We start from the raw sequence: 130,888 nt of genomic DNA, 5'->3' as shown, positions 1-130,888 counted from the left end.
ATTTTTAGGTGAAAAAGCAAGTTAAAAACTGATCTCTAGGGACGCCTCGGTGGCTCAGCGGTTGAGCGTCTGCCTTTAGCCCAGGTCACGATCCTGAAGACCCAGGATCAAGTCCCACATTGCACTCCCTGCATGGAGCCTGCTTCTCCCTCTGCCTGTGTCTCTGCCTCTCTCTCTCTCTCTCTCTGTGTCTCTCATGAGTAAATAAATAAAATCTTAAAAAAAAAAAGTGATCTCTATATAGTATGGCCACAGTTTTTTTAAAAACAAAAACGTGTATAACGTACATAGACTATATATATGGAGGTAAAAAATTTTTCCTCTGCCGGTGGGGGTGGGGAGCGGACAGGATGGAGACAGTGTAGGAGAATTTTTAAGTTTACTTATTATTAAGTTGTTTAATGAGAATATACATATGTATACACACACACACGTATATAACTTGTTTAACTCTTTAAATTAGAAGCTGTTTATTAAAGCAGTGGACGTGCTCTCAACCTCAACTAATAGCTTCCCCTCGACCAGCTAGAATAACAGAACATTTATTGTGTGTACCGTACCTGCATTACTCATGGTGCAACCAAGAGCGCCACACAACTGGAACTTAAGGCCCTCCCACCTCTCAGCTCTGCCATCTGGTGTGGCTCCACATTTGGGAAGGTGTCAAGATGACTGCAGCATTTCCAGCCATCTCAGCTAACACACCCTTGTCCAGAAATGATGAATGGCTTTCTTGGGAGTGAGGAAATAGTTCCCTGAAGTGCCCCCCCACTGACACACACACACACACACACACACACACACACACACGTTCCTTTTCCCACCTCACTGGCCAGAATGGGATCAGCACCCACATGAAGCCATCACTGGCGAGCAAAGCTTGAGTATCAGTATGGGTGCAGATTAACCTTCCAAGAGCTTGGACTTGGGAGAGCCAACGTCAAGGACTTCCCAAAGAATATCAGATGCATGTAAGTGTATTTGTAGTCAAGATGGGAGAAAACACAACTTTTTTCATAACAACTTCTTCTCGTCATGAAACACTTAAAAATAACCAAGCGATTGTTTTATTTTGAGCCATTTCAAACATGAAGAATGATGTTCTTCAAAAAATTAAAAACAACTACCATATGATCTAGCAATTCCACTTCTGGTTATATATGCAGAAGAATTAAAACTAGGGACTCAAATAGATATTTGTACACATATATTCGTAGCAGCATTATTCACAATAGCCAAAAGGTGGAAGCAACCCAAGTATCCACTGACATGAGTAGATAAAATGTGGCATATACATAAAATGGAATGTTATTCAGCCCTAAAAATGAAGGAAATTCTTTTTTTTATTTTTAAGATTTTATTTATTTGAGAGAGAGAATGAGAGTGAGCTCGAGCCAGAGAGGAGGCACAGAGGGAGAGGGAGAAGCAGGCTCTCCGCTGAGCAAGGAGCCTGACATGAGGCTCGATCCCAGAGCCCTGAGATCAAGACCTGAGCTGAAGGCAGATGCTTAGCCGACTGAGCCCCCATACACACACCCTAAAACAAAGGAAATTCTGATTCATGTTACAACATTGAAGAACCTTGAGGACTTGATGCTAAGTGAAATAAACCAGTCACAAAAGGACAGATATTGTGTGATCCCATTTATTTGAAGTTTCCGAGGTAGTCAAATTTATAGAGATAGAAAATGGAACAGTGGTTGTTACCAGGGTTCGAAGGGAAGAGGGAATAGAACATTATAGTTTAGCAGGTATGGAGTTTTAGTGTGGGAAGGATGATGGTGGTGATGGTTGCACAACCTGAATGCACTTAATGCCACTGAACTGTGCATTCAAAAGTGTTAAAATGGTATATTTTACGATAAAAAAGAATGCAGAAAAACCTCCACCTCAATTGCAATACCCCCCAAATAATAATATAATGAACACCTTATGCAACTACTACTCAGTTTATCTAATCTTAACATTATCTTTTTTTTCATTACTTTTGTATGAAATGAAATCTTAGAGTCAGTTGAGTCCTCTCAATTTATGTTTTGAGATTTATCCATGTTGATACATGTGGCTCTGGGTCACTTACCTCAATTTCTGTCTTATCATTTACTGTATGCACATACCCCAGTTTGTTTATCCATGGACATTTGGTTGTTCCCAGTTTTTCAACATTATATACAATGTTGCAGTCAGTTCTTGTACCTTTCTCCTTGAGTGTGTGGGAGACTTTCTCTAAAAGTGGATACAGCTGGGTTTTAGGTCCAACTATAGTCAGCTTTTTAGGAATTGCTCTAATTTCTCTTAAACGAATTGCTCTCCAAAAGGGTCCCTAGCAATTTATACTCTCAGCAGCAGTTATGAGAGTTCCCATTTTTCTACATCCTCTATATAACTTGGCATTTATTGGACATTTTCTATTTCGCCAGTCTGATGCAAGTAAAGTATCTCATTGTCAGGTGATTTTGAATGGCCCTGCTGTTACGAAACGTTTTGCGGAAGCCTTTTATTGCTGACTGCTTGGGCAGGTACTGCCGGTTGCTCCCCAAATTTGTTTTCTTCTCCCCTTTTCAGTAAAAGAACCCCTACATTTCAACAGGCCTCTTGGCCATTTGCAATAAAGACTATCTTTCCCACCATCCCCGAGAGCTATATGTGGCTGCCTGATGAGGGCTTTGCCAGTGGCACAGGAGCAGAGATGGTGTGCATAGATCTAGGAATGGGTCAAAGGGAGGAACAGCTTCTTTTCCCTTCCTGTTTTCATTCATCCTGGCTGGGATGCAGCTATGATGGGTGCAGATGGAGCAGTCCTCTTGGACACGAAGTGAACTTGAGAAGAGACCATGCCTGTCAGAGGACCAGGCTAGCAGGAGCATGGGTCCCCAGCCAGTGAAGGAGCACCCCAGCCCTGACTGCCCATGCAGATGGGTCCACGATGGAGAAACAGACTTCTCGTTTCTTCAGACACTGTTATCCCTCGCCAGGGAATCTAACCCTGACAACACACAGGTCAGTCTGGCCTGCTCGGGACCCAAGAGTGTGGGGAGGACGGCTGTGTGCGGGGAGGCGGGGAGGGGCGGTTCTGAAGGTGCTGCCAGTAAGTGCCTAGGGCGGGAGGGCAGGTGATGCCACAAGCTCCCCAGTCCCGGACTGTATTAAATTCTGGAGTTGACTCATGTCACCTAACCACCTCTGTCTCCAAAGAAGTCTTGATGAGAGGTGAATCGTTCAACCCATGGGGCGTTTTCAGAAGCTGAAGCACATAGGGTCCCTCTGCTCTGCTCACGCTGCTGGGACCACTCTCACCTGGTGGCAGGCATGTGGGGTGGGGTGGGGGGGTTGCTCCACAGGAAGCCCTCACCCCCCTCGTCTGCAGAGGCCTGTGCTTGTGTCCATGGTGACACATGAAGAATGAAAGGCTGTGGCAAAGGACGCCTGGGTGGCTCAGTGGTTGAGCGTCTGTCTGCCTTTGGCTCAGGTCGTGCTCCCGGGGTCCTGGGATCCAGTCCCACATCCAACTCCCTACAGGGAGCCTGCTTCTCCCTCTGCCTGTATCTCTGCATCTCTCTCTCTCTCTCACACACAGATAAATAAATAAAATCTTTAAAAAAAGAAAAGAAAAGATAGGCCACGGGAAGGTTTTGTTTCTTTCAAGCAACTTATGTGTTTCTTTTCATGTAACTTATGTGTGTTGTGTTTGTGCTGCTGTGCTCAGGCGGCTCTGAAAGGGGGGGTGACTGGGTTATTGCAAGTGTACCCAACAGTCACCTTCCACTTCTCTGTTGCTTCCGCACACCCTGCCTCACCCCCACACCACCTGTCCATTTCTCATGTATAGTTTCACTTGCCATCTAAATTGCCTGGGATATTTGCTAGAATGTTAGCAGGAGAAAAACAGAATAAATATGTCCTTTGTAAATATCTTTGTAATTTACACGTCGTGGGAGTCAGAGTTACTTCCCTAAAGCCTTGCCCTTGGGGGATTGTGTTCATCACCTGATGCTGCCCATCCCGCTGCCCTCCTAGGAAGAGCGGAGGACTCTTTGTCTGGGAAGATAGCTTTTTCGGGGGGGCGGGAGGGGAGGAGGAAGGTGGACTCGTTCATTCATTTGATAAACATGTCCGGAGCTGCTGTGCGGCCCAGCCGCACCCCAGGAGCAGCCTTTGTTGGAGGCTCGGGCAGGAAGCTCTCGGCCGGCAGGTGCCAGCGCCGGCCTCACCCTCTCAGGTGCCTCATACTGATTCATCCCGAGCCACTTCCCGGGGTGGGGCTGCTTGTCTCTGGCCCACCGCAGCCTGTCCCCACTTCCCAGTGACCTGGCCTCTGAGAAGCCGCGGGGCTCTCCCTGACTCAGCCCAGCGTCGGGAGAGGCGCGTGTGCCCCCGTTCTCAGGGAGGGAAGCTGCGCACCCACCTGCCGTCTCAGCCACCTGCACCCATGCCCGGTTTCCTCCTGCACATTCCTAGCACGGCCTCAGCTGTGGGACCTGAGCAAGTATGTCAGCCTCTCTGTGCTTTGATTTGTGCCTCTATGAATTGGGGAAACACTGGTAACTACTCACCCGGGCGTCCCCTCACAGTGCTTTTTTTGTTTGTTTGTTTTTGTTTTTTTAATAGAGAGACTTCTATTAGCAAATTGCATATAAGAATCCAGATTTCTGATTTTCTAGCAGAATCAGAAGAGCTGCTAACCACCATCCCGTCATGGCAGGGACCAGCTAAAGCCACGACTCTTGAAGTGCATACATTTCCAGCACATCTGCCACCAACTGGGTCCTGCAGGAGTCCGACTTCCAAGAGCCTCTGCACAGCCATGAAGTGTGTTGGCTCTGGCATGAGACCACGGTTGAACTCTGGCCCTGCCTCCCTGGACAAGTCCTACTTGTCATCAGTAAAAGTCTTATAGGACTAGTCCCTTCCTCACACAGTTGTTGGGGGGAATGGGATCATATATGCAAGGCACTTAACATCTGGGACTTATAAGTCTCCAGTGCTTTCCAGCTATTGCTGTTGTTACTGCTTCTGGTACTAGCTCATGATTTTAGGGTTAAAACTGACCTCTTGGGATGCCTGGGTGGCTCAGTGGTTGAGCATCTGCCTTTGGCTCAGGGCATAATCCCAGGGTTTAGGATCAAATCCCACATCAGGGTCCTTGCGAGGAGCCTGCTTCTCCCTCTGCCTGTGTCTCTGCCTCTCTCTCTCTCTGTCTCTCATGAATAAATAAATAAAATCTTAAAAAAAAAACAAACAAACTGAACTCTTTGGAGACTGGAAAGGAACTTCCTTGATTTGGACAGCCTGATTTTTCCCCAGGTCACAGAACCACACTGTGGGAACATTTTAAAAAATCCCCTCTGCTCCAGGTATTGATCCCTTCCTACCCCCCAACTCTTGGTAAACCCCAATCTTTTTTACCATTTCCATAGTTTTGCCTTTTCCAGAATGTCATGTAGTTGGAATCATACGGTAGGCAGCCTTCTCAGATTGGCTTCTTTCCCTGAGCAATATGCATTTAAGCTTCTTCCATGCCTTTTCATGGTTTGATAACTAATTTCTTTTTATCGCTGAGTAATATTCCATTGCCTGGATGCATCAGTTTGCTTACCCACTCACCTACTGAAGGACGTCTTGGTTGCTTCAACGTCTGGGGAGTTATGAATAAAGCTTCTATAAACATCTGTGTGCAGTCTCTTGTGTGGACCTAAGTTTTTAACTCTTTTGGGTAAATACGTAGGAGCATGATGGTTGGGTCATATGGTAAGACTGCCTTTTAATTTCATAATATGTGAATACAATCACATTGGATTCAACTGGTTTCCATATTGGTTAGGAGTCTTGCATCTATAGGCATGTATGAAAATAGCCCTCTGTTATGGTTTGTGTGGGTAAAGTTCCGCTTTGTTTTCAAGGTTGTTACAGTTTTGTAGAATAACTTGGGAAATTTTCATCATTTTTCCTGCTCTGTAAAATCTATATTAACTAGGAATTAGATGTTCCTTAAAGATTTACAGAACTTGTCCCTTAAACAGTCTGGTCTCATGCCCTTAGATATCCTCGACTACTTTCTTTTTTCTCTTCTTTCTTTCCATCTTCTTTTGGTTTTTGTTTTTTTGGTATCTGCAGCATCTGTAGGTGGATAGTTCAGTAGTAATTCACATTGTTACACAGCAGATCTCCAGAACTTTTTCATCTTGCAAAGCTAAAACTCTATACCCATTAAATAGTGACTCTTCATTTACTCCTACTCCAGTCCCTGGAAACCACTTTTCTGTTTCTGTAATTTAACTATTTTAAATACCCTCATATAAGGGGAATCAGACAGTATGTCTTTTTATGGTTTCACATATCATAATGTCAGGTTTATTCACATTGCAGCGTATGTCAAAACTTCCATTTAAGGGCTGAACGATATTCCATTTTATGTATAGACCACATTTTGTTTAACTCATCCATCCAGGGCAGCCCTGGTGGTTCAGCGGTTTAGTGTCGCCTTCGGCCCAGGGTGTGATCCTGGAGACCTGGGATTGAGTCCCATGTCGGGCTCGCTGCATGAAGCCTGCTTCTCCCTCTGCCTGTGTCTCTGCCTCTCTTTCTCTCTCTCTCTCTCTCTCTCTCTCTCTCTCTGTGTCTCTCATGAAAAAATAAATAAAATCTTAAAAAAAATCATCCATACACTGATGGACATTTGGATTGTTTCTACACTTTGGCTATTGTGGACAATGCTGCTATGAACATGGGAAGGCAAATATTGCTTTGAAATCCTACTTTTTTTTTAAGATTTATTTATTTATTCATGAGAGACACAGGGTGAGAGAGGGAGGCAGAGACACAGGCAGAGGGAGAAGCAGGCTCCTCACAGGAGCCCGATGCTGGACTCGATCCCAGATCCTGGGATCACTACCTGAGCTGAAGGCACCCTCCCAACCACTGAGCCACCCAGGCGTCCCTGAAATCCTACTTTCTTTTTTTTTTTTTAATATTTATTTATTTATGATAGAGAGAGAGAGAGAGAGAGAGAGAGAGAGAGAGAGGCAGAGACACAAGCAGGCTCCATGCCGGGAGCCAGACGCGGCACTCGATCCTGGGACTCCAGGATCGCGCCCTGGGCCAAAGGCAGGCGCGAAACCGCTGAGCCACCCAGGGATCCCCTGAAATCCTACTTTTAATTCTTTTGAATATATATACCCAGAAGTGGGATTGTTGGATCAGATGGTAATTCTACTTTTAATTTTTTGAGTAACCCCAGAATGGTTTTCAATAGCAGCTGCACCTTTGACATTCCCAATAGTGCACAAGGGTTCCCGTTTCTGCATTTCCTAACCCTTGCTATTTTCTGTTTCCTCATAGTCATGATGAGTGATATCCCACTGTGGTTTTGATTTGCATTTACCTAAAGATTAGTGATGTTGAGCATCTTTTCGAACGCTTGTTGGTCATTTGCATATATCATCTTTGGAGAAATTCACTTCCTTTGCCCTTTTATTTTTTTTATTTTATAGATTTTTATTTATTTATTCATGAGAGACACACAGAGAGAGGCAGAGGCATAAGCAGAGGGAGAAGCAGGCTTCTCAGAGGGAGCCTGATGCTGGACTTGATCCTAGGAGCCTGGCTGGGATCACACCGAGCCAAAGGCAGATACTCATCTGCTGAGCCACCCAGGTGTCCCTCCTTTGCCCTTTTAAAATCAGGTTGGGTTTTTTTCTTCTTGTAGTTCTTTATATGTTTTGGATAATAACCCCTTATCTGATACATGATTTGCAAAGATTTCCTCCCATTCTGTGGATTGCCTTTTCACTCTGATTATTCCCTTTGAAATGCACAAATGTCTTTAAGTTGAATGTAGTCTCATTTATCTAGTTTTGCTTTGTTGTGCTTTTGGTGTCATATGCAAAAATCTTTGCCAAATCTAAAGCTATGAAGCTTTTGTCATGTTTTCTTCTAGGAGCTTTATAGTTGTAGGACTTTCTTTTTAGGTATTTAATCCATTTTGAGCTAATTTTTGTATTTGGTGTAGAGTAAGAGTCCAACTTCATTCTTTTGCAGGAGGATAGCCTATTTTCCCAACACCATCTCCTTTCCCTATTGAATGGTCTTGACACTCATGTTGAACATCATTTGACCCTTAATGGAAGGGTTCGTTTCTGGATTCTCTATTCATCCTGCTGGTCTATGTCTGTTTTGATGCTGTACCACACATTTTTTATAAAATTTAATAAAAAATTGAGGTATAATTGACATATTAGCTTCAGGTGTATAACATGCATGATTCAGTATTTGTATCTATTGCAAAATGATCACAATGTATAGTTAACATCCAAATGGTTTTGATTACTGTAGGTTTGTAGTAAGTTCTGACATCAGGCAATGTGAGACCTTGCTTCAACTTCATTCCTTTGACTAGCTTCTTCCTTTGTTTTATAGTTATTAGTCTATTTATATTTTGTATTATTCCTTTATTTCTGGAGTTTACTTCCCTAGAAAATTTGATTTTTAACTTATAAGTAGACTTTAAAAAAAATATTTACTTGAGAGAGAGAGATGGGAGGGGCAGAAGGAGTTGAGAACCTCAAGCCGACTCCCCGCTAAGCACAGAGCCCAACACAGGGCTCGATCTCCCTATCCTGAGATCATGACCTGAGCCAAAATCAAGAATCTGACACCTACCTGACTGAACTGTCCAGGCGTCCCTATATGTAGACTTTTTAATGTTCTAGAATGTTTTAAATTATTTATTTATGATAGTCACACTGAGAGAGAGAGAAAGGCAGAGACATAGGCAGAGGGAGAAGCAGGCTCCATGTACTGGGAGCCTGACATGGGATTCGATCCCGGGTCTCCAGGATCGCGCCCTGGACCAAAGGCAGGCGCTAAACCGCTGCGCCACCCAGGGATCCCTGTTCTAGAATTTTTTAAAAAGCTCATTTTATCTATCCCATGTCTTACTCCTATTTTTAAAATTCCAGTTTGCCAAAAGCATGTCTTTTTATTTTTAACCCAGTAGATTCCTTTTTTGTGGAGTTTATTAATCCTGTCTACATTTTTTTTTTTTTTACTAGCTTTTTACTTTTAGAGGGGGAAGGGGCAATGGGAGGAGAGAATCCGAAGCAGACTCTGCGCTGAGTATGGAGCTCCACATGTGGCTTGATTGTGTGACCTTGAGATCATGACCCAAACCAAAACCAAGAGTCAGACGCTCAACTGACTGTGCCACCCAGGCACCCCTCACTAGCTTCTTAAATTATCTTCAGATTTTCTTGGCTAAATAGTTTTTTCTTAATAGCCTTTGGCCCAAGTCCCCCACGTTGGATATATAGCACTGCTTCTCATTTTGAAGTTGACCCAAATGGTTTATTCCAGATTAGACTATTCTTTAACTTAGGAGTTATTAAGAACTGTTATTTTAAACATTACTAAGATTTCTAGTAGTTAGATGTATTTCTGAGATATATTTTTGGCCTCCTTTTCTAGTTCTCTTCTAGTGAAACCTATGACATTCTATTCAATTGAATGTGCTCTGGGTGATGTCATAACTGACTTTCAAAGTGGGGGCGGGAAAAGGCTCCCAAACATCCCTCCTCTCCTCCAGAGTGATCCACAGGCTTCCCCCTGACCCCTGGTGTAAGATGGGCCTGCCAGATGTGGAGACCCAACTTTTCAGGGCTTCTTCCCATGAAAGGTCCAGGGTGATTGACTGAGGTGAGAGGGGGCTTGGCCGTCGTGATGGAACCCGTCTCTGAAATCTGCCTCAACTTCACCTTCCCTCCAGGTCCCTGCTACTTTTCACAGCTTGGCCGGTCTTGCACGCAGATCCTCTACAGCACTGCACTTGTCACTCTACAGCTCCAGGATATAGGACAACTCCCTACTGTCAACATCCTGGCAGCCATTGGGGCAAAGCTACTTGTTAAATTAGTACCAAGAAAAAAGATTAAGTGTTCTAAGAACTAAAATGCAGTTAAATTCTTTAATCCTATCTTTCAACAGTCTTCCTGCTGACTTGATTTATCTGCAACTTGAATCAAGAAGAGCCCATATGAGCTCCAACCCAAATGTCCTGAGGCTGCATGTAGGCAAATTCAACCTCCCCACCTTTCATTAATTTACTGTTAAGGAGTCACAGATCTCACTTAATCCTTGCAATTTTAGGAGGTAGGTCTCATTTCCCTTATCTATACATGAAGAAATGAAGGATTAAGAGATGAAACCATTTGCCCAACAACGTAAAGCAAAAGGTTTGGAATCTGGGCTAATCCGAGTCCTGATTGAACCATTACACTCTGATGTCCAAGAAAACTTGAATCAATCTCAACCTAGCCAATTTCTTTCTTCAATTACCAGGAAGAATACAGGACTATTTCATTTGGTTTAAGTTCCTGGTAAATATTTTTTTGGGGAAAAAAAAGTTCTGTGACTGAAACAGAATCAGAAACTGTCTATAGGACACAGAGATAATGAGGTTCAATAAAAATTCCACCAAATGTTGAGCTTCCTGTATCTCTCCTGCAGTTTTCTTAGGTTCTTAGCATCAAGCACTCCTCAGATGCAGTTAGCATAGTATTTCAACTTCACAGATGGGGAACACTGAGGCCCAGGATCACACAGCCTCCTCACCGCAGCCTCCTAGAAGTGAGCACCAGTACCACAGCACTCCATGCTTCTCACCTGCGTTCAGACAGATTTACTGCCTGGAGCATTGAGATCCCATCAGATAGATTGAATCAGTCCTTTAAAGCTAGCTAGGTAAGGTAGACAGTGAACACTGCTCCTCCAGGGTTCCTCTACCCCCTTCCTTCCCCTGCCCCAGGTCCCGACCCCAACCTTCCTGAGAAATCAAGTCATTACGGCAAATAGAAGGACTACTATCCAGGCCACTTTAGGAAATTTGCTTTTCTTAGGTTGGTAAGCTAGGGTGAGAGGATGTAGTATTTCTCTCAGGGTCTTTTATTTTTTTTATTTTTTTAAAGGTTTATTTATTTATTCATTCAGAGAGAGCGAAGAGAGAGGCAGAGACAGGCAGAGGGAGAAGCAGGCTCCATGCAGGAAGCCTGATGTGGGACTCAATCCTGGGTCTCCAGGATCACACCCCGGGCTGCAGGCGGCGCTAAACCGCTGCGCCACCGGGGCTGCCCTCTCAGGGTCTTTTAATTTCATCATTACGATGTGAGAGTCAACGATTCCAAGGGTTGCTTTCAGCTCTGAACCAAAACAAGATAAAATTAAAACTGGCATAAACAATGTGTCTGATAAAAATATTTCTTACAGTTTTACATAGATCTCTGCTTTGGATTCTATCAAATTATCTGTATGGCTTAAAACAAAAAGAACAGCTATACAAGTGAGAGTAAAATGGAAAACAATATTAGCATCAGTTAAGAACTGGGTTCTATGTATTTTTTTAAAGATATTCTCGATCCTTAAAATCAGTGACCTAAATACTACTCATCCTTAATACAGGTGGCGACATTGAGGCTTAGATAAGTTAACACACCCAAGTTCACAAGGTTTGTGAATCCGGATATAAACTTCAAATCCACGCTTGAGCCCAAACTGTATTCTTTAGACAACACTGTCTCTGAAAGTCCATGTGGAAAGGAAACAAACACCTATAGGTAAAGGCAAGTGATTTAATTTAATCCTCAAAACAACCTTGTAGAAGTATCATTTTATCAAGGAAACAGCTAAAAGTTTCATCCTATGAACTGTGTAATCACTCTATGTAATTAGACAGAAATCCTAAATACCAATCAGATAGGAATACCATCAGAGTAATCAGTAGCCCCAGATTAGCATCCATGTGATAAAAATATTTGCTTTTCCTTATGTCAGAGTAAACTTGAATGGGCAATGTGAATTATAGTCGAGGTACAGAAAGGTATTTTATATCTAGAGAAAAACACAAGACCAGGTTTATTTCATACAATGTTATTCACACATTTTTCATTTTCTAATTTATACATAATGTACAAAGTGAAGATAACATTATTTCATATGAACCAAGAAGAGCCAGGACTTAGACAAACTGGTCCAGAAACAATCCATATCAAAAGGAGACACTCAAGAGTAAAGTCTAAGTGGTTCTGCCCAATTAAAGTTTCTTTATTCTGAAATGTGATGCTCAGATTTTAGCAAAACTCCATGCCAACTTATTAAACAATGGTGGAATTAGGTGGGCACCAAAATGGCAGACGATAAAATTTCTATATAATATTCTCCTAGAATAGGCCCCAAAGTACTGGGAAGATTGGGTTGTCTACATTAGGATACATGGGAAAATCAAAACCTGAAGAAGGTTCCATTTCCCAGCTATCCCCTAGGACTTTCTAAATTTGCAGAGATAACTGCCTGTGTCAACAGAGGGTAGGAAAAAGGAAAACCAGGAATTCAACTGTGCAAATCCAGGAAAGTCACTTATCAACCTCCAACAAGAACAACTTGGATCATGATCAGCTCACGACCATGAGCTGATAATGGGAACAGAAGTTCGACAGGGGGGCCAGGACACTCTGAGGCAAAACAGAGGAGGATGGGGTGGAAGAGAGCAGCTTTGTATGGTGGTGGTGGGTGGGGAGGAGGGAAGCACTGCCACTGGGACTGGGACATGCTGATGAGCCAGTACGACTATGAGAGGGGGCAGTGACAAGTGGTTGGATCTAATGGACTCAACATGGAATGTTGGGTGAGAAATCTAGAATAACTCAACGTCAAACACGGAAAAGTATGCCTGGCACCCCAAACTTTATGCCATTATTTTTAGGCTCATGATATGAATAGCTAAGTGATAAAACCTTTATATTCCATATTGTGCTCAGAAGAATGCTTTTCTTCTGCAGACTTCTAATATAAAAATCCCTTACATGTTCAATCGAAGGAGAGAGCATGGTTCATTAGTTTTCAGCACTAAACAGAAGTGGGTCAACATAAATGGTTTTATACAAAATACTGACTTCAACAAAATACAAAGCACTTTCTTTATCTTTCAGAAACTGAATATACAAAGCAAGTTTTTTTCCAAAATATTTTCATAGGCAAAGGATTAAAAACGATTTTAATTATACACATATGGTCACAATTTTGCCTTAAAAAGATTGTTGGGAAATGTACATAAGGCCGCTTGTAAATGTACATCATGTTACTGTTATGTCTTATGTCCAGAGGAAAAAATGTTATCATACAGATTTGCTCTTACTTGGGAATAGGCTATTCAAAAATACAGTACTCTTCTGTACAAAGAAAAAAGTCACATCACATTTAATAAGATGGAAAAAGCATTGGCCTCCATGGTAACCAAATTTCTCAGTCCAATACTTTCTATTATGCACAATACCCTGACTTCTTGAAAGTGATCCAAATCCTAGTATGTCCATATTAACAGAGTCAACAACTATGTTATAAAAGAAAATGTTTCCCACAATAATAAAAAGAAAGCCGGTTCATACTTCTGAAACCATATAAAGATAAAAAATTTTTAAAAAATCACTCTTGATTTGGAGAGATAAATTTACATTATACAACACTATATGCCAGGTCAAAGAGGGCAGGGACATAAATGTACACTAAAATGCAAATGTTTCCCAAGGAGATAAAACAAATTCCATTTACAGCATGAAGGTTTACAAATGTACACCTGTACAACCAAGGAAAGCATCACTACTAAATTAGCAAGGCTTTTATAATAAACATTGAAACAAGATTTGCTTTCAAAGTGTAAACTTACATCTATTACTACACACACAATGCATATATTTATAGGAAGCAAAAAAAGCTATCTGAATATGTAGTCATGCTTAAATGTTGAGCTATCAAATTCACTTTTCAGTGGCCCCTTTCACCTCTAACTGGTTCCTACTCTTTCAAAATCTACTATGAAAAAGCAAAACAAAGCTCAACACTTCCTCAACATGTCCTTGTAATTCTAAAAGCAAAACAATATACAAATTTCCACTCTTTCTCAGATTGCAAACCAAACTGAAAAGTTAAAATGGGACTTAACTTTTCAATTAGTGCATTTAATTGAATGGAAGTGTCACCATGATTTTTGTTTTTTCTACCTCTTACAACAATTACATATGTAAGTATATACAATACTTCTGTACATTGCCAGAGACGTTTTAGGGCAGTATTTGTATTAAAACCACATCCACTGGAAATAATATAAGTTCTTTTCATCTCAAATCATTTAATTCTTGTCTTATTTGCCGAGTTTTTATTTGCATGATGGTTTGTGAATTACCAAAATACAACTTAACTTTCTTTTTAAAATATTAATAATATTTATGCAGTTGATTGTTAATCAGTTATAAAAAGGCTTCACACAAAGGACAAAAAAAAAATAAGGACTATATTTCTATATACATCTCTATAAACCTGTTGTGCTATGGGGTCCGTAGACCTACCAGACTGCAAGCCAGTTTATTAAAAGAATACTGTACTTTTTCCTTTAAAAACTATTTTTTTTTGTGACTTTACAAGGTAAAAATTTACAAAATATGTGACAGCTTTTTTTGATAGTTACATCATATACAGGCATTCTGTGCTTTGCCAGCAATCCAATCTGATAGGTCTCCATTCAGGGCTGAATATAATTTATAATTCACCACCCCCACCCCCCAAATATACACAAGAACCTTAAAAAATTTACAAATGGATGAATAAAGTCAATAAATAGTTCTGCTTTAAAAAAAAATTTGAAGATTCATAGTTGAGTTGTGTTTTGATAATTCACAAAAGAAACATTCTTTTCACATGGTTACATTATCTTCTTTCTCTTTTCCCTTTACAGCATTCCATTTGGTGGTCCTCCAATAGGCCCCAGATCTGGGCTATTTTTCAAATAATATTTTTCCAACTTGGCCAGTATATGCTTCCCATATGTGTATTTGCGCAAAGTAGTGATATGAGGACGAATCTGAAAAAGAAATAATCTGCTTAGTAAATCTGAGTTATTTTGATCTCTGGTTTCTTAAAAAAGCACTCCTAAATCTGGGTGATTCAGAAGAATAATTGATTTTAATATTCAAATCCTTTAAAGAAAGTTGTTTGCAAAAGTAATTCATTCTACTCAATCTCTCCAAACGTCTACTCCCAAAATTGTTCAATGAATAAACAAACCACTACTTCTACTAAACTATTATAAATGCAAATAGTATAGGGGCTCCAAACACAGCAGGAAATTACGTGAACTATTAAGTTCTTAAAAAGTTGATGAAGGCAGAATTTTCTAGCTCGAATCTGTTGGACAAAAATTCACTCCATTAGAAAATGGAGCAAAAGATATGAATGAGCAATCAGATATGTGATGACTAATACATACAAGTTGTTAAAAATCTAATAGTTTTTAAAATGCAAATGAAAAGAATCCTATCATTACTCTTTGCACTCAGACTGACAGATTTTTTAAGATTTTACGAGAGAGAGAGAGAGAGAGAGAGAGAGAGAGAGAGAGAGAGAATGAATGCAAGCATGAGTCAGGGGAGGGAGAGGGAGAAGCAGAGCAAGGAGCCTGATGTGTTTCTCGATCCCAGAACCCTGGGATCATGACCTGAGCTGAGGGCAGATGCTTAACTGACTGGGCTACCCAGGTGCCCCAGACTGGCAAAAAAGGAACTCTTCTTATATATTGGTAGACAGACGTGCAAACGTGTGCAGATTTTTTTAGAGCAACCTGGCAGTATCTATCAACATGTAAAATGTTTACTTCACACCAGCAGTTCCACATCTAGGAATTTATCCTACAAAAACAGTTAATTATGCAAAGACATTCGTATGTAGCATTGTTTATGACACTTAAAAAACCAGAAACAATCCAAATGTCATAAATATATTGGTTAAATAATGTATTTGTTAAAAATAAAACTTACAATCTTTTTTAAGTATATATTTTTAACCAGAAATATTACATTTTAAGAAAGGTAAAAGAATTTATGACGTTATATTTCTCTCTATATAACAAGAGGTCCAAAGAAGTTATTTATTTGTCCCCTGTTTCTTAAATGAATAAACTTAGAAAAACATTAGGTATTTAGTTTTTCTTCCAGTGTTCTTTTTTAACAGTTTTCCTATGGAAATTAAGGCATTTTTAAAGAATCATTAGATTCTTTGGGAGAAGGTACAGAGAAAACAGCTTAACTGTTTTTAAAAACCCTAATCAAATCAAAAAAATTCTTTTTAGGTTAATGTATGAGGTTAGTGAGAAAATCTAATTACATTTTAAAATTGATGTTCAACCCATGTACTATGGCAAACCAAATATATCTAAATAAGATGGGAATGAGCAATGCTAAAAGGTAGGCAAGTAGATGAGAAATGAATGTGATTCTGAAATTACTTTAGGAACTTAATGAGAGGGGTACACCATATCTACATTTGTCAAAGGTTACCCATTGATTTTAGATTTTTTTCCTCCAGTTATAATAGAAGAGGAAATTAAAACCTAGAAAGCTAAAATTGTAGCCTGAAAGTCACACAAATTGAATCATCTATTTTAAGCGCTATGAACTGTATTACCTTATGCATGATTATCTTTCTCTGAGCAGGTTCAGCCATATCAATCATCTTCTGAACCACATAATTGGCATACTGGTCCTTCATCATGGTGTATAAGGCACTGTGAGGACCATCATTCTGGCAGCAAACTTCATCAATCAGTAAAGCTCTCTCAGCACGGGAGGCATGAGTAACACACTTTTCTACTACATTGCTAAAAATTAAGTATATACACAAAAAGTTATTTTAAAAAAAGTTTTATTTATTTGGGGGGGGGGCACAGAGGGAGAGGGGACTCCTTACAAAGCAGGGAGCCCAATGTGGGGCTCAATCCCAAGACCCCAAGATCATGACCTGAGCCAAAGGCAGACATTTAACAGACTGTACCCGTCAGGTGCCCCCCAAAAGTTATTTTGTTACTTTTTTTCTTTAAAAACTTATTAGACAGTGAGCGAGAGAGAAATCCAATCGGACCTCAGGCTGAAAATGAGTCTCCATCTCAACCATGAAATAAATAACAGCCTCATCTAAAACCAAGAGTCAAAAAATAAATAAATAAATAAGTAAATAAATAAATAAGTAAATAAGTAAATAAATAAAATAAAATAAAATAAAATAAAATAAAATAAAATAAAATAAAATAAAAAAAAAATAGAAATAAAACCAAGAGTCAGATGGTTAACCAACTCCACCACTTGGGCGCCCCATATTTTGTTACTTTTTCCTTTATAGCAAAATATCCTTGGTTTTGAAGGAATTTGCTCAACATATTGAAGACAGAAGAGACAAAACAGTATTCTCTTACCCTTTACTTTTTTTTTTTTTTTAATTTTTATTTATTTATGATCGTCACACAGAGATAGAGAGGTAGAGACATAGGCAGAGGGAGAAGCAGGCTCCATGCACCGGGAGCCCGACATGGGATTCGATCCCGGGTCTCCAGGATCGCGCCCTGGGCCAAAGGCAGGCGCTAAATCGCTGCGCCACCCAGGGATCCCTTACCCTTTACTTTTTAAACAAAAATTAGTATCATAGGGGAACCCATACTGGATACCCACAAGTTTAATAATTAAAATTGTAATTCAAAAACAAGAAAACAAAGTCATTAGTAAGGTCTGAGGTTTTCATTAACATGCACTAATTAAATTTGCATTTATAGACTTGGGAGACAAATCATTTCCTGAATACAGACATCAAAAATGGAATATATACGGGCAAACCAATTTGTCATGTAAGAATAAAAGCAACATTCTGTATGTGCTTTTTCCCTCTACTAAAAGAAAGATTATGTTCTAATGCTATAGTCTGCATGCATTTCTTTGTTTACTAATAAAAGCCTAAGAGTTAAAAGAACTGACCCCTGGAATTAGAAAGTAATGCAGTACCTGGCAAATTTGTGTTGACTCAGGGCTAAGACTTTTCCTCTGATTTCAGAAACAATTTTGCTTTTGTCTTCAGGTCGACCATGTTCCAGTACATGCTGAATAACGTAATTGCCATACTGATCCTAAGTACAGATATTTTAAAATTACTTTCCTTAAGTCATTCCTTAAGAATAATGATTATTCTTTAAAAAGATCTTAATTATCTTTCTTAAAGTTCAACATTATATAGTCAGGAGAATATACCAGGCTTCTTATCTCTGTGTTTCTACAGTTTGTTAATTTAGGAATAAATTATATTTCCCTAAATTTAACAATAAATTATATTTCCCAACATTATGAACCATTTTCTTTTTTTTTTTTTTTTTTATGAACCATTTTCAAAAAGACATAAACATCAAAACTATTAGGGAGTTTATACCTGTACCAACTGCTCTGTATGTTGGTGGAGTTCTTCTAAGATAGGTAAGGTCTGTTCTGCAGTGCAATGTTCTAGGATGCGCTGGATCACTCTGCAGCCATAAGGATGAGTTGAAAGTACAAACACCTTAAAAAATTGGAAGAAATACATTTCCATTATCCAATATTTTTGGAAAGTTCTATGAGGCAGTCAGGTTTTTTGAAGACATGCTGAATTAATTTAATACAGAAAGGTGTGGAGTCATCTTTAGCATTAATTACCACCCTGCTAGTAAAGATTGAAAAGTGGGGTGCTCAGTTTGGGAGTTGACAGATTTTTTTTTAAAGATTTTATTATTTATTCAAGAAAGAGAGAGGGTGAAGGAGAAGGAAAGCGAGAGGGAGAGAGAATCTGAAGCAGACTTCACACTGAGCTATAGCCCCAAGCAGGGCTCCATCCCACAACTGTGAGATCATGACCTGAGCTGAAAACTAAGAATTGGACACTTAACCTACAGAGCCACCCAAGTGCCCCAGGAGCTAAGAGATATTGTGATCGAAAGGTACCAAGCCAAGATGGAAGGCATGTAATAATGAAAACAAACACACTGCAGGGTGAGGGTAGTGCACAATGTAATAAGCAGCTGTTAATTAATTACTATGTATTAGTTACTAATCGATATTTATTTTGTTTTATTATATGGTCTTAAGTCTTCCTCTCTTTCTCCTCGAAAATCTGGGAAACACTATTGGGCTTATAAGAGTTGTGGTCCTAAAGTAATATAATTAAACTGATATTTCTAATTTTTCAGCTTCAAAACAAATGAAGCTATTGATGCATTCTATGAAAGAGGCAGAAATCACTGCACATTCACTGTCTCCTATTTTTGTATGACAGTACTGGGTATTCTAATCTTGTGACTTATGAAAAATGTTGTTAACACTCAAATTCTAGAAAAATGCCCTGCTAACTAATTAAAAGCCAAAAATCAATCCTTACTTGTCCTTTGAATGCATCAATGATGAACTGTAGTGACTGTGGCTGAACACATTCAATACATTTTTGAACAACGTGGTTTCCATTTTGATCTTTCACACATTTGAGTACATGACCATCTAGCTCTTTTACCATTTCACTCTGCAAAGAGAAGATGAGATTTTAAAAATTACCTCATCATACAGGATTAAAAAGAGTAAAAGTACACTAAAAAATCTGTTTACAGTTTTTTAAATATCAAAGTTTAAAGCCTACCCTCCGCCCTGCCGACAGAAGCTACTAATAGAATTATAAAAACATTTTTCAGAACTATAATGTAAAGGACACTTGCTGAAAATAACCTAGTGATGCTAAATTTGCCATAAACAACTCTCTTCACTGTTTACACCTTCTACTCATTTTTCTCAGCTAACAATATATACAATTAAGTCAGAATTCTACACTTTTTCTCTACTTAGCACGCCCCTTCCCTCAAAATAACCTTTCAAAAATTTCTTAAAAGATTTGTTATTTAAAAAAAAAAAAAAGATTATTTATTTAGAACGTGTTCAAGTAGGAGGAGGGGTAGAAGGAGAGGGAGTGATGTGGGGCTTGTTCTTACAACCCTGAGATCATGACCTGAGTGAATTCAAGAGTCAGACACTTAACCAACTGAGCCACCCCGGTGTCCCTTCAGGGATGAATTCTTGGGAAATTTTAGATTTTTGTTTATTTAACTAGCAAAAATAACCCTTTTCATTTGTTTCTTTGCTTACTAATAAGGTTAAGCTTATTTATTACACTAAGGTTTATTAACTGCATTTTCTTTTAGCTAGCGATCTTCATTTAAAAAAAATTTTTTTAAGCATTTATTAAAGAAACATCTAATCCTCAGGTAATATAGTTTGCCATACGATAATCTGTGTGCCTTATTAGTACAACAGGAAATAGATTTGTGAAGAAATGGGAGTGCACATAGTTTAAAGGTGTCACATTTAAAGTATCTCTCACCCCAAAAAACTCTGAACTACATACTGACATAAGTAGAATACTGTTAAGCCAAGATATAAGACAGATGTTTAGCTATAAACTAAGTAATAAGAAAAAATATTCTAAAAAATCCAGAGAATACCATTATTCATTAACAGGTTCATGTAAGGCTTATTCCCAGTGATTTATATTTTCAAATTTTACTTTTATTTTTTTTTTAATTTTTTATTGATTTATGATAGTCACAGAGAGAGAGAGAGAGGCAGAGACACAGGCAGAGGGAGAAGCAGGCTCCATGCACCGGGAGCCCGATGTGGGATTCGATCCCGGGTCTCCAGGATCACACCCTGGGCCAAAGGCAGGCGCTAAACTGCTGCGCCACCCAGGGATCCTATTTTCAAATTTTAAAGACATTTAGGATATCTTTATTATTTATTTATTATTGAAGTATAACTGACATACAATGTTATATTAATTTCAGGTGTGCAACATAGCGATCCAAGAATTACACTACACACTGTTCACCAAGATATGTAAAGTCATCACAAAATGTTATTATAACATTACTATCTTCCCTAATGCTGTACTTTATATTTTTGTGACTTCTTAAATTTTATAACTGAAAGTTTATACCTCTTAATCCCCTCCACCTATTACCTCCCCAACCTGCCACCCATCGGCCCTCTGGCAATGAAAATTTGTTCTCTGCATTTAAAATTTTGTTTTGTTCTACTTATCAGATTCCATATGTAAGTGAAATCAAAGATATTTGTCCTTCCCCTGACTTACTTCACTTAGTATAAACCACTCTAGGCCCATCCATGTTCTCAGAATGGCAAGATCTCATTCTTTAAAAATATGTTAAAGTATCTATACTGACTGGCTTGAGACTTACGGTAGAGCAGTTCTTTAAGCATCTACGATAATCAAAATTTGTCGACCTTTTCTACATTGTGATGTATCTTCAACTATTCTAAAATTCAGGATTTCCTCCAGAGAAGTATGCTATTTTCTCACAAAGTTTTAATGCTGTGATTAATACATACACATACATATACACATATCCATATATGTCATTAGTTTTTAATTCTAGAATTTACTTTATTATATAATAATGTATGTGGGTAGAAAGTCAAAGCTAATCTTTACAATTTACTAATTACCAATGCCTTTCAAGAGCTAATTATCTTCTTAACACTAAGTTTCATTGTAATACATAAGCTAGTTAGATATAAAATAGTATCTATTTGGGGCTATGAATGTAATTTTGAAAGTCTGCTTAATCTCCTACAAGAACCACACTAGTGATGCTTCATATTTTAAAAACCTAGCAGATCGGGGGATCCCTGGGTGGTGCAGCAGTTTGGCGCCTGCCTTTGGCCCAGGGCACGATCCTGGAGACCCAGGATCGAATCCCACATCGGGCTCCCAGTGCATGGAGCCTGCTTCTCCCTCTGCCTATGTCTCTGCCTCTCTCTCTCTCTCTCTGTGATTATCATAAATAAATAAAAATTAAAAAAAAAAAATACTAAAAAAAAAAAAAAACCTAGCAGATCGGCATTTATCCTCATCTTAATATTCTTGTCTATTTCAAATAATTTTAAAAATTATTCTGATCAGTTATAAGAAAATTCACATGAGCATATGATTGGAATTGCATTAATCCTTTTTTTAACTTAAAACAATTTAAATAGACTTTCCCATTCAAGAATATGATATATTCCTTTTTTTAAATTCCTTTAATTTATATATGTTCTCTTTCCTCTTTATCTTAAAAAACTGAATCTTGTTAGAATTCTTAGGTTGCTTTTCCTATTGAATGAAACTTTTAAGATATATAAATATATATAAATGTTATATATATATATTCTTTTTTAACTGGCATATAGGAATGCAACGTTTTAATATTTTTATTCTTGTGCTTGCTTTGGCAGTATACTAAAATTGGAATGGTACAAAGAAGATTAGCATGGCCCCTGCACACAGAGGACACACAAGTTCATGAAGCATTCCACATTTTTATGTGAACTGAGTTAAAGGAACACTTAAAGGGCACTCTACTCAAAAAAAACTTATTTTTATTTTTTTAAAAGATTTTATTTATTCATTCATGAGAGACACACAGAGAGAGAGAGGCAGAGACACAGGAAGAAGGAGAAGCAGGCTCCATACAGAGAGCCCGATGTGGGACTCGATCCCAGGACTCCGGGATCACGCCCTGGGCCAAAGCAGGTGCTAAACCGCTGAGCCACCCAGGTGTCCCTATTTTTATTCTTATGATAGAAATGTTTAAGTACAATCCAGATACACTTTGGAAAAATTAAAAGGTATTCCTGATACTACAGAAAATCAAATAAGCAAGTGTAGCAAAAATACCCATCATCTAGCACTGCATATAACAAAATAGGTACTCAGCTATCTTCATTTAAAGATGAAAAAATGTTGAAGAAATGAAGAGGATAGATCAAAGATCTACTGTATAATAAGGTACTGTTTGGGACAGATTTCTTAAAGTATTTTAATTTTAGAAATATTTAACGTTTCGGTCCAAGATATAAGATAATAAAGTAATAATTTAAAAACTGAATAAAATACAAAAATTTTGTCTTAACTTACAATTACCTGCTGGTCAGACGAAATAGACTCTAATGCTTTCTGAATAACACGGCAGCCATACATCTGCAAGGCTAAAGGCAGAACATGACCACGAATACGAGTAGCAAGGGCTAATTTTTGATCCAAACTCCCAAACTGATAAAAAAGAAATTAGTATTAATAAAAATAATCACAATATTATCTTCTTAAACCTGAATAGCCCACTGTTTACAGCCTATTCATTCTACTTTTAAAATATCACATTTGGTAATCACACAGGAAGGAGGATTTAGGTAAAAGCTAATTAAGATAGATCCAGAGCTGCGTGAAAGAACTGTATTGCTTTGGGGGTGTGTGTGTGTGTGTGTGTGTGTGTGTGTGTGTGTTACGTTTCACTATCTAAAGTCTCCTTGTTATAATACATTAACCATCTGTTATTCTTTTAAAGTAAACATCTTTACTCTTCATTTTAAACAAACCACATTCTCCTCATTTTTAACTTCTGAGCCATACATTCAGGTAATTCTCAACTATATTCTGAGGTAACTGCAGGAATCTTAAGTCAAACTAAAACACAGATACTTAGTTATAAGCTGAGAATTAACTAAATCACAAAATACATGACACCTAACAAATCCAAAAAGACTATACTATTACTAATTTCTTCACCTACAACATACTCCCAATGCTTTATATATATATTTTTTTAATTTAAAGATTTTTATTTTTTATTTATTCATGAGAGACACAGAGCGAGCTAGAGGGAGGTAGAGAGAGACACAGGCAGAGGGAGAAGCAGGCCCCATGCAGGGAGCTCCATGTGGGACTCGATCCCGGGTCTCCAGGAACACGCCCCGGGCTGCAGGTGGTGCTAAATCGCTGTGCCACCGGGGCTGCCCTGCTTTATATTTTCAAATATTAATCAGATTAATATTAAACTTCTCATTTAAAGTAGGCCCATATATTTTAAAACTATTTTTGTGATAAAATATATAGTATAAAATGTCATTTTCACCATTTTAAGTGTGAGGATCAGCACTTAAATATATATACTTAAATAACCAGCATTTATACTATTTTTTATTTATTCATGAGAGACACACACACACACACACACACACAGAGAGAGAGAGAGAGAGAGAGAGAGAGAGAGAGAGAGGCAGAGACATAGGCAGAAGGAGAAGCAGACTCCATGCAGGCAGCCTGATATGGAACTCGATCCTGGGACTCCAGGATCACATCCTGGGCTGAAGGCAGGCACTAAACCGCTGAGCCACCCAGGGATCCCTGAGAATGAGTGGTTTTAATTATATTCACAATGTTGTGCAATCATCACTACAAACTGTTTCTAAATCTTCTGTTGCCTCAAACACACTGTATGCATTAAGCAGTAACTCCCTACTTCCCCCAGCACCTAGTAAGCCCCAATCTATTTTATGTCCCTATCAATTTGCCTAGTGTAGGTATTTCATGTAAGTGAAACTCTATGTCCTTTTACAACTGGCTTATTTCACTTAGCTTCATCTATTCCTTCTTAGAGCTGAATAATATTCTATCATATGCATGTATCAGATTTTATCCATTCATCTGTTGGACATCTGGGCTGTTTCTATCTTTTGGCTACTATGAATAATGCTGAAACAAACACTGGTGTTTGAGTTCCTATTTTCAATTATTTTAGGTATATATAAGAGTGGATTAAGTGTTGAACTTTTCATGTGCTTATTGGCTATTTGTATATCTTCTAGGGAGAAATGTCTATTCAAGTCCTCTGTTCATTTTCCTTTTAAAAAATTCTTTTTAAGTAATCTCTGCACCCAATGTGCGGCTCGGACCCACAACTTTGAGATCAAGAATGGCACACTTCAACTGAGCCAGCCAAGGACACCTCCTATTCATTTTTTAATTGAGTTGTCTTTCTGTTGTTGAGTTTTAAGAGTTCTTTATATATTCTGGATATAAAATCAGCTATGTAAATTTGCAAATATTTTCTCCCAAGCTAGTATACGTTTTATATGAAAAGGACTCTTACCCAACTTTCTGAACTTTTCTAAGCATTAAGCATATAGATGGATATACAAACATGTATACGTGCTTACCTCAAAAAATTTCTGTATAACATAGTTTCCAAACACATCTGTCATTAATTGATATGCTGCTTGTAGAATTTCATTAAATACCATCTGTCGCTCAGCTGGAGTAGCTCTCTCTAGTTTTTGTTGTATGAATCTAGGTAGAAAAAATTTTACATGCCATAACAGCACATTGAAAACAAGCTTCTGTAAAATCTGACTTGAGTATTACACATCCCCATATATATACACATAGAATTATTTCCAAAAATAGTACTAACACATTTACTACTGTGAACCGCCAATTTAAAGGAAAAAAAAAAAGACCAAAGTTAGGAAGCTTTTCCTTAAATTACTTTTTTCCTTTATAACATCTTAATTTAAAGTAACTACCAGTTAGGCAAAATGTCTGGACATAGGGAAGTTTAATAGTTATTTCTGGTTGCATTATAAATCAAGGAAGAAAAATTAGATTTTATTGCCTATTCACATGCTTTCTTATAATATTACTATCTAAGTTTAGAAAATAAAAGAAACCCTTACAAATAAATTCTTACCCATTGTGAGTGATACAAGGTTGTTTTGCTACTCTTAAGGAATGCTCAGGGCAGCCTGGGTGGCTCAGCGGTTTAGCACCACCTTCAGCCCAGGGCCTGCTTTTCCCTCTGCCTGTGTCTCTGCCTATCTCTCTCTCTCATGAATAATAAATAAAATATTTTAAAAAAAGAGGAATGTTCAACCACAGGGAGATACAATAAAACTATAAAAAGAAAAAACCATACAAATTTAATAAATGTGTTACAATTCAACTTTTTCCTTTTTGTGCTCTATCTTGAGAACACCAACTCACATGTACATATATTATGTTTAATGTATAAAATTGCCAATTTTTTCTAAAACAAAAGTGAAATGTCTCAACTTAGGCCACATCACATCAAATACTAATTTATAAAGGAACGCAAAAACCATTTAACTTTCTTTTTAACTTTGTTTTGATAAAGTCTATACATCGGGGACACTTAAGTTGACAAATGTAAATTAGAGCATTATTTTAATCAAAAGTGAGTCAATGTAATAAATATTATTCAATAAAAGGCATTCCTCTATTTTCATTACGGAAACCAAAAATAATTTAAGAACCTGCATTTTTATCACTTATCCAAAATTACTAATCCCTATTAAGTATGTATTTTTTTTAAAAACTTGTAACTTTTATAAAGATTAATCCTAGTCAAGAAAAATGTAGCCTCTTAAAAGGCAGCAATTTTCAAAGCAAAAATACAGTGCAGAGTAATCATAAACCATAATCACCTACCTAGAACCATGCTGGTCTTGAGAAAACTCAACTATGTGTCCAATCAGGTCTCTAAGTTGAAGGTTTGGAAAACGGTTGTTCCTGAAATCTTCCAATAATCTACTTCGGCCAGAAGGCATAATATCAGACCTATTATACCGAAGCCGAGAAGGAGGAAAGAGCTGGCTGCTGGAGCTGAACAGACTGGAAGTGCTTGAAGCACTTCGGTATTTTGCTTCTGCTCCAGGTGCTGCAGAGATATATCGACCACTACCATTTGTCAGGCCTCCTACAACAAAGCAGCTGTGGTCAGTAAATATTTTTGACAAGGCCATTCCTCAAATAAGAGTTATTTAAAACTAAAATTTCAATCAAAAAATAAATATTCATTTCACTAACCACTAACTCCTATATGTTATAATAGGAAATTAAAATTGGAGGAGAAATCTCACACGTTTACTTAATGTGTGCAGCTATAGGATTCGGGGGGAAAAGACTGGAAAACAGGAGAAAAATAAACCTGTATTTGTTCTTGGCAGTTTAGTTTAAATCGTAATTATTAACATGTAACGCCATACACGAAACTTTTATTTGTTCTTGGAAGCTTAGTATAAAACATAATTATAGCAAGTAATTTCGTACATACTAGTATCAATAACAGAATACTGAAACCACCAACAAAATTTCCAGTTTATTAACAAGGTTACAAATAGCTGGCTAACTCAGATTTTAAGCCACTGAAATAGAGTTGGGCTGAAATTGACTTGCAGTGTTAATGGAACATGGGCTAAATCGGTCCTTTTTTGGGCTATATTTTAAAAAAAGCATTAAGTCGTATATACCTCTATGCAAAGAAAAATCTTTTTTTTTTTTTTAAAGTAGATTGTATGTACAAGGTGGTGCTTGCACTCATAACCCTGAAATCAAGAGTTGCATGCTCTATGGACTGAGGCAGGAGCCCCAAAAAACCATTTCTTAAAGAAGTTATAACATACTGATTAATTTCTGAAGTTAAAAAAAATCCCAAAAACTAAGTAATAAATCAAAATTACATCTTATTTAAAAATGTTTTAAAAATGTAAAGGAATACTCTCCATAAAACATTATTTTACTAATAAAGAAACAGAAATACACATTTATTTTTCCTGGAACTTTAATCTTGATCATTTGAGACAAAATAAAAAGCCTCTCTTTAACTTCTATTCCATTCCAAACAAGAAAATTAAAGGGCAGTCAATAGAAACAAAAAATACAAGCAGGAAATTGTTATCACAAATAACCATTTAAAAGTACTTGACAGTGTCCTTTTAAAAAAGAAAAATGTGTTGAAAACCATAAAGCACAGATTTAGTAGCTCAGATAAACAGAATCTACCATCAGCTTTATTGCCTTTGTATACCATCTCTATGTAAAGTAATGCTACATATATATATACAATCCAAACCACAAGGCAGAGATGATGCCAAGGACACACTGTCAGTGCGAAGTTGCAAAGTTATACAGAGGCATTTATAAAGGCAAAAAGAGTTATAGGGACAAAGAGCAGTAAGACAGTTATAATCCTGGAGAGTGAATTGAGTTAGAACATTCCTTTTACTTTTAGTCCCCACTGCCCTAGCCTTTCTTTGTTAAATTTCCCACCATCCAGATTACACATAATTCATATATGACTTTCCAGTCCTCTTTCCAATGTTAAGTGCCATAAAATTACATTCACCTATATACTAGATACCTGATACCTAAAACAATGTCTGACAGAACGTGAGTACACACTAATATTCATGACAATCTTGTGTAACATTAACTGCCCAAGGTCCAGTTCTGTACTCTTTCTTAAAAGTGTGTAATCTAAAAAGTGGAAAAAATTCAGTGTTTTAATACTGTCTTGATTTCCCCAATACTCTTAACCCTCTAGCATCTATTATTTCTATTTATACAGTTCCATGAATATATATAGTGCCATAAACTGTTCACTAGCCCATTAGAACCTTTAACAATTCTTTAATCTTTTCATAGGGTAGGGGTGCTCTGCTTATTATTCCTATGTGTTTTTACAAAGAACAATTATAATGTTCCATTCAAAGGCTACTTTGATGATGTCACTTTACAGTAAAGCATCCTGCTAAAGTATATCCTCTAAATTCTTCAGTCTAATTTTCAAGTCATTATTCTGAACCTACTTCACACACAAATTTCCTAGTAGAATCCTAGTTTAATTATTCACTTCTCCTTCTCTTGTTATCTTTGCACCATTACTTATGGTAACTTACCTCAAACATAAGGCCCAATCCTACACCTTGTTACCCTTAATGAACTGAAGATTTTTAACACCAAATTCAAAATACATATTTATCCCCAAGAATGACTATGCCAATTTTATTTGGTACTTCTAATATTCAACAGAAATGTCTCCCATGTCTATTCTTTGATTATATTCTATCAGCTCCCTAACACCAACTTAACTCCCTAACTTAAACTGCCTTCAGTTTTAAAAACCTCAGAATTTCAGTTCTGGAAGTCTAATTAGTATTTGCATTTACAAAATGGAAAAAAAATTCACTCAGGGCAGGATGCCTTTCTTTACAAATTAAGTATTTAAAACCCAATTCATAATATATTACACATTTTAAAATGTGGTTACTAAACAATGAAAGCAAGCCATCTAAAACCTATTCTGGAATTGAGGGACATTTTACAAAACTGGCCTATATTTTAAAATGTTAAAGTCATAAAAGACTGAGAAATAGTGCAAGATTAAAGAACCATGACAAACGAGTGTCATGTGTGAGGCTCCTAATCAATCTCCCTCCCAGTCCTCACTCTCTCCCTACCCCTTCTGGAAAAGTTTCAGTGAAGTTGGGTGATTTGATTGTGGTACTAAATCATTGTTAATATCCTGACTTTGATAATTGTGATAACATAAAAGAATGTCTTTATTTTCAGAAAACATATTGATAGATTTATGGACAATGTCTGCAGCTTCTTTTCCAAAGTATCAAGGAAAAAAAAACTAGATGTGAGAGGAAAGGAATATGCAGAGGAGAGAAGAGAGAAAAAGAATGATAAAGCTAATGAGGAAAAAATAACATTTGGAAAATGTGGGTAAAGGGAATGCTGGAATGCTTTTATATTAGTATTACAACTTCCCCAAAGTCTGAAATTATTCCAAAATTAAAAACATACAGGCTATCTATATTCATTTCATTGCTAGTGGTAGTCTACAAGCAGATGTGTTTCTGTACCAAGTGTGTGAAAAGGGAGAATAGTCCTTCAGTAATCATCACGGACACCTCCCCTTATCATTTACCACTCCTTAATCACTACTTAGATGTTACTGGACATGGAGATTTGTACGATAATTTCACAGATGAAGTCATTAGGGCCCAAATGTGATATGTAGCTAATAAGCCAGGACCCTTGGCTACAGCTTAAAACACAACAGTGTGCTGCCCCTTACATGCTATTTACAGAAGGAGTTTTCAAGTTTATTCGTTAACAACTGAGTGAAGGCAAACATCTTACAATTATCTTAGAAGAACATGATTTGATAAGTTTTCATTAATTTCCTTGAGAAGTCTGCCATTTTAGAATCCTTCGTACTGGGCAGCCCCGGTGGCACAGCGGTTTGGCGCTGCCTGCAGCCCAGGGTGTGGTTCTGGAGACCCTGGATCAAGTCCCACGTCAGGCTCCCTGCAGGGAGCCTGCTTCTCCCTCTGCCTGTGTCTCTGCCTCTGCCTCTCTCTCTCTATGAATAAATAAAATCTTTAAAAAAAAAAAAAAAGAATCCTTCCTACTATTAATCAAAAGCTAAAAATTATAAAATACAGAGAAAATCATGGGCGAAGAAAAAAGTGTAACAGAAACCACAAAATAAATAAATCTAACTAGTCTTTTCATTATCTTCTACCCCCTGAGGACTTGTAATAGCAGCTCAACTTAGCAGACCTGTGTATTCTTTTAAAAATATAGATTTCTGAGCCTCACTCAAAACATACTGAATTACAATCAGTGGATACTTTTTATTTAAAAAAAAAATCTGAAGATTATATTCTGATAGAAGAGTCTGGAGGCTAATGAATTAAAATCCAAGATAATTCAAGGGTTCATTTTATAGCAGGCTGTCAACTACTAATTTCAAATAAAAATGGGTAATCCTAGTAATTTTGGGTCCTGAAAAGGGTACAACTATATATAAGCTACGAGACAGAGCCTGTTTCAGAAGATAAGGCTCTAAAAAGCTTAAGAAATGGTAAGGGGATAACCAAAGATAACCAATTAGTTGGAGCAGGTAAAGAATCGATGATAAGGGGTGGCTGAAAAATGTCGAAAATGGGGACAGTCTATTTTATTTTATGACATTAATTTTAGTTACTTCTATACCATAAACAGGTCAACGTAGTATTTTTAGTTCAGTATTTTTTCTCTGATCACTTTTTAAAATAAGTATATGGAACATCTAGAGTAGACAGTAACAAACATGGGTAATCTGACTTCTTGATTTATCTGCACACTGTTGGACTTTGGTAGGAAAAATGACTTCAAATTAGTGCTTCTCAATATGTACATGAATCACTTTGAGACATCAGTTACACTTTCCTAACTTCAAAAGCTATGATTTGTCAAAGGACAACATTGATCAGATCTTTGACCTGAGTTCTGGCATCTCATTTAAATAAAGTTTGTGTTCAACATCATCAGTTCCTTTTACCTACTTTAGAAAGTCCATTTAACGACTTAATATTGATAACTGATACTATGTGCTAGATCCTGATGGTCCATGAGGATCCATTCAAAAAGCAAGGACCAGGGCAGCCCCGGTGGCGCAGCGGTTTAGTGCCGTTTGCATCCTAGGGCGTGATCCTGGAGACCCAGGATCGAGTCCCACATTGGACTCCCTGCATGGAGCCTGCTTCTCCCTCTGCCTATGTCTCTGCCTCTCTCTGTGTGTCTCTCATGAATAAATAAATAAAATCTTAAAAAAAAAATTAAAAACACACACACACACACAAAAAACCACAAAAGGCAAGAACCATTTATTGAGCACTCTTTTTTGGACATTCAGAACATGAACTTTGCATAAAATGCTATACTGTGTTGAAACTGTGCCTCCCCTAAAGTTTGCCATTTTAAGTCATTCAGCTCGGGTAATCTGACGTAACGTCCCCACCAAACTAACACAGATTTTGGTACTCAGACTAAAGTGCTACCAGAAAAAAAGCCTAATAATGAAGTGAATTTGGATTTGGGAGGTGCTTAACAAAAAGGCTTAACTACCCTGAAGAAAGGTTTGGCAGAAATACAGATATTAAAAGCAATTCTGATAAGGGCTCAGATGTGAAGAACACTTACCAAAACTGCTACCGTCTTAGAGAATATATGTTTGTCATGAATGCTGGTAGAAATATGAATGCTAAAGATGCTTTAAGTGAAAGTTAAGAGAAAATGAGAAACAGGTTATTGAAAATGGGGAAACTAGACTGAAGTGTGTTATACTGGGCAGAAAAGAGAACTGATATGGATATTTTAGCTAAGATTTCCAAGCAATGTGTTAAAGGTATGGTCTGGTTTCTCCTAATTGCTTATGATAAAATAAGAGAAAAAGATAATTTCAAGAAGGAATTGCTAAGCAAAAGAAAATCAGCACTTGATGATCTGGAAAAATCTTGGTTTATCCAGATAGAATGCTAAGGACACAGAGCCAATGGGCATGGCTGGACAGTCCCTTGACATTATGGGAGATCAACAATATTTTTGAGAATTTCCTATGGATAGAAACACTGTCAGCCTGGCCTGAGAAGGTCAGAGATGGAACAAAATGAAAAATGACTCTGAGTTGGGACACCTGGGTGGCTCAGCGGTTGAGCATCTGTCTTTGGGTCAGGGCATGATCCCAGGGTTCTGGGATCGAGTCCCCCATTGGACTCCCACTGGGCAGGAAGCCTGCTTCTCCCTCTGCCTATGCCTCTCTTTCTGTCTCTCATGAATGAATAAATAAAATCTTTTCAAAAAATGACTTTGAGAGCAGAGCCACAGATGCAGAGCTAGAAAGGTGGGGCAGTAGCAGAGCATCTAAGTCACAAATGATTATTCTCAGGTCTTGTCAAAGTAGGATTTGTCCTGCTGACTTTCAGACTTGCTGGAGACTGGTAATCCCTTCATTCTTTCCAATCTCTCCCTTGGGCAACAGGAATGTCTTCCCTATGCCTGTCCCACTACTGTATTTTAGAAGCAGATAACTTGTTTTGTAGGCTTCATAGGTCCACAGAGAAGAATTTTGTCCAAGGTTGATCCACATTCAGTGTCTGACAGAGAAGATGAGATCTGGACTTTTCTGAGTTATTTATTTTTTAAGCATTTTATTTATTTCTTTGAAAGAGTGCAAGTGAGGAAGGGGCAGAGGGAGGAAGACAGACTCCCTACCGAGGAGGGAGCCCATCATGGGGCTTGATCCCAGGACCCTCAGATCATGAACTGAGCCAAAGGCAGGTGCTTAACCAACTGAGCCACCCATGTGCCCATTTTCTGAGTTATTTAGATGAGATATTTAGACTTTGGGTTGATGGGAGGATGGGTTCTGACTCTTTTGGGTGAATATATTCTGCATGTGGGCCAAACATGAATTTAGGGGAACCAGAAGGCAGACTACACTGGGTTGAACTGAGTCTCTCAAAAAACTATGTTCAATTCTTAATTTCTGGCACCTGTGAATTTGATTTTATTTGGAAATAAGGTCTTGGCAAATGTAACCAAGTTAAAATGAAGTTATAATGGATTAAGTTGGGCTCCTATCCAATGATTGGTGTCCTCCTAAGAGGAGGAAAATTAGGACAGAGACACACAGGGAGAATGTCACATATTGAGGTAGGTGGAAATAAGACTGATGCATCTAACAAGCCAAGGAATGCCAAGGATTGCCAGCAACCACCAGAAGCAGAAGCTAGGAAGAGGCAAGGAAGGACTGCTGCTTCTTTGGTCTTCAAAAGGACATGGCCCTGACATCACCATGATTTGACTTCTACATTTCAGAAGTGTGAGACAATAAATTTGTTTTAAGCCACCTAGCTGTAGTAGTTCGCTAAAGCAGTCCTAGAAAACTAATACATATGCTATCTTCTTAAGAACCCTATGGGACAAGGAAATTATCTCCATTTTACTTGTGACACAACAGACTTGGAGAAGCTAAATACTTTAACTCAAGAATGAATAAATAATAATTAGATTGAGGTTTTTCTAAAACCCTTACATCTCCACAATTCACTTAAACCTTTTAGTTATACTGCACTTTACCTCATGAAGAACATTTAATGGCATATGATGTTCTTAAATCTGGGATACGCTTGAGGTTACATGGGGAATAAATTACATATAATATTTTTAAATCATTATTAACTATATGTTTGCCATATAAAAGACACAAACATTTTACTGGAAAAAGACCGAAGTTTCAGGGAGTTTAAAAGCCAATGTGATTTATTTTATTTATTTTTGAGAGAGAATAAGTCAGTGAGCAGGGGAGAGGGAGAGAATATCTAGCAGATACCCTGCTGAGAACAGAGTCTGACTCAGAGTTCGATCCCACAACCCTGAGATCATAAGCTGAGCCAAAACCAAGAGTAAGATGCTCAACTGAGCCACCCAGGTGCCCCCAAAGTCCAGGTGATTCTAGTTAAAAGCATAATCCTTTCAAATCATTTTTAATAGGTTAATATAAAAAGCATAAATGTCTGGTGTGCTATCTTAAAGTTGTACATCTTATGACAACATGTAAAGCAAACATTAGATGCAAACTGCAAACCAAAATAAAGATCTGTTGTTTCCATTTCAGTAGAAATTGTTTTGTAAAAGCACTTAAATAACCTTACCTTTTAGCCTGTAGTTAGGTGTAAACTTTCTAAAAATACAAAGAGGGAGACCATCACAACAAAACATATTTGAAAATCTTCCCTCATTCATCAAAAAGCATTTAAAAAGATTTTACTTTTTAATATATGAACCAATCTTCAGACTAGTATTACATCATTTCTATGATTAACTCACTTAGCCGATTTCCATTATTCCAACAAAAAAAGCTAGTTTTGTTTGGTTTCAAAAACTGCTTAAGGCTTAATCTTTAGTGAAAACTAACTGACTCTCTAACTGTTGAAAATAAGGACACTTTAAAAATTGCCTATGCCCCCAAAATCCTAGTGAAAACTAACGGCCTCTCTGTTGAAAATAAGGACACTTTAAAAACTGCCTATGCCCCCAAAATTCTAAGTAGTGGGGTGAACTTCAATGACTGCCCGATATGAACACATGGGCAAAAATATCTCCCTGACATCTCAACTACCCTTTCAGATCTGACCTCAATTCCTGGCTTGGGTAAATGCTTTTGGTGACAGTTAAGAAACCATCAGGATATAATACAAGATCTGCATTTCTTTTTTTTTTTTTCTCATTTCTTTTAAAATATTCCTGCTGCGATTTCATGGCCAGCTGCCCTGAGTGGCTGGAGTAAATGAAAACTATAGGAGCTGGGATTTTTCTCTTTAAAACATGATTACTCAGTGGATTTATGCAATCTTAAGGTTTGCTTCTTGAATTATGAATATTAGGGAGAAAAATTTTGATCCTAGACAAACATTAGAGGCACACTGATTTTTCTCTCTTGTTGAGGTTGTTAAAGTGGTGGGAAGAGGGTTGAACCGAGAAGGTACTGTGAAAGATACGTTTAACCCAGAAAAACCTAAACCTAAACTCAATTTCAAAAACCAAAATGACAACCCAAAAAACCAAAAACAAAAAACCCCACACACAAAAAAAACAAAAACCCCACAAAACACATACACACAAAATTCCACAGTTGACTGTCATAAAACTTTTCAAAGTGCAGTATTCTGAAGAGTATGGTTCTAACAAACTGATCAGAAAACACACTGACTGGAACTGCCAAATAATGCTTTTAGAAATCCATGTATAATGTAAACTGATTTTTGAAACAAGAAAGTAGCTAGTGTACAATAGATTCATAAATAAAATACTCATTATCAATTATCCAAACTTCTGCTGAGATCTAATCTTTAGAGCTGTGGAGAAAGGTTTCAGCTTTCTTGCTTCTAATCTAAAATAAACCCAAGAATAACTCTAATATAAATCCAGTCTGTGGTAAATCTGGTACCAAAAAAAATCATTAAGGAATTAAGATGATAATTCTAATGGACAGATTATGTTTATATAAAATGGAATTAAAGTGCAATAAGGAAAGAGCACTACAATCTTTACATTTTAACTGCTGACATATATGTCTACATTCAACACAACACTACAAACTCCATTATAGTGGGTAGGGATGGTGTCTTTTTCTGTAACATAGTATCTCTAGTCAAGCAGTCCTTATTGGCTGAATGAATTAATATGTAAAACTCTGACCAGATACAAAAATCCTAAAATGGAGGTGAAAACTACCCACAAAAGATAAACATAAAATAGTAATGGATTAGTCTCAGTATAAATTAAGCTTATTCCTATTCTGTTTAAAATGTCATATAAAGATGACCACATTTCATCAGTTTTAATTTAGAAATTAGTAATAAAATATTTATTAGGCTACTAGAGTAAAAATTATTTAACTTGGATTAAAGGTCAATTGTTAGCAAGCAAAAAGCCATAAAGGAGTCAATATATCGACATTCAAACTCACATTCCCCACCAACTCACAATAGGCTAAGTTGTATTTTACCACAGTTTTATTAAAAGTTGAAAAAACTCTAATCTTAGAGAATAAGACCCTTTATTTATTCAGATAGATATTACACAGAAAGAAAAGCATTCTCTGAGAATGCAATGTGATATCCTAGAATAAGCAAGATAGACGTGGGCTCAAGATTTTTGTTCTTTACTAACTTCATGACTATAAGCAAATTATTTAATTTCTTTGAGAATAAAATTTATAACTGTGCATGAACAGTTAACATGAACATTTAACATGAACAGAATGTGAAAGAGTAGTCAAAGTTCATTTTCCTCTATTTGGATATTTAATTGCTCCAGTCCAATTTACTAGAAAGACCATCCTTCACAAATATACCAGAGTGGTAAGGGGGCCACAAATCAGGTAACTAAATGAGTAGGTCTATTTCTGGATCCACTATTCTATTTCACTGGTTTACTTATTCTTGTGCCAATACCACAATTTTAATTACTGTAAGTTTTTAACGAATTTGGTATTAACTTGGTTCTTCAAGATTGTCTGGACTATTCTTGGCTTGGTCTTTCCATTTATAATATTAAAATCAGCTTGTCAATTTCTTTAAAAAACCGGAAAAATTCTTGAGACTGTGCTGAATCTATACATCAACCTGAAGAAAGGCAATGTCTTTATAACAGACTCTCTCAATCCCCAAATACAGTATGCCTATCCATTTAATTGACTTATTTAACTTCTGTCAGTGGTTTAGAGTTTACAGTGTAAAGATCTTGCCCTTCTTCCATTGGACCTATCCCTGGATACATTATAAGGAAACCTTCGCATATGAAAATACTCTCGGTATATAAGTTATTTTTCAGTGTTATCCCATGAGACACACACTGTCTTCATTTTTAAAGATTACTTACCTAAAGCTACAGATCTCTCGTAAAGTACATCTGCATGTATTTTAAGAGGTATATTTTTGATCTTATGTTTACTTAATGTACATTGCTTAGTGTATAAATAATGTAATGATGTAAATTCTAGGTGAAATCTTGAGAAATTAAACGAATTTTTGAGGCACATGAAGATTTACTTGATCTCAGTAAAAAGAAAAGGGTAGAGAAATAATTGAGTGGGGAACTGAAATGGAAATGTGAAGATAGGGCCAAAAAATAAAAACAGTAAGATCACAGAGAATAATGATATACAATCAGCAAAATTAAAGAATAAGCTCCTATTTGCACACTTCATATCAAGGAGGGAAAAGCATTTAAAAACACATTACCAAAAAATAATTCAAAAAATAAAAACATATACAAAACAGCAATAGACTTTCTTTCATTTCCTCTCATCTATAAACTTTTATCACTTCCAAACTTTAAAATATACACTGGCAAGCAGAGTTCAGATAAATGGAAGGAAAGATGGTAGGAGAAAAGAAAAAAGGCATTAGGGAGATGATGGAGGACAAGGTCAAAGATTCCTAAGAACACTCAAGGAATCCAGTAACTATGAGTAAAAAAAGAAATGTGAACTGGATAAGGTCGTGTGTAAAATATGAATTATTTTCTTCTGAGGTGTCTCTCTCCCTGTGGGCACTACTGGATATTTAAGTGGGATAAAATTCTTTTTTGTTATGAGAAGTTTAGCATATGGATACTGAACGTCAATAGAATCCCTACAATCACTGTGATAAGCAAAAACTGTTGCCACACATTTCCAAATTGCTCACTTCCTCACACTTGTTGAGTGCTCCCAGTGATTCATTCTGAAGCTGAACCACTGACTTAGATCATCAAGTATTTGCTAGTTCTAAATCTGAGACTACCTTAACTGAACTGGTGAAAATATCCAGTCATTAGAACCATAAAGTCACAGATAATAAAACATAAGGACAAAAAAATGAATCACTGTAACTCCAAACTAGAACCAAGATCAATAAATTTGTATACAGAAATGAAATAAAGATTGTATCTTATAATCATATGCATCTCCATATGAGTAATAATAGAATTTTGGATTTTTCTTCACAGCGTATTTCATATCAATCAATAAATGACTTTTAGACACACCAAGGCTGTGAAGTGGTGCTTTAATATACATCACCACAAGAACCTGTAAATAATACTCTGTTGAGAGCTGGGTATGCTGTCCTATAGCCAATTTCTAGGTTGCCTGCTTTATGATTAACACTATTTTTATTTCATGGAGTAGTTAATATATTTGGGCTTTCTCAAGAATAACTGAAATGAGAGAAAGGGCTCTAGTAAGTTTAGTAATCTTAAATACAACTTTAAAAATATATAACTTGGGCAGCCCCAGTGGCCCAGTGGTTTGGCGCCACCTTTGGCCCAGGGTGTGATTCTGGAGACCTGGGATGGAGTCCCACGTTGGGCTCCCCGCATGGAGCCTGCTTCTTCCCTCTGCCTGTGTCTCTGCCTCTCTGTGTGTGTGTGTCTCTCACAAATAAATAAAACTTTTAAAAAAATAAATAAAAAATAAAAATATATGACCTATGCCACTGTGAGGTACACAGTTTTGGAGGCTGATTAGAATACTGTTGTTTATACACTTTATAAAACTGTTCAATTTATTATAGAATAGCATAATAGAAAAATCATGCATAGTAGCAAGAGTCAAATGGTGCATCATTTACTGGTTTGGGCAATTCTCCTGGGCTCATAAGAACTATGCTTTTCTATCTTTGATGGCCATATTGCTCAGCCAGTCTACATTAACAATTAGGATGAAATGAAATAATGCATATGAAGGTGCATTAGAAAACTATTCAAATGCTATTCAATTATAGGGAGTACCTTCAATGAAAGCTTCAAAATAATTTATTCTGTTTTTCTGCTGTAAGGACCATATGACATTCAGAAAAACTGCACACTGCCTTACAACCGATTTGGTCATATCTGTTTTAATTTTTATTTATTTATTTTTAAATTTTATTTATTCATGAGAGACGGGGTTGGGGGGGCAGGCAAAGACACAGGCAGAGGGAGAAGCAGGGTCCATGCAGGGAGCCTGACGTGGGACTCAATCCGGAGTCTCCAGGATCACACCCTGGGCTGAAGGCAGGCACTAAACCACTGAGCCACCTGGGCCACCCTGTTTTAATTTTTAAACATTTAATTCTAAAAGAAGATGACACAATCTGCCAAAGTTCAGCAATTGTAACAGATGTTAACTTCTACTTAATAGGAAAAATGATACTAACAGTTTTATTCTGCCTATTTTTAACATAAAATTTTCTGTGATTAGAAAATAGGTTATAAAATTTTCTAATCCATAAGAAGCAAATTACTGAATATAAGATATTAGTGAATTGTCAGAACTGATAGCCACCTTTTAATAAGCTAATTTCACTAAGCTCAAAGCCTGAATTACACTTTTTAGGTACCTTTTTTCTTAAGAAAAATATAAGCCAGTTCAAAAATGAAGAAGTACAGTGCTCACTTTGGCAGCACATATACAAAAATGAAGAGGTACAAGGAATAAGCCATTAGTTCGTCAAGTTCTAAGTTAAATAAAAATACAGAATGTTGCTTTATGACTGGGAAATGCCTTATCAATCTAATTACTATGTGAGCATAAAGATTAAATAAGAAATCACTAGCATATTTTAAAATTTTATTTAAAAAGGAAAAAGAGGGTAGCCCGGGTGGCTCAGCGGTTTAGTGCCGCCTTCAGCCCAGGGTGTGATCAGAGAAACTCAGGATCGAATCCCACATCAGGCTCCCTGCAAGGAGCCTGCTTCTCCCTCTGCCTGTGTCTCTGCCTCTCTCTCTCTGCCTCTCATGAATAAATAAATAAAATCTTAAAAAAAGGGGGGGAAAATTAGATCCTGAATTCTATCAGAGAATGATTACAGAAACAGTTGCAGGTAGATAATTTCCTCCATCCCTAATAGATCAAGATAATATGAGAAAATTAATTCACTTAAAGCTGAACACTTCACCTGAAACCCAGACTATAACCCTGCTTTTTGTATTTCAAGATAAGCCATTAATTTTTTAAAAGATTTTTATTTATTTATTCATGAGAGACACACACACACAAGGGGGGGGGGGGCGGCAGGCAGAGACACAGGCAGAGGGAGAAGCAGGCTCCATGCGGAGAGCCTGACACGGGATTCGATTCCAGGTCTCCAGGATCACGCCCTGGGCTGAAGACGGCGCTAAACTGCTGAGCCACTGGGGCTGCCCAAAAACCATTAATTTAAAATTCCTTCTCTTTCCTTCTTCGTTCCCATTTGTTTCTCTGATTCTCAGTATTTAAATGCTGCTTTAAAAAAAAGTTGTAGTCAAATGGGAGCCAATCTGAAGGGTTCCAAATGGCAAAAGGTAATTTTTAAAATTTTATTTATTTACTTGAAAGAGAGCAAGCCAGAGACCATGAGCCAGGAAGGGGCAGAGAAACCCAGGAGGGGCAGATTTCCCACTTATCAGGGAGCCCAGACATGGTGCCCCGACCCTGGGATCATGACCTGAGCTGAAAGCCAGGTACCTTAGATGGTGAAATTTAAGGGATCAAAAAGAAGGTATAAAATTGAAGTTTCTCAGACTGCAATGAGCTAAAACCTATCAAGTACCCTAAAAGCTATCAATTTACAGGTAACAATGATAAAAACAAAACAAAACAAAACAAAACATGAATTACATACAGAAATTGCCAGGGCATCAACTCATTCTCAAAGTTAGAAAATAAAGTTAAAGAAATCAAGCATTATTCCGACTCCTATATGAACTATATTATATTCCAGGGTAACCTCACAATGATGAGTTCTTTTTTATAGAAAACTTCCAGCTAATAACTGCTGAAGATATGACAGAATTAGAGTATCAGCACTTTGCAACATCTGAAAAAAATGCTCAATTCTAGGCTGCTACACCATTAGGTGGATCAGGCTGACAAGCTCACAATGGAGACAACCAGAGGTGTGTTTTCTGATATGGTGCAACAGGGAGAATACCGAACTTATTTTGTCAAAAACAACAAAAACAAACAATAAGACCACACTTCTAGATTTAATTCCGTTTTATAAGAAATATGAGGAATAGAGAAGCACATTCAATACTACCGTGGGGGAGCAATTGGCAAAGTTAGGAATGTGGGAGATTCAATAGGACAAAGTTTCTTCAATAAATAAATGGAAAGAAAAAAGAGAATGGGGAAGTGGCTCCAGATTAAAGGGCATATCAAACAAATGCAATATATGGGGCCTTATTGGGACCCATAAAAAGACATTTAAGGTAATTAGGGAAAACAAAATAGTGAGAAATTATTAATTTTAAAAGATGATGATACTGTGGTTTTGTTTTTTAAAAAGGAATCTTTTATCTGTTAAGAAATTTTGTACTAGGAAATGGAAAAAACTTTGTTTTTGACTCCCAATATATTAAAAAAGTAACAGGGTTGTAAATCAGAAATATTTTAGTTTATAAAAAATGAACCAATACCTATCAATTGAAATATTTGTTCTTTAACGAAAAAGTAACTAGTATTCATGAGTTGAAAATACTTATTTTGGGACGACTGGGTGGCTCAGCGGTTAAGCGTCTGCCTTCAGCCTACGGTGTGATCCTGGAGTCGCGGGATCAAGTCCCACATTGGTCTCCCTGCATGGAGCCTGCTTCTCCCTCTGCCTGTGTGTCTCTGCCTCTCTCTCTCTGCCTCTCATGAATAAATAAAATCTTTAAAAAAAGAAGAAAAGAAAATACTTATGTTAACCAAATGACAACTATTTTTAAAACTAAAACATCTTTTTTGGAAAGACAGAAGCACAAAATGTTGCTATTAGGCCCTTTCTGTGAATCAAATAACTAACAAAGGGAGAGCTGGTTTAAAAAAGAAAAAAAAGTGTGTCATTCAATACTTTAAGAATGTAGGTATCAGGAGGGCCTATCAATAATTATAATGGTTACCCGTCTGAAATTCTCACAAGACAATAACCTGGAATTAATTAATTCCAACCAATTCTAATGAAACTGAGAACTAATTCCTATCTCACGATACTATATTCTCAATATGTGAGCTGAGTGAGATCATTTCTAAAAATGGATATGCAAATTCATTTCCATAAGTATTTTCTAAATTAGCTGCCTTGATAACCTGATTCATGAAGAAATCCACTTAAAGGATAGGCAATTTAAACTGTTTTCTTAGAGCAGAGAGCATGGAAGTCTTGTATTGTGATTCAATCAGGTGAAAGCAAATAGATTACTTCCATGAACACCATGTAAAGAGTATATGTATGAAATCTATTAAATTATTCCAAACTGGCAGGTCTACCCGGTCCTTGTTAACAACACTGCCTGTCATACAACTAAAACTAAAAGAAACTGGGAGGTCACTAAAGGAAATCATCTACAGATAATTCCAATCAGAGATATATTAAAAAGATCACATTTCCAGCTGAAGCTAAACTAAGTAGTTTAACTCTGGGTACAAAAGTATCAGGCTATAAAGTATTAATGGCCCAAGCGATGATTAATTAGTTCTCGTAACTGACAAGAATTTCTTCTGTAAGCATCTTCACAGCTGGGTTCTTTGAGTCTGAAGAAAAATATCTTGATTGCTGCTTAATTATAGAGACATCTAAAAATTCATCTATATTCTAATTTCTAAGCAAGCTATGTAGAATAATTAATGCCATTTTTACAGGCTCTAAAGCACTCAGAAGTAGTAACGGTTGACAGGAATCTGATCTGGAACTTACCTATGTGAGGACAGGACATGACAAATATAATTTTGAACAAAACACAAAACTATTATGAGAGACCTATTCTTAGGCTTATTATATACCAAATTTTTGTGTCATTTCAAAGTTTCAAAGGCATGTCTTACACATGGGGGTTGGTGGGAGGGAGGGGGTCTGAGTAGAAATAGAGATCAGGAACTGAGCAGTTCCTATGACCAAGAAAAGATGATAAACGAAGGAAGGTATGAGGCTAAAAACTGGTAAGTTTACACAAATAATGCAGTACAGATACTAGGATCCCACCCAAATAAATTAATTAGTTGTATATATTTAATATCCACAAAAGACCAAGGACCCAGAATTCTGAGCACAGGACAAGCGTCTAAAACTCCAGGCCACTTCACACTGACATATATCTAAACAATGATCACTGCAAAAGAGCTCTTTGTTACATGGACACTTACGTATTAATGAGCTTTAGGAAAAAAGAGCTACACCCTTATGATGGGGGTGTGTGTGTCAAATATAATCACTGACTTATATTTGCTAACAACAGCAACATTACTTTTTAAATCACAAGCTGATTTAAATTTTTCCAAGCACATGAAAATCAAAAAGAGAATCTGTTTTAATGGAGTTAACTAAAATTACAAAAATTCAAAATCTAATTTTAATGAAATACTTTCCTTGAAGAGACTGGGATTCATATACAGCCTCTGATACCCAAAAATCTCTTCAAAATATTCTGTTTAACTACATCAACAAATACTTCCTGGAGAGGGAAAAAGGTAACCACCAATTCAATAATCTTGGGGTAGGTAGCAATTTTAACATACAGATATAAACAAAAGGTCTAAATGCTCCAAATTCAAGGGTATAAGAAGCCTAAAACATTTTTTTCTTAAACTAATGACATATTCAAAAGTAAGAGTATATGGACCAAACCCCTAAGACTCTAACTCACAAACATACTAAATTCATATACCCTGATACAACCTTTAGTAAAATGGCCAGGATTCAAAGGCCAAAGCAAAAACCATTGTACTAAACTATTTGAAGTTCAGTAAATATGTGACTAATGCTTTCCTTTAGGTGTGCAAAAACTTTCGACAGTGAAATTTCTTTTACTATCATGTTTAAACAGTTGACTTTTCAGATGATCTAAAACACACACAAATCAAAAGCACAGACAAGAAAAAACACACCACTGTATTTCATAAAAGGAACATAAGATACAATAGGGGTCTTTACCTTACTGTACATTAGACCCTCACTTTGAATTTTCACGAAAGTAGAACTTTTTCGAAAGGCTAAATATCTAAAAGCAAAAGCAATTTGGCATGTTTTATCCAACATTAAATATTTTACATATATTATAAACACACACACAAACACACTTACATGTATACATACAAATAAAAAGGGTTTTGGTTTTTTTTTTTTACCTAAATGCAAACTGGATGAGGATCCATGTGATGAAAGTGATGGCGGTGGCGTAAGTGAATGTCCTGGAGTTTGGCTTGGCAGAGGCATGCCTATTGGACTTGGAGAGGAGGAAAATCCCAGACTATTGTAAAATGGTTGCCCTATGGGTGCTAGGCTGCTACTAGATCTTTTGTACAAGTCAGAGCTAGTAGATAGAGACTCTCTCCTTGTGGCACTACTACTTGCAGAACTGCCAACTGAAGAAGAAATAAAAAAAACCCTAATTACATACAGTGTTAACTGAATAAAACCTATCCCCAACTCTTGCTGGGAAATAACAGAAGTGATCACAATAATTATTTTTAGAAACATTATGAAGAAGATAATTACTGTGATAACTATATAAACTAACTTATTAATCATAAAAGGGTATAAATGCACCCCAATAAAGTAACCAAATACTTAACAGAGCACTCATATGTTTATTATTTCACACATATTTACCATCGACACATATGATTACTGTGCTTTAATACCCTGGTATGATTTATAAACCCTGGAATTGTAAGGTGTCTGCTTTAGGAGACGCTAGAGATTAAATTCCATTAAGGTTAAATTTTTGTAGTGTCCTAATCTCTGGAATCAGGTTCTTAGACTTCAACTCAATGTCCAGAAAGGATTACACTAACAGATTATTAATACATTTCCCTCACCATTCATATTTAATTTAGCGTCTAGCTTATGTTCAAACCATGGTCTTTTAAGTCCATATTGGCCCGAATATGTCAGTTGTGAAATAACAGATAACAACTAACTTCTCTGTACTTTTCACACTACACATTCTCCCTATCCTTCAACAACTAAGTTACAAAACAGATATGAAAAACTAGACTCCTTTTAGAAAAGTAATAGCTCTCATTACTATTATCACATCAAAGACATACTTTCACTTACCCCTCGGGATCTTCCATTCCTAAGATTCTACTACTGGTTTTATGAGGCCCTTATTCAAGTGAAGACTGGTAAGCCTTTTTTTTCTCAGATAATATACGATTCTTTCATTTTACATTTCTAACTGAACTACATACTAAATTCTTTCTACTTAATCCCAAGTTCAACCTTCTAACCCTTTTTCCTTTTGTACTCTGCAAAATCATAAAACAATGGTAGAATCTCGTTCCCTTGTACCGGTCCACGCTCAAAAAAAAATAACCCAAGATCTGTTATTCAACACATCTGGATAATCCACTTCTTTACCAAGGGTTTAAAAGGGCTGTCCAAAACTCCCAATTCTTAAGTCTCACTTAGAGGCCACATTTTCAAGTGCTTCTTCCCAATTTCTAAACACAGACATCCACCCCTCACCTTAAACTGAATGCCTTTTATACCTAAGGTAATTTCATTATTATGTTTCTTAACCTGTCAAATTTTTAAACAAGCTCTATATTCGGACCAATATGGTAACCTTTTTCAGGAGAATTTTAAAGTTTCTATTAGGTCTTGGTTTTCTAATCACAAGTCAATTATAAGTAGGTCATTAGGGTATAATGAAAAATTAAGAGAAAAATTAAGCAGAGCACATGGTAGACCAAGTTAAGCTTATAAGATAGAAAATAATTATTCTGGTTTTGCCAAATTCCAGATTCTCATAAAGGAAAAATACTAGGCTCACATAACTGTATGAGGCAAAATATTAAAACACAAGTCAACCTTTTAAACCAGCCAGTGTGGTTTCTGAAAGACTGATCGTATGTTTTATTGAAAATTGCACATTTTAAGGTATCATGTAATAGAGAAGTACTACATAAGCATATGCACTTTAATAGCAAAACCAAATGCAAACACTAATGCAAAAATACCTCTTCTTAAAGTTGCTTTTGGCAAAATTGTCAACATATGCTACATTAACTATGCTAATTTAAAAGGACACTGTCAAAGTGATTGTTCTAGAATATGGCTATATTTAAAATTCCTATTTATTTCAGAAAACAATTTAATTGACAAGGAAAAAGACAAAGGCTCAATAATGAGAGCAATAGCACTGTCATTCCCCTGGCAAATAACCAAAAAAAAACAAAAACAAAAACAAAAAACAAAACAAAACAAAAAAACCCCCACAGTTTTGACACATACAATTTTATTTTCCTCCAAAAAGGAAAAGCCAAGCCAAACATTTAAAAGTATTTCAGAAATAGTTTTATTTTAAACCTTAAAAATCTGGCTCTTTAACCTTTACTATATGCCTAAGTTATCTGCAACAGTGTGATTATAAATATGAAACAAAATATACCTAAAATACCTAAAAGGTTAGACCAACAGTGGAGTTGCTAATCATGTCACCTGTGTATAAAATGTTAAATTACAAGCTTTCAATTGTTACAACACTTTCTAAATAATGGGTCATAGAAAGGAAGATTTAATTACTATATTGATAGCTAAGTTTCCTAGCTGACTGTTATAAGCTGGGGTATTTAACACTGATAAGTGTTAATAACTTTATTATATAGGTAAGAGAATGACTGTGTTGGTTCCACATATGTGCACATAACTATACTATCATTTTAGACTTCATATAGGTATGGAATTGCCATCTTATGAAATGGTAACGGGTAGACTTGTTTTAAGGGTAAACGTATCACACTTGAATGAACTCTCATGAAATGTTCAAGAGGCTATGTCTTGGCATTCAGGAGTGGCAACTGCCAATGCCCTCTGAAGCAAAGTAAACAGAGCCACCTAGACTCGTAGTGAGAATTGCATAAGCATGATTATAAATAAGGGAGGCATGAAGAAGATCAGTTTTTGGGAAAGAGGCTTTTGCAGTAAACATTTGTAGGGAACAAAATGTTCACGCCAACCAGTTCCTGAATGCTGGGGGGAATGATCTTAACAACTAAGAGACAAATGGGAATTTGAAAGAACTGGGTAAGGGGGCCTACAAATCTATTCCAGACCATCAGTGACATATTTTATTAGAAAAGGGAACAGGAGATGTATCAAAGCTCTTGTTTTTCCTGAATTATTTAGAGTCTAGAATCTCTAGTTTAGAAACTAGTTATTTCTACAAAGTTTATCTTTTAAAAATTATATGTTCTTTCAGTTTCCTTCAGCATGTTGGGATTATTTGGGGAAAATGCTTGTCGACCGTATTAGAAACAAAAAACTGAGTCCTATGGGAGTGCTTGGGTAGGGATAAAAATACTGAACTCCAAAAGGAATGAAAAACTCAAATAGGAAAATTAAAGGCCTGAAGAGTCTTCATGTTCATTAGATATTCCCTCAGAAGTTCTTGTGCCCATTCTTTAGGTAACTTTGTGTTCAGTAACAGTGATTATTTCCGTGTTGCACTTCACTATAACAAAAAAGCATTTTGCATCTGAAAGTTTATAAATGTTTTAGCCCATTCCTCTTATAAATATGAATGTTCAAATTCAAAAGATCTTTCCTTAGAAAACCAGCAAACACTTAAAAATGACTGGCTCAAAAAAAAAAAAAAAAAAAAAAGAAAAGAAAAGAAAAAAAGAAAAAAAAAAAAAAAAGGACTGGCTCATGTCAGTTTTGACATTTTCCGCACCAGAAAAGCATACAATTTAAGGCGGTGGGAAAACAGATGAGAAGCAGGTATTAAAGATTCTAAGACTTTACAGAAATAGAAAAATCACCTGAAGTCTGAAAAACTTGCCCTGCCTCTCATGAAGAAAAGGGTGACAATAAAATATATCAATAAAACTGGGTAAGTTGTTTTTCCCCTAATATTTCCTGAATACCCTGGAAACCTCAGAGAATAACAAAGTATGTCAATAGGGAGTTAATGTGGGCCTCTTCTGATTTCACCTAGTGGTTCCTCAGTTACAAAATCAGTTTGTGTGGGGAAATTATTTTGTAAAGCTATTTCAAATTTAAAATTTTAAGTATTATATATGAAACTAAGATATGGGAAGAAACACGCTTTTAAATTAATTTTGAGTGATAAAGGCCACATTGTTTAACCTAAAAGATAAGCATACTAGTAGTTTCTTAGGGGCTTCTGTTTAGAACATTTCATTATATTTTATTTTTATATATTATACAAACTAAAGAAAATCATAATGAGCTACTAACATTTAATAAGAATAAACCATCTAATAAGCACACAAAGACAATTATTACTTTAAAACACCAGAAATTTAAGATGGCAAAATATTTACTTCCTCAACATTATGTAGAGAATAAAGAAGAGCTAGTAATTAACTTAAAATATACTGCTGTAAGCAAACCTCAATAAAACAAAAATTATAGGAACACTATTCTTAAAGCTAAGGGAAAATGTATTCTGAGTAAAAGATGGGCAGCTTGAAATGAGCAAAACATTCATAAAACTTAAAAGATGTGCTGGAGGTAGACTTTTTCTACAAAATTAAACAAACCAGTATTTTAGTCCTGTCCTTTCTACACTACAAGCTACTTATTAATGTTTACCTTATTATCAAAAACATATATATACCTCATATAAACTTAAGAGTACACTCATGATAAAAGGCAACTTACCTGATGAACCAAATCCACTGAGGGCTGAGCCTATAGCAGCACCCAAAGAGCTACTGCTTCCAAAGCCAAGAGATGTACTTCCAGGTTGGCCAGGTCCGTGAGAAAATAAAGAACTGCTCTGGGAGCTACTAGTCAAAGAAGTGCTCCCATAAAATGAATTAGACTGCAGATTCGTGCTTGGCGGCTGCTGCTGCTGCTGCTGCTGTGGTGGCTGAGTGCCAATTGGCCGAAAAAGACCATTTGTGCTGCCTGTAAGACTATTTGCAGTCCCTCCAGCTGCTGCGGCCGCTGCTGGAAAATAAATTTCAGATACTTCTTGAAACTATCCAAAAGACTATTCTCTATTTTTAAAATATCTTAAAGAACACCAGAAAAAATATTATCCCTGAAAACATCACTTAAACTTACCAGCTTGTGCTGCTGCTGAACTAATTAAAACAGGTGCTGGAGCCATTAAACGAACTGGAGCTCCAAGGCCAGTTCTTGCTCCAGGGCCAACCACCAAGGCACCAGTCTGATCATAATAGGCAGTTGGAGCTAGTACTTGATAGCCTAGACAATATTAAAACAAATGTTTACTAATGAAGACATTTATTATAGAACACATGCATGTTTATTTCCCCTTTATTTGTTTTTCATCAACCAGAAAATATAATTATATACTGTTAACATAAAACCCTTAGGTAGTTATGAAAAGCAAACACATTTGAGAAAGTATTACTTACTAAATATATGGAAATGTAATACAGAGTGTAAGTAAAATTGTTTTCTTTAAATTTTAAGAGATGCCTTCCACTCAAGGACCACAGAATGATGAGGTACTTTCTTTGATACAGAAACTATAGACTATCAAGCACTGATACTTTATATGATCTGAAGAGAAACCAGAGCATTCAAGCACTGATACTTGAAAAATATTACCTATTAGTTCTGAAAGAAAGATGGGAAAACTAGGGGATGTGAGGTAGAACACTGTAAGAAATATTTATTATTCAATTTTAATAAAGTTCTAAACCAACTGCTTCATTACCAGCATCCCCATAGATTTTCATTTGTAAGCATTCATTTAAAAATGTAAATTATATAAACACATACTTTAAAATCATAAGGTCACAACCTTTTTGTAAAGGTTCTTGAGCTAAAGTTTGGATAACTATCATGCACGCATTATTAGTTTTATTATAGCTTTAAGTACAAGGCAGGTGACAATTTGCATGATTTAGGAAAGTTTACTCTTAGCAGCCTTTCTCAGTGGGGAGTCCTTAACTACAGAACAGAAAGTAACGATTTTGAACAGAAATATGACTATTTTGCCAATTCTACCAAGGACGGTATATAACAAGTACCATTCTAGATGCACAAAAGAGAAGTTAACTACACAGAAGAGATACTTTAAGGCAGGAAAGCTTTTCCCCTCCCAGAAGTCAGGTTGAGAAAGGCATGACAAACAAGGAATAAGGTTCAACAGTCTGACATTCATTTGCTAAAAGGCACTGGCAACCTCTGATAGCTTTAAGTTTGAAAACTACCTTCACCACTTGGGTCAACACTCTCACATGCGAAGGATGTTTTTAATTACAGTATTCTGTTTTGCAATTATACTTTCATTATAAATGAATATAAATTAGGAGGACCAGCCAATTAGACACAGAGGGCAAGACATATAGGGCAAAATCTAGGAGGGAATGCAGAGCTTCTAAACCCTCTCCTCACGGAATGAATGTGATAAATCTGAGAAGAAATTATTAGATATCCAACTGGAAATGCCAAATAGGATATAGAAATCTCAATTTTAGAAGAGAGGTCCAGGCTAGAGCTATAAAGGATAAAATCACCAAGAAAATGAAAAAGGAATCTATGGACAGAGTACTTCACAGTAAGAGGTTGGAGAGAGAAGGAACCAGGGAAGAGACTACGAAGGAATAACCAGTAAAGAAGGAAAGGAAATTAGAACGAAATTAGAAAAATGTGGTCTCTTGGCAGGCCAAAGAAAAAAGAATTTCAATGAAGGCTAAGTGATCAACAATGTCAAATGCTGCTAAAACCTATTAAGAGTTGAGAACTGACCAATGGGTTTAGCAACATGGAAGTCATTATGGCGGGATGAAAGCCAAACTGTGAGGAATTGAGTCAAGAATGGGAGAACCACAAACAAGTACAGACAATGCTTCTGAGGAGTTCTGCTGCAAAAAGGGCCACAGGGAGAAAGGGAATGTTGACTCTAATTTTTTCTTTACAGTACAGAGAAGGTACTTTATTAGCAAAGCACAATACTTTCTTTAAAAATTTACTGTTATTGTGAAATAAAACACATAAAGAGTACAAAACTCAAAAGTACAGTATAAAGACTACCACAACAAAAAAATGATAACCATCCAAGTTAAGAAACAGAAGAGTGCTCAGTACCCTACCTCTCATATGTCCGTCCCTGCTCTACCAAACCTCCTCTTTCTTTGTGTTACATACCACCCTACTACCCATATCTGCCTCCCTCCTTAACCATCATTTGGTTTGGATTTAAAAAAAAATTTTTTTTAAAGATTTTATTTATCCATGAGAGACACAGAGAGATGCAGAGAGGGAGGCAGAGACACAGGCAGAGGGAGAAGCAGGCTCCATGCAGGGAGCCTGACGTGGGACTCGATCCCGGGTCTCCAGGATCAGGCCCTGGGCTGAAGGCGGGCTGCCCTGGATTCAAATTTTTCATGTATGATTCATTCACGTGGTTGTATACAGATACGCATTTCCATTATAGTGTAGCACCTCAATGGATGGATACCACAATGCATTTATCTGTTCTACATTTATATTGGTCCCTGTTGGGGGACACTGCCAATAGTACTGCCATAAACATTTCGGTGTGTGTTTCCTTGTCTGTTAAGTGCACATATTTCTCTATATCTATTAAAGGAGTGGACACTCTGTGCAATTTACATTTTTACTAATTTGGTATTAGTTTCCACTGCTCTGTGACTTTATTATTTTTTAAAAAGACTTTATTTATTCATGAGAGACAGACATAGGCAGAGGGAAAAGCAGGCTCCCTGCAGGGAGCTTGATGAGGAACTCAATTCCAGGACCCCAGGAACATGACCTGAACTAAAGGCAGATGCTCAACCACTGAGCCACCCAGGCCCCCCTGCTCTGTGACTTTAACAACACTTTATATTCTCAGACTTTTACATCTGGCTAATCCAGAAAATATGCAGAAGTAATGTTATGTATTTGATTTTCTTTACCCATACTAAGGAGGATGAGCATCTTTCCATATAACTGGGCATCTGGATTTTCTTTTAGGAGAGGTTTGTTCCAGTCTTTTGCCCATTTTCCTATTGGGATGACTTATCTCACCTGTTTAGAATTCTTTATGTTGTATCTAACTCTTTCACTATTTTAACATATGGCAAGTATCTTCTTCCACTGCTACCTGACCCTCAGGGCTGGCACCGAGGAGGAGAGCAGAGGGAGAGGAAGAAGTAGGACTCCCCTTCCCTCCCCTCCCAGCCCAGCAGGGAACCCAACCCTGGCTGAATCCCAGGACTACAGGATCATGACGGAGTCAAAGGCAGTCGCTTAATCACTTGAGCCACTGGGGCACCTATATTATTTTTTAAATGTAGCATATTATCTTTATGAGTCTTTGTTTTAAAAGTATTTGGATATTTGTAAGGATCTGTAATTTTAAAGTGGATTTTATAAAGAGATGAAGACTAAGAAACATTACAATAGAATGATTTTGACTTTCTAATCAATCTGAATTTAGTTATCTTTTTATTTCTATTTTTAATATTTAAGTTCCTGGCTTTTATTAATGTTTCAATTTTTTAAACCTTTTTTAAAAATTTTTTTAAATTTATGATAGTAAGAGAGAGAGAGAGAGAGAGGCAGAGACACAAGCAGAGGGAGAAGCAGGCTTCATGCACCAGGAGCCCGACGTGGGATTCGATCCCAGGTCTCCAGGATCGCGCCCTGGGCTAAAGGCAGGCGCCAAACCGCTGCACCACCCAGGGATCCTAATGTTTCAATTTTTTAATTTAAATTCCAGTTAGTTAACATATAGTATAATACTGGTTTCAGGAGAAGCATTTAAGTGCTTCATCACTTACAGGTAATACCCAGAAGTTCATCAACAAACACCCACCTCCTCAAAAACAAAACAAAACAAAAAAACCTCCACACCTTCCTCAGTACCCATCCCTCCACCCATCCTCAGTTTGTTCTCTATAATTAAGAGTCTCTCTTATGGTTTGCCTCCCTCTCCTCTTTTTTCCTTTCCTCTAGGTTCATCTGTTTTGTTTCTTAAATTCCACATAAGTGAAATCATATGTTACGTCTTTCTCTGACTTATTTCCCTTAGCATAATAACTCGAGCTCCATCTACATGGTTGCAAATGGCAAGATTTCATTCTTTCTGATGGCTGAGTAATATTCCATCATGTATGTATACATCACATCTTCTTTATCCATTCATCAGTCAATGGACATTTGGTCTTGTCATTTAGTTCAAAAGTTTCTAATTTCTACTCAATCTTTTTATTACTGAGAGACTCTAATAAGATACAGGGCTTTAAAAAAGAAATGGTCCCCACACTCAAGAACTGTACAACATAGTAGAGGAGGTAATGTACTATTTCCTTAATTCTAAGATGCCACTTTAAGACACGACACCAATCTACTAACTGACCTTCAAGGAGAAATAGAAAAAAAGCTGTTCCACTTAAATTCTAAGACATTTTCTACTTTTATTTTTATTTTTTTTTCATTTTTTTTATATATATTTTTTTCATTTTCTACTTTTAAACATGGCAAAGTAAGTGCAGAATTGAGTAAGTGCACAAAAAACTAAATGAAATGCAAGGCAGAAGGAAGTACTAAAGAAAGGTACAAGTTATGTGCTACAGGAAGGGAAAAGAGTAATTACTGATAAAAAAGCACTAGGAAAGAAAGACCAGGGAAGGCTTCGTGGAAAGGATATTAAAGGATGTGAAGCAAAGCTAATTACAAAATGTTTATAAAGCTATGTTAAAGAAAGGAAAATGTTAAACTCTATATATCCCAATTTTGTTTAAAATGTATACCTAGGAAAAGTCAATTGAAAAGTCATTAACTAGGGCTACAGGCATTTTGTGTGTGTGTGTGGGGGGGGGCAGTATATGATCTAGTGTATTAAAGTGTAGGATTATAGAAGGATACTATCAACTACATAGTTTGGGACTAGATCACTAAAAATCTTAAGAACCAGAATGGTATAAACTAACTTGTATTTTTGAAATGTAACTAAAAGGAGAAGAAAACGACGTAAAGATTAGAGGCCGAATTAGTGGGAGGATAAGGAAGAGGCTAAACAAGAATAGCAGAGATGAAAACAAATGAATGGGGATCCCTGGGTGGCGCAGCGGTTTGGCGCCTGCCTTTGGCCCAGGTCGTGATCCTGGAGACCCGGGATCGAGTCCCACGTCGGGCTCCCGGTGCATGGAGCCTGCTTCTCCCTCTGCCTATGTCTCTGCCTCTCTCTCTCTCTGTGACTATCATACAAAAAAAAAAAAAATAAAAAAAGAAAACAAATGAATGTGGGACAGAATGATTAAGAACTGACGAGTTACTGAACATGGAACATAGAAGAAAATCAAGAGTTAAATATGATTTTGAGGCTAAAACCAAAAGTTTCTAGTTCAAGAGATAGTGGACAGCCTTGAGGGCATGGGACCAAGTGCACTTGCCTTGCTGAGGCACCTGGATGGGGGTGTCTCTGGCCCATTGGTCCAGGGCAAGGGTGCAACACAGAAACTGTTTGCTGGCTCCTCTCTTCCTCTCAACCCCTCTGCAATACTCCTAGGTAAAAGTGGCCAAAGCGAGGCTCTGAGAGCAATGTTTGAGCTCCCGCTCCAAGTAATGAATTCATCTTAATAGTTTTGGAATAGGCTTTCCTTATAGTTTGTACTTCAAGACTAAGAACATTTAAAAGAGGAAAACTGCATAGCTCACCTATAGCCAGCTTGACAGCATAATTTTTAGGAGTCAAGAATCAACACTGGGTTATTTTAAGATTAAGCCTTGAAAGTCCACTTGCATGTCACACAGGCATGTGCACATGTGAACATGAAAATGATCTTCCATCAAGGAGACTTCTCTCGTCACCTATGGAGACTTCTCTCTTCAGCTAAATCAACATAAGTGGTTCAAAGAGACCCCTTCCTATCTGACCAAACTCAGCCATGCAAATATTAACACCATCTTTCTGAGCAAGGAGTAAAGCTGAACAAAGGTGGCCTGATCATCCCTTTCTGCTTGTACCACCGAGTAGTCCCCTCTAGGATGGCCACCAACATGCAGGCCATGCCCTGTAGAAGGGTACCTGGCTGAGATACCCAATGAGAGCTGAAGTCCTACCAGGCTCCACTCATCAAGCTGAGTTTATGGAACTATGGTTGTATCTACTCAGATGATGTGGCTCCTTTTCTATGTTGTACCAAGGCATCCTGCCTGTATGGGCTAGGGGCAGTTCTGACCATCCCAGTACCATATCCCAGCTGTACCCAGGATTACATGCCTTACCTCAGGTGGAATGAAGATTCTCATCAACAGATTAGGGTTATTGTAAAAAATGAAATGTTTGACTCAAATTGAAATTAGTTTCAAAGATAAAACTCAAAATATTACTATGGATATGAATTATGTGTACATATAGTTAAGTGGATACATTTTATGTATCAAATATTAGCACAACTTAAACTTAGTAAATGTTGAAAATAAAACTTGTGGGTGTTGGGTAAAAAATAGTAGTGAAATAAAGTAAACAATAATAAGATAAATCTAGGACAGAGTTCATTTTTTTGACATTGTCGGTTTGAGGAGTGCTTGGAACACACACATGGTAATTCTGATACAAAGGCAAAAATGTGTTAGGTGTTCAGAAAAGAATCCAAGATATAGATGGATTTATAGTTTACTGGTCTAGAGATGATAGCTGAAAAGATGAAAGTAGATACTCCCGCCCCACACACATACACACAAAAAAAGTAAAGTATCTATTGTTCCAATATTGAAAGTTAAGTTCAAAGAGAAAAGTGAACTTGGTCACGGTCATATGACTAAGTGATACAGCAATTTGGCAGACTTGACTCCAAAGCATCTAGTCACTAAGCCAGACTATCTTCCATGTTTAAGGATCTACACAGAGGAAAGGGAGACTGATTAAAAGAAACAATGAGAAAGGTAGGAAAGCCAGGAGAATAAAGTATCAGAGAAGGTAGTGAAATGGTAGAGAGGAGTGTAGAGAGTTGAACATAGTCAATATGATGAAATACAACAAAGAACTGATAAAAGTAAGAATGGAGGAGAGGTCATATTTTGCAATTGTTATTGAGTTAATATTAGGGTTACTGTAAAGGAATCATGAAGGCAAGCCTTAAAAGAAGGGAGGGATAGAAAGAGGAGCCCAGAGTAATCTCAGCAGTGTCATCCATAAACTCTCAGCTCAGTTCCCTTTAGCCCTGTCTTCATGTCCCTCTACGTGTCTACAACTTCAGCTTCACAGTACATTTTCAAAGATCTCTAATCCACAATGGCTCCAGGAAAGCAGCTTCCCTGAAGCCAGTACATAGCTGTGGTAAAGGAAAAAAAAGAAAGAAAGAAAGAAAAAGAACAAAAAGAAAATTACAAGAACACTCTCATTCTATTATTTGTACTTCAGGGACCGCAGTATTAACATCTTCTCTTTATTCAGAGGGCTAGACAAGATGATAAAATCAGACCTTAGAATCTCAGAGAAAATAGAATAAATGAGAAAAAAATAGAATAAACGCAATTAAGAAATCCTTAAAAAAAACACACACACAGAAGTATTCAGCAGCATGTAATACATAAAAGAAACCCTCACAATTTTTTCCAATACATTAAACACATTTCCTAAATGATTTGAATAGAAAATTTAACTATATTACAATTAAATGGAAACCAGAACACACATTTCACTAATAAATAATCTATACAGTTATAGAAGTAACTACTCATAGACTAAAAGTAAAAGAACAGCATACTTAAAAAACAAAGTGAGTCTAGGAGTATGAAGAAACAGGAAGTGACTCATTACCTATTGATAGTCAAGTGTAGTTTTAAATTTCACTTTAAAAAAATATAACAAGTGCTGCTTTTATTGGATTAAGAAAAATAATTTCCTTCCATTATTATTAATTTTACAGTATAAGTAATTTTGCAGTAATTTTGTATCTGGTTTCATAAAAATCTACTTCACCAAAAAAATGTATTTTTGGCCCTTTCTAAAAGTTGTGCTGTGGTAATGGGAAAGAACTTTTATAAATTTCTTTGCATTAGGCTTTCATAGGCATATTTTAGTAGACACTATCAGGTTATAAATAACAATAGTTTAAAATACTACAAATGACCTGAACACAATGGAACAAATGTTCAAAGTGGAAAAATTAAGCTGCAAGTTTTTCAATATTAACTAAATGACTTTCTTATTCTGCAGCAATGACAAACTGAGGTTTTATTTTACATGCCAACTCTAATTAATTGATTTTATTTCTTGAAGCAGTAATTCTGGGCTATGTTAAGTTGGGAAAATGCTATGGCTTTATCCCATACACCAATGAAGGAAAAATGGATGTATAGAGAATTCTAGTACATGTATGCCATCTCTGTTATTAATTCTCACAAATAGTACTGATTTCAACTATTGGCATCTGAGTTCTAAATAACTTATTGAAAGGCAGGCAAGACTTTTAAGACATTTCTTGATTTTTTTCACTCTTCAATGTGTCTACATTTAACATTTTTAAACCTATGCAAGTTTCTACAATTAACTAACTATATACCTGGCATGCCGGTAGCAAGACCCTGACCAAAAGCCAAAGTTGGATTTGCTGCTGCAAGCGATTCTGCCTGCTGCCCTTGTTGGCCCTGATTGGGAGTAAGAGGGCGCTGACCTGCTCCAGCACGGAGAACCTACAAAGGACAAATGATTTCCTTAAAAATGGAATTATAAAATAACAGATAAATAAATTTATCCCAGACAACTCTTTACATACGACAGTCTCTGGATATTCTTTGAACATATTTATACGCAATGAAATGTTGATTTAACATGAAAAAAACCAAAATATTTCAAATAAAAAACAATCACTGGCTCTTGACAACTAGAACAATCTACTAAGTAACATGGAGATTCTAGAAGGCCTTTGGGAAAAATTATTTCTAGTATTTGTGCTCTTTAACTTACCAGTGCAGTATTAAAAATTAAATTTATTTAAAGAGGGGAATGGCAAAATCTTAGATCATATTAATTTCACAAAAATAGATAAACAATTCAGTACAAGGGGGATTCATTGTTAACATCACTCATGTAAGTAGGCCTGACATGTAGGTGTATTGTTCAGGTAGTATGATATTTTCATGTTTCCCCAAAGAAGATATAGGTTAAAAAACAATTAAATGATGCTGTGGTATAATCTACAAGGACTAGGCCAAAGGACAACTTCAACAAAACATCAATATAGTATTAAAGTATATAAAGGAAATTTAGAATAAAAATTAACTGCCAAATAACACTATACTTATCATTAAGTTGCTTCTTTGGTATAAATATGAAGAATTTGACTGTCAGAATTCTGAATCATCCATAGTGTTTTTTTATATATATATATTATTTTTTTTTGTTCTACATTTATTAAAATAGTTCCAGGAAAGCGGCCCCGGTGGGAGGGTGGGGGGTGGAGAATGACCTTTGTAATAAACATTTTCTATTTTAAGATTTTAAATATAACCCTTAGTGAAAATATTTCATCTTTCAACTTTTTCATCTTCCTTAAAAATATAAAGTACCCAAAATAGAAAGTACTCTTTCTGGTTATATATATATAATATAATATTTAAAATAGTAAGTTAAATGCCCAGAAGGAAATGAAGCGGTAACTATTTTGATAGGAAAATAAATTAGCATACTTTAAGAGGTGATGAAAAGAAAATAAAAAATCGCTACAGATTTCAAGATGGTTTCAATAACAGAAACGTAGAAATGGAATACATCCAAATCTTTAAATTCATATAATACCAATTAGGAAAAAAAACCATGAAATCAATACTTTATACCAATTATATACTAGGTACTGTACTACATATTGAAGATGAAAAGACACAGATCTTGACAACAAGGCACTCATGGAATTTCAAAGACTCCATTAACTTAATGAAGGCAGGCCTATACCTGTTGCTGTCCAGGCTGAGCTTGTGATGCTGCTTGCTGATTTGCTGTGTTGTTTGCCGCAGCTGCAGCTTGTTGCTGAAATAAATTGGCTGGATACACCCCCCACGGAACACCATAATACTGAGGTGGAACCACCGCTGGACCTAAACCCCACACCCCACCCCACCCCCCAAAGAAAAAGTTACTTACATTTTATAAATGAGGTCAGTTACCAATAGATCATAAAAGGGAGCAGTGTATAAGACTTAGAGCAAATGTCCTTATAATCCTCTACCCACTTACACCTGCTACATACCATTTGTTTCTGGTTCTATTAGGGGGACAGTCTCATTCAGTATGATTATTAAATATTCAGGAGTGACAGCAGTGGCCTTCATGGATATAGTAAAGCTAAAGTTAAGAGGACCAATGAATTGACAGGACACAGCCATCTATGCAACATTTACTGAATGTCAGTTTATAGATTTAATGCTGACCAACACATAATACATTTAGGGAACACTAAATTTCATAAAACTCTATGATATACTAGGTTCAATTCAAATTCTCTTAAGGTTATTTTCTGACTACTGAATAGAATTACAAAAATAAAAACACTTTTATCTTTTTATTTGCAATCTATAATGTAAAACTAGGGAATATTCTGATACCAAGCTTACTGCAAGCGTTATTTGAATTGTAAATCTTGAATTTAAAAATATTTTTAATTAAGTTTCTACTAAAACTATTCTTCACATTTGAAACAGAATTAGCCACAATTCTCACAAAACCACCGAAAATCACATGAAAACAAATGAAACATCAGTGTTTATATAGTTAGGAAAATGGAACTAGTGAGTCAAGACAAGAAAGAACTAAGTGATAGAATCAGAGAGGGAAACAGACATGGGAAAGCAAACTAGGAAAAATAGAATGAATTGTTCTTGCTCTATTCTACTTTATTCAAGATAACATTTACTTCCAGGAGAGAAATAGCATTATACACAATAAGCCCCATCATTAAGCTGATGAATAAGATGTCATGATTACTGACTGATAAAACAAAGATGCCCTAAAATTCCACTGACATGACTTTAGTATAGCTACTTAATATTTTAAAAAGTTAAACTCGGTTTCACTTTGTTTTGGAGGCTCCAATAAAGCCCAGTACAATGGACTGAATCACTAAAGTGAAAAGCATTAAAAAATTTAAAGGTAAAATAGATTTCTGAAGATAGTTTAAGCACAATCTAAAATGACAACTATTAACAGGATTTATGAAGGAAGAATATGTTACTAAAACAAGAGTCAGATGTCCACCCAGAATCTCTCTGTCCAAAACAGTAGACAGAAGCCACTTGTGGCTACTGAAGACTTAAAACTGTAGCCTGAACTGAGATGTGCTATATCACATCTCAGAGGTACCATATCAATATATAGGATTTTGAAGACTTTGCATGAGGGGAACAAGTGGATGTAAAAGAGCTATTAATAATTTAAAATTATATTAAAATGATAGTATTTTAGATATGCCAACTAAATCAAATATTGAAATTATTTTCATCAGTTTTTTACTTTTATAATGTAGCTATGAAAAACTTAAATTGCATTATCTGGCTCACATTATATTTCTACTGGGTAGCACTGGTCTTAGAAAGCCTAAGTCCAGAATGCCTAGAGTGTGTACTCTCAAAACTAACATTTCTTAAAGGGGCTCCTTCTGATTCTATAGCTTTGTCTATATGATACACCAGAACTTTACATACTAACATCCAGTTAAATGCCAACATAACAGTTCATCCTTTAAGGAATCACACACAGATCTAGAGCAAAAACTATTGAATGTGACAGTTTAGTTTCAGTCTAACTAAGCTATCAAATAAGAATTGGAAATTAACATTTTTTTTACTTCTTAAAGTCTTAAGCATTAAAAAAAAGTCCCAAACTCTCAGGAAAAGACTAACTGTTCTGTGGTCATCATGATAACTATCAGAAGTAGAGTTTTAAAAACTGCCTTATTCATCAGTGACAATTCGTATCAGTGAACAAAGTAAAAAAACTGTGATAGTCTTGAGTTATGAAAGTCAATGGACAGGTTCACTCCAGTGAATCTGTGGCTGACATTATCCTGTTTCTGCCTCTGTAACCAACATAACAACCAACTCAACCTAAGATAAAAAATAACCTCAAAACTCTACAGAAGATCTACAAATTGCTTTGCTCAAAAGAATGGTGCCTGATCTCCTTACTTACACAATAAATACAGCTTTGAGTTTAAAACATTTTTTCCCCAGCTTTACTGCGATACCACTAACATGTACACAATGTTACACATTGTTCAGATTGAGTGGTAGTTTCAGGTTTTAACAGCAAGTTCTTTCAACTCCATCCCATCTTTTTGCCCCTCAGTTGGCCTGTACATTTTAATACTGCTAAATAAACTACTTTTTAGATATGCATTCTCTCAAGATAGCTGAAGTTCCTTACCTCATACTCTCCCTGATGTGGGTATTTATAGCACCTATCCCCAGTTTAACTTTACTTTGCATTTATTCATGGTCTCTATGGGTTATAGAATTGGTCACAAAAAGGAAGATTTGTGGTTGACACTAACATTTCTGAAACTACAGAACTGAAATGTATATCAGCTATGTATATGAGGAAAGAGTTACCAGGCTTAGGCTTTTTCCTAGCATTACAATTGGAAAAAATAGTAAACTACCTCTGTGGTAACTTCAGTTCACTTTAGATAAATGTTTCAGATTTTCTTAAGAACTCCAAATTGCCTAAGTAGACAAAAATAAAGCTTATACCAAAATTTAAACTAAATCTTTAATAAGCAACAAGGATGAACAGTAAGTTACCTGCTAATGTTGCTGCTGCAGCCAATCCTGCTGCAGTATATGGATCAGTCCCTGGAGGAGCAGCACTAATAATATATGGATTTGGCACAAATGCAGCTGGAGCAAGGCCTGCTGAGAATACACCAGCTGTATTTAAAAAGGGAGAAATAATGAATGAAAATGTAAAGTATGATTTTCTTCATTAGGTAAAATAATTTCTACATTAAATTTGGAGTGGGGGAGGAGAGTGTGTATAATGGTTGAAATTCTGATTAACCTAGTGACGTTGGCCATGTAACACAACCTGACTCTAAGATTCTTAATTTATGAAATAGGTGTATTGCCACTTGTCTTAAGGGATTTTTGTGAAAATTAAATGATACTGAATATGAAATGACTACATACAACTAGCACAACAGGCATACAGTAAATGTTGAGAGCTAGAGCTACTATCGTTGAACAGTTTTTCATTCTATCTTTCTCAAGCTGTACTATGAGCTAGGGATTCAACAGTGAGGAAGACAGATGTGATCTGCCCTCACAATCAATCCATCTAATGAGAGAAACAAACAAGAAATTGGCAATTAGATATAATACAAAGTAAATGCTATGGGCATAGAGGGAAGGGGCACTTATTAACAAGCTTCAGAAGGGGTGGGGATTATGAAGTGGGGCTGTAGGGCAAGACAAGACAAATAAGTTATAACCAGAAGGAAGACCCATGAAGATCTTCCTGGGTCATGTTAAGTAGTTTGGACTTTACCTCGAAAGCAACAGAAAAAACATGAAGGGCTTTAAGCAGTATAGTGACTCTCAGATCACTTCTGTATCTAATGTATCATCAATATGGATTTAGTAAAGACTAGGAAAGATTTTTAAATATTCATTTGCAGTACTTACTAAAGAGACAAAACCTAAAGAGACAAGAATGGATCCCTGGGTGGCTCAGCAGTTTAGTGACTGCCTTCAGCCCAGGGCGTGGTCCTGAGGTCTAGGGATCGAGTCCCACATTGGGCTCCCTGCATGGAGCCTGCTTCTCCTGCTGCCTGTGTCTCTGCCTCTGTGTGTCTCTCGTGACTAAATCAAATGAAGAAAAGGAAGAAAAGGAAGGAAAGGAAGGAAAGGGAGGGAGGAAGGAAAGGGAGGGAGGAAGGGAGGAAGGAAGGAAGGAAGGAAGGAAGGAAGGAAGGGAGGAAGGAAGGGAGGGAGAAGACTGCTGGTATCAAGGAATCCCTGTGTACATCATATATCATAAAGTATTAACTGCCAGAGTTGTTTCTTCTAGAAAATAAGGGAGACAAGTTGAAGGTGAGAGAACTAATAAAGAGCTCATAAAGGTTCAATTTAAAAGACGATTAATTCAGTGCCTGGCTGGTTCAGTGCATAGAGCATATGACCCTTGATCTTGGGGTTGAGAGTTCAAAGCCCCATGTTGGGTGTAGAGATTACTTAAAAACAAAATCTTTAAAAGTAAATAAATAAATCTTTAAAAATAAATAAATAAAAGATAATTTAAGAAGGGGGAATAGATGTATAAAAGCAAGTGGACATAAATAACTTTTTAAAAAGTATTCAAAAGTAGCACTTATTGTAAAATCTAGACCTTAAAATTGAGATTCCAAAACTTCATTCTAACTATATTACAGCAGTTTTTAAATGTTTTGACTGTGACCCACAATATAAAATATATTTCATAACTTAGTGTCCATAGATATATATGGATACATATAATTGCCACGAAAATCTCAAAAAAACTGATCCTTATAAAGTTCCAACATAACCTATTTTCTACCTAATTTTTCTTTTTATTAATTTCTATAAATCTATTTAATCTCTAAGAATAGTGGCCATAACCCATTAACATTGATTTAATGCACAGACACAAAAAAGTCATTTAAAAAAAATTTTTTAAAGATTTTATTTATTCATGAGAGATACAGAGAGAGAGAGAGAAAACGAGAGAGAGAAGCAGAGGGAGAAGCAGGCTTCACATAGGGAGCCCAACACAGGACTCGACCCCGAGTCTCCAGGATCAGGCCCCGGGCTGAAGGCGGCACTAAACCGCTGAGCCACCAGGGCTGCCCTAAAAATTTGCTTTTAATTAAGAATTAAAGAGGATTCAATAAAATCATTGCACTATTTAAAAAATCATTTGCTCAGAGTTGCATCCTTAACCCTAGGGTAAAGTTTCAAGATTTCCCACTGATTCCTCTATCATATATTATCTTTATTACAGTAGAAAACCATGGATATAGTGGTATTCATGCCTATTCATAACACTACAAAATCTCAAAGCCAAGATGTAATTTTTTTATATTCTATATTTTATGATTTAAAAAGATTATAAAATCTCAAATACTATTGGAGTAAATAAAATAGAAAACAAAGTCTTCATGCAATCCTTACTGACTCTTGGTTCATATTCTAAATTTTTCAATTTTAGAAATAATTTTAACATAGCTTTCTCCACATTTATGTTATAAAGCAGATAGGAAGTTTCAGATATTTGAAAAACAAGAAATTAGTTTGACCTAATGGACACATACTGAGCCTTCTGTTGAAAAATGTTTTTCATGTTTTAAGCTCACAATTCATTTAAGGAATATTTACAACATACTAGACACCAAACAATATGCTTGTGTATTTACATAAATATATATTTGTATATCTCCACATACAAATACACAAATATGTGTTTGTATCTATGTGTTTATACATGTACACAGGTATAAATATATATCCTACCAAATATTTAAATGAACATGCACAGTCACACATTTTATATTGTAGGCTATACTGATACTTTAATATGCTTTTTTTCACTTGCCATAGGTCTCATTCTATTATCAACAGATAACCTCACAGGTCACGCTTTCTAATGTTCAGAAGGAACGTGACTTAACCAGTTTTCTACTGATAAATAGTCAGATTGTTCATTATCTTTTGCTATAAATAATAGTGCTCCTATTATTCTTTATACAGGGTTTCTATGTTATCATCGTATCTTTATAAACATTCACTTAAATGGGAAAATATGTATCAATTCTTGGTCAGTATTTCCTATTATTCTCCAAGAAAGTTGTACCAATTTATACTCTCATCAGGAATATAAGAGAATACCACTCACACTCCTATTCGAAATTGCTCATTACTAAACTTTTTCTTTTTTTAACTTATTCATGAGAGACACAGAGAGAAGGCAGAGACAGAGGGAGAAGCAGGCCCCATGCAGGGAGCCCAATGTGGGACTCGATCTCTGGCACCAATGCCCTGAGCTGAAGGCAGATGCTCAGCCATTGAGCCACCCAGGAAACCTGCACATTATCAAACTCGAAACAGTTGTCAATCTGAGTAGTAAAATAAAGCATTAAAAAAAAAAAAAGGTTTTTTTTGTTTTAATCTATGGTTCTTTGTCTATCAAAGAGGTAAAATGTCTTTCATAACTTTACCTTCTCATTTAAATTTTTTAAAAACATTTTATTTGAGAGAGAGGAGTGCTCTCCACTCCTGGGCAGAGAGAAGCAGGAGAGGGACAAGCAGACTCCCAACTGAGTAAGGAGTCCACCCGTCAAGGAGCCCCTCTCATTTAAATTTTTAATCCTCAGGAATAGGACCTGGGGCACCTGGGTAGCTCAGTGGGTTACGTGTCTGTCTGGCTTTAGGCTCAGGTCATGATCTCAGGGTCCTGAGTTTAACCTCATATCAGGTTCTCTATTCAGTGGGAGCCTGCTTCTCCTTCTGCCTTCCTCTTGTTCTCTCTCAAATAAATAAAATCTTTGGGGGGAAAGAAAGGAATAGGACCCAATTATCTCCAGGCTATTTTCCAAATACATTATTTTACTGTTAAGTTGAAATGTCAGCTAAAATGAAAATCTACCCCACCACTGCACCCTAACTATACACAAACGTGAACATATGTCTACTACAAAGTGTTCTTGTCTACTATCTACTTGTCTGCACCTAGGCCAGGACCACACTGTTTTAGTCACTGAAAATAATAACTTTTGAAATAATAACTTTTGAAATAACTTTTTCAGTAAGTTCCCCTCTTTTTACTTTAGTTTTCCATTAATTTTCTCATTTTGCTTTTCTAAAACAAACATCAAAAGCAAACTTCTCAAGTTCCAAAAAAATCCTACTGGGATTCCAACGAAGAATCCATTAAGTCCCCAAATTAATTTAGGTAAAGTGACATCTTTATAATATTGAGTTTTCCCAAAAAAGCCATGTGTCCACATGTATTCGAGTCTTCAGGAAAAGTTTATAGTCTTCTATGCCTTGCACATCTTTAGTTACCATCTATTCCATTCCTTAGCTTCTAATTTCTCTCATCTCTTCCAAGTACTGATCACTATGGGTTCAGTGTTCTAGGAGATTTCCTAAGTTTTATTCTCCAGCTCATTTCAACCTAGGTGACAGCCAATCAATAATGAAGCACACCTATGTCTTTTTATTTTATAAGATTCTGAAATGGTCTGTTTTTACATCATTTTGTTTCAAGACCACTGATCTTTGAGGACTTCAGTCCTTTATCTCCCCTATGATTCTGAGTCGACCTTTAAAAAAAAAAAAAAAAAGATTTTATTTATTCATGAGAGACACAGAGGGAGGCAGAGATATAGGCAGAGATAGAAGCAGGATCCCTGCAGGGAGCCCGATGTGGGACTTGATCCCAGGACCTCGGGATCATGACCTGAGCCAAAGGCAGATGTTCAACCACTGAGCCACCCCTCAGTTGAATTTTAGTTGTTTTCCTAACTTTAAAGTTCTCTTATTTCTACATTTTGGGTGTAAATTCTACTGTTTTTTATATGACTGACTGCTTTCTAGCTGATCTTTCTTGTTTGCACTGTGAATTCTGTTTGTGATACTGAGAGATTCTCTTATATTTACCCGTCCATCAGATGAATGATTGCGAACTATACATCATAAAGTCAAGTCTCCAAATCAAGACCTGTTCATATTTATGACCTTGTGTGTTCTTACTCTATGTACAAGGTCAGCATGACTCAAATTCCAATCCTGGTAGTGTGTAGGCCCTCTAATTATTTGCCCCTCTTCTAGCCCTCTGCAAACTATCTGGTTTATTTCCAATTCACTCCCATGGATTATCTTTCAATTTCCCATACTATAGAAGTTTCCCAACTGTCTCAACAATCCTTTTTCCTTTTCTCTCTCTCTTTTCAGTGTAGATGTCTTAAAAAAAAAACACACACACACACACACACACATACTGTATCTATTATCTCTGGCCCAGTCCATGAGCCGAGTCCAGATTGCCACTTATTTTTATGTAAACTACCTAAGAACAATTTTAACACTTTTTAATGGTTGAAAATAATAAAATAATAATTTGCAATACATGAAAATTATATGATATTCAAACTACAAGGTCCAGAGTAAAAATTTTATAGGAATACAGTCATACTCATTTATATATCATCTAAGACTGCATTTGTGTCATAACAGCAGAGTTGAAGAGTTGTGACAAATTACATGGCTTGCAAAACTTACAATATTTACAGATTATCTGGGCCTTTATAAAAATGTCAATCCCCATTCTAGAAGAATCTTCTAGCGCCACACTGTCCATTTATATTTACTATCACATATAGCTACTGAGCCATTTGAAATGGGACTAGTTTACTGAGACCTGCTGAAAGTGGAAAAATGCACACCTGAATTGAAAAGTTTCCTATGAAGAAAAGAATTTAAATTTCTCATTAGTAGTTTTATATTGATCACATTTAAAATGACATTTTGGATATAATGGGTTAAATAAAATAGTCAAATTCATTTCACCTATTTCTTTTTACTTTTCAAAAATGTGGCTACAAAAGAATTTAAAATTCTCTGTGGCACATATTATATATTTCTATTGCACAATGCTGTTCTAAAATGGGCTTTCAGCTAATGAAGAGGAGACTAGGATAAAAAAAACTGATGGTCAACAATGAATAAATTTAACTATGGAACAAAGATTAAAAGATGGAGTCAATTTTGGTAAATTATACTTAGAAATATTTCCATTTTATTCAGATTTTCAAATTTATGTGTATGCTTTCCCAAATGGCTTCACAAAGAAGTTCTGCCAAGATTTAAAAGAGGACTAAGTCCAATGTTACTTGAAATACTCTAAGGCATTAAAATGGGGAACAGTTCTAAATTCTTTTTATGAAGTAATCATATTCCAAAATCTAACAAAAAATGCAAGAAAACACACAAACTTAAGGACTAGTTTTATGTTCACATTATTGTACATTTTATGCAACATTCTAAATAAAATATGAGCAAATAGAAAGAGCTAATTTTACACATTTTTTATTCCATGAACACAGAAATGATTCAATTAGAAAATACTCATAAAATTCAGTATTTGCCAAATCAAGAGCTTTCCTAAAATACCAATTTAAAGATTCAATATAAGATAGGTCATTTACAATGATAGCAAAAGATAAAATACTTAAGAACCAATTTCTCAAGAAATATGGAAACTTACATAATAAAAACTTTAAAGCACTGATAAACAACATAAAAGCAGATTTGAACAAAAGTAAAGATACACCATGTCCTGGTTAGAATACTTAATGTCATAAAGATGTAGATTTTCCAAAAGTTAATTTAAAATTTAAACCCAATCCTCTGGAAGTAAATAAGTGAATTTTAAAGTTCATATAAAAGTAAATTAATGAATTCTAAAGTTCATATAAAAAAGCAAGTAAGAAGAAAAAAATTTTAAACTCCAAAAAGGAAGAGCAATAATGGGTACACTAGCCTGTCACATATTAAAACATATCATAAAGTCTCAAGAAATAAAAAAGGGTTATACTAGTCTGTGAGTAGACAGGAATTGCTACATTTCTTCTTTTTTCTTTAATTTTATGATTTGAGAGTGAAAATGAAAAGCACACATGCCTGCTCAAGGAGGGAGAGAAAAAACCCCAGCAGACTCTGCTGAGCGCAGAGCCCTATTACAAGGCTCAATCTTATGACCTTGATATCATGATCTGAGCTGAAATCAAGAGTTGGATGCTTAACCAAACGAACCATCCACACATCCCAGGAATCACTACATTTCTAATGAGAAGGATTAAGTATAGGGATAAAGGAAGCTAGGGGTAAAGAATGCATGCTACTATAAAAGTCATCTAGAAATGTGTGGTCACCTTTGATTAAAACCAGAAATAAGCTGAGTGAAGTAAGTCAATCGGAGAAGGACAAACATTATATGTTCTCATTCATTTGGGGAATATAAATAATAGTGAAAGGGAATATAAGGGAAGGGAGAAGAAATGTGTGGGAAATATCAGAAAGGGAGACAGAGCGTAAAGACTCCTAACTCTGGGAAACGAACTAGGGGTGGTAGAAGGGGAGGAGGGCGGGGGGTGGGAGTGAATGGGTGACGGGCACTGGGGGTTATTCTGTATGTTAGTAAATTGAACACCAATAAAAAATAAATTAAAAAAAAAAAAAAAAACAAATAAAATGTGGGACCTAGGAGACCTTCTTGGATTGACAGAGAACAATACAAATGTGAGGAAGAACTTAGTATGTCACCTTCTCCCCACCCCACCTGTTTCCATAGATTATGATGTGGAGAATATTCACAACTTTTCCAATTAGTAAATAAATTAAGATTAGCTAACATCAGGCATAAAGATGGTTACATAAATCTATATGTGTGATATAATGATATAACACTATACCTACATTTACCAATATCATATTCCTGATTTTGGTACTATCCTATAAATATATAACATGTAGCCATATAGGGAAAGCTGAGTGGGGAACCTCTCTGTACTGTCCTTTTAACTCCATGTGAATCTCCAATTATTTCAAAATAAAAAGATAAAAACAAACATAAAAAACCCATAAGAGGAACAAGTAATGCTTTAGCACTAACAAATGTATAATTATAATAATAATTCACATTAAAGGCTAATGGTCAAAGACCAAATAACTTAGTGAAATAAAGAAGAAAATATTTTAAGGAATTTTCTTGGAAATCTGATTTCAAATTATTTTTAAAATAAACATTTTGACTTGGTAATAGATACAAATAACTACATTTGAATTTCCAAGTGTCTGACCCTCTCAACTTCATGCTGAAAAAAAACTTACAGGCTGACAATTTTCATCAATCTATAGATTCTTATTTATCCAAAATACAATAACCAGAAACAGTTCTTCCCCAGTTAATCTGTATTCTTGCCATGTAATTTATTACTCTTTGATCCCAATGAAACATTTTAATTTAAAACATAATGGGGTAAAACAATTCAGTAAAAGAAAAATGAAACATTCCAATAAACATTGTAACACAGGATTTTCTAACCAACTCATCAGTATGGTAACTTATAAAGACTCACCTATATGTGGCTGCTGAGCTGCAGCTAATGCATATTGCTGCTGTTGAGCTGCAGTTAACTGCTGAACGGTTAGTGCATTAGTCCTCTGAAAGAGCTATTAGAGAAAATATTTAACACAAAGATTAGTCTCAAAGCATTTCACTTCTATTTAGAAAGCTATGAATAGAGTATTTTGAACACATTTCAATAACCTTCTCCACTACAAAAACATTTTATTTATAAAACACTAAGTATTTAAGAACACTCCTATTACTAACGTGGATGCCTCACAGCACTTCAGGCTACACCAGTATAGAGTTAAGAGGAGCTTCATTAAAGGAGTAGCATGCTTTACCTGCTGCTGGGAATTGTAGTCGAAAAGGCCTACAGTAGCTCCTGAAGAGTCCATGGGTACCTGATTACCAGGATAGTCAAACTGTAAGGAATCCAGACCAACTTGTTCCATGGCATCCAGATTCTGAGTTTCAGGATTTGAAAATTCTTCAACAAGTGGTTTATTAGCTGTAGGATTAGGAAGAGGCCCCAGTCCTTCTGGGGGATTAGTATTGGGGCCCAGGCGCTCAACTACTTCAGTTGGAGAGGCTTGACGACTTCCAGGAGTACGACTATATAAAGAAAACAGGAAGGTGTTAGGAGGTAAAAGTAGTAAGTCAGTCACTGTTGGAATGGGAAAGTGGGAAAACCATGAAAAACAAATGGCTGTAAAATACAGAGAGCAAATCAGGCACCCCAGGTAACTATCCACTCCACTTTAACATTTTTGTGTCTAATGTAACTTCCTCTTAAGAATGGACATAGTTTTGTTTTTTTTTCATATTTCTAATGATCATTCTAATTTGAATAGCATAAAAATTTAACTCAATTTTACAGGTAAGATAATTGACTAATATCACAATTTAGGCTTAGATTACCCAAAACTTTGGTCTCAAATCACAGACAAAATGAATGGTAGTATGAATAGCAGACTATCAAGTGACAAACATGGGAAGACTCAAAACCAAAATGCACCTACCATACTTCTGTCCTGCCCTCCAGCACAGAATTCTGCCATTATATCTTGCTTAATAATGGTTCAGAAATAAACCAAAACTGGCCATAAAGGAAGGCCTTCATGACTTCAGAGTGCAAAATGTGGAATACAATGGAAAAATGACATGAGCTAAGATGAAGGCTAACTCCAGACTCTCTCTTTGAATATGATTTTGAGCAAATCATTTCATTTTCCAGGCCTCAGTTTCTCAAATGAGAATGAAAACATAACATTGTGTTTATTGTTACAAGTAAAAACAAAAAACGAAGTGTTAAAAACCTCTATGACCGCTCTCCAAAAACCATCACACCAAATTGTCTCAGTTTAAATCATCATAAAGAAATGGATATTCGTAACGTATTTACCAAAAATTGTTTGCTCATCAATGAAAAATATACTTATACATATAAAAAGGCAACTTACTCTACTACTAATAAGCCTTTTTAATTTTTGCAGAACTTTTTATCAACATTCTTCACGGTATAAACCTTATTTTTAATTTATTTCTAGACATAATCTATCCTCACTTACAGTGTCTTCTTCTACAGAAATATTTTATGCAAGATCCTTTTCCTCACAAGAAATATGTTTGTTCTGAGGAAGCATGAGTTCATAGCATATTCAAACATAAATACATTAAGTAAATGGCAATAGCTATTTTACCTGGCTTTCACTGCCAGTTGTCACCTGCCTATGTAACTCTGCCCTCAACTTCAGGAGCTTCACATTGAGATAAATTTGCTAACACGTACAGAGCATTTTATAAAGTAATTACTTAATGAAATTACTTAATTCTAAGAATTGGTCTCCACACATTTAGGTGAACATTTTATTTAGAAATCAAACACTGCCCTTATAAATATTTAGAAGAAGCTTCTAATTCCTTTCCCCTTTAACCATACCTAATTTTTCATGTGAATATTTCAAAGGTTTGTTTTTCATTCAGAATATATGGGGGGAAAAAATAACATGAAAGGATCCTCCCCAAAATTAATCGATTATAATAAAGCCTGCTATTGTTACTTCCTTCCTTTCAGTTCTATGATCTATTGATCAGTATCAATTAATGTACATATTAATGATGTGTTAGCATAGCGACCATATGGCCATAGCCATTAGTCTGAAACATTTTTACACTATAAGTACAATACTGTGTCTAAGATATTTCATAAGCAATTTTAAACACATACCCCAAACTTAATGGAATAAAATTAGAATGCTAATAAATGTAAAAGTTCGTATTAATATGGAGAAGCATAGCCTTTCATACAAACAACTCTAATATAGCAGTAAGTAGAGCATATAATAGAAAAAAGGCATTGCGCTAAGAAGTGGTGCTATTTTCTTGCTATAGTTAATGGTGTATTAACACTTCAATTATAAATGCATACTCTGACAGGCTCATATTCAACTCAGTTTTAAATACATGCCCTTGACTAAAACTCAGATTAGGTAATTGCAGAAAAGCAAAATCAGGATAAGGTTCTAAACAAATTGAAAAACATTAAAATTATTTCTTGTCAAAGAGGTTTACTGGTTTTGGATGCTTTTTTGCACTTAGAACAGATACAAACAGCACTGTTTTAAGAAGCATTCTTACTCTGCTTTTAATAACTAAAGGCAATAAATGTAAAAGCGTACCACCCACGTGTATGGTTACACTCAGTTAACTGAGATTCTATGGTTCACAAGATCAATAAATAGCTCATTTTCAGGTATAAGCCCCAAAGCATCTGACTAATGAAGTATAAAATACAGGAATTCAGTATGAAGAAACAACTCCCTAATATCTAGGTAAATGTATACTCTCTAATCTGAGACAAAGGCTAGAAGAAAATACTTATTTGTCATAAAGAGACCACTAAAGAGTTACAATTTAAAGAATTCTAAACTTAAAACTAACTTTTTGAGGTCTCTAATATGTTCTCTACTTCTTAATTTCAGAAATATTAAGTATTACACAAATTCATATATACTAAGAAAGGTCACAGCTCCTAAACTAATTATGTTTCCTCATTTCCAAGATTAAGAGTTAGATGGGGGATGGGGGGTACAATACAAGGATAGAAGGAAGAGGAAACCCCACAGAAAGGTGCTTAGGAGCAACCCCAAGAGGAGTTTGCCAAGAAAAACCAAGATTAAACCTAAAACTCACTAAATTTTAGCAAGGAGGGAAAAGTTAAAATTTAGACTACCATATTAGCAGAAAGGTAACAGCAACTTCTAACATTACTCCTTTAATGGAATGCACAGTTTTAGAGACTATTTTGAAGAATTATTTTTTTAAAAATGGTTCATAATCAATTAATATTCCTTATTAAAAATCAAATTTTCTGGATTAACACAAGGTACAAAGGGAAATAAACCAAAATTGGAAAAAGTCTAAATCAATCACATCAGCTAGTAGTAATCATCCCTAAAGAGATAGGCTTTTCTTCTCGAGAAAGTTAAAGTCTTACTTAAAATCTTTGCAATCGGCATCCATTCCATTTGGCAAACCTCTGCCATTTATTTTAGAATCATCATCATCTCCTTGTTTAAGATCTCTGTTTTGGTCCTCCTCAAATGGAGAAGCCTTGCCTTTTTGATCTCCTTTCTCAGGTCCATCTGTTTCAGCATCTCTAGTGCCCTGAGGAAAAAGAATCTGTTTGATTCTGAATATTTAATAGAACACAAAAAAAGGCACCACAAGGTGACCTAAAACTACGCTATAGTGCACGTAAACAATAAAAGCATTATCTTATTTTAATTTCGTAATCAACTAATTTATCAAAGGCCAAAAAATTGAGCACAAAACAGTGATTTATAACAGAAGGGCTAAGGCAACCTTAACTATAGCGGTGCTGGAAAAGCAGTAACACCACAGATGAGATTAAAATTCTACTTAATGCAGATGATTTTGTTTAGTTACTTTCACATCAAGAACTACGATGAATAAGCAACTTTAATATTGCAAATTATGTTTCTCAGTACAGTTTGATTTTTGTAACATGGCTAAGATTATATTCCCATTGGTTCTACTATTTCATGTATTTCAAAAAGCGGCCAAGAGACAAAACAAGAGCTCCAACAGCTGTAAGATTTCCTTTAGCTCTGGGAAGAGCCAGAAAAGTACAGGGACTTGAAAATAACCAAATAACCACTGAGTAATTATTAAATATTTCTTTATTCAAAATACTTACAAAAGTTCCCTTCCTAAATCGAGAATCCAATTTATCAGCAGGAGAAGAACTTAATACATATTCTACCATGCTCACACCAAGGCCTCCACTTTCTGATCGCGGAGACAGTATTGCATTTACTTCACTGTTTCCATGAAAACCCTGTCCAGATCTTCTCTGTACCATAATAGGCTGGGACATTGAATGGTCTGTTTGGAAGGAAGATTACAATTACACATTTGTACTTTTAAAGTAACCAAAATGTACTTACATATAAATATATTAAAGTTTTTAAAAATCAGCATATTGTTTTATTTTGAATGTTGTTATAATTTTACAAAAAGCTCTTCATACTGTTGAGATTCACTGGCCTGGGCACATTTCTTGGGAATACAGATAGAGACATTGGTAAAAAAAATAAATAAGTAAAAGCTGGTATGAAGAACAAGCAAATCAGGAAGGTCAATGGAGCTGGAAACAGTAACCTGCAGGCACTCAGCTACCTATAAGCATCTTGTAAAAAGGTTAAAGCTTTCTTCGGAATACATAATAATTCAAAACAAAAACCTTTAGAAGCAAAACCTACAAGAATAACTCCTAAACTGGCAGAGGCACATCTCAAGCTCATAGTTATGTACTGTATGGATTCAGAACACATGGCTCTACCACTATAAACACAAACAAGTGAGTTTGAAGAAAAAGTTAATTACCACAGAATTTTCTATTCTTGGTGCAAAAACCGTCATCTAAAGATTATTTTTAAAGTCCCTTCTAGTTTAAAAGTGTTCCATTTATTCTTAACAAAAAATTATTCACCCATGAATACCATTCCTATATATTTTTATGACAAAAAGAAAAGAACAATATTTAAGATTAGAGAACAAATGGTATAGAAATACAATAAAGGATCTGAGGCAACATTCAAACAGATTTGCCAAAAAAAATCTTTTTAAGGCACCAATAAGCTATCTCTGGTTGAACTGTTATCACATAACATAAAATACTCAATATTAGGTCTAGTCCTTAAGGGGCTGAACTATCATGGTGGTACTCAGCCATCACTACATTAACTGTATGTTTTTAAATGATTGCTACTTTTGTTAAAGCATATTAAAACATTTCCATTGCAGTACCTTTATCCACAAGAGATTAGTCAGTATATTTTTTCATTCAATAATTCATCCATTCATTAACATAGTTCAAATGTTGGTTTATGGTCTCTCATATGCTAGGCATTGTGCTATGTATGAGGAATCCAAGAACAAACAAGACAGTCCCTGCCCTCAAAGAGATCATAGGTTTAATATAAGGCAGTCTTAAGAGTAAAAGTTCATCAGTAAACATGATCCAGGATACTATGGAAACAGAAAGGAGCATTAACCCTTCCTAGTCTTAGAGTGAATCCCAAAGGAAGTGACATGAAGGATAAAGAGTTAAAGTGAGAAAAAAACAGGTAAACATGAGGGTGAAAAAGACAATTTCAGTTAGAGAAACCATCTATATGATAAAGTCTCCTGCAGTCAAAGAAAGAATCTTCCTTAGAATGAAAATTCCTTTAGGACAAGGACTGTTATTCATATTTGCACGTAGTTGGCTTTTTTTTTTTTTTTTTACATAGTTGGCTTTTAATAAAGGTTCTGTAAACAAAATTATAATGTTTTCATTCACTTCTAATTTCCTCATGTCTCTAAGTAAAGACTAATATTCATCTTTAAAATTTTATCAACCCGGCTAAAAAAAGTTAAGTTACAAGAAGAGTAGCACAGAAATTACAAACACAAACTTTACACTAAAATACATAAAAATATGTTGCTTAAATGTTTTATTGCTTGTACGAGTTGTCCTCCAAATACAACGTACCAAAAATATTTCCCAACCACCCATCTTGAAAATAATCTCATTACCATGTTGTGCTCAAGATGTTTTGCTTCAGAACACTTTAAAAAAATATTTGGTTTTGGTAAATAAAGTAATTAAGAATTCAATCTTCAAGACTAAAATTAAAACATGTCTACCAATCAAGTTTTCAAGCACATGTAATTTTAGGAAAAAAAGGGTCTTGTGGGAAAAATGTATCCCAGTCTAAATATTGAAATGCTTTATATCAGGAGTCCCATGTAATATACATTAATTCAAATACCATAAAAAAAAAAATTTGAGGGCAAGCACATCTCCTTTTACCTTTATATTCTCCAAACGTGGAATATTATATTACGTACTGACTGAACTCCAAGTATATTCCCAATTATTTTAAGGAAATTTTACTCTTAATTAGTGGTTACCAAAGTTCTGTCTTTTTCAATTCTGACTGTAAGAGTATTTACTAATCACTAAAATTTTCTAGCACTTCTTCACTCTTTAGCAATTAGTTTAGTTTAATAACAAACCCTAGATACAAAGGACTTTAAATCTTTTGATCTTAATGATTTGGAGAATAAAAATACCTCTGGGTAATTTATACTCAAACTTGAAGGTTAATTTGATTGTCATCTGGAAATTTCTTTATTACTCTGGTCATTTTGTGTAGCTTTCACAAGCTGCATTAAATGGTTATAAATTGAGAAAACTTACTTGTAAAATACACATTAAAAGCTATTTGCATACATCTCAAATTTTACTAATCAGAATCATCTCAAAACTTAACCACTACTATTTTAAGAATAAGTCATGCTCTTTAAGTTACCAATTAATACTGTTAATTCTGTGAATTATACTCCTTACATACCAGTTTCTTCTCCCTTGACAGTTTCTTGGACCTAAAGTCTCTCTCCACTACTTGTGGATATCAAAAACATTAAAAGTCTGCTTCCTTTCTGAGAATTTATCCTATTCAGGGAGTTAACTTCCCTTCTGGGTATAGTGAATGTCTAATAAAGCTAGACCAAAACAAAACAAAACAAAACAAAACAAAACAAACCCACAAACCTAGATCAACCTGCAATTAGATAAATCAGTTGCTGTCCTCTAATACAATTTAAGATTGAAAATTCCTATCGTTAATGCATCCTCTCTTTCAATGGAAATTCAAAATTTTATAATTAGAGTTTAAAACTTCAAATAAAACTTAGTAACGTTTTACTGTGAACACTTCTACTAAGTAGACCATTAGATAAGGGCTAATTTACATTAAAAATGTACATTCTAATGACTTATAAAAGTCATTTGTCTACAAAGACATCACAAATTTGCTCCAAGTATCGTTTAGGAGTAGGCAGGATTTTAAAAAATTTGAATACACTCATTATTCACACACATACACCACCAATAACTTACGAGAAGTTCCCCATGCAGTCTCTCTCCATTCATCATCCCCAAGAAATATGCCTTTTTGTCCATCTTTTGTTGAATCATCAGGTTCCCAAAACTTTTTGGTAGGCAAAAGCTATTTGGGAGGGAAAAAATATTAATTTAAGTTTCATTCTAACTGCAAATTTATTCTGATTATACATAGGTGAAAGCAAACTTACCACCAATATGTACAAATTAGTTTTCAATACTAAGGAAAATTCAGAGTGAACTATTTCCTATTTGTCTTGTTAATAATAAGTAACTCCTCACTTAATGTTTGGGTACTGGCTCTAGTAATTCTACACCTGAACATTAATCAAAGTCTACTTCTTTTTCTACATGTTTGAAATGGTTTTACCACTACGTGACTTTCTTTATACAGTTTACTAAAGTTTCTTACTCAATATAGATAATACAATAAAAACATCTATACAAAAGATGAAAACTTTTCCTTTACTTCCAAATACTGCCCTTGGATCACCTCGTATCCCAAAGCTTCCATGATAGAAAATACATCTTCACTTTTACTTCACTTATTCAAAGGAAGTGAACTTCACAACTCTTCCTAGGTCTGGAATGCTAGTAATCTATCAATTCCAAATCAGGAACCTACGGATAGTGGAAGACACACAGAAAGGAACCTCAAATACTTCTGAGATACTCTAAAAGCCCCATGCTCTATCTGCCATATATGTTACACTATTATAGCACATTAAAATTATGTTGATACAATGATTCACTGATTATTCAATATGTACTGAATAATAATAATATTCAATACATAATAATCAGTGCTCATTATTGAACCTGTATATACTTCTTATCATTACACTTATCACACTAAATTGCCTGTGTCTGCCTCCTTAGGGGCACAGTAACCTTATTTTCAGAGAGCCCACAAACTAAATGTAATAAAATGAACTTAGTAAAAACTCTGGGTCTGAGAAATAAAACTGTGAGGTGCTGGGGGGTGAAAATGTGAGTTTTGTGAGAAAGATAAAGTAAATCATGAACAAAAGTACAATCTAATAAACTACATTGTGTGTACAACAAGGTATGAGATGGATGAATAGATGAGGAAATGTCAAAGCTGATGCTGGTAAAACTTTCTAGGTCAGATCCTGAGGAACCTTAAAGATAAGCTAAAAAGCTGCATATTAAAGTAAAGGGAATCCAGACAGGTTGTTAAGAGTGACATTATGTTTTAGAAAACAACTCAAGTTGTAAGTCATAATAACATAGATATTCTACACTAAAGACAAGGAAATCAGTTTAGCAGAATTACAAAAGGGCCAAGATGGTAAGAATCGAAATAGGGTACTAATACAAAGAGCTGAAAAAATAAAATGGCTTGAGACAGACATTTAGGAGAGTCAGCAGGATAGGATTAAAAACGGAGAGATTAATAAAAAAGATAAAATTTTAAAATTTGGGTAATAAGGTAAATCGTAGTACTATTGACTAAAACAAAAAACCAGAAGCAGCTTTGAAGGCAGGCGGAAAAGTTCAATTTGGCCATGTTCCTAATCTACAGATTTTTCACTAAACTAAATATATTTCATTTTAAAGGAAACCAATTTCTATTAAAAAAAAAAAAAAGTTTTTCCATGTTAGGATCATCCTGGATTGCAAAGGGTTTGTATTTAAAGCACACATTTTAAACAATAATCTGCTCTCATAAAGATCTCAGTCAAATGTAACCTCTGTTCCTTCAGTTTTTTTTAAATCTCACTATAAAAGAATTCTTGTAAATATTCAAACAAAATGTAAAGCTGCTTAATAAAACACTAAAACACTGTGCTTGATATATTTAAATAAGTAAATAGCCATTCATAGTAAACCCCAACTTAATCCTTAAAAAATACCATTATAAATGGTTCTGAAAGAATAAAGAAATATTTTTATCCCATATATGAGAAAAAAGATTCAATATCAAAGTAATTGTAACAAATAAGGAATTGAGAATAAAATTTTAACAACTTCATAGAAGCAGTCATCATAGACACAGAAGTGGCTTGAAACTAATCTTTCTAAAAGATAACAGAAACAATAGAATCTCTTTGAGGAGACTATTCCAAAGTCTTTGTGATAAAGTTCCATATAGTGCTTTAAGTAGAGAAGCTCATAGATCATGGCTTTAAAATACAAATTGTGCAACTAGAAAAGAAAAATCTATGTTAAGCACTTCTCTAATGTACCTAACTTTCTTTTTTTTTTTTTTTCATTTTTTTTTTTTTTTTTAATTTATTTATGATAGGCACACAGTGAGAGAGAGAGAGGCAGAGACACAGGCAGAGGGAGAAGCAGGCTCCATGCACCGGGAGCCCGACGTGGGATTCGATCCCGGGTCTCCAGGATCGCGCCCTGGGTCAAAGGCAGGCGCCAAACCGCTGCGCCACCCAGGGATCCCTATACCTAACTTTCTGTCAAGCACTGTGCTATGAATATCTTTTCATTTTGTAAACATTTATAAGCTATCATGCACAGGAAAACAATTTAGTAGTTAATAAAAGTAACACTTCTAGCAAAGGCCTATACATTCCAGAAACAACTTTTTGTGACAGTTTATTTTTTTTTTAATTTTTTTTTAATTTTTATTTATTTATGATAGTCACAGAGAGAGAGAGGCAGAGACACAGGCAGAGGGAGAAGCAGGCTCCATGCACCGGGAGCCCGACGTGGGATTCGATCCCGGGTCTCCAGGATCGCGCCCTGGGCCAAAGGCAGGCGCCAAACCACTGCGCCACCCAGGGATCCCCTTGTGACAGTTTAAACACTGATTCCAAAAACTCAGAGAAATTACTAGTCGAAAATAAATTAAAATGAACTAAATAGAGGGGGAAAGCAACAATTCAGGATAAAAAAGTTAAAAAAAAAAAAAAGAAATGAAAAAACAGGCAGTACATTGGTTGGATAGCAGTAAAAATAGAGATTTGCCCCTGGAGACTCTTTTACTGTAGTAGAAATCGGGAAGCATATTACAGAGAACAAGGGCCAAGAGATCTTAGAGATCTGTAAAATTTATGATCCAATACCACTTATTAGTTCTCTAATTCACAAAAGTTTTAAACCAAAATCAAGCAATTTTCTTGTTAACCTGCACCTCTGTCCTTCCAACTCAGAAATGACTGGGTAAACATACAAATTCATCCCCCAACTGTCCACCATTTTATTAGTTCTTTCTTTCAAGAAGTATTTATGGCTTGCCCTCTCCACTTTCAAAGAAATCAGTCAACAACCTAGCACACTGCCTCAAAATAATAAATTCTTACTAGAATTTACCAGGTACACTTACACTTCAGATTTCTTAATACAAATTGTTACATAAAATCACATAGCCAACCTAATTAACATAATCTTAAGAGTCAAAAGAACTTAAACGGCTTTATGTCTACAATATGGTGTTTTATTTTTTTAAAGATTTTACTTATTTATTCATTGGAGACAGAGAGAGAGAAGCAGAGACACAGACAGAGGGAGAAGCAGAGGGAGCCTGATGCAGGACTCTATCCCAGGACCCCAGGATTAAAACCGACCCAAAGTCAGACACTCAACCACTGAGCCACCCAGGTTGCCCCAATATGGTGTTTTAAGTTAAGGTGTTTATATAACATCCCAAATGGGGCACTTTTGAGGAAGCGAGTGCTTTTAATAATTACACCATGACAACAGATATGTATTTGGACTGTCTGGGCAACTTAGGATGTAAGGTGACTCTCTTTATAATGCAAGTTCATAAAAGAGAGGCATAAATGCTAATAATAACTCAATGTATAGAGAACAAAAAACAACATAAATCCCTAGAATGATGTTTTTCCAGACTTTAATCTCTTCTGTTAATAAAAAAGATCAATAAATTCTTTCAAATTATACAACTTCCCCCAAATTTCCATTCTTATGGAAATTTCTTTCCATATCCTTTAATATTACTAGAAAACATAAGACATCATCACTTCCAAGGAAGCAGTATTGTGAATAGTCAAGGCATTCATGAGTTTATGCTATTCCATCACCACTATACATGATCTTGGGCCAGTTAATTAACCATTCTGAACTCAAGTTTCCTCATATGTAAGGATAATAATAAAGCAACTGTTATAGAGTTTCTGAGGCCAGAATGAAACAGCATAAGTAAACTAATTAGAACAGACATATAAATATTAGATATCATTACTACCAAAAATAGGAATCTTTTAATATTATAAAACATAAGTAACATATTGACCAGTGACACTTAAATTGCTAATTTAAGAACTATGATATAATTCATCATAAAAATCTTGTCTCTGGCTGTTTGCCTTCTTGATTTTCAAGTCCATTTGAGTATTATAGAAGGAGCATGAAACAAAGAACAGATGCCTAATATAGTCCCATTCTGCACAAGGAAACATAACCAAGGTTACACATATGGCTACTATGTGGCACCATTAGGATTTGAACCTATCATCTGTATAATTCTAAGGCTCATTCTCTTTACATTTAACTACCATAGAAGATGGTTCTTTTCAATTGCAGCCTAATTCATCAATATTTCTGAAAATTCCTAGTATTAGAATACCACTAGATTTAACAAAGTTTATGATATTATCACGATATTCACACCATATAATGTGGGAATTCATAATGGTGGATAAAGTTAAGACAGAATTGCTAAGACAAAGATTTATGTACACAAAACTAGAAACTGTCATTTAGACACTATTTCAAGTAGTTGATCTCCATTTCAGTTATTCCTAACAGATCAGAGCTAGAAATTTGAAATATATCTAATTCATACAAAAGGCTATTCCTATTACTGTCTTTAAAGAAATCAGTCTCACTCAAGGTCATAGCACTAGTGATAGATCAGAGAATACAGAAGTCTTTTTACTCTCTTATCTAGTATTCTCCACACCACCTAGGATATCAGTATATAATTTTCTTTAAATATTGTTTAAGAAAGGAGGGGGGCATTATTTTTCATACTAAGCTATGAATACTCCCCAAATAATACACATTAATTCAGTGACTTAAAGTTTACTTCTGGGTTTCCTAAAGAATTTCAGGCAGGGGCCTGTTTCCCCCATTTGAAAAATAAAGTATATGTATAAAATAATAGATATGTGCCTTTGCAGTTTAGTTTTAAAACACTGTACTATTGAATCTGAGTCCAACCTCCTATAAACTAGCTTTGCTCTTTTTAAGCCATGACATAATACAAATCAGGTAAGTCTTTTGGCAAAAACATGCTATGGAAAAATATGGAAAGAATGAGTTTATGAATGGATGAAGACTGATCTGTTCCCATTTCTGGATGACCAACTAGAAAAGACTGCCCTTCTGATAATGCGTCAGCAAAAATATCATGATCTATAAAACCTAGTACATTTGAAATAGTCCTATATGCAATGCAGTGCTTTCCACTTTAGAGATTTACAACAAATTAAGACATAATAAAGAAAATTCCATTTTTGAAGAAAAAGTCAAGAATAGGGCAATCCATTAAAAAAGGATGTCACATCAAAAAATAAACAAGCAATTTTAGAAAACTCAAAAGCCAGAAACTCACGGGTATTTTTAATTTATTAAAATGAATGAATTCTGGGATAAAACAAAAACAAAAAACCTCACCTGTCAGGAAAGGAGGAGAAGACTGGTGAGAGAGAGACAGGCAAAGAAGGAAATCCCAGAAGGTTCCCTGCTGCCTGTGAGATGAGGAAAGATAGAAAGGCTTGTGGGAGAGAGAACCCAGAGACAGAAACCTGAGTAGGTTTCTTAGCTATCTCTTAGAGGTAACAGAATTAGTTGGTAAACTGTTAAGAAAATATACTTAATGAGTAACAGCTTATTTAAAAATACATTCCTACTGAATGAAGGTCACAGAAGCACTGACCTACTGCTAGCTGCCCCAAAAAACAGGCAGTCTAAATCCTAGCTACCTTTACTCTGCGTATCTGAAATTTCCGTTAAGAAAGCCTAATTTTAGATTAATACACTATTCCAACCCAGTTTGTCTCTTTTCCAAAAACCTCAAGTATACTTCCTTCATCCCCAAACAACTAACCAACTCTTTCAACTATTTCTGATCACTTTTTTTAACTGCAAAGATGTCTTTGCATTTATCAAATACTATTTAGAAAGGTAGGGGAATGATGAACCAATCTGCAAATATATATACAATGTAGATCTAGGAAGTACACTGAGGGGGATGGTTTCCTAGAAAGAATGAAGTTGATGGTGTGGCTTTATTTGCTCTTAAAAAAATCAAGTTCAAGTTTGTCACAAACTAGGCTGAAACACTGTTCAAACTTGCCTTTAAGATAGATTATTCTGCTTTCTAAAGACCATAGGAAACAAGTAGCAGGGAACAAAACAAAAGCCCTTTTCAATGGCTTCTTTTTATTTGCCCATAGTGTAAATAATGCCTAAGCAGCCACTGTATTGCAGTGAAGCTCTAGTTTTTTGTTGTTTAACTAAAAAATTATTCCCTCTTTTAAATCTTTCTTAGGGACCAGAATTTTACCTTATGCACTAGACTAACACGTTTACTTTGGCAATACTTATGCTTAAGCACCTTAACTCACCCTTAAATCAGTCCTCTGAAAATGACAAACTCTTTGGAAAACGCTGTTCTGGAGAAGGGAAGGGTTAGCTAGCTGCAGGGTGCCCTCTTGTGGCCCAGAGGAGTGACTGGACTCTTTTTCTGCATCTGAAGAGCACAGCATTGGATGGAGTGAGTCTCATGAAGGTCTAATCTACCAAAGTAAAATAATCTCCAGGAGCAAGCAATTAATTACACATCTTATGTCTGTTCACTGTTATGTTCTATAAGCAAAGTCCACACTATGTTAGTACTTTAGAACAAGACAAAATAAAGATGTGACCACAAGGGTTTCCATAAGTAATTAAGGTTTTCTAAATATTCTTTAGGCTAAGCATTTTTGATGCCTTAAAGTATGTAATGGTGCAGTTAAATGGAATGCCTCAATGAAAATCACATATTAACAGGACTGATAAGCTCTATTAAAAAATTGAGAGAGCTCACTGTGTGTCAGTCATTCAAATCTAACAACCTACAGAGGAGACTAATATAAAATGAACTGTAACAATATAATAAAAATATGTATAAAGATCTGAGAAGTCAGAAGAGGAAGTAATTAACTCTAACAATAGGACAACACATAGGAGTCTTTCTCAGTACAGTCTTGTAGAGGATTAGAAGTTTATTAAGCAAACAGTGAACAAGGAGAGATTTTTGGAAGAGAGAATAGTGAGCAATTAAGTGTGGCTAAAGCAAACAGCATACATATATAAAACAGCAGGACAAGGATCAAGAAAGGCTCTTTTCAAAGTAATTGTGGTTCATTACCAAAACGTAAAATATTATCTAAACCAAGTCAATCAAATCAACTAGGTACAATCTCACTAAAAATTACTTCTACTAATATTAAAAAAAACCAAATCACCACAACTGGAGAATTGTATGATCCAAGATTTAAAAATCCCGCACCATGTGGAAGACATAACCACTATTTTCAAGAATATTTATGGTTAAAAAAGTCTCAATGGCTCAAATAATTTTAGTGAGGTATACATTCTTAGCATTCATAAATATTTACCTCTCCCATTCCCCGAGATTCTAATGCAAGAGCTTGAAAATCATGATTCATTTCATCCACAGATCAAACCTGTTGAACAAAAATAAAAATTAGTAAAAAGAAAAATTTAAACAATTGACTGCATCAAATATTTTTGTTATATTGCCACTATTGTTACTATTTGCATGAGCTCATATGGGCAAAAATCAATTTATCTATGAAGATAGATTTTCCTAAGTAGAGCACATAACAACAATCTACATTAAAATTAAAATTAAAACCTAGGGTCAAAGATTCTTGGGCTATTGTCTGTGCCAAGTGAACTCCTACTAGCTGAGCAAAATAGAAAGTAAAGAATAAAGGAAGCAAGCTCAAATACTAAAATATAGTTAGCTTTATATATTATACTTCCAATTACAAAATTACTATTTTACTTCTTTCGGTTAACATTTTTCAAAATTTCTCAGCATTTTATTATTTGTAAATCTTATACTAATAATAAAAAAATTTTAATGAAAATAAGTGGTGGTCCAGTTCAAAAAAACACAAATTAATCAGCAGTGAGAGCAATATTTAATTTCCTTAAGAGTAGCTCCTTCCCCTTCTCCTTAAACTAAAACTAAAATACTTTTTCATCTTTCCATTTCCAACTGTTTAGTTTATCATTCATGTGGCAATTGATGTATTCTTGAATCAGAGGCCCTTTGCCTCCTAATGTTAAGTACTGCTGGAGAAAACCACTCAACACTGAAGCCACTACAAATTCAGCTGTCCTGCTTTATGGGCCTTACAATATAATACTATTATTTCCCCCAATCAGTCTCTCTCTTAAAACTCCATAGCATGTGACATTAACAAAGCACTCCTCCCTTCCTGTAATACTGTTCTTTGTTGCTACTTTGTCTCTTAAAATTCTATTTTCCCATGTCTAGCTGCTTTTTCTCAGGCTTCTTCAGAGTCCCATTTGTCTCTTCAATTCATGTTAAATGTTAGTGTTCCTTAGTATTCTATCCACAGTAGTCTCCTCTTTACTCTTTACCCTGAGCAATCTCATCCACTCTCACTGCTTTGAAAACTATATATATATAGGCCCCTGGGATTCCGTCCCACATCGGGCTCCCTGCAAGGAGACTGCTTCTCCCTCTATATCTCTGCCTCTGTGTGTCTCTCATGAATATATAAAATCTTAAAAAAATTATAACAATTCAACTTAAAAATGGGCAAAGATCTGCAGATTCTACATCAAAGATATATGGATGGTAAATAAGCTATTCTCTTAACTTGAATTCATTAACAGTTCAACAAAGTGAACTTTTCATTCACCCTTTCATTAACTCTGTAAGCTCTTACTGGCATCTTCAAAGTGTTAAATTTTGTAGAGGAAAAAAAAACAAGTTAAAATAAGATCACTGTTCTCAAAGAGTTTAAATGAGTCACACAGGTTTCCTGGTATTGGAGATGTAGGTCCCTTTAACCTTAAGCAGCATCCTGCAGAGAACTATAAATTCTGGACAAATAGAAAACAATCTGAAGGCAATGGAAAACATCAAAAAACATGGAAGACAGTCTAATGTCTTTTTAATGGCTTTTCCAACTGAGGACAGGCCTGGGTGGAGGCCTTAGTGCACCAAAATTCCTATAGAGAATCCAGTCTTAAACTTGAAGAACCAAAGGACACAGTTGAGGGCAACCAGAAATTGAGGAAGTCTCAGAAAGAAAACAACCCATAAAGATAAATATTTATAAAGCTTTATTACAAACATGCTGGCAGTAGTGTTGCTTGCAAATTACTGAAATTATAAACTGTGTAACTGCCGTACACTAGTTAAGTGGAGTGACACATCTATAAAATGGAATACTTTAATAGCTGTTAAAAATGTCTGAAAAAAAAAAATCTGAGTTTGAGGGCAGCCCGGGTGGCTCAGCAGTTTAGCCTCACCTTCAGCCCAGGGTGTGATCCTGGAGATCCCGGATCGAGTCCCACATCAGACTCCCCGTGTGGAGCCTGCTTCTCCCTCTGCCTGTGTCTCTGCCTCTCCCTGTGTCTCTCATGAATAAATCAAGAATATATTTAAAAAAAATAAAAATTGGAGTTTGAAATTAAGAAAACGCTTAGACAGTGAGATGCTTGAATGGCTCAGTGGTTGAGTGTCTGCCTTCGGCTCAGGGTGTAATCCTGGGGTCCTAGGATCGAGTACTGCTTCGGTCTCCCCACAGGGAGCCTGCTTCTCCTTCTGCCTATGTCTCTGACTCTCTGTCTCTCATGAATAAGTAAAACCTTAAAAAAAATGCTTAGATAGTAATGTTAAGAAAGATTCAAATGAACAGTGACTGGGTGGCTCAGTCAGGTTAAGCATCAGACTTTGGCTCAGGTCATGATCTCAGGGTCCTGGGATGGAGCCCCATGATGGGCTCCCTGCTTGTCTGGAAGTCTGTTTCTCCCTCCCCCTCTTCCCCTCCCCCAACTTGTGCTTGGCTCCTCGCTTGATCATGCTCTAATAAAACCTTTTTAGAAACCAGAAAGACTGAAATAACACAAATTTCATATAGTCCTTAAGTTACCAGGGTATGCAATATTTTTCATCTATTTATCTGTAGGTTATTACCTTTCTACAATATATGTGTATAGTCCATGAATGAAAGTAGGAAGATTTTCCCCTCTCCTTCTAACCCTGCTCATGTGTGCTATCTCTCCCTATCTCTGTGTATCAAATGAATAAATAAAATCTTCAAAAAAAGAAAGAAAGGAAAAGATTAAAAGAACAGAGTAAAAGCCAAGACATTTTCTCAAGAATAAAAAGCACTGGAGCTCTTGTACTGAAGCCCTTCTTTGCTTACTACCAGGTTTTCATCTGTGGTTTGAATAAATAATGTCATATGTTAAAGAACCTCCAGATAAATATGAGAAGTCTCTTGGATCCATTCTTACTGAAAGAAAGAAAGAAAGAAAGAAAGAAAGAAAGAAAGAAAGAAAGAAAGAAAGAAAGAAAGAAAGAAAGAGAGAGAAAAGAAAAAAAGAAAAGAAAGAAAAGAAAAAAAGAAATTACTTATTTATTCATGAAAGACAGAGAGAGAGAGAGGCAGAGACATAGGCAGGGGGAGAAGCAGAATCCTCACAAGGACCCCAGGATCACAACCTGAGCCAAAGGCAGACATCCAACCACCGGGCCAGGCGTCCCCCACTCTTACTTTTGTAGTGAATCATGCGCCAGGGCAGGGGTCAACAAACTTTTTCAATAAAGAGTCATACAGGCAGATCATATGATCTCTGTTCTCAATCTCTGTTCTCAACTATGCCTTTGTAGCACAAAGCAGCCATAGACATCAAAATAAATGAGCATGGATGTGTCTCAATAAAACTTTATGAATAGTGAAATCTGAATTTCATATACATTTTATGTGCTACAAAACATTATTCTTCCCCTGCCCCCAAATTTAAAAATCTAAAAGCCAATTCCAGAGAGTGGGCCAAACAAAAACTGGTAGTGGGCCAGATCTGGACTGTAGGCTATAGTTTGCTGATGTCTGCTCTAGTGGACTTACTTTCTTGACTGCTCCACAGAAATTTCAAATACAGATAATCCACTCTCAAACATGAGCAAGCCAAAAGTTAAGCATCAAGGCTTTGCTTTCAACCTTTTCATTTATACTATCCCCAGGTATATTTTCTTCTTATAATGAATGGTATTACAGGTTAAATTTAAATGTAGGTGATTGGGTAGGTCAGGAAGAAGACTTCAGAAAAATAAAATCTGCAGAAGACTCAAACCCAGCTTTTCAGTTAGGGTGTTACCATTTATTTCAATCATGAAAAGATAGGAAGAGAAAGGCAAAACAACAGGATAGAAGGTAAACACAAACTCTCAAGCCAGTAATCTCCGTATTAGTTATTACAAAGTTGAGATGGTGGGGGTCGCACATATACCAATAAGACTCCAAAATTTTTGGAAAATGCAAATCTACTATGTCCTATGCAGTTACAAATGTTGGTATCATCTGGTGGCAAGGGAAAAAGAATGTGGACATGAATTTAAGGACTTTATCCAAATGGTTAGATCTTAGGAAGAAAGAACACTTTAGTTCTTCTAAGACGCAACAGAGTATCTATCTAGCATCCAGGTACAGAATATTGAATTGACTTGTTAACTGGAATAAAATGTATCCAAGAGGGATGCCTGGGTGGCTGGCAGTTGAGTGTTTCTTCCGCCCAGGGCTTGATGGAAGTCCAGGGATCTGCTTGATGAAGTCCTGGGATGGAGTACCACATCAGGCTCCCTGCATGGAGCCTGCTTCTCTATGTCTCTGCCTCCCTGTCTCTAATAAATATTAAAAAACAAAAACAAAAACGTATCCAAGAGTTATAGTACACAGCACTGTTTGGGGTGTAAAGTCTGTCTTCAAAATTTTTTTTGTTCGCATCATTAAGCCATGAAACTCCCCCAGTATTATTTAATAACTGGAATTGGCTCATATAGAAGATATATAATAGAACATTTTCTATGGCCAACATCTGTGTAATCTTGAGGTAAGTTTGAATTAAAAAATAGTTTTTGAGGTTGATTCTTTGTTTCCTAAAATCAGTGTTTCATTAAATTCTAAAATGTAATAGCAAAAAATAAATAAATAAATAAAATGTAATAGCATTAGTCAACTTTTTGTAGGCAACACTAATTACATGAGAAAAACAGATAAAGCACCTCAAATAACAACTTGGTTAAGTTCTAAGTTTTCATATTTACTAACAATTAACAAATATAATTCAAAAGGTTTACAAGTTTGTGTAAAGAACCAAGAATATGCATTAATATTGATATTTGTATCATTAAGAGTACTAATTTTTCTCAGACATCTGATCCAATTCCTCTCCATATGCTTACTGTAAAAAAAAAAAAAAAAAACGTTTGGGCGAAACCACTTAGAGCTATAATAAATGGTACCAAAGCACTTTCTACTTCTATATAACACTAATCACATTTTCATAGTATTATAATTAGTTCTATTTTAAGGCCACAGTAGAAATTAAGCTCTGGGGTTAAAGAAGCCCTATAGGAACTGTGACTTAAGACACTGTAAATGCTCAATGTATAATGAATGAAAAAGAATTATTTTTTATTATATGAAATGCAAATTTAGATCTTATCAAATACCTGGATAGTAACTGCTTATAAATACCTTCACATATAGTAATACATAATGTCCATTTTAATGAAGACAGTGAACAAGACTCTTCCTCAGACTTTTTAAAAAGATTTTATTTATTTATTCATGAGAGACACAGAAAGAAAGAGGGAGAGAGAGAGAGAGGCAGAGTACACAGGCAGAGGGAGGAGAAGCAGGCTCCACGCAGGGAGCCCAACATGGGACTCGATCCCGGGGTCTCCAGGATCACACCCTGGGCTAAAGGCGGTGCTAAACCACTGAGCTACCCGGACTACCCTTCGTCAGACTTTCTATAACACTGAATACATTTTCCAACATAAAATGATAGTAACTTCCAGTACTTTTCCTATTAGTCCTATAAGACCTGAAAGCTACTGCTATCTTGTGCATCAATTACAAAAACAACACAATTACAGGAAAACTTAAATATAAGCCATTACAAAAAGTAACTTAGCTGCAATAAGCTGCTTATGAAATATTCTTGGTAGTCATCCTCCTTGGATTGTTTTTAATGAACATAATCAGTGAGCATTAGCGGTATCCATTGCAAACAAACAGGATATTTCTTCAGCATATTAAGCCACTTATGCAAATTTGCCAACTAATCTGTTTCTTACCCATGACAAAGGTAAACGTAAATCCAGTCTTGAGTATTTGTAGCAGATGATTAGCCTTCAAAGATTTAACCTTGCAAAGTTTCTACTAATCACCCTTAACACCCAGTAATTTACTTCTTCTGGGGGCATGAATGGAATCATACACTTTTCTTGTGTGTTTCATTAAGTATAACTTTCATTTTGAAGCTTACAAAAAAATTTTTTTTTAAAGATTTTACTTATTTATTCACGAGACACACACAGAGAGAGAGACAGAGACACAGGCAGAGGGAGAAGCAGGCTCCATGCAGGGAGCCCGACACGGGACTCGATCCCAGGACTCCAGAATCACGCCCTGGGCCGAAGGCAGGCGCTACACCGCTGAGCCACCGAGGGATCCCCTACAAAAATTTTTTAAATTTAAATTCTAATTAGTTACCATGCAGTGAAATATTAGTTTCAAGGAGAATTCAGTGATTCATCACTTACATACAACACTCAGTGCTCATTAACAAGTGCCCTCCTTAATACCCATCACCCTCCATCAACTCTCAGTTTCTTTATCATTAAGACTCTAAGACTCTCTAATGGTTTGTTTCCCCCTTTGCCCCCCTCCCATATGTTCATCTGTTTTGTTTCTTAAATTCCACCTCTGGAATTATATGGTATTTGTCTTTCTTGGACTTATTTTACTTAGCATAATACACTCTAGCTCCATCCATATCACTGCTAATGTAACATTTCATTTTCTCTGATGGCTGAGTAATATTTCATTTTGTGTGTGTGTGTGTAAAACACACACACACACACACACACACCCCGTATCTGCTTTATCTATTCATTTGTAGATGGACATTTGGGTTCTTTCCAGAGCATGGGTATTGTTGATAATGCTGCAATAAACGCCAGGGTGCATGTACCCCTTCGAATCTGTATTTTTGTAACCTTTGGGTAAACAGCTAGTAGTGCAATTGCTGGATCACAGGGTAGTTCTATTTTTAGCTTTTTGCAGTACCTCCATACTGTTTTCCATGACTGTACCAGTTTGCATTCCCACCAACAGTCTGCAAGAGGGTGCATCCTCGCCAACATCTGTTGTTTCTTGTATTAATTTTAGCCACCCTGGGAACCCTGGATGGCTCAGTGGTTTGGCACCTGCCTTTGGCCCAGGGCATGATCCTAGAGTCCAGGGATCCAGTCCCACATCACGCTCCCTGTGTGGAGCCTGCTTCTCCCTCTGCCTGTGTACTCTGCCTCTCTGTCTCTCATGAATAAATAAAATCTTAAAAAAAAAAAAAAAAAAAAAAAAGACTGCTTAATTTTAACCACCCTGACAGGTGTTAAGGTTGGGATCTCATCGAGTTTTTTTTTTATTTATATTTCCCTGACAATGAGTGATCCTGGGCATCGTTTCATGTGTCTGTCGGCCACCTTCATGTCTCCTTTGGAAAAGTGTGTATTTATGTCTTCTGCCCATTTCTTAACTGGATTATTTGTTTTCTGGGTGTTGAATTTCAGAAGTTCTTCATAGATTGTGGATACTAACCGTTCATTTGTAAATACCTTCTCCATTCTGAAGGCTGCCTTTTAGTTTTGTTTCCTTGTGCCAAAGCCTTTTTATCTTGATGAAATCCCAATAAGTTCATTTTTGCTTTTGTTTCCCTTGAATCATATACTTTTCTAGTTGTGTTGGACAAGTCACTTAGCTAGCAGTTGAGCCAAGAAGCCCATCAACATGTTTTGATATTTGCTGTTTGTCTACATACTTCATGGGGTAATTATATAATGCTTGTTTTGCCAACATAAACAGTATTACTGACTCAACTGTATTGTTTTACGTTTTATTTTTTTTCACGTTAAATTAAATTTGGCACATACACACAAAAGTGTCAATATACACTCCCAGAAACCAGAAATCTTCAAAGACCCTACCTCAAATCTTCTAATAAGATTAGAAATTAAGTTATTCCAACATCAGCATTTAGATATTAAATGCAAATTTACCAAGTACTTCCATGCAAGACTGCTTTAGCTCTCTGAGGTTAAATCTCATAGAACATATTCTCAAAGAGGCAAAATAGGATTAAGTATTTAACTTACATACATGCAAATATGAGGCAAGATGTTTTTCCCCCTTAGAATTCTCTCAAAGGAGAATTACCATGTATCTGAGCCTTTATGAAGTCCCTTGTTTTTACAAAGCATCCTCTCGATTTATTTTGAGAAATAAAACACTGGTTAAGGAAATTTTTGAAAAATGAAAATACTACTTAAAATTCAAAAATTTTCATTTTTGAAAAATGAAATACTACTTAAAGAAAATCTCCAAACTAAATCAGCCTCAATCAATCTTAGTTTTTGGTACTTTTAGGTAACACCTGAGAGAAGCAAATCAGGTATCTTAGGTGGAAGTGAAGATGACATGCCTGAAAAGACTGATAACATAAAGTGACTCTAATGAGTCAAAGAATAGATGTGAAATATCAAAGATATATTTTTTTAAATATTTTATTTATAAAAAAAATATTTTATTTATTAATGAGAGAGAGAAAGGAGAGAGAGAGAGAGAGAGAGAGAGAGAAACAGACACACAGGCAAAGGGAGAAGCAGGCTCCATGCAGGGAGCCCGACGTGGGACTCACTCTCCAAGATCAGGCCCTGGGCTGAAGGCAGCGCTAAACCGCTGAGCCACCCGGGCTGCCCCTCAAAGATATATTATTAAATGAGCCCCCAAAAAGCAATTATTTCTAAATTAACATTTATTGTGATTTAATATGGTATGATCTTAAAAGTAAAGCCAACAGTTTTATGCCCCCATGACAAAATATCAAACAGTACCACCACCTATGAAAAATTATGGTCTCGAAACAAAGAACAATCCAAAAAACCTCCATCTGTGTGATAAAATCACTAGATCTAAATACTGGTTTCGGGGCACCTGGGTGGCTCAGTGGTTAAGCGTCTACCTTTGGCTCACGTCGTGGTCCCCAGGGAAGTGGGATAGAGTCCTGTATCAGGCTCCTTGCAGGGAGCCTACTTCTCCCTCTGCCTATGTCTCCGTCTCTCATGAATAAATAAAATCCTAAAAAAAAATTTTTTTTCAGAAAATCAGAGAAATCTACATACAGAATGTGCATTATGATATTCACAAATTTTGCTAGTGGTAATAGCAGCAAGAGGATTGTATATTTTAATAAGTCCTCATCAGTAAGAGAATTTATATATATCCACCCTGGAGCCCAATGAGAGGCTTGAATTCACCACCCTGAGATCAAGACCTGAGTTGAGATCAAGAGTCAGATGTTTAACTAACTGAGCTACCCAGGCACCCCACAGAATTTATCCTTAAGCTGGCCTGCTGTCTGGGATTTGCTTTGAAATACTCTTTTTAAAAACGTAAAATATTTCATACAAGGTTGAATATCAATGATAGATACCTGAGGATGCAATATATTATTTTACCTCTGTGTTTGAATATCCTCATAACAAAGTTTAATTTTATAAATTTTATATATAAATACATACATATATGTGTGTGTGTGTATATATATATATACACACACACATATATACAAAAAACAATGTGACAAGACCATGTGAAACAGGGTAGTATTCAAGCTGGGTCTTGAGGGGTAAGTACAATTTGAAACCACTCCCCTTTTTAAAAAAAACATTTATATAAACTGTGGCTTGTAAAGGTAGTTACTTGCTACATTAACTGACTTAGGATCCAAGCTATTGTATAACTTGGTTATCATTTATTACTTCATCAACCATATTTCTGACAAGTGGCACATGAAATTCTTTTCCCAAAAAAACTGATTTCCAAATAAGCACAAACCTCTTCGGACCAATTTTTATCACACACCATCCCCTCAGAGAATCTTTTTTTTTAAAAAAGATTTATTTGAGAGAGAGTGAGCACACATGCATGTGCAGAGAAGGAGAGAATTTCAAGTAGACTCCCTCCTGAGCACAGAACCCAACAAGGGGCTGGATATCATCACAACCCTGAGATCACGACCTGAGTTGAAATCAAGAGTCAGATGATGTTCAATGGAGCCACTCAGGCACCTCCAGGGAACAAAGTTAATTTAACACTCAACGTCATGCCAGAGATTGTGCTAGGCACATAATATCTAATTCTTTTTTTTAGATTTTTTTTTTAACTTTCATTTATTTATGATAGTCACAGAGAGAGAGAGAGAGGCAGAGACACAGGCAGAGGGAGAAGCAGGCTCCATGCACCGGGAGCCTGATGTGGGATTCGATCCCGGGTCTCCAGGATCGCGCCCTGGGCCAAAGGCAGGCGCCAAACCGCTGCGCCACACTATCCAGCAAAGTAAGTACTGTATCCTTGTTTTACAAATAAGGAAACTGTGGACAATTTCCATATACTAATAGACAAAACTACTAAAGTGGCAGACTTTATACTGTCAAGACTCCAAAGGCTCCATGCGCTTTTCTATACCAACCAAACAAACCAATATTCAGCATATATGTTAATTCTACAACTCTCTTAAAGCTGCCACCACCCCCATCATCCTTTTGGTTACACTATTCCAGTTCCCTGGACAGGTCTTTGACACTTATCTCTTCATATGTAAATAACACAAACTCAAAGTTTGGCTCAAATGGCACTTTCTCCATCAAAACCCACCCCCGGGATCCCTGGGTGGCGCAGCGGTTTGGCGCCTGCCTTTGGCCCGGGGCGCGATCCTGGAGACCCGGGATCGAATCCCACATCGGGCTCCCTGCATGGAGCCTGCTTCTCCCTCTGCCTATGTCTCTGCCTCTCTCTCTCTCTCTCTGTGACTATCATGAATAAATAAAAAAAAAAAAAATCTTAAAAAAAAAAAACCCACCCCAAAACAATCTTTTTCTTAATTCCCATGGCATTTAGTTGGTATTTTCATCAATTATTAATAACATCATATTCCCTGTTAGACTTTAAAACTTCTCCGTATCATAGGAAAAAAAAAAGAAAAAAAAACCCCACAAAACTTTTCTATATCAGAATTAGGGTAGAAAAAACATTAACACAGTTATGTAAGCTATTCTGGTTACACCAGCGTTCCATGAAATGAGGCAAGGGTTCAAAGAAGAATAGTAAGGCATAGTGTAATAGGGATAGGGAGAGAGGGAAACGGTTAACATTATCAACTATGAATCCATTTAAAAGCGTGAGATTTAAAAAAAAAAAAAGCGTGAGATAAATGTATTCAGACATATGTGGTGGAGGAAATCCCGGATATAAGTGAAAAGGCAAGGTTAAAAGCAGTGCATCATCCAACTTTCATAAAAACAAAATAAAAACGTACACATTGTATAAATGGAAAACCATCAGAAACTGTGACACTTAATTATTAGTGGTCACATCTGGGAAAAGGGTATGCATGATTTTTGTTTTATATTTTATAATTATTTACTCAAGTGTCTCCCAGTCATTACTTAACTCTGAAAATATTTAAAATATATACATGCTGGAAATCACTAAACACATTGATGTAGTTCTTATAATCAAGTCAGCTTGGAAATCAATGGCCTTTATTTTTAAGTAATTTTTTTTTTTAAAGATTTGTATTTATTTATTCGTGAGAGACAGAGAGGCAGAGACAAAGGCAGAGAGAGAAGCAGGCTCCATGAAGGGAGCCCAATGTGGAACTCGAGAGAAGCAGGCTCCATGAAGGGAGCCCAATGTGGAACTCGATCCCAGGACCCAGGGATCATGCCGAGCCCAAGGCAGACGCTCAATCGCTGAGCCACCCACTCAATCGCTGAGCCACCCAGGTGTCCCTGTGCTCAAGTATTTTGGAAGTATACCTATACATGAGCTATGTATGACTTGCAAAGAAACACACCAGAAAAACATCTTTTCCATAAACTAGGCATCACTTAAAAGAAAAATATTCTGCTCTTACTGGTAAACTTCTAAGGGGTTTTAAGGCACTATAAAGGAATTTACATGTAAATACCAATACCAATACCAATACCTACTGTAGTAAATATCTCTAGCTATACACTTCATGACACTTTGGGTTTTAAAAAGCAAAATCTAAAATATAGTTCTAAGTATTTTTCTCATCACTTGATTTAAAGGGATTGTACTTGTGTAGGTAACACTTAGTTTTCTAACCACTTCATCTAGGTTAGTTCTACCTTTTTGATATATTCCTCAAAGTGTTAAAAAAAATTATACCTTTTAAACTCCTCAATGTATTTGACAGTATACTGTGATAAACATGGTTTACGTATTTCTAGTTTTCAAAGTATTTCATACATAATATTGTTTCTGCTTGGTAAGTATTCTTTGACAAAAGCTTAAGAAAGAAGACAAGAATTGTTATTTTATTTTAAAGATTTATTTATTTTGGGGTACCTGTGTGGCTCAGTTGGTTAAGCACCAACTCTTGAAGAGACGCCTGGGTGATCCTGGAGCCCCAGGATCAAGTCCCACATCGGGCTCCCTGTGTGGAGCCTACTTCTCTTTGCCTGTGTCTCTGCCTCTCTGTGTCTCTCCTGAATAAAGGAAATCTTAAAAAAAAAAAAAAAAGCACCGACTCCTGAGATAGAGCCATGCTCAGTGTGGGAATCAGCTTATGATTCTCTCCCTCTCCTCTCCCCCCAACTCACCACTTGCAAGCTCCCTCTCAAATAAATAAATCTTTAAAATTAAAAGAAAAAAAGCTTTCTTTTGAGAGAGCACATGCATGAGAGGAAGAGAGGGAGAGCTTATTAAGCAGACTCCCTACTGAGCATGGAGCCCCACATGGGCTCTACCTCTACCCATGACCATGAGGTCATAACCTGAGCTGAAACCAAGTCGGTTGCTCAACAGACTGAGCCCCCTAGGCACCCCATATGACTTTTTTTTTTTTTAATTTGCCATTACTTCTATAGCTCAAGACTATCACTTACCTGAATTCCCAGAAGGCAAAATACTACAGTTCTATGCTAAATTTCATTCCTAACAGCAATGTGAGTGAATTAAGTCTAAATGAGACTGGGACGCCTGGGTGGCTCAGCGGTTGAGCGCCTGCCTTTGGCCTAGGGCGTGATCCTGGAGACCTGGGATCGAGTCCCACATCGGGCTCCCTGCGTGGAGCCTGCTTTTCTCTTTGCCTATGTCTCTGCCTCTCTCTCTCTCTCTCTCTGTGTCTCTCATGAATTAAAAAAAAAAAAAAAAAAGACTAAATGAGATTAATCCCTAAAGGACACTAACTTTAAGTTTGTGCCCTGAAGGTTTACCCATCAGTATAACATACCACATTAGGATTTGGGAAGGATCAGAGGTATGTCTTTCTTAGCATATATAAGGAGGATCTGTTAACTGATTCCCAGAAAAGTAAATGTGCTAATGTTTCGGAAAATCTTTTTTTTTTTTTTCTTTTTAAAGATTCTATTTATTCATGAGAGACACAGAGAGAAAGAGAGAGGCAGAGAAAGAAGCAGGCTCCATGTAGGAAGCCTGACGTGGAACTCGATCCCAGGACTCAGGGATCATGTCCTGAGCCAAAGGCAGAAGGCATATGCTCAACTGCTGAGCCATTCAGGCATCCCTCGTTTTGGCTCAACCGCTGAGCCATTCAGGCATCCCTCGTTTTGGCTCAACCGCTGAGCCATTCAGGCATCCCTCGTTTTGGAAATTCTTTATGCAATCCTCAAGGATATGAACACCCCAATTTTAAGGTCACTGGTTCACAACCTCACGGTGCATCAGAATCTAGGTAGAAGGTTTAAAACTGTACACTCAGATCCCACTAATATAACCCTTACAACGTCACTGTATCACCTATAGCTAAGGAATATATCCACAAAACCATATTGGTTTTCCAAATAAAAAAATTTGGATCATTCATCATAGTATAACAGATGAATCTGAATAAAAAGATCTCGAATATAGTTCCATGTTTGTCCCAAACTAGGTGAATGAATTCAAAACACTTTAACACTGGTCCTGTTTTCCCATTTGCAAATGAGAATATGCCTCCTTCACAGGATTATTGTGAAACATGAAATATACAAAATTAAAATATAAGTGCTTTCAAGAGTATTAAGGACTACCACAATGAGGGAATATTTTCTTGTTTAAAAAATCAATATACAATCCTCTAACACAGGAATTTCTTTTGAGAATTTACCTTACATAAATAGCACCAACATGAAAAGAATGAACTGCATAACATTTACTGCAGCATTGCTTGCAGTGGTTCAAAAATAAGAATTGAACAATGTACTTCTGAAACTAATAACACTATACATTAATTGAATTTAAATGAAATAATTGAACAAACTTAGCAACAGAAAAATGGTTTAACAAAATTAAAATCTGCACTGATTGTTACAAGTTATTGAAGTTTTATGTACAAACACAGTAAAATGTTCAGGATATTAAATAAAAACACCAAGTTGCCTAAGGTGTATCATATAATCCCATTTTTGTTTTGTGTGTTTTAAGATTATGCATTTACTTATTTATTCATGAGAGACACAGAGAGAAGCAGACACAGGCAAAGGGAGAAGCAGGCTCCCTATGGGGAACCTGATTGATGCAGGACACAATCCCAGGACCCCAGGATCACAACCTGAGCCAAAGGCAGACACTCAACCACTGAGCCATCCAGGTGCCCAAAAAGTTGAAATTTTAAAAAACTTTCTAAGTTGTTATTTATAAAACAACAACAAATGTATCCAGGCCACCTGGCTGGCTCAGAAGAGCATGTGACTGGACAAAGGATGTACAGTCCCAAACTGGGTGTAGAGATTACTTAAATACACACACACACACACACACACACACACACCCCTTGGGCTACAGAGCCTGAAAAGAGAAGCCAAATCTGTTAGTTTCCAGGACTATTAAGTTATATACCAAAAAAAGGGGGGGGGGGGGCTGGAAGAAATATTGTGTAGAAATAAATAAATGAATGAATAAATAAATAAGTAAATTTGTTTGTCATAGACAATAATTACAGACACACAGAGAGAGGCAGAGACACAGGCAGAGGGAGAAGCAGGCTCCATGCGGGGAGCCCGATGCGGGACTCGATCCAGGGACTCCAGGATCACCTCCTGGGCCAAAGGCAGGCGCCAAACCACGGAGCCACCCAGGGATCCCCTATTGTGTAGAATTTAAATGAAATTTGTTTTATATGCATTTAAATCTTAAAAAAAAAAAAAAATTTTTTTTAAGTAGGCTCCATGTCCAGTGTGAGCTTAAAGTCACAATCCTGAGGTCAAGACCTGAGCAGAAAACAAGAGCCAAACCCTTCAGATGCTTAACCAACTGAGCTACCCAAGTACTCCTTAAATAAAAATTTTTGAAAGGTACATGAAGTATTCATAGGAAATACACACAGTAAAACAAAAACTAATCTTAGGAACATAAAGCAAATATTAAGTGAACTCTAAGATTAACTTCTGAAGATAGAGATAAAAAGGGAGAAAACACAATGAATTACATAAAGTTCTCATAATCCACAGAAAAAAATCATACCAACAATTCCTCATACACAACCTTATTTCTAGCATTAAACTTTCAAAGAAATTTCTTATATAGGATACTATAGAGGACACAGAATTATAATAGAAAATCTCACACCATTCTCTCAACAGATGCAAAGTTTCATAATCTTATTTTTTGTAGTTAGTCCCTCAAGGAAAACCATGCACCTAACTGTAACACAGTCCCGGGAAACTAATTCCACAATTAATTCTGTAAGGGTTTCAGGACAATGTGGTCTAAATCTTCCCAGGTTATACTCTTGGATATCCAAAGTCTTTCAGAATTATCCAAATCAGAAAAAGCCTTTAAATATGTTATGGTTCCCTCTACTTATTTCTCCAGTCATATCTTTTCTTTTTTTAAAGGTTTTATCCATCTGACAGAGAAAGAGAGCATGTGTACACAAGCAGGGGAGGCAGCAGGCAGAGAAAGAGGGAGAAGTAGGCTCCCCACTGAGCAGGGACTCCAAGGCAGATGCCTAGCCAACTAAGACACCCAGGTGCCCCTATCCAGTCATATCTTTTCAATTTTCCCTACCTCCACGTCAGGTTCTGCCATTCTCCCCCATCAGGGTCACTACCCATACTAATCCCTCTGGCTGAATGCCAATTCATTTATCTCTTGACCAAATAAATTTCTACCAACTCTTTTTTTTTTTTAAGTAAGCTCATGCTCAACATGGAGCTTGAACTCACAACCCTGAGATCAAGAGTTCCATGCTCTATGACTGAGCCAGCAAGATGCCCCTCTCCAAGTCTTTTTATTTATTTTTTTTTTTAAAGATTTATTCCTTTATTTATTTATTCATGATAGAGAGAGAGAGAGAGGCAGAGACACGGCAGAGGGAGAAGCAGGCTCCATGCCGGGAGCCTGACGCGGTACTGGATCCCGGGACTCCAGGATTGCGCCCTGGGCCAAAGGCAGGGGCCAAACCGCTGAGCCACCCAGGGATCCCCTCTCCAAGTCTTTTCAAATGTAACTTTATCTCATGCAGAAAGCTCTTCCTGACCCCTACGATGTTTACCTGTGTTGAGTCCACAGCACTTATTAACACCATATGTGTGGCACTCAGTGTACTACACTGCAATCACAAGTTTAATCATCTTACTCTTCCCTTTGCTGTAAACTCCTTAACAACAGGGATCTGGTATCACCAATATCTAAAGAAAGTCTGGCACATCATAGGCCTACAAACAAAAAAATGCATGCAAGTTTCTGGTAGTGTACCTTGATGAGAAGATACAACTTAGAGGGCAGCCCCTGTAGCACAGCAGTTTAGCCCCACCTTTGGGGGGGGGGGATGTGATACCCCCCCCATTGGGCTCCCTGTGGGGAGCCTGCTTCTCCCTCTGCCTGTGACTTTGCATCTCTCTCTGTGCCTCTCATGAATAAATAAAATAAATTCTTAAAAGAAAAAAAAAGATACAACTTAGAATATCCAGAGTAACAACTAAATGTTTCTCAAATAATACTCCATGAGTATCTTCTCAACCAGACTTACAATAAAAATTAGCAAGGGACGCCTGGGTGGCTCAGTGGTTGAGTGTCTGCCAGGGTCCTGCGACAGGGTCCTGGGACGGGGCCCACATCCGGTTCTCTGCAGGGAGCCTGCTTCTCCCTCTGCCTATATCTCTGCCTCTCTCTGTGTATGTCTCAAGAATAAATCAATAAAATCTTTAAAAAAAAAATTAGCAAACAATTTATCTTTAGCAAGTTCCTAGACAGAGTACTCCCATTTCTGCTAGTGTAGGAGCAAAGTAAATCAGATTAAACGAAGGCACATAAGGCTTTCCCTTGGATCCCTTTTCAGTAATCTTTTACACTTCAACTGCAAGGTGGTCCAAGAAAACATCTACAAGGAAAACCTGATAGCTTTCACCTTCTCAAAACTTCAAATCTTGTTTATGTTGACCAGTTTTAAAGATTCACTTTGTACTAGAGAAAACTTAATATTTTGCATTTAGTCAAACTAAAAATGCTGATAAAATACTAAATAGATGTTAATAAATGACCTGGTCACCAAAATGGAAAACACAAGTAGCTTCTACCTGTATACAACTTTTGGTATTTATCAAAATAAGAACCATCTATATTTTTCTCTACCTACAATTCACCTTATTTGACTATCTAGCAGAGACCTATACTTAGGGTCAGCTTGTCTCTACTACTCATTTACTTTCTTTAATGCCTGAATGAATAAACCAGTGGCATCTTATACAATGAAGACGATATTCTACTGATCCCTAATAAGCTATTCAAAAACAGTGCCTAAAACCACAGATCACCACTTTGACATCTAAAACTGCTATTCTAAATCACAGATTTGGGGTGGCTCAGTCAGTGAAATGCCAACTCTTAATTTTGGCTCAGGTCATGATCTCAGGGTCCTGGGATAGAGCACTGCATTGGGCTCGCAGCTCAATGGAGAGTCCACTTGAGGATTCTCTCTGCCCCTTCCCCTGCTCTAACGTGTGCTCTCATTCCCTCAAACAGAGGTTAAAAAAAAAAAAATTACCAAGATTTGCCCTCAAACTAGATTCGCTACAAACTTAGTGATTTTTTTTAAAGGACTACAAGATGTCTAAAAAGAGCCTTTTCTTCCCCATCCCCGGCCACACACCATTTCTTATATACTCTGGCAGTCAGTTGCAGGTTTTATTCTCCTGAGCAGGTGTTGAATAGGTGGTTGTGTAGGGTCATTTTATAGTCAATTTCACCAAATCACTTCCAGGAAGCAGATTTTTGTGGAGGTTTTGTGGTTCAAAGTATACTTTTTGCCTTAGGTAGGGATAATGACTTTTTTTCCCCCTCTCCCGTTGCAGTCAAAGTATTCTGACATCCCAACTACTCCTTCTCCCTTCACATTTCTTCCTCTTTTTTGTACTTGGCAGCTACAGTGAAATCCTGGGATAATGTACATAAGGTGTACACATTTGTATGTTTTCTGGTATTCTATTCCGACATCTTCTATTTCTCTAAAAGAGAAAAGTTAAATGAATAAGAAGTAAAAATCTGTAATACATAAACTAAAAATGGATGAGATTATAGAGTTAAACTTGCAGTGATAAAATATACTAAAGAAACTGATTTCAAGGCACTAGGGTTAAGTGTCTGTCTTTGGCTCAGGTCATGATCCTGGGGTCCTGAAATCGAGTCCTGCATCAGGCTCCCCGTGGAGAGCCTGCTTCTCCTTCTGCCTCTCTCATGAATAAATAAACAAAATCTTTAAAACAAGAAGGTGATTTTGCCAATGTGCTTAATAACCGATACTTTTTTTAATTCTTTAAAGCACTTTAGAAAAATACAGAAAGAAGCCAGGCAAGGGATCAAACAAAACTTTTCATTTAAGAAAAAAACCAGTGAAAGATAAAAATGTCCACAATTTCATTAAGAATTAAATGACTCTCTAGAAGGCAACACTGTGCTTAATTAGGCAAGTCTTAATTTTTCATTTATAAAAAAATTGGATCTTTTGAGTTCTTGAACGAAAAAGTCATTAAGAAAAAAATACATTAACCTTATGTCTGTAAACATACTGCTACCTGAAACTCTGAGAAGATACAAGCATTTACCATGAACCTATCTAGTAATTTTAAACTGTTTCATTGGAAAGGTTTCAAAGTTATAGGTTTGTAAATTCACTTCTCCCACTACAAAAGCAATACATTTTAAGTGAAAAATATCTTCTATCTATATTCCTTTTTTACCTAAATTCCTAAATATAAAAATTACTAAAATATTAGCTTCTAAATGACAAGGTTTGAAGGAAAACTTTTTCCACCAAATCAGAATTCAAAAGTGAGAAACACAGAAACTAGACTGATAACAATGCAAATTATCTCCTTTATTACTGATCAAGCTACAATGGAACCACTAATTTAGACAAGGCCAGTGGGGTTCCTACCACCACACCCCTTAATTATCCTAACCCAGTCACAGATAGTACTGGACAACTGATGGTCCTCCAAAGAGGGGCAGAGTCTATCTATCATGGTGACCTCAAGAAGCAGAACAAAGTGCTTTCTGCAGGGGGCAGACTTCCAAAGAAAAAGAGAGGAAGGAGGCTAAGCCATACTCTCCACCAGTTCCTTCCTACAAATTCATCAGGCAAGAGTGAAGAAGTGGGATAACAAGAAGTCAGACTGTTTATAATGCCTTGTTAGACAAGGCAAGAAATGAGAAATCTACCTAATACATTGCAAACCATTTTATCCAGTTATTTGTACAATTTTTTATATTAATCACACACCTATCACAACAGCCACAAACTGTGAATACAAGCCAGACAAAGCCACGTGATATATTCAGATATTTAAAATAATCCTGTCTTGGGGATCCCTGGGTAGCTCAGTGGTTTAGCGCCTGCCTTCGATCGGCCCAGGGCGTGATCCTGGAGACCAGGGATCGAGTCCCGAATCAGGCTCCCTGCATGGAGCCTGCTTCTCCCTCTGCTTGTGTCTCTGCCTTTCTCTCTGTCTCTCATGAATGAATAAATAAATAAACAAACAAACCTGCCTTAAGATCATGAAAAAAAATACAGACTATTTTGCTATGATAGAAACTTAACCAACTTACAGGTCACTGAATTAGAACTATGGAGAACTTGAGTCCAGGAGATAGAACTAATCTCCACTTAAAATTATGAAGATCTTGTCCATGTCTATAAAAAGTAGACAATCTGGTCACTGACCAGATTGGCTTTGAATGTCACACCTAGCCCAAATCTCTGATCATAGTTACTTCTGCTAAGTACCCTATGCAGGAAGACAAATTGTATCTCACCACCAGAAAAGATTTATAAACAAGTATGGAAGGTTTAAGAGAAACAAAATCCTAATATCTTTGTTGAGACTGCATGGGTTAGCTTATGTCCTCCATGCCTAAGAAAAAATGGTCTATTAAAGTGGACAACCTTGTAAGATCAATTCAACCATGACAGTAATTTAGACTTTAAGTTGAAATCTTACTAAATATTCAAACATCTAAAAGAACTTTCCACTCAAATTAAGAAAACTATGTATAAAAATTAGCTTAAGTTCTCTCGAAGATGTTTAAGTTTGTTAATAGTAAATCTAACTTGAAGATTGAATAGCCAGACTTGCACAAGTAAGAAAAAAAAGAGCTTAAGAACCAGGATTCTAAAATACAACTAATTTTTTAAATCGGTGTAAACTTTTACTGGGCACAAAAACCTTCAGGACACCCAAAGACAACTGTAAATAACTTAAGTTCACCCAAAATTGAACTTTAAAAGGCATTCAGGCAAAAGGGAAATACCATCATTTATGATGTCTGTGCAGATGGAAGTAAATCATCTTCAAAAAGCAGAATATTTAAAGACTAAGCACAGAAGCTCATGCCAATTAAAAAATATTTGTCCTTCTATTTTAAACAGGATTCCTAGCCAGAATTCCTTAAATCATCCTCCGATACTCTAGGTCACATGGTGAAGAGTCACCTATGAAACACGGAATCTAAGCAGTAAACAACCTTTTAAAATCCTTAGGTAACTCCCTTTATTTAAATCGTTTTGAAATACCTTTACAGACATCACATTTCTCTTAAGCGTCTAAACCCTCCGTCTAATAGAGCTCTCCCTAGGGGGGGGGGAAAAAAAAAAACCTTTACCGAAAAACAAAAAAAAAAAAAACTATCAACAGTTTTCTTAAGTTAAAAATCTCAAAGTCCGAAATCCTGATTTTAACTGACATGATTGTCTTATTACGCCTAACACATTCGTGGTATTAACCCCCCCCCTAAAAATGTTCAAATACGTGTTAGATAGAATGAACCACCAGGCTAAGAAAAACGGGTTTAACCCTAGCTGCGTTCGCAGCAGCAGCAGCAGCAGCAGCCTAACTTTTTCACACGCGTTGGTTGGGGAATAAAACTTTGCAAACCATGATCCCCAAACCTGACCCAACTCAGAAACAAAAACTGTTGCTGCCACAATGTCTGAAGCCTCTATATAATCAATCCTTTCTTTCTCGTTTTAAGTTGCGGGTCCTCTTTTCGCCGGGCCTGAATCTGTTGCGGCAACAAAAACAGAAGATTCGCGGATCGCGGCGGCACCCAGGGAGTCCGAGCGCCCCCGCCGCCGATTCCTTCCTACCCACACCTGTCTGCCGCCAGCTTTCCCCGGACGCGCTCGGGCCCCCCGCCCCCCGCCCCCCGCCCCGGGAATTCCCGCACTTGTTTTCATAAACCCACTCCTTCCCCCTTCGCCCACTTCCAACTCGCACACTTCTCCGGAGCCCCGGCCGGGGGCTGAAGCGACAGCTCGGGCGCGGGAGCCCCGGGAGCCCCTGGAGCCCCTGGAGCCCCGGGCCCCGCGGCGTGGGGTGGGCTGGGCTGGGCTGGGGTGGGGTGGCCCCCCGGGTGGCCCCCCCCGCCCCCCGCCCCCAGGGCCGCGCGGCCGCGCCGCGGGGGCGGAAGCTTAGCGCGAGCGCCGACCCCCCCGCCCGCCGGGCGCACACCCCCTTCCGGCACCCCTCCCCCCGCATTGTGCGAGCGGGCCCCAGGCCGCGGCCGTCGCGGGCTGCCCGCAGGCCCCGTCCGCCCTCCCGCCGGCGAGCCGCGCCCGCCGCGCCCGCCGCACAAAGCCCGGGAAGCCAGCTTCTGCGGCGCCCGAGCACGGGGAGACGGAGCCGACGCCGACTGACTTACGGGGCTGCTGCGGCCGCGCTGCCTCAGCCGGGGACACCGACCGTTGGGCACACGGCGGCGTCGCTCTGGGCCGTCCTTCCCTCCTCCGCCTTCGGTGGCGGCAAGATCTTCTTTCTCCACCTACCTCCCTCCCCCCCACCCCACCTCCTCCTTCTCCTCCCCCTCCTCCTCCGAACCACCGAAGTACCGAGGGTGAGACACAGAGACTCACAACAACATGGCTGCCACCGCCGCCTCCCCTCCCCTCCCCCCCCGCCCACCGGGCGCGCGCAAGGCACTCCGGGAGAAAGGGGAGGGGAGCGGGGGGGAGCGCTCACCGAGGTGCGGCTCCTCTCAGTGGCTTCCGTCGCTTCTCCCGCGCTCCAGGCGCCGGCCGGCGGGGGCTCTGCGCGTGCGCACGCTCTCCGCGCCCGCGCGTTTCGGCCGGCCCCCGGGCATGCGCACCCCCGCCCTCACCTTGCGGGCTGGCGGCTGGCGGCTGGCGGCTGGCGCTGGCGCTGGGCTCGGCGGCGGCGGGTGGGGACGCGCGCCCGGGCTGGGGCGGCGCAGGCGTGCTGTCGCCGAGCGCCGCGTCCGCCTCTGTGTCCCGCGTGGGGCCTCGGCTTCCGAATTCGCTCGCCCTCCGCTTCCTCCCTGGGAGCTCATTGTTCTCCGCCAACCGCGTGTGCGGGTGTCGTCGCCTCTGGGGCGCGGGCACCCGCGGGAGCCGGACGGTCATCCAGGCCCGTGGGGCTCATCCTCGCCCTGTCCCCGCAGCCAGGCGATGGACACGCATTTGGGGTGCAAAAGCGAGCCCCTTGCGTGGACTGTCATTCTGGCGGTCGCGTCGCCGGCCGGTGGAGCCAGTGCTCGGCCCGGCCCGGGGGAACACAAAGGACCCGGGCGTCCTCCCGGGCTGGGGATGCTTCGCCCAGCGCACCGCGCCGCCGCCCTGGCTCGGGGACCTGGTCGTGGGGACCCCAGGCTCGACCCCCGACCCGGAGTCTGCCCCTGTCGCACAGCCCTACATCGGTAGGGGCAGCGGCACAGTGTGCCCGCCTCGTCCCCCCTGGCCTGCAGCACCCCGCTCCGCCACGCCGTCCTCGAGACACGGAGTGCCTTGCCATTACCTTATCTTCCTGGGCGGCTGTAAGCCCCCCGAGCGCTGCAGGGACCTTGTGCGTTGTGTCCCCCAGGGCCTGGGCCGTGGTAGAGTGGTGAACCGTCCTATAGGTTGAATGCCTGAGCTTTTCGGTTTTTAATGGTTCCCGAAAAGCGTGTGATTTTTATTTTTATTTTTTTAATCTGTCTCAAGCCTTTACCTGTGGTCCACATTTCAGGCTTCTAGGTATTTCCACGTGAATGTTCATCCTGGCGCCAAACAAGAGCCAACTTACAACCATCCCCAACCCCCCAGTTCTTGCATTTGTTTCAACAGTTGGTAGTGCTAGACCTATTGAGCACCCCAAGTTAGTCCTTTGAGACCATCCTTGTCTCTTGCTCTTACACCCCTCTCTCCCCATATAGGATTTTTCACTTCCCAAATATTTCTGGAGACTTTTTTTTTTTTTTCCTCCCCTTTATCCTCATTAATACTAGCCTTGCTTCCCCAAGTCTGGATTTCTATAGCAGGCTCTTAATTAGCCTTTATGTGTTCAGTCTTGTTCCCTCTAGTCAGCTCTGCTCCCCATCTAAAATGAGAATCTGATTCCTGACTTTCTTGCCTCTCCTTTGGCCATCCCATTGCTTCCCTTTTCCCCGCAACTTCATTCCCCTCGACCCCCGCCCATGTCTGTAGAACTAATAGATGTTCCTTCCAGAAATGTCTCATGACCAAGTAAGTATGGGACACACTGGGATATACATGTGTTGCCTTCTTCCACTTCCACTGGGCTGATAATAGCTGAAGAGTCTTTATGTACAGTTGCTTAGTCCCGGTTAAAAGCCCTGGACTAAGAAGCCCTCCCTCAGAATGCAGAATTGGGACTAAGAGACCCCAGTCACCCTCTGGAAACTCTCTTGAGCCTGACACCTCCCGGCTGATTGATTTTTTTTTTTTAAAGATCTTATTTATTTATTTATTTATTTATTTATGATAGACATAGAGTGAGACAGAGAGAGAGGCAGAGTGTCACAGGCAGAGGGAGAAGCAGCCTCCATACCGGGAGCCCAATGTGGGACTCCATCCTGGGACTCCAGGATCACGCCCTGGGCCAAAGGCAGGCGCTAAATCACTGAGCCACCCAGGCATCCCCTCCTGGCTGATTTGTCCCACAATGTGGGCAGCGAACCCATAGAGAAAACTGGTGTTGAGAGAGAAAGGGAGTCCTGATAATGCTTCTCTTCCCCTTTGTTCCTATACCTTGCTTGCTAGCTGCTTCTACCCTTGGATTTGGAAACACATGCCTGGATCATTATAATAATTTTTTTTGTTTTTTGTTTTTTTTGCTTAAGCTAGATGAAATGAGTTTCTGTTACAACCAAGAGCCCTAACTAAAGGCTGTGTGTACACCACAGTTATTATTTATTTAGTATTTAAAGTACGCAAGCACTAAAACACTTTCCATACATTGTTTCATTTAATGCTCCCAGTATCCCCAAGAACAGGGCAGGTAAGCAGGCCTGTGACCTGTATAGTCCCATAAGGCCTGAAGTTTTAAAAGCTTTAGAAACGTCCCACAATTGGTTTAATGTTTTGTCATCGCCATTTAGGAAATGTTAATAGTTTTTTGGAAGATAAATTTTCATTTTGCATTGGGCTCCACAAACTATATAACCTGTACTGTTTATGCGTTTTCTCTCTTTGACAAAAGACTTCTTATATCTTTAAAATCAAATTATACATTGTAAATATCCGAGTGTACATAGTGTACTACACTTCCGAAAACAAATCTGACTCTAGAAGACCATTTTTCATGGAAAATGTCTTAGAGGCTTTGTGCTCTGCAGAATACCGATCAAAGTCCAACCTTCAGTGATCTGACTCCGCCTACCTCCAGCTCCACCCTACACATGAGCTGTTTCTTGCTTCTGTGCCTTCACAAATGCTTTACAATCTGGCTTTCCTCATTAGGCACCTTCTGATTATAATTGGCTTCTCTTGCAGATTTACCTACAAGGAAAGAATGCATTCCTCAGCTACTGTAAATATCAGGTGAGCTTGATAGTTAAGGTGGACATTGTTGATTGATGCCTGACAGCCATTCTAATCCCCCGGAGCTTGTTAGAAATGCAGAATCTTGGCCCCACTCCAGACCTACTGAATCAATATCTGCACTTTAACAAGATTACTGGGCAATTCTTCTACATAATAAAAGTTAAGAAGCATTGGTAAACCAATCACAATAATTCCATCTCACTTGATAGGAACTGTTTCTATAGTGGGTGTGTCATTCATTTAGAGCCTGTGGGACACAAAGAGGTGCCAACTCAGCATCTGGGGGAAAAAAGCTAGGCTCTCCTGAATGTACACAAAAAAGCCACCTTGTCCCCAGGTCCTGCAGACAGACATCCTATCTGCTAGGAGCCCACCCAGAGTATTTATTTTCCCTGTCTTCTTTACCAACAGATCCTCTGGATGTCCCTGTGGGCTGGAAGAGGCATAGGGTAGAATGAGCAACACACATTGCATCTTAGGAAGTGTCTATATGGCCTGCTGAGACCAGTGGTTCTCAGCCAGAGTTGCACATCGGAATCACCTTGGGGAACATTTGAATTGTATCATTCTCTAGCCCGATCACAGAGATTCTGATTGAATGGTTCTGGTCTGGCTGAAGACTGGATATTGATATTTTAAAAAATATTCCCTAGTGGTTATAGCATGTAGCCATTGGTGTACCACCAGTTTAGACAGACCACATCTCAGAGGATAATGCCATTTTAATATTCTCTATGAAAATGTCGCTTTCCACTGGGACTGCTAATGAAACTTGTAAACTCTTTACAACTTTGTTGTTTATATAAAAATAATATAAGCCTTTTATCAAAATTTCAAGAAATGAAGTTCAAACCATCTCAATTTAAAGATCACAGAAATACTACTACCCACATGTGGTAAACAGCATTATTACAAGCACAAATTCAGATAGAAGGATGGATAGAGAGCTACGTAGGGTAACAGGAGGAATAGACTAAGTCTGCCCGTGCTATATTTCTTTTTTCTTTTTTTTTAAGATTTTATTTATTCATGAGAGAGAGAGAGAGGCTGAGACATAGGCAGAAGGAGAAGTAGGCTCCCTGCAGGGACCCCCGGGTGGGACTCAGATCCCAGGACCCTGGGATAACGATCTGAGCCAAAGGCAGACACTCAACCACCGAGCCACCCAGGTGCCCCTGCACATGAATATTTTTAAAATACAGTGTTGAATTTAGTCTTACTTGAATTTTGAAAGACCCAAAGGAATTGCTCAGATGCATGTTTCTTCACTGTAAGAGGAATTGATTCATAAAAGCTTTCTCAAAGGTTAAAATGATTAAAAAAAAATCATAATAGGACAGAGGAACTATGTGCTTCAATGTTGTTCAGTACTGAGTTCCCTGCTAACAGATCCTCTGGATGTCCCTGTGGGGATTAGATTAACACTTTCACTTCCTTCTAATCTCTTTCCTGTACTTTGTAATTTTGGGCTCATTATTTTTCACTTTGTCAGGGTTTATAATATTTACATTCTATTTTTATCCATCATTTTTGTATTGATTTTTCTTAATTTCAGTATTTAAATGTATTTATCGTGTATAGCTTCTTCATGTCTGACTTTATTTTGATTCAATGATACGGATTTCATCATGTATCAGTTAGCCTTTGTTTATGTGGGTTACAAACCACCCCCAATAGCTCATTCTCTAGCTCCCAGTGCTGTGGGTTGGTCAGTAGGGTTGGGTTCAACTGAGAGGTTCAGCTGATCTCTCCTGGACTTACATGCACAACTGATAAGCCAGTACCGAGCCTGGGGCTGCATGGCTCAGGCCTGGTGGTCAGCCAAGGCACCTGTAGCCCCTCCTGTAGACTTGCTTAGGCTTGTTCACTCGTAGCAGACAGTGGGAATGGAAGCTGCAGGCTTGGAATTCATGTAATGTCCCTTCTTCTGCAAGTCATTGGCCAAAGCAAATCATAAGGCCAGCCCAGATTTAAAAGATGAAGAAACAGACTTTATCTTTTGATGGGAGAAGATACGAAGAATTTGTGTGTATTTGCAATCTTTCGACAGCCTTATATTTCTTACGTTTTAAGCTTTATATTTCTCCCCTCTCCCAGCCCCTCCCCCCCAGCCCCAGCCACATCCTCATGCCCCAGGACTTTGTGGACACTGCTCTTAGGGAAGAATCTCATGGAAAAGTCTTAGGCCGATTTGATTTTAACCTACTTAAGAATATTTTCCTCGGCTTTTGAAGTTTAATGTCTTAATCACAATATATCCTGCTGTCGATCAGTTTCTAACAGATTTTCTTGGCATTACAATATAACCCTGATATTTGAAATTAAGTTCTTTAATTATTTCAGGGAAATTTTTCTGTATAACAGCCCTGAATATTTTTTTCTCTGACCTTTGATGGAGTTTTCTACTTCAGAACAATAAGGTGATGGGAAGACACTATTAAAAAGAATTTTGAGAACGAAAACATCTTTGTTCTTCACATGTACCACCTCATTAATCCTCTAATATCTTTGGCTTTTTCTTCTGAATTCACTACGATTACATCAAGCCTTTTCTTCAATGTTATTAATTTGTTTTTCTGCCAAATTGTCAATGATGCAATGTCACCATTGGTTTTGATGTTTCCTTAGCTCCTCAATCATCCCTTTCATCATATTTTGATGTTTTCTCATCATCTGTGCTTTTAATCTATTGTCTCCCAGCTCCAAACTTTGCAGTGCTGAGATTGAGATTCTGCAAATGACACTTCTTCGCCAGTGGGCGACCTGGGAAACTTCGTCAATAGCGGGCTCCTGGAAAGAGATGACAAGGTGGGTGGAAGGAGAAGTCTCTTGCTCTTCCACTTGTTATTCCTATCAGCAGGATCCCAAGGGAGCACTTCAGCCCAACTGTAGAAGTTGGTTCCAGTTTCTAACTTCTTTGCCCACTCCCAGAACCAGCCTGCTGATACTCCCTTGGAAGAATAAGCAGTGGCTGAATGATGACCCTTCCTCAGAGGACTGAGACCCTGCTCCTCTAGAGACTCTTCTCCAAACTCCTGCGGTAGTAGGAGCAACCAGAATGCCCCCTCCTCAGAAGTCCAAGTCCCAACTCTCTGGGGGTACTTCCTTTGTTTCTAAGTTCAGCTAATGTCCCCCTCTTTTCTTGATTTTCTCAGGGGTGGTCGCTAACTCTACTACTTCATCATGCTTCTCATCATGCTTTTTCGTTTTGTCAGCCTAACCAATTGCCCACATTCTCTCCGTTAAAATAACCAGTGTGGTCTCTGTTTTCCTGACTGGTCCTAAACTGATGCATCATCTTCTAGAATTTATTAAAGTTTTGTTATTAAACATGTTATTATAGCATAAGCATTTGCAGAAAATGTGACTTTTTAAAAGATTTTTATTTATTTATTCATGAGATACACAGAGAGAGAGGAAGAGACATATAGGCAGAGGGAGAAGCAGGCTCCCCGTAGGGAACCCAACGTGGGACTTGATCCCGGTACCAGGATCACGCCCTGAGCCAAAGGCAGACGCTCAACCACTGAGCCACCCAAGTGTCCCAAAATGTGACTTTAAAAAAAAAATCTTTTCCCGTGCCTTTATTGCATTTTTTTCTGCACCTATTTTTTTTGTTTAAATGAGTCAGACAACATTACTAGCTCTTATTGTTTAAACAGGTTTATTGAGCTGTAATTTACATGCCATACAATTTACCCATTTAATGTGTATAATTCAGTGGTTTTAGGATAGTCACAGATGCCTACAACCACTAGCAGAGCCAATTTTAGAATATTTTTATCACTTCAAAAAGAAGCCACATACCCTTTGGATAGTACTCTGCTGACCTCCCACACCCTAGTCCTAAACAGCCACTAATCACCTTTTTGTCTCTATGGGTAGTTTGCCTATTCTGGACATTTTGTATAAATGGGAATCATATGTGTCTTTTGTGACTGGCTTCTTTCAGCGTAATGCTTTCAAGTTTCACCCTCGTTGTGGCATGCATCAGTACCCTATGGCTTTTTTACAACCAAATAATATTCCAGTGCATGGATATCCCACATTTTGTTTACTCATTCATCAAATAATGGAAATTTGGGTTGTTATAACCCTTTAGCTATTGTGAAGAATGCTGCCATGAATATTTGTGAACAAGTATTTGGGTAGTGTCTTAGACTGTAGTTTCTCTTGGATTGGGTTTTCTGCCTTTTGTATGAGGTGTTCTTTCCTTTTTCCCCTTGTCGTTTGTTTGCCTAATTGCCTCCAAGAAAGACCACTTATGTTTCTTGCTGCTTGAGGTTACCATGGGCAGACCTGGCACACTCTCATTTTGCTTTGAGCGACTGTGAGCTTTCTCACTCATCTGGGATCAATGTGTCTTCCCTTCAGAGCTATCGTTTGAGTATAAGGTATAGTTTTATGCCACTTAACCTGTAGCCCAATGAAACCATGGTAGAGGAGGGAACAAGCTTATTCACCACTAAATGGATTCTTCCTGGAGGTCCTAGATGCTGGTCACTCAGTAGAGATCCTCCTGAACATTCTTTGCGAGGCCCATGCCACCTGCTTGAGGATTTCATTCCACCCTCATAGAGTTCAGCTTGTTCTGTCAACTAAGAGTGTCCAGGAAGATGGTAAACCATCGTGACATCCACTTTGCTTCCTGACTTATTCCATCCTAGCCGTCTGGTCTGTTAGAGTCCTATCTCAGGACAAAAGCTAAGCAAGAGCACTGATCAGCTTGTGCATAGCTATAGATAGTTTCCTTTCCCCTTCCAAGACATAGCCCAATTTCTTAAGAAATTGTATATTTGGGGAAGATCACCTTATATCAATTTCTCATTTCAGCATTATGAGAGAAATTTTCTTAGATACTCTTAGCTGGTGACCTTGCATATAATCTCTTGTTCTTCAAGTGAGGTCACCAGTCTCAAGCAGAGGATTTCTCCAAAGCTTCTATTTCCCATTTCAAAATAGTTTCCAGGGATCCCTGGGTGGCGCAGTGGTTTGGCGCCTGCCTTTGGCCCAGGGCGCGATCCTGGAGACCTGGGATCGAATCCCACATCAGGCTCCCGGTGCATGGAGCCTGCTTCTCCCTCTGCCTGTGTCTCTGCCTCTCTCTCTCTGTGACTATCATAAATAAATTAAAAAAAAAAATAGTTTCCAAATTTACCTTCGGTCATTTGGTGGTATTGTCAGGGACAACATGGCCAGTGCAGGCTTGAATCCCCATCTTTGCTCTAAAGCTTATACAAAATGAAGAACCCACTGTTAGCTAAACCTTAACTACCTATCATTCTTCCATGACAGGCAATAAAACAGTGGGGATCTGAATCATGGTATGTTTGGGGTTTAGGAACAATTGTTCTAGTTTGGGGAAGCTGTGGTGGCTGTGGGTTTGTTTGCTTGTATTCTCTGAATGTTTGTGCATGAGGGCTGTCATAGCTTTGTATGTCCCATTGCCCCTGAAGGAGAAGCCAACTGAATGTTGGAGGGTCAGAGAGAATTTCCCTAAACATGGACATCCCTGGGTGAGGTTTTCCCAGATTTTTATACTTTCTGGGGGAGGGCAGGGAAACCTGGCTAGTTTTCATATTTGGGCATAGTAGAGAGTAGGGCTTTCCTAGACTTAAAATAAGAAGGTCTTGGACACAGGGAACTCTAGGACTTTCTGTCCAATGTCTTGGACTTAGGCAAGGGCAAAACTGGACAAGGAGACTCTGTATTATCTCAGACATGCCACACCTCCATCATTCCCAGAGTATGACTTGCATGCCATTGGAGTGATTCTCAGGCTGTGTGATGAGTCAGGGAGTCAAATAATGCTCATAAATTCAAAAATAAACTACTACCTATCCATGGTGTCAGGAAAATCTACTGATATCTTCTACTTTATAGGCTGCCAGGAATAGAGATTTTGAAAGTTGATTATATTTTCTCATTTGTCATTTAACTAGAGATGCATTACACGGGAAAAATATATACAAAATATTATTGAAAACCTGTTGGGTAGGGGTGCCTGAGTGGCTCAGTTGGTTAAGCATCCTCCTTTGGCTCAGGTCCTGATCTCAGGGTCCTGGGATGGAGCCCAGCACTGGGCGTCCTGCTCAGTGGGGAGCCTGCTTCTCCCTCTTCCTCTTCTCCTCCCTGCCACTTGGGCTTGCGCGCGCGCACACGCTCGCTCTCTCTCTCTCTCTCTCTCTCTCTCCCTCCCTTGCTCTCGCTTTCTCTTCCTGTCTCAAATAAATAAAACCTTAAAAAAAGAAAAGAAAAGAAAACCTCCTGGTAGTACAACAGGTTCAGTGCAATACTGTGAATTATAATAAATATATTTTTGGTCTTCATCCTCATTCCTGGCATAGAGCTCCTAAAATCCATGGAATTTCATAAGAGATGAAAGAGATAAAAGGTATCTTTTGTTATTCATAACAAGTCCCATTCAACCATATCTAAGTTTGAATGAAGTCACTTATGGAAAGCTTCTATCTAACCTGAGAGCTGGTTGAGGGAGGGTGACCATCCAGGTAATTAGAGGGTTAGAACTTTCAGCCCCATGATCTCTGGCGGAGTGGAGTGGGGTTGGAGGTTGAAATAATCACCAATGGTCAGTGATTTAATCAATCATGCCTACATAATGAAGGCTCCATAAGAACCCTAAACAGTGGGGTTCAGAAAGCTTCTAGACTGATGAACATGTGTGGGGGTGTGCTGGAGTGTAGAAATTCTACACCCCATCCCCCATACCTTGCTTTATGGCACCTCTTCCATTTGGCTGTTTCTAAATTATATCCTTTAATAATAAACCAGTAATCAAGTAAGTAAATTATTTTCATACATTCTGTAAGCTGCTGTAACAAATTACCAAATCTGAGGCAGGTGTTGTGGGAACCTGGAACCTCTGGCTTAAATCAGTAGGTCACAAACGCATGTGACAACTTGGCCTTATAATTGATATCGGAAGTGAGTGAGGGCCTAAAGTCTTCTGGGACTAGCCCTTAGCCAGTGGGGTATGTTCTAACCCCAGGTAGGTGTGTCAGAACTGAATTGAATTGTAGGACACCCAGTTGTTAGCTACAGAGAATTAGAGAATTGCTTGGTGTGGGGAATCCCCCTCCTCCCACATTTGGTGACCAGAATTAAGTATTGAGAGTAGTAGATTGAAGAAACGTTGTTATTTTGTTTTGTTTTGTTTTGTTTTCCTTTATCTGTTGTAGAAGAGGCAATGAGTTTTTCCTACTCATTCACCTCAGTGTTCATGGTCTCTGGTGTGCTGTGTGTGTCAAAGGGCTTTAAAATATCCCTCCCATTGCAGAATTTCATAGAGAAAGTTGATCCTAGAGAGAAAACACAGCTTGGCAGGGAAAACAGAACAGCCCCATCATGTAGTCTTCTTGGGTTGACAAGTAGAGCCAACATTCAGCATTTTATAGAGAATATTAAGATTTTATTTATTTGAGAGAGAGCATATAGAGTATATTAGAAGCAAATCCTCCTTTGAAAAACAGAAGCAAAAACTGTGTATCCTAGACAATGAATGGTAACAAATGTATGAAACAAGAAGTAAACATCCCTGAGCAGACTACATCATGTGAGACGATCTCAGTGTTGCGCAAAGGAAGATATGGAAGAGTCCTTGGACAGAGGAAACTGGAGGGTAAGAGACTATTCTGTTGGCTATAGTAGGTATGGATCTTTACCAGCTTCTAAGTGAAGAGAAACCAAGATCAGAACCTTCTGTACAACATTTATATTTTGTTGTCTATAAGAATTTAGAGTAAACTGGGACGCCTGGGTGGCTCAGCGGTTGAGCGTCTGCCTTCAGCCCAGGGCGTGATCCTGGAGTCCCGGGATCGAGTCCCACATCGGGCTCCCTGCATGGAGCCTGCTTCTCCCTCTGCCTGTGTCTCTGCCTCTTTCTCTCTCTCTGTGTCTCTCATGAATATATAAATAAAAAATAAAAATAAAAAAAAAAGAATTTAGAGTAAACTGATTGTGGTTCTCATTAGAGTATGTGCTCCTCCTTTTTTTTTTTTTTTTTAAGATTTTATTTATTTATTCGTGAGAGACACACAGAGGCCAAGAGACACAGGCAGAGGGAGAAGCAGGCTCCCTGCAGGGAGCCTGATGTGGGACTCAATCCCAGACCCCAGGAACATGCTCTGAGCCAAAGGCAGACAGACGCTCAACCACTGAGCCACCCAGGTGTCCCTGTGCTCTTCTTTCTTAACTAGTCCTTTTGAGGTCTACACAAAGTCCCAAATAAAGCCTCAAGTTTTCACTGTAGTTGATAATCAAGCTGGATAAATCTTCTTGGACTATTGAAGTCAAAGGTCTAGTACATGGTCAAAACAAGATAACTGCGCTTCCAGGCTGCTACTTTAACAGGATTCCATCTGGGTTTACCTTATGATACATAAATATTCTAAAGCACACCTGTAATATCACCCTCTGCGTATGCCCTGGGTCACCATAGTGTCAGTCCTCATATAACCATCAGCATGCACATTCACAGCGCCACCCTCTTGGTTGGACTGAGTATTGCATCCAGGTCCTTGGAGTGTCCCTTTCTTGATTCCTGATTTTCATTTTCTTTTCAGAGAAATACAGGACCCCAGAGTTGAAAGCATTTCCTTGTGGTAGCTTCATTCTTCCTTCTTCCTCCAATCAACACTCTAAGTCGCCACTGGAGTCATCTTTGACTTTTATCTTTCTCTAATACTGCATGCACATGCAATCCACCAGTAGACCATGTTGGCTTTTCTTTTGAAAATATCCAGATTCCATCCATTTTCTACTATTTCCACCGTGACCACATTAGTCTGGGCTACCATCATCCCTTAAATGAACTACTGCAAAGCCTTGTCTCCCTGCCCCCCTCCTTGCCCAGCCCTGGTCTATTCTACACGCAGCAGCCAGTGTGTTCCTTTTATAATTCAAGTTGGATCTTGTCCCTCCTCTGCTCAGAACCCTGTGATGGCTTCCCATGTCACTTGGAATAAATCTAAAATCGTTACCATGACGTTTGTATTCTGGCTCCCTGCTACCTCTCAAATCTCCCCCTCCCTGAAGCCACATTGGATGCTTGGCTGTTCCTCGAATATACCAGACTCTAGCTTCAGGATCTTTGTGTTTTTAATTTCTTGCTGGACTATTTCCTCCCAGATACACAGCTCATTTCCTCCACATCTCTGTTCAAATTCACCTTACTGGTGACACTCCCTTAGATAACACACATACACACAACTCATGTCTTTCCCAGCCATTCTGTATCCCCTTACTCTGCTCGATTTTTCTCCTTGGTACTTAGTACCACCTGAGGTATGATTTATTTGTTTATTGTCCTTCTTATTGCACTAGGAGTAAGCTCCATGAAGGCAGGGGCTTTGTTGTACTCTCAGCTGGTCCCCAGCTCCTCAGGAGGCTCCTGTCACAGAAGAGGCCAGGTGAGAAATACGTGTGGAGCATACGAATGACCTCCTCATAGGAGGTGTCTCCTCATACTTGCCTAAGTATTTTTTTGGGGAAAAAAGCTGTTAAGAGGCTTGCCTCCGGACCACCTGAGGAGATGTGGTCCTGAAGAGCACTGCCCCTCACATGGTGCTCTGCTGCTGCCCTCAGCACACAGGAAACTGTGCGCAAGATGTCGCTGTGAGGTGTTTATGGTGCTGTGTTGAGGATTGCAGGCCCCGTGAAATGGAGCCATCCAAACCAGTCCAACGGGAGTGAGGGCAGGATTCTGGCCAGACTAGTGAAAAAGAGAGAATCATGGGGGCCTCTCAAGGCCGGATTCTGTCCACCCCGGGTGAGACAGGGCAAAGAGGGCACTCTCGCTGAGGAACCAGGGCTGAGACAGTGAGGCGGACAGGCAGCACCCCAAAACACAAAGGGTACAGAAGCTGCCACCATGTTTCCCTGTGAAAGCAGCCCCGCAGGTGAGCAGGCCTTCCTTTCAGACTCACCTGTTCGTTTGGCACATGTTTACTGAGCATGTGCTGTGTGCCAAGCACGATTTTAGGCCCTAGAGGACAGTTTGAGGAGCTGAAGATGTCTGGGAGGGGCTCAGGAGGTGCTGAAGGCTCCCCTGCAGTTCAGTGTTCCTTTCTCCTCTCTGGATGCCCAGGCTGGGCTGCCTCTCCATCTCCACTAGGAATCAGCGCTGCCCAGGCAGCTGGGGACCCAGGGAGGCACAGGGCAGCTTCCAGAGCTTCCCACCACCACTCCTCACCATGAGGGCTCCTCGGCCTCTTGTCTTCACTGCTGCAAACTCCCCAGGGGATGAAGGGTCACTTCCATCTCCTGCTGTTCTGTGCTCTAGAACACAGAGCTCCGTGGGCTGATAGACACTCACCCCCAGCTGCCCTGGAGCCTGCCCCTGCGCTGGCTTTGTGGCTTACGGAGGGCAAGGAAGCAGGTTGTGCCCAATGAAGAAGCAGGAAATGGAGCAAGATATGTTTCTTCAGGGCGTATCTTTAGGGGTATTTCTTTAGGGATGCTACTTAGCCAGGGCTGTGGGTGAGGAGGTCTCAGGCAGAGATAAGAGAGGGCCAACCTCTAAGGGTCACATTAGGAATTTAGAATGGACCTCAGTCCTGACACTGGCACCCAGGCATGGACACTCAGGGGCGGCTCTGACCCTGCCAAAGTCTGGAGGGCAGCGGGACATCCACTGAATGCTCAGTGGGATGTGCTAACCCTGAAGCCTTACAGGCTGGCCTCATCCATTCACCCCGAGGCCCGGGCTGCAGAGCCAGCTCAGCTTCCTCCAGGACTCTGGGAGTGGCAAGACTGTTGATGACTGTCTTCTCCCTGGCAGCCGGTCAGGGTGAAGTCACCTGTAAACACTCAGGTGTTCATCTGAGACAGCTGGGTGAGGCTAAGAACACGCAGAGGCTGACGTGACCTGGTTTCCAGAATTTGGCACTCCCTGCCTGGCCAGTGCAGGGAGTTCTGGTCATTATCAGTCTGGTGGGGCTGGGGCTGTCCTCACAAGTATAATGATTTTGGGTCATCTCTAGGTGTGCTTTCAGAGGAGAAGAGATGTATCCGATGGGCTCAATTTTTATATAAGACTCAGAGCTCTGAGTACAGCACTTTGTATTTTTCAGGGCATATTTGTACAAGATACTTCTGAGAAAACACAGACCTGCTGCAGGGCTGGCCAGAGCCTTTGCAGAGTCTGGACGCGGGGTCATGACTGAACATCTGTTCCCCAGGCAGGGAAAGCCAGCAAGACCAGGAAGAGCAAGTCACAGACAGTGTAAGCATTCCCAAAGGCCTCAGGGTGCCCAAAGTGAGGTGCTGCTGATCTGGGCTCCCCCCTCAGAAAGAGAGAGCTGGGAGGCAGAAGGGGAGCTCATTATTACTATTATTCAAAATTAAGTTTTGTTTTCTTCTTAAACGATCTTCTCTGGCAGCCACAGTTGCCGAGGCCTAGTCATTTGGGTGTAACAATCGGGGTTGTCAAGTATTTCACAAAATCAGAAAAATGTCTGCCCTGAGCCTGGCACCTTTCATCACAGCCCTGGAAACTTGGAAGAGCATTCCTGCCCCTGCGCTGCATTTTCACAAGTGGCACTTGTGCTGAGGCAGAGATGAGGTGCCCTCACTGCAGGGTTGTGGGGGAGGGGGTGCAGGCTGCAGGATGGGGGGGGGGGGCATGGGCAGAGAGGAGCAGAGCAGGAGAGAGCACAGGGCGAAAGCACTTGACACTGATGGTAGCTGACAGATGGCCTTCTAGCGCACAGGACCCACCTCCTGAGAACTGCCCAAAATACTTGAGGGAAGTGTGTCCGGCCCTGGAGCCTAGAGTGGGCAAGTGGGAACAAGAGCAGGAAATCTTGACTTACTGGTGCAAATGTAATTTTGTTTGCACCCACAGGCCGAGGGATACGGGGACTTGGGGATTATGCTTACAAGAGTCCTGGGCGGCACTCAGGATTTCTGTTACAGAGAGGGAAGCAGCCTTGAAGCCAAGTTTCCTGGCCCTCAAGAGTCGTTCTCCTCGTCATTCCCCACACCCGCTGCTGAGAGCAGACAGGGCCTCCGGCAGGGTCTGCCCCCTTTCACAAGCCATGGGAACCCAGCAACAGCCTCACAGAGAGGCCCATTGAAGGTGCAGGACACTTAGGTGTGCCAGGTGCAAGACAGCTCTAGGAGAGACCTCAGCCTTCCTAGTCCCTTTAGACCAAGAACATCCTGAGCTGGCTCCTTCTCCTTCCACATAATTTTCTTGACAGGTTTTTTTTTTTTTTTTTTTTTTTAAGATTTTTAAAATGTATTCATGAGAGACACAGAGAGAGAGGCAGAGACATAGGCAGAGGGAGAAGCAGGCTCCCTGCAGGGAGCCCAATATGGGACTTGACCCCAGGACCCCGGGATCACGACCTGAGTCAAAAGCAGATGCTCAACCACTGGGCCACCCAGGCACCCCGACAGTTCTAAACTCTAACCTGACTTTCTCCCTCCCTCTTCAGGACACAAGCCCCGCTGGCCTCTGGGCTCAGCCCACCTCATGACCTACAGGACCTTCCTACAGGTTTAAGGGTCCCCAAAGACTCAGAAGTCTGGAAAGGGAAAGTCTGGCATGGAAAGGGAACATGTTTACACATTAATAAATGCTCACCAGAGGGTCTCAGATACTGATGGTTTCTTACCTCAGACAGAAGGTGATTACCCTTTCATGTTGATCCCCTTCTACTCCCTCATTTCTTCTTTCCCCATCTTTGTTACCCTCCCTGTGTTACTTCCCATGCATAAGAAACCACGTGGATGCTGGTCTGAAGAAAACCACACTGCTTCTTTGGGCGTGTGTCTGATAGGCTTTTGTGGAAAAGATTTAGGTAGGGTTGGGAGAATTCTCACGGGAGAATTCTCCCCCATTGGGAAGTCCCCATGGCCAAAGGGGACCATGAAGGGGCTTTACCCAAAACCCCTTCATAACACCAGGAGCAAACACCCGGATAGCAACTGGTCATTATCGTGCCCTGCTAATGCCTCTCCGGGAATGCTTTGCCCACTTTGGACACCACCATCTGGACTACAATTAGCAGCTGAGTTCATGTAACTTGCCTCAACAGGACTCCAGAGCCCTGCGAATTTGACTTACATGAATTAAGAAGGGTTCTTTCACTCAGAATTTTACTTATACAAAGAATAATTCTGATTATTTATTTATTAAAGATTTTTATTTATTTATTCATGAGAGACACAGAGAGCAAGAGGCAGAGACACAGGTAGAGGGAGAAACAGGCTCCATGCAGGGAGCCCGACGTGGGACTCGATCCCGGGTCTCCAAGATCGCTCTGGGCCAAAGGCAGGCGCTAAACCGCTGAGCCACCCAGGGATCCCATAATTCTGATTATTTAAAACAATTGAAAACTACCAGAATGATTCACACAGTACACAGCAGTCAATTACACAATGACCACAAATTCTGTAGAGCTGTACTGTTCAGTATGAATCACTAGTCACATGTGCCTATTTAAATATTGTAATCAATGACAATTAGGTAAAATTAAAAATGCAGTTCTTGGGGTGCCTGGGTGGCTCACTCGGTTAAGCGTCTGCCTTCGGCTCGGGTCACGATCTCAGGGTCCTGGGATCAAGCCCCATATTGGGCTCCCTACTCAGCTGGGAGCCTGCTTCTCTTTCTTCCTCTGCCCCTCCCTCCTGCTTGTGCTCTCTCTGTCTCTTTCTCTGTCAAATAAATAAAATCTTTATTTTTTTTCAAGATTTTATTTATTCTTGCTTGCTCCCACAGGGCAAGGAGCCTGATGTAGGGCTTGATCTCAGGACCCTGAGATCATGACCTGAGCCAAAGGAGACGCTTAACCAGCTGAGCCACCCAGGCACCCCAATAAAGAAAATCTTTTTAAAAATTAAAAAAAAATTTTTTAATGCAGTTCTTCAGTTACACTAGCCATATTCCCAGTGCTTAGTAGCCACCTGTTGGTAGTGCTGCTGGGTTAGCACAGATGAAGAATGTTTCCACAACTGTGGATGGTCTAATACAGCTCTGTCCTAGAGTGTCATTCTGAGATTAAATCCAATCCCTTAAAAAATAAATAAATAAAAGAAAAAAAAAATCCAATCCCTTCACACTATGGAACTGGTGGTGAGAGCCTTATCCAGGTGTGATTGATGGAAACATCCCTGCCTGTTCCCGTCTGTATTTCCTTATCCTTAACTTGAAGGCTTTCTTATCTGTGTCCCTCACCCCCTGCTGTCTGACCTAGAAGAAGCCCCTCTTGGCATCTTTGCTGAACTGCCTATACAATGAGCTCTGTCTTTCCATCTGCAATTCCTTGGAGGTTACACTTTATTTATTTATTTAAAGATTTAATTTATTTAGTCATGAGAGACACACAGGAAGAGGCGGAGACACAGGCAGGGGGAGAAGCAGGCTCCCTGTGGGGAGCCCGATGTGGGACTCCATCCTGGGACCCTGAGATCAGGCCCTGAGCCAAAGGCAGGCGCTAAACCACTGAACCACCTAGGCGTCCTGGATTTACATTTTAGGTACAGAATCTTCTTTAACTAGTTCTACACCAAGTTGAGTCGGTGAGTGCCAAGAGTTGGCATTGAAACCTCTCCTTTCTGGAATGGGGCTGAGATGTCCTGGGAGTAGGTGTCTCTGCACTTTTACACGAGCCTGAGTCAGTAAGGCACCAGACCTAGGACCAAGGACCAGAACCAAAGTCTTTAGGGTAGCCTGCCTGTCTTTTGGTACAACTATTCTTGGGCTGTTGTAATCATTAATTCTTGCAGGAAGCTCCCTCTGATCTACCTCGAATCAACTAGAGTCCACTTCTCTTGAAGTCCTGAGGCCAGAGAGGGACAGGCAAGAGCCTGGTGGTGGGGCACCGGGGACGGGTGGAAATGACCTGCAGCGCACTGTGTCCCCGGTCAGCTCTGACACCTTCACTTGTGCGCTGTTGTGATGCTCCCCATGGACAGCCCTGAGGCCAGCCTCATGGTCTGGGCAGGTTGGTCATGCTCAACCTGGGGTGCTGTGCTGACTTGAGCACTGGTTCTGGAGTCTAGGGGCAGTGCCTGGCTTTCTTATCACCTACATGTTCGTCTGTCCTGATAGCCTGCTCTCTCTGAGCTTTGCTGGGTAGGCACTCACCCCTTTGCTCTTAGTGCTCCTCCTGGTCATAGGTCACAGTCAGGATGCTACACTTCCTGCTTGGCTGCCTCCCTTCCTGCCTGATGCTGTTCTCACAACACCTGAGCTCAATCTGTCCCTCCACGCAGAAGCCCTCCTCACCCACTTAGGCTCCAGCATCCCATACCTGGCTGCCCTCCAGCACAGACACTCTCTGCACCCCACTTGGGTTGTGACACCCTGTGCAGGCCAGCTCCTCCCCATATGCTACCCTCCTTACCCCACTAAAGCACTGACATCCTAGGATAGGTCACTCTTTGTCTTAGTCACTTCAGGCTGCTACAACAAAATACCATAGACGAAGTGGTGTACAAACAACAAAATGTATTTCCCACAGTTCTGGAGACCAGATGTCGGAGATCAGGGTGCCAACATGGTGGGGGTGGGGTGAGACCTTCTCTAAGGTTTTAGACTGCTTATTTCTCGCTTGTCGTATCCTCACATGGTGGAAAGAGAGAGAGGGAGTTCTGGGGTCCCTTGTTTACCAGGGCACTAATCCCATGCATGAAGGCTTCACCCTGGTGACCTAATCACCTCCCAAAGCCCCACTTAATACCATCACATTGGGGGTTAGGATTTCAGCATATGAATTCTGGGGGCGGGGGGAAGAGACACAAACATTCACTCCATTGTACTTTTTTTTTTTTTAATTTTTCTTTATTTATTCATGAGAGACACAGAGAGAGAGAGAGAGAGGCAGAGACACAGGCAGAGGGAGAAGCAGGCTCCACGAAGGGAGCCCGATGTGGGACTCGATCCCAGGACTCCAGGACCACACCCTGGGCCGAAGGCAGGCTCTAAACCGCTGAGCCACCCAGGGATCCCCTCCATTGTACTTTTGTACCCACATGTCCTCCTTCCTCTGTTCAGGTTCCACCATTATGACTTTTGGGGGTGCTTCCCCCTTTTCTCCCCTTCCTTACACGCATGGCAATTTCGCTGGTGCCGCCCAATGACTGGTCTGAATTGATTAGAAGGGACAGGACAAAGAAAGAGGAAGTGAAAGAGGAAGAGGGACTGTTCCTTTATTTTTAACATCTACTATGTCTTTGCAGTGACCATGTGGTGTCCACTTCCCGTGGTGCACAGTATGTCAAGTCGTCTTTTGTTTCAGAAGCATCCTTTCCCACTACTTGTTTGGTTACGGTGGATGGTTTGTTTTCCTCCTTCAGGGATTCCTCTTACAGCCTCTCCACTGCCTGTCTTTTCTCTATGTGTCAGCGTCTTTATGATTTATTTTAAAACTGTATTTCCATTTCATTTTTACACCTGTTTCATTTCTATGCTCTGGTTCTTGTACTGTGTTTTCCACTATGTTTATACCCCCTGGTGCTCCCCAGCTTTTGTTTTGATTTCTGTGATGTTTCTTTTTTCCTTTGTACCTCTGTTCTGAGTTCTGCAAATGTGTAAGATCAAGCTTTATCTTCTCTTGTTTTCTCACACCGTCTTCTTTGAGAGTATAGAATTCTGTTTTGAATTTTTTCTTCCCTAAGTCTACCTTTTCATTACTTTTTTTTTTTTTTTTAAAGTCATGGCCAAATATTTAGCCGGGATTTTCATAGATTTCATGGCAGCTTTTTTGGGTGATTCTTTGCACCCGATAGATTTTGCTGTAATTTCTGGCCTTCTTTTTTTCTTTGTATTAGTGTTGGCTGCCTTTGAATATTCGTGGTTTACCTGTTTGTTAGGTAGCTTCGCAGGCTGGATTTTTGCTAATGTTTTTCTTCCATTGGTCCTTACAGATTATTTTATTTCCCTCCATGAGATATCTTTGCTGGCCTCTTGAATGACACATCCCTTACTGGATGCAAGGGGTATTGATATATCACCTCAGGCTGAGCTTCCCACCTAGAGGAAATCTTCATGCTGGGGGTTTCTTAGATTTGCTGCCCTTGGGCTGTTTTGCATTTTGCTTCCAGATTTTATCCTGAGGGGCTGCCACAACATTTTACCTTTGTAAAGATTAGGAAGGAAACACATCAGCTTTGGGTAGCCTTTATGCATATTTGCAATCTATGGATTTTTTGTCTCCTAGTTGGACTGAAAATGAAATTTGTATTTTTTCATGATTTTTTAAAAAAGATTTTATTTATTTGACAGAAAGAGAGCACAAGCAGAGGGAGTGGCAGGCAGAGGGAGAAGCAGGCTCCCTTCAGAGCATGGAGCCCAATGCAGGACTCATCCCATGACTCTGGGATCATGACCTGAGCAGAAGGCAGTTGTTTAACCAACTGAGCCATGCAGACACCCTTTCCCATGACTTATACTAAAAGAAAACTCCTGTTTCCTCTACTAACACACACACAACTTCTGATACCACATGTACGGGATTTTCTATACCAAATAATTCTCCAGTTTTTGGAGAATACCAACGAGGTGTCCTACAATTTAACTTAATTCTGATGCCAACTGCCTGGCGTTAGCACAGGCCACACAGGTCGAGGGCTCAGTTGTACAAGACTGTCCTCATTTCAGAAGCCAATTGCAAGTCCCAACTTGTCACCTGTACTTCTGACCAACTGGTAATGAAACAGGAGTTTCCATGACCCTTTCCTTGGGTTGGGTAGTTTGCTAGAATGGTTCACAGAAGAGAGGGAAACATTGCATGTTTACTGGTTTCTTTTTTTTTTTTTTTTTTTAATTTATTTATGATAGTCACAGAGAGAGAGAGGCAGAGACACAGGCAGAGGGAGAAGCAGGCTCCATGCACCGGGAGCCCGACGTGGGACTCGATCCCGGGTCTCCAGGATCGCGCCCTGGGCCAAAGGCAGGCGCCAAACCGCTGCGCCACCCAGGGATCCCCTGTTTACTGGTTTCTAATAAAAGATATAATAAAGGGTACAAATGGACAGCTAGGTGGAGAGGTACATAGGGCAAGGTCCTGCAGGGTTCTGAGTACAGGAACCTCTATGTGTGAAGTTGGAGCGTTCTACCCTCCTGGGGTGTTGATGTGTTGTTCACTATTCCAGAAGCTCCTTAAATCCTGTACTTTACGGGTTTTTATGGAGGCTTCATTACATACAATGTTCAATTATTAACTCAATCTCTAGCCCCTGGTAATCTCTCCTGGGAAGATGAGGGTGAGGCTGAAAATTCCAAGCTTCTAAATCCTGTTTAGTCCTTCTGGAGACCTGCCCCCAGCCAGAGGCCCCAGAGTCATCGAATTAGAACAAAAAATGTGGATTTAGGAGCTCCTGGTGAGACTCCTATCAAAGACCAAATATTAACAGGAACCCGGGGCAGACACTAATATAGATATTTCCTATTATTTCACACAGATCATTCTTCTTTTACCATTTCAATTCTTTATGTAGTTTCTTTTTTCTTTTTTTTTTTTTTTTTTTTTGAGAGAAAGAGCATGTGTGTGCAGACAGAGGGGAGGGGAAGAGACGGAGGGAGAAAGAGAATCTCAAGCAGGCTCTGTGCCCAACATGGAGCCCCACAGGAAGCCCAATGCTGGGATCAATCTCACAACCCTGTGATCATGACCATACGCCAAAAGTCAAGAGTACCTCAACTGACTGAGCCACCCAGGCACCCCTGTAGTTGACAATTCTTCTATTAATTTCCTCCTGTTAATAAAATTGCTGTGTTTTTTTTTTCTTTTTTTTTTAAGATTTTATTTGAGAGAGAGCACAGAGGGAGAGTGAGAAAGAGAAGAAGATTCTCTGCTGAGCAGAGAGCCCCATCCCAGGACCCTGAGATCAGGACCTGAGACCAAGGCAGACACTTAAGACTGAGCCACCCAGGGTGCCCCTGCTGTGTGGTTTTTGTCACCTGATTAGACTCATATATATGGCTTTTGAGTTTTGTGATGTAAAAATAAGTTTTTTCCATTCTTGTAGTCACTTTAGGATTTTTGTATATTCATTCATTCATTCATTCAATCATTCATTCATTCATGAGAGACACAGAGAGAGCCAGAGACATAGAGGAAGAAGCAGGCTCCCTGCAGGGAGCTTATGTGGGACTCCATCCCAGAACCCTGGGATCATGACTTGAACCTAGGGTAGATCCTCAAGCACTGAGCCATCCAGGTGCCCCTATATTTATATTTAAATACTTGATTCATTTGTTATTTATCTTGGCATAAGGCCAGAAATACAGATATATGTTCATGTTTTTTTCCGGATGGCTACCTAGATGTTTCAACACCATTTATTAAGTTACCCATCTCTCCCCTCACTGATTTACAATGTGGATGAAGGATAATTGGAAGAAAGGCAGGCAGGACAAGCCCCCCCCCCCCCCCCCCCCCCCCGCCCTGCCCTCCCAAAGAGGAAACCACCCTTAAAAAGATTTTAAACCACCCTGGAAGGAACCCTCCACCCTTTCCCAGGTGATGGATAGATGACAAAAACCTGATTGGATGACAGGTGCAGGGAGGGTAAATGAAATTAAAACAGCCCACCAACAAGCTCATAAAAAATCCCTAGATTTAGAAACTCTGGGGGCAACCCTCCTTGGTCCCCTCTCTCTTTGGGAGCTTTGTACTCAATCACTTTACTATCGCTCAGTAAATTTTGCCTTGCTGCCCCCCACTCTTCATCTGGTCTGCCTCTTCACTCTTACAAGTGGTATGAGCAAGAACCCAGGAATCTAAAGGAAAGAGACCCTTTAACAGAGTCACCTTGATCATCAACTAATTTCTATCACTTATGGGTCTATTTCTGGATTTTCAATTTTCCTCCATTTTTCTGTCTATTCCTCTGCTGGCATTGTACTTGGAGTTATTTTACTTATATATTTTCATACCTTGTAGGGTTAATTTTCTCTCCTACTCTTTTATTTCTGAATTTCCTTGGCCATTCTTGATTGTTTTTCATAAAAACTTTAGAATCAGCATGTCTAACTAAATAATGAAAAATGAATTAATCTCCCAAGCCTAGATCTTGGTTTGGCTTTCCATTTGCTCTAGGTATTTTTTTTTCTTCTGTCTCCATTAAGGGCTAAAATTTTTTATTTTTTAATTAATTCTTTTACAGATTTTATTTACTTGAGAGAGCGGAGCATGAGGTCAGGTGGGGGGGGAAGGGCAGAGGAAGAGGGAAAAGCAGGCTCCCCACTGAGCACTGGACCCGGGATCCTGACCTGAGCCAGGCAGGCAGTTAGCTTACTGAGCCACCTGGGAGCCTTGAGTTTAAGAACTTTTTATTTTTTTTTAATTTTTAAAAAAGATTTTATTTATTCATCCATGATAGACACGGGCGGGGGGGGGGGAGCGCAGAGACACAAGCAGGCCCCATGCTGGGAGCCTGATGCGGGACTCGATCCCGGGACTCCAGGATCGCATCCTGGGCCAAAGGTGGGCGCGCTAAACCGCTGAGCCACCCAGGGATCCCCCTAAGAACTTTTTAAATGGGGATCCCTGGGTGGCTCAGCGGTTTAGCGCCTGCCTTTGGCCCAGGGTGTGATCCTGGAGACCCGGGATCGAGTCCCGCATCAGGCTCCCTGCATGGAGCCTGCTTCTCCCTCTCTCTCTCTCTCTCTCTCTCTCTCTCTCTGTGTCTCATGAATAAATAAGTAAAATCTTAAAAAAAAAAAAAGAACTTTTTAAATGAGTGTTGCTTGTAAAGTTTATTTTGCAGGGTGCCTACATTGAACGCCTGCCTTGGGGTCAGATCCTGGTCCCAGGGTTCTGGGATGAAGCCCCACCTTAGCTCTCTGCTCAGTGGGGAACCTGCTTC

The 130,888-nt window shown here is 38.3% G+C and overlaps 2 protein-coding genes and 1 pseudogene across 14 annotated transcripts; 2 read left to right on the top strand and 1 right to left on the bottom strand.

The window, feature by feature from the left end:
- Nucleotides 1-11,900: 11,900 nt before the first annotated feature.
- PUM2 (pumilio RNA binding family member 2) lies at nt 11,901-107,266 on the bottom strand. Of its 13 annotated transcripts, XM_077844027.1 has the most exons (23): nt 106,915-107,043; nt 85,009-85,077; nt 83,974-84,098; nt 83,021-83,094; nt 77,396-77,504; nt 74,144-74,331; nt 73,421-73,590; nt 70,266-70,536; nt 69,932-70,025; nt 61,581-61,706; nt 58,738-58,880; nt 57,350-57,479; nt 48,921-49,064; nt 48,513-48,803; nt 44,006-44,242; nt 26,210-26,473; nt 24,918-25,051; nt 22,840-22,974; nt 19,258-19,395; nt 18,280-18,405; nt 17,862-17,983; nt 16,498-16,690; nt 11,901-14,899 (listed from the first exon to the last, which is right to left on the bottom strand). In XM_077844027.1, the coding sequence occupies exons 6-23, from the start codon at nt 74,321-74,323 to the stop codon at nt 14,768-14,770; spliced, it is 3,030 nt and encodes a 1,009-aa protein (XP_077700153.1). In that variant the 5' UTR covers nt 74,324-74,331; nt 77,396-77,504; nt 83,021-83,094; nt 83,974-84,098; nt 85,009-85,077; nt 106,915-107,043; the 3' UTR covers nt 11,901-14,767. The 13 variants fall into 13 exon arrangements, with proteins under 13 accessions (XP_077700153.1, XP_077700144.1, XP_077700152.1 ...); XM_077844018.1 differs by lacking the exons at nt 83,021-83,094; nt 83,974-84,098 and adding an exon at nt 86,927-87,026 and having other exon boundaries at nt 106,915-107,044; XM_077844026.1 differs by lacking the exon at nt 83,021-83,094.
- On the top strand, nt 22,147-22,244 carry LOC144281476 (U6 spliceosomal RNA; annotated as a pseudogene).
- Nucleotides 107,132-122,669, top strand: LOC144324558 (uncharacterized). Its single transcript, XM_077916008.1, has 6 exons — nt 107,132-107,925; nt 110,000-110,047; nt 112,751-112,858; nt 119,393-119,478; nt 121,141-121,292; nt 122,509-122,669. Exons 1-5 carry the CDS (start codon nt 107,132-107,134, stop codon nt 121,164-121,166), a joined length of 1,062 nt encoding a protein of 353 aa, XP_077772134.1. The 3' UTR covers nt 121,167-121,292; nt 122,509-122,669.
- Nucleotides 122,670-130,888: the final 8,219 nt, after the last annotated feature.

The sequence above is a fragment of the Canis aureus genome, chromosome 12 (assembly GCF_053574225.1).
Source record: "Canis aureus isolate CA01 chromosome 12, VMU_Caureus_v.1.0, whole genome shotgun sequence".
Lineage (NCBI taxonomy): Eukaryota > Metazoa > Chordata > Mammalia > Carnivora > Canidae > Canis > Canis aureus.
The sequence above is the reverse complement of the archived record's forward strand: the minus strand, read 5'-3'. Positions and strand labels throughout refer to the sequence as shown.

Bases quoted from the DNA above. Each gene is read 5' to 3' on its own strand.
- LOC144324558 (XM_077916008.1), top strand. From the start codon at position 107,132: ATGGCTGCCACCGCCGCCTCCCCTCCCCTCCCCCCCCGCCCACCGGGC. The intron at 107,926-109,999 runs GTAGGGGCAGCG...CTTCTCTTGCAG, and splicing joins TGTCGCACAGCCCTACATCG to ATTTACCTACAAGGAAAGAA. The intron at 112,859-119,392 runs GTGGGTGGAAGG...TTATTGCACTAG, and splicing joins TCCTGGAAAGAGATGACAAG to GAGTAAGCTCCATGAAGGCA.
- PUM2 (XM_077844020.1), bottom strand. From the start codon at position 85,059: ATGAATCATGATTTTCAAGCTCTTGCATTAGAATCTCGGGGAATGGGA. The intron at 57,480-58,737 runs GTATAGGCCTGC...TGTCCTTTGTAG, and splicing joins CTCAGCCTGGACAGCAACAG to GTTCTCCGTGCTGGAGCAGG. The intron at 22,975-24,917 runs GTAAGCACGTAT...CTTTTTTATCAG, and splicing joins TTATACAGAAATTTTTTGAG to TTTGGGAGTTTGGATCAAAA.